At 42.0% G+C, this 144,179-nt stretch overlaps 2 long non-coding RNA genes across 2 annotated transcripts; both read right to left on the bottom strand.

The window, feature by feature from the left end:
* Nucleotides 1–38,327: 38,327 nt before the first annotated feature.
* Nucleotides 38,328–40,820, bottom strand: LOC138924545 (uncharacterized). The gene is made up of 2 exons (XR_011439460.1): nt 40,409–40,820; nt 38,328–38,888 (listed from the first exon to the last, which is right to left on the bottom strand). It is a non-coding gene; the product is annotated as an uncharacterized lncRNA (long non-coding RNA).
* Nucleotides 40,821–43,510: 2,690 nt separating this feature from the next.
* LOC138924544 (uncharacterized) lies at nt 43,511–106,408 on the bottom strand. The gene is made up of 5 exons (XR_011439459.1): nt 106,242–106,408; nt 105,899–105,985; nt 46,953–47,196; nt 45,725–46,084; nt 43,511–43,904 (listed from the first exon to the last, which is right to left on the bottom strand). It is a non-coding gene; the product is annotated as an uncharacterized lncRNA (long non-coding RNA).
* Nucleotides 106,409–144,179: the final 37,771 nt, after the last annotated feature.

Consider the following 144,179-nt stretch of genomic DNA (forward strand, 5'->3'; position numbering starts at 1 on the left):
AAAGGTGTTTTAGCATGTGCGCACACACACACACACATACACACACTCCACTACTGCTTCTCCTCACACTTTGCACATGACATTCAGACAGTGGGAAAAGCACAGCACTCTTGTTAGAGCCCAGTCTGTGCCCATAGCATTGTCACTGTAGGGGAGGAAGACATTTCCTCTTCCCAAATGGGGGTTCGTCTGGCCGGAGAACAAATTAAATTCACATGAGACAGAATAGCAAGAGAAAATTAAACAAAGCTTTATGAGGAACCATGGCCCGGGGCCTTTCTTCCCGAAGGAAGAAAGGGCACCGAAGAAGTGGGGTGCACATAGTGGTTATATACCCCCAAACAGGGTGTTTCACATGTGATTGAAATGTCCCTCCCACAATAGTCACAAGATTGCCCTGTCAGCACAGTGCTTGATGGACACAGCAGGTAGTGGTCTGCTGTCTCAGAGGGCGTAGCCGGAGGCAAGTGGATTGTCTGGACCTGGGCGGTCACCGGTCACCGGTGAGCCCAGCAATCAGTTCCTAGCCTAAAGAAAGATGCTTAATCCTTAAAGAAATGCCAACGTTGGGAGGGGGAGGGAAGTCAGTTACAGGAGGTTACCAGACTAGCACAGTAAAATGCAGATTTAAGTCCTTGCCTTTGGTATTGATTAAGACTTTTTAGAGAGAAGGTCATCTCCTTTCTTCTTCCTGGTGCAGAGAGGGAGGCACCTTTACAGATAGAGATTTACCTTACAAATGTAAATGTGTCCTAACAAAGGGCAAGTTCCATTCTCAGAGCCTCCTTCCCTGTCCCGGTTTATCAAAAGCAATCAGCCTCAAATAATCCTGATGCCAAAGAGACATATCTTGGGGTGGCCAATTTCAGGTCCCCACATCACTTGTATGCGATCTCAGTGAGGGCAGTAAATGCTGAGGCCCAGGAGCACATCCTTACAGAAAGGAAGGCTGAGGCCCATGCAGGAGGGGAGCTCAGCATCACTGCTCTAAACCGCTGATGGAAGCCATCGCCAAGGGTAAGGCTCCCAGCATTGGCCCTGCCTCTTCTTACATATGATGCCCTACCCTGATGACCAAAAGACAGAATTCATCTTCTGGTTTCCTCAGAAAATATTAAAACTTGACACACTCATCACTAAGCCAGGGAAACATAAAAATCTGTCCTTTTCTGAATTAGAAGATATCATGTAAAACAAACGCAAAATGTCCAAGATTTTGCTCCTTGATATTTAAAGTTCATGGATCATTCCAGCAAAATTAATTCCATATAGTTCTGAGTCACATATTTTAAAACCTCATCAATATGTTGTTTGTTTAACATTTATTTGATGCACAAGGAAACTTTCGAGTCTTTCTTAAATAAGTGTCTAAAGCATTTTCCTCTTATAAACAGGAAGGCAAGTCCGGCCTGGGCTAAGTGCCCTTGGATACCAAACACTGGAATAATAGATGGCAAATAGGGTTTAAATACAGCCAAGTGGACTACTCTCACTTTGTGTGCCAGCTGCCATACCACTCCACCTCACCTCTGTCTGCCCACCCCACTTCTCAGTGGTGGTGAGGACCAGGAAGAAAGCTGATCTCATGTGTCTACCAGGCATGTTACTCATAAACACCCTCATAATTCCCAGATGCTCTCATGCTCTCTGTGGAATAAGAAGTTATGTCTCTTTTGAGCCGACACCCTAAAACTGCAAATCATACTGACGGATGCCTTGGGCAGGAGACAAAGCGGTGCTACAGAATACCCTCTAAGACCACGATGCTAGGTCGCAGGGAAGGAGACATGCCCTTCCAGCCGCTCAAACCATCTCACACCAGAGTCCTTTCTCAGCAGAGCCTGAGAAACCCTCTCCTTGGCTCACTCAGGTAGAAGCTCCTTCGCTTGTTGAAAACAAAACACACAAACGGAAAAACCTTTAAATCCCTTGTTAATATGATGTTGATCAAGATCTATATCAGATGAAGGAAAAAAGAACCAGCCTAGGGTTGCCAAATCCATTCTAAAAATGGGATTCATTTCAGTTCTGGGGCAGATAGGGTTGCATTGGAAGAGAATTTGGCCCATTGAAAATAACAGTTTTACGATGCCTTCCTATAAGTCTAGACAAACAGATGGACCAGTTCTAAAAAAAGTCTTTGTATTTACGCCTTGAGAGATATTTATCTCCATCGTAGGTCCTTTAGAACAGAGAGAGCGGGTTTCCTCTTTCTACAAAGTTTGGCGTCATTATTATTTTGAAAGATAATCATGCTCAGCCGTAGCCAAATGACTGCTGAGTTATGCTCTCCTATAGTTTTAAGAGAATTTGCTTTCGAAAAGAAGGTTGTGGGGGTTGGGGGTGAAGGACAATCCAGATCCTCTCACCCACTCCCTTCCTGGCTGTGAGAAAATTGTGGGCCTGGGAATTTAAACAGTTTGTTTTCTATAATTCCGTCTAGTTTGAAACCAAAAAGGATATATTTCTGGAGAACAGACCACAACATGAGAGGGAGAATGGCTGAGGGGGCAGGGACATAAAAATCTGAGAGGTCAGCATTTGGCTCCAAGGGAGCTGGAGGAGCGAGGATTCCACAGCATGTGTGTTTTCTCTTTCAAGTCTCGCTTTTGTTCCCTGCCACCAGGAAATGCAGTAGACATTTGTCACCGGCAGCTCTTTCGAGACTTCAACGTTCCTTCCTCCCAGGGTCCAAAAGGGGACTCCAGACACAAACGAGTCAGATTTTGCAAACCAGCAGAATTTTTGTGCAGTGTTTATCAGACAGGCTAGAGACTGTGAAGGCAGACTTTGGGAAATCGTTTAAACAGTTCATAAATCAAATGTAATTGAAAAGGATAGGGTCTCCTTTCTGAAAGCCCTGGTAACCTTTCTTTTATAATCTCTTTGCTGGGGCAGAATCGTACCGTGTGTAAGGGCCGGGGGTCTGATGAATCCAGGCTGCCTCGGGTCACTCAATGTCATTTGTTTTTTCTGGTCGAATCATGAAACAGAACTGGATTCTGCTCCCTGTTGCATTTATATGATACCATCTCTTTTGATACTGTCAAGTGTGTTATGCCAGGCTGCATAGCATTACTGATAACAAAATTCTTTGGAAAATTTTTTTTTTTGCACACACCAACTAGCAGCAGCTGAAATCAGCTGGAGTTCTTCTTGGCTGGCCAGCAAGTAAAAAGTGCTTTCCATATGACAGTTCTAAGAAGCCCTAGAAACATGATGCAAGGCATTTTTAACCCCTTTGCTCTGAGACTGGTGGAGTTTTTATGGCTTTTTAAAATTATATTTGGCATACTATCAAAATGCAGTTTCATATGAGGACCCCAAAGGGTTGCCTAAGATTTTCCTTTGAACTTAATATGTTATCTGTTGTCAGAGTATAAGGAGTAGGTTTGGGGCATTGATAGTGTTCTTAACTCCAGGGAGAATCTAAGACACCAGGAGCTCAGAAGATCAGAGTAAAGAGTAGCTCCAGAGTACAGATCAGGCAAATACCAAAGAGAACAGAGTCAGGTTCTAAAGAGCAGCCATTTCCCAAATGCCAACCAAAAGAATTGTTTTTTTCCTGGCTGCACAATCACAGGAAAAGCCTGACCAAAGCCAGACGGCAAGTGGAAAAGCAGGCACGTGCCCACTGGGGTCTGAGTCTAGGCCCAATCACGGTTAATGATGGTCAGTTGTTTGCAACTACAACACTTCTTTTGCAACAGTCTCTTCCTTAAAGTAGTAATCTTAGCAGACTGCCCCCTTACACGATGTGCCCTCTTCTCCAGGGACAGTGAAGATTACATGCCATGTGACATTACCTAAGGAAGATTGGAATTGACTTTGGCCCTCACAGTTGCGCACATGGTAGGGATTCTGGGACCATGGGGACATGACATGTTCTGATGTATGCCAGACTGGCACATGACCACCTGGTTTCCGCATAGACTACTTGTTTGGGGTTGGCCTAGGTTGTTGAGAGACGAGAGCCCGTGCTTAGTTCTGTCTTGCACCAACCACCAGAGCCCTTGCTTCTGGGCTCTTTCTCTTAAGACTTTCAATGCAATTCTCCCAAACTTTGCTCCTTCAGGAGCCTACCCTCTTCCTGAGTGTGGCTGCTTCAGAACGAACTTGGCGTCTGGTGTGGAAAAGCAGAATCACCTGCTCATTCTATATTTCAAGCCAAATTCAGTGTCTTACAGCCTTGCTCGATGGTTTATTTGGCCCTTGGGGGTTCCTACTGAAAGTGCTAAAATGCCATACTGACATTTCACTTCAGACTTACAGCCACCCACGCTCAAAGTAGGATTTATCTCTGACGGGAGACTTTCTCCCGCTGAACCTCAAACAGCGTGCGATGCCTTCACCTGCTGAATAATCTGCTCGGGCCTGATGGGAGGGGGAGGGGAGGCACAGGAGCGAGTGTAGGAAGGAACCGAAGCCGCGCCCACACCGCTGAGGAGAGAGAAATCATACCAGACAAGTTCCGTGGAAAATGTCTAACGAATATGTCAGCTTCAGTTCATCTACCCAGAGTCTTGGTTAGGAGACTAGACTAACAAATAGGGGAACCGCGCGGGGAGGCTCAGGGGTGAGCCTCTGCAGCAGCAGCGGGAAGGGTTTTGTATCAATTCTGGTACCACACCCATGGATGCTACCGCATCTACTCTTTCGCTTCCACTTCCCGTGATCAAAGGTCACAGGATCCCTATTTCCGAAAGCTTTCAAGCCCCTCAGATGGAAGATCAAAGAAGTCAATAAAGTTTAAGGCTACCTTTTATTCCACTCACATATTTGGTGAAAGGGGAAATGTTCACATTTCTGCCACACCATGAGTATGAGTTTTGCACCACACCTACACCAATGCTAACGTGGTGCGAATGCTCGTCCACTGGAAAGACTGCTCCGGAGGCGCACATCCCGGCACAATGCCAGACTCAAAGAGTTACATGATAATTGCTTTTGATGACAACACTGAGCAGGCAGAAGTCTTCTCTCTCTTCTTCCACCACCCCAAACCTGGAGATGAGGTCTCTGGAGATTGAGGTGTGCCCTCACGTGCCCTTGGGCAGCAAGCTCCGACAAAGAAGGATAGAGAATCGTCACTGCTGATCTGTCATTGGTGCAGCACCCAGCCCACAGTGAGGGGGACAGTGGGGGAGGGGCAAGGAAGATGTCTTCTTCCCGTTCTGGACATACTATTCTCAAGGAGCGAAGGAGAGAATGGAGTTCAGGAAAACTAGTATTGTGAATAATTTTCTTTGAAAGAAAGGCCTAACTCAAAGTCTCCAGAGTGAACCATATAGAACTCCAGGGAGCGTCCAACCTCCAAAAGAATGATCTAGAAGGGAAGAGACACTGAGAGCAAGTTTGTATCCAAGATATAGCTCTGTTGTTTTATTTCCAGCCCTGGTTAAAAGGGATGAAATTATTATGACTGTAATGCTTATTGTCCCTTAAAGTTCCTACCTATACATAAATAAAAATAAGAATAGTAGAATAATTCCATTATTAAGATGTGGTGGCAGACATCCTACATTTACAAGGTTTTTAATAAATAAAATGCTACATTTTAAAAGCCAAAATCAGTTCAGCAAGGGAGATAATAGGGTAGACTACAGCTAGTAAAATAAACGAGTGTCGTGCAAGGAAACTCCTAGCATTGTAGTTAACACCTCCTGTAGGGTATCCTGAACACTTTTTAAATTTTTTTTTAAAGATTGGCACCTGGGCTAACAACTGTTGCCAATCTTCCTTTTTTTTTTTTGAGGATTGGCACCTGGGCTAACAACTGTTGCCAATCTTTTTTTTTTTTTCTTGCTTTATCTCTCCAACCCCGCGCTCCCCACACACAGTTGTATATCTTAGTTGCAGGTCCTTCTAGTTGTGGGGTGTGGGACGCCGCCTCAATGTGCCCTGACGAGCGGTGCCATGTCCGTGCCAGGATCCGAACCCCGGGCCACCGCAGCGGGGCCCACGAACTTAACCACTCGGCCACGGAGCCGGCCCCTATCCTGAACACTTGATCAGAAAACGCCACGGTTGTTGATTTAGAATGAGCTTTTTCAAATCCAAAATATTTGAATGAGTTTGTCCTTTTTTTTTTTTAACTGAAACTGTCTTAGTCCATAATAATCCAGTCTCTATCATGCTTTAAAAGGGAACCCATTACAAAACCCTCTCAGAGTCCTCCTTATGCCTTACATGGCACGGTGAGTCAGCGATGTTTTTTCATTCCAAAGCATTAGAGAAGAGGCTGAGGGAAATTGTCTGTAACTGCTCAAGGCAGCATCTTTAACCTTCTGCCAAATACCGGGCTGCCAGCTGGCAGGTCCTCGTGCTCTTTAGTCCTGCAAAGAATCACGTATGTGTCACTGAAGATAGACATAAGTTGCTCTGTTCTACCCTGAATCATCTGCAGGAGTAAACAGGAGAGTGTGTCACCCCTCTAAAGGTGGCTGGCAGTGTGAGGCACAGGGCGAATGGTGAAAAAGGAGAAGTTCCCCCCTTTATCCTCCACCAAGAGCTGAGTGTCCAGTGACGTTCCCAAAGCTTCTTAGCCACCTCCACTCCTGTTCTCAAGCACCACTGCCCCCAGCTGAGGATTCACGTCTGCTCTTTCTGGACAGAAGCTCATGTTCTAAAACAGTGATTTATAGGTTTGATTTATTTGACTTCAACTTTCACTATTTTTGCCCATAACACCTCTACTATCATTTCCCCATATCTTACTATTCTACCATAATTAAAATTCCAGTATGATTTTTCATAATTAGCAAGTCACCATGCCAATAAACTTAAGAACATCAAAATAATGTCATTAAAATGTAACAAGACACTGTTACCTGCTAAAAGTTCTGAGCTTGAGTCCTGTTCTGTCTCTGTCAAGAGGCAGGTTAATACCTGTTAGAAAGGTGTTAAAGACACATTAGCGCCAAACTGACACTTCCCGTTGATACCTTCAGAAGGATTGAAAGAGAGTGGCGAAGGAAAATCTCTCATCTTGTGTGATTCCATTTTATTTAATGCCACATCAATTTTATTTAATCCCACTCAAGATCATCTTGGGGAACATTCAAAAATTGTCTTCTTAATCCTACACGTTGGGAAACAGGATATAGTAGTGTTTCCCAAAGTGTCTATCTAGGAAATAACCCAGCAACAGATTAAAATGCAAATTCCCTGGCTCCACCCACAGAGTCTTCTGGGATAGGTCTCAGGACTCTGCATTTTTAACAAGCTTCCCAGATGATACATGTATACGCACACATGTTTGCAAACCATTAGTCCGGATATGTTATTTTCAAACATTTATTAGCTAAGGGATCCTTTCTTCAAATAAAATCCTGCCGCTCCCCTCCTCCTGGCCCGTGGGAGCCCTGGAGCATCTTCATGGAGCTCCCATGCTGCTGCAGAACAGGGTATGAAAATTCGTCTTCTCTCTCTTTCCCTTTACCTCTTCCTCCTCCCATTTCTACTTCCCCCACAACAAAAATTGCCTGTGGCTTATTTGTTTTCAGATTGAGAAATCTTCTATATCCTCCAAGTTACCTAGCAGAGAAGCATGAAAGCTGAATACAAATGTATTCAATTGAATTGAACTGAATCTGACTCATCTCATTACAAAATAAAAATACAAAAACCCCAATAGCTAAATGAATGAAAAACATACAGACATTTCCCAAGATAAAATAAAATAAACATATTAGAAAGTGTTCAGCCTCATAACAATCAAACAAGTGCAAATGAAATAAGATCTCATTTTTTACTTGTCAAATTAGCAAAGATATTTTGAATGCTACTCAGTGCAAATGAGGATATAAGACCAACATTCTCCTACTCTGGAAAGCTAATGAGTCCAGCCTTTCTGGACGTACTTTACAATATTTCTTCCTGGGGCCAGCCCCATGGTTTAGTGGTGAGGTTTGGTATGCTGTGCTTTGCCGGCCCGGGTTTCAGGGTTCGGATCTCGGGCACAGACCTACACCACTCAATAGCCATGCTGAGGGGGCAACCCTCATGTAAAGTGGAGGAGGATTGGCCCAGATGTTAGTTCAGGGCTAATATTCCTCAAACAAAATAAGAAAAAGATTGGCAACAGATGTTAGCTCAGGTTAATCTTCCTCAGCAAGTAAATAAATAAATAGCACCCCCTCCAAAAAAATATTTCTTCCTTTAATGCAATACTTTACTCTCTGTGAATCTATTATGCAAACATAATCTGATATTCAGGCAAAGATTTACAGACAGTTCTGGAACCAGATAGTGGTGACGGTTGTACAATGTTGTAAATATACTTAATGCCACTGGATTGTACACTTTAAAATGGTTGCAATGGTAAATTTATATGATGTATACTTTACCATAGTAAAAAGAAAAAGATTTATGTTCAAAAAGACTTATTTCATCATTATTTATGATAATGAGCATTTAAAACTGCTGAATGTCCAACATTAAAGTTATTGCACACTATGGTGCTTCTTGGAAAATGCTTATGATATAAACTTATGTGAAAAAAACCCAGGATGTGAAACAACGTATACAATATTACCTCAGCTGTTTCTTCAAATATAAAATAATCTAGAAAGAAATATGTCAAAATATTACCAATAGTGGGTTCTAGAAGAGTGGTAGGATTATTAACACGTTCTCTTTTCTCTTTACATTTTGAAAAGCTTTTCAAAATTTGGTAAAATTAGTACGTAATCTTAATAAACAGAAAAACATGGAGTAAATAATTTCAAATGAAAATAAACTATGGCCCATATGCTAATCTTCATTAAGATGCTACCAATTAATAAAATTGAAAGTGTTAATCTCTAATTATAAATTATGTTTTTAACTATTAAAGTTGGCGTATATAAAGATAAAAATAGTAAGAATAACTAACGTGTATAGTGCAGGCATTGTTTTAAGTACTTAGCATGTATAAACTCACAAGCCTTTAAGATGAATATTATTATTATTCTCATTTACGCCTGACTTGCCGGAGGCGTAGAGAAGTTGAGTAGCCAGCCCAAGACAAGACAGCAGACAAAACTAGAATTCAAACTCAGACATTTTGGTTCCAGAGTTTGGGATCTTAGTCACTACAGTATACTACATCTTGAAATTTTTTTTTTAAAAGTAAGGAACATATTAGTTTTCTGTTCTTCTGCAGCAAATTAACCAAAAACTTAGTGGTTTAAAATACAAATTTATTATTTTATAGAACTGGTAGTCAGGAGTCAAAAATGGCTCTGCCAGTCTGCACTCCCTTGGGAGACTCTAACAAGGGTCCGCTTCCTTGCCCTGCCCGTAGTCCTTGGCTCACGGCCCCTTCCTCCATCTTTAAAGCCAGTAGCGTAGCATCTTTCTCCTATCTGATCTCCACTTAGGTCCTTAAATCTTCTCTCTATTTTCTCACCCTCCTGCCTCTTATAAGAATCCTGTGGTTACATTAGGCCTACCTGATGACCCAGGATAATCTCCCCATCTCAAAATCTTTCATTTAATTGTACCTGCAAAATCTCTTTTACCACATTAGGTAACGTATTCACAGTTTCTAGCCATTAGGACCTGAGCATCTTTGGGGCCGTTTATTCACCCTATCACGGGAAGGAAGGAGGGAAGGAGAGAAGAAAGGAAGGAATGGAGGGAGAAAGGGAGGAAATGAGGAAAAGAGGAAAGGAGGAAGGGAGGAAAGAAGGGACAAATATCTCTGTTCGGTTTCTGTTTATGTGTAACAAAACATTTTTTCATGCATCATAATTTTGTGTCAGGAAATTGAGCAGCACTCGTCTGGGTGATTCTTTGTTTCCAGTGGTATTGAGGAAGGCCGCTAGGTAATATTCAACTGGCAGGTGAGATGGCCTGGAAGATACAGACAGGTTCACTTACAGACTGCTTTTTCAGTGGGGATGATGGGAAGGCTGGGCTCAACAGGGACTGTCAATGGAGCACTCGCACGTGGCCCTCCAGCAGGTAGTCTCAGGGTGGTCAGACTTCTTATCCAGCAGCTCTGATCTCACAGGGAGGATGTTCCAAGAGACTCTGGAGGAAAGTGCAAGGGTCTCCTGACCTCACCTCAGAAGCTCCAGAATGTTACTTCTACTTCGTTCTATTGGTCAAGCGAGCCTCTAAGACTGGCTCAAATTCGAGTGGAGAGGAGTTAGAGTCCAGCTCTCAACAGGAGGAACAGCAAAGAGATTGAAGCCATCCTTCATCTCCCACACTCTCTAAGTATAATGTTTCGGCTAACAAATGTGTGATGAAAGCCATCTAAATTGGAGATGTGGGAGGGGCTAGGTGTAGACCCTGTCAAATAACCAGAGAACCTCTGATGTGTGTTTAGCTTAGTCTGAGAAATCACTGTGAAATCCCTCTGGTTTTAAAGACTATGAATCTTCCTTAGATACGTGTTTCTTTAGTTTTTCTTCTACCATTTTTCAGTGTCAAAGTTTATGGAAATAACCATCAAGATGAAGAATCATCCAAACTCATTAATTCACGTTTTCATATGTTTTATGTATAAGGCTCTGTCAATAAAGCAAATTTATTTAAGGTATGCCTACAGAATAAAATGATGTCCCCCGCCTCTTACGAGGTGACACTCATGACTAGGTTAAAGCCAATGTTTTTGCTCATCACAGTGCCTGAAATATAGCCTGCTATTTCTTCTTTTTCTTAATAGAATGTATAACCTGTCTAGATGTACTTTTCTTTCCTGACATAGTACTGGCCTTAATACTGATATATGTGGTATATTTGTATATTTGACTATATATCTTTCTCTTTTTCTTTCCTAATTCATTCCAACCTTTTGATTTGTAATAAGAATCAATACTGTATAGAATGCTAGTGCCTTTATAAATATTTTCATCACTCAATTTCAATAAGCACATACATAGTTACATAATTATTATTCCCATTTACATCCTCTTTGGAGTCCATAGTTGGTAATGATAACACTAAAAACAATGGGTTTAAGTTGAGTAGTACATCGGTGAATTCATTGATTGTAAATATTTATTACCTACATCGAATGATAAACAGCCTGGTGGGAGAGACAGACGCTGTGGTATGCTGGAGCCACTCAAACTGGCTTGTATTTGCTGCCGAGAGACTATTCTCTGCGTCTCTTCCCAATCTCACTTCAGTGACACCAAGTTGGTAGCTTAAAATCAGACATGGTGACAGTATTTACACCATGGAAACTGGCACACACTGAAAATCTGGGCTTTTTGCTCATCATTTACTAGCGTACCACTGCAACACATAAGAATGGCTCACGATGTGATAAGTGCTGAACATGTGCGTAAGATACAGTACGAACACTGAGAGGGAGAGTGGAACCCAGTCAGGAGCAGTCACCGAGGCTTCCTTTTTGAGGATAAGGTAACATGTCACTTCCTCTGAAAGGCTTTCCCCTACAACCTACATAAGGACAGCCTGCTCCCCAACATCCACTGTGTACACTATTCATTTCTTTCAGAGCAGATGTCACAATGGATAATTATCTTACTTATTTTTACGTATTTATGTGTGTCCCTTACTAGAAATTTACATTCTAATCTGTCTTGTATCCCTTGCAAACAATAGGCGCTTGGAAAATATTTGCCGAAAATCAATGATAGAGCTATAGTGGAGTCTTAAAGGATGAGTAGGATTTGGCCAGGTAAAAAACAAGCAGTAGGATACTCTGAGCACAGGAAGCAGGAATAGAAAGAGCACTGTGCTCAGGTAAAGATAGTGTGTGTAGGAAACATGAAGTCCAGGTCAGGGAGTGGCCAGGGTGGTGCTGAAAGCCATTAGGGCTACTGGGGGCCCATAGGTTATACCATGTGAACCATAGGGACCTATGAAGGTCACTGTTCAAATGTCCATTTGCTGAAAGATGAGCATGGGCATGGCTAATTCCACATTGAGACAGATTTATTTTTAAGTTAGAAAAAAAGAACAATGAACTATCTAAAACACATCTCTCCTCGAGCCCCACATATCAGTGATAAATTGAAATTCTTTACCCCAAAAAAAGGGACTCATCCTGAAAAGGATTGTTGAATCTTCCCAAAATTAGAATATTCAAAGTGTGAAGCATTGGATAACATTTAAGTTGAAACAAATAAAGAATCAGGTGAAAGGGATATGTTGGTTTCCACAATGTGCATTATGAAAATCCTTCTGCAGATAATTGTAGTCCCTTGGCAACACTGCATATACCAAATATTCTGAGAAATATATTAAAGGGGTTTCCTGCGTAAATGAGGACACAGAGGATTCAGTTCCCAAGGAGATAAACTGATTTGATTACAGATATGGAGCAGTTACTCCACAGAGAGCTTTGAGTCAGTGCCTCCTTCTTTCCATGTTGCTTAGTCTGTTAGTGGAAGAGATAGGCTCTCCAACAGGATGGAGAAAGGATTAGGGAGTGCAAATGACAAAGTGACTAATTCTGCTGGGTGGAATTAAGGAAGGTTCCAGGGGAAGGTAATGTTTGGGTTGGCCTTGAGAGATGAGCAGGACTTCAATAGACAAAGAAACAGCAAAAGGGGGTACTCCAGACAGGAAGAACACCCTGATCCAAGCCACAGAGGCCTGAAATCAGGGTGTATATGTATTTTTAAAGGCTGATGGAACAGCCACACTTAGAGAAACTTACACAACTCTGAGAAGAACAACTACCAGTGTGCTTTTGCAAAACAACATTCTAATTTTACTTTGGTTTTCATAATGACAAGTGATTCATTAGTTCCTATTACACACAGCAATTTCCAAACGATAAAACACTGAGAACTCTTTCTGGATTATAAAAGTTCAAAAAAAGGGGAACTTGAACCAAATCCACTCTTCCAACTTAGCAAATACGTGACCACAAGAGGTTCTTGACCACCCTGCATGCAGCACCCATCCAGCCTTGTTTGAACAAGCTTAATAATAAGACAAGTACATCTCTGCTTTATAAATACACCAGATCCTCATAGGTACCCCATAACTTATGTTACAGACTGAGATAGACCTCAAGTCAACTTATGCCTATCCAGGTACAATCAACTACATTTGTGAAAAGCACAATTCAGGTGAAACTCACTTGAAGAAAACTCAAAATGTAAAAATAACTGATTGCCAAAATTAACATATTAAGAAGCAACTGTTTTACATTCATTTCAGCATTGGTTTCACTTAAACTGTGAGTTTTAAAATGAAGTTTAATTTACCAAAACCTATGTCATACAGGAATATATTTCGTGTAGAGAGCAAAGTACCCCAGGGGTTGTTAGGTGGCCAGCAAGAGAGACTGATTTTGGCTACTGAAGCTGAAAAAGAAATTCTTGTAAGAATATTGTGAAGGTCACCAAATAAAAGAGAAAGCTGGAAACAAAGTTCAAAAAAGTGCCCACTTCAAAAAGAGAGGAGGGCAGCTCCTGGAATCCAGAGAGCAGGAATCGGTGGAAAATGCCTCTGCTGATCATGTTTCAGATCTTTTTCACTCAGCTCAAGCCTCAAAGTCTCAAGATAGAAGACTTTGAATGCATCATGGAGAGCCTTTTTGAACGTAAAAATGTGAAAGGCAGAAAACAAGAAAGATGGAAGATAGACTGGAAAGTCCAAAATATGTCCATTTAACAGGATTTCTAGAAAGGTTCATAGAGAAAATGAAGAAGATTCAAAGAAGTAACGTCTGGAATTGAAAAATGATGCTTGAAGGGGAAAAATAGAAATGAATCTACACTTAGATACTTTGGAACAAAACTGTAGAATGCAAAAAGGAGAAAATGTTAAAATCAATGAAAAAAAAAGACACTTCCTAAAAAGGAGCAATAATTGGACTGACTGCAGACTTCTCAACAGCAACAACAGAGGCCAGAAGAAAATGAAATATCTTCAAAGTGCTAAGGGAAAATAACTTCCAACCTAGAATACTTTCCCAAGCTAAACTGTCCTTTAAGAATGGAGATAAAGGGCCAGCCCCCTGACCGAGCAGTTAAGTTCGCGTGCTCTGCTTCTGCGACCCCTGGGCTCACCAGTTCAGATCCTGGGCGCAAATCTACACATCACTCATCAGGCCATGCTATGAGAACGTCCCACAGAGAAGGACTAGAATGACCTACAACTAGTATATACAACTATGTACTGAGGCTTTAGGGAGAAAAAAAAAAAGAAGAGGAAGACTGGCAACAGATGTTAGCTCAGGGCCAATCTTCCTCATCAAAAACCATACCTTAAAAAAAGAAAAAAAAAAGAATGTAGATAAAAATAAAAATAAGTGTTCAGACCAACAGAGAACAAGAAATACCATACAAAGGCCCTCACAGAATAAAAGGAAATTAAATCGAGGAGAGAATGGGAACCAGAAGGTCTGTTAAGCAAAGTTGGTAAATACGTATGTAAATCTAAATAACATTGAATGTAGGAAAATTATAAGATTTCATTTGGAGAATTTAAACATAAGGTAGATGTAAAACACCAGATGTGAAAAATACAATTATTTACAGTCAAAAGTACAAAGGTCTTTTTATTGGTCAGGATGATTAAGTTTAGACAGTGTAACTCAAGTATGCGCATCAAAAAATGTGCTGGTAACCACCAAAACAGAAAAAAGCACAGAAGTAGCATACACAAGAATGTAAAACTTCTAAATCAGTATATATACTGAGAAAACGAGAAATAAAGAAAATTTGACCAATCCAATCAAAGGAAGGAGAAGAAAGGAAAGAAAAACCATAAAATTCATTTTTAAATCAAATGTGTAATATGTCCTAAGTGCTTTTCTGTGGGACTTTTCTGAGCTTCTATGATTGGTTTAAGAGCAATTGATGGCTTTAATTAATTAATTGATTGATTAAGCAGACAAAATCATAATCTGTGTAAATTCTTCCTCCAGAAGACACACTATAACACAATGACCGTGAAAGGCAGAAAATAAAGCGTTAGAACAGTATATACCAGGCAAATTCGAAACAAGAGGAAGCTAGTGTTTTGATACACATAACAAACTTTAAGTGTTTTGGGGAACAAAAAAGGTCATTAGCTAATAATAAAAAGAATAATTCTCCAAGAAAATAGCATAATTCTGTGCATGTTTTGCCCAACGTTTTAGATCCAAAACATTTAAAACAAAAATTAAAATACAAAAAGAAACTGATGAATATACAGCCAAAGTAGAATACATTAATGCCTCTTTCTGAGAAATGGATAGATCCAAGGACTGAAAATCAATGAGAATATAGATGATTTGAACAACACAGTGAATATGACTGAGCTAACTGAAATATACAGAAGCTGGCCCCAACAATTAGATGCTAAACATTACTTTCAGGAACAGATGAAACAAACATAAAGTTGACCAGGCAGCAAAGCAATCTCAAGAAATATCAAAGAATTGATGGGTGATATTCTTTGACCACAATGAGACCAAAAGATAGCCCCAAAATCCCAGGCATTCAGACATTTGAAATTGCCAAGATAATTCATGGGTCAAAGAAGAACTCTAATGGAAAATTAAAATGGAAAGAAATGATTAATAATGAACATTGGAGCTCTAGTTGTATCTGTAATATACATACATATACACATATGATTTTTTCTAAAAAAAAGAGAGGAAGAGATCTGAAACAAAAAGAACAAAACATCAGCAGTTTTTAAAACTGGGTGCTAGGTACATGAATGCTTATTATTTTTTCATACTTGAATTATTTCATACTTATTTTAAACTTAAAAATAAAGCTACTTATTCTTTTTCGCACAAACGTTATGTATACCTCAATCAGTGGAGAAATTAGTGAGGATTTTTTTGTTTGGTTTTGGCTTTGTTTTCTCAGTGAGATAGACAGAACCCAAAGAGAATGCTTCCGTCAGTGGATCCAAGGCTTTCCTCCAACCTGGTCCTCACTGTCCGCATCTCCATGTATCACTGTCACTAGGGGCTCCAGGCCAGCTGCCTCCAGCCTGGACTCTGAGATCACCTTCTGGTCTGTCAAAAATAATTCCTGCTGATGAGCAGAAAAGGCTGCAAAGCCCATCATTTGAAAAGAGAACATATTGTAAAAATCACCCACGGACAGTGTCAACCTCGGGGCGGACCATGTGGTTGACGACATTTATACTGATCCCTCTTAGACATATTCTATTAACTACTTCTGATATAAAAGCAAAATCTTTCTATGAGTTGGAGTTTTGGTAAACAGGCTTCTCTTTTTAAAGTGTGTATTTAAAAGAGTGGTCCTAAGCAAAATTGAGAACTCCCTACTCCCTGTGACTCAAACCTCAGGCAACCCTCGGATCCTCTTTCCCAGTTTGCCCAATTAAATCCTGGCTGATTCCTGCTATCAGAATTTTATACCATTATTGTCAAACTTGAGTAATGTATATCCTCTTTTTGGAGGAAAAACACTCTCAAAATCACCTAATGTTGATAAATGACTTTCATTAGAAAGTTATTTAAATATATATACAAATGTAAGACTAGGTATAAACTCATTATGCTAAACAAATGTAACACCAAAACAAATTTACAAATTAGAAATAAAACTATCAAACCAATACAATTCAAATTAGCAAGACTAATTTAATGTGGCAATTTGTGTTCTGCTAAAATTGCACTGCAGTCAGAAACAACTGGCTTCCTGTTAGGTTCGGCCAATAAAAGGTGCTGGAGGCATATTGGGAGGCAGGAGGAAGGAAAGCTATTTGTTCCTTCTCTTGTTCCTTCTCTCCCACCTCCATGGTCCCAGCTCCTGCTGGTAGCTTTCGTCATGGCTGCTGTTTGCATTCAGCAGCCCTGTTTTCCTGCATCCCCTAACTCCCTCCCCTTCCTCTCAAAGAAGAAGAGAGCCAGAATGTTTAATGTTTAATGTTTCCCACAGAAATAAACAAACCACAGGGCATTCCTTGCTGAACTTCACACCAGCAGGACATGAGAGGTTGAGTTTTTAAGGGTCTAGACTAGTGGTCCTCAACCCCTCGTGCCTATCAAGAATCATTGCGGAGACTTTTGAGAGATCCTGCCATTACTGATTTTGGGTCCCTTCTAGTAGTGGCTTGCTACTGCCACTAACCCTTGTGTCACCTCTCAATCCTCTATTTGGCTTTTTCATCTCTTTCAATACCATTTTTCTTTGTTTTTTGCTAGTGCCCAGATGAAATTCCCTTTATCAAGCCGCCCAACACAAGCTCTCTTTTCCTCACTGTCGCCTATAGATACATAGGTCATACCCAGGGGTAGAGAGAGTTGAAGAGTAATCAGATTTCTTTCTTTGTCCACTTGTTTTTTATACCTATTATTGTACTGTTGACTTCCTTCCTTTTTATACTTCAAAGTGCCTAGATATAAACCAAAAAGGGAAATCCCCCCTAAAAGTTTATGTTACTGTTTCATGTAGAAATCATTTCTTTTCTCCGAGTTTCCCGTGGCTCCATGAATCATCAGAGGGGATTTAACAGGAATATGTTTATTCCACAAAAGGAAAGCACCTAAATGATGGATGAGCTCTGTCTGCAGGCTCCAATTGGAGGAGAAAGGCTGAGCACCCCCAGATATCTCATCCCCATCATCCCCAAAATAATCGATAATTTACAAGAAAAGTCTAGATATGCGTTTGCTTTGAAAAATGACATGAATTGTGGCAACCAATTCTTTTTTCCTTCCCAGAGTTCCCCCAACGTTACATGACTCATCAGTATTTTCCTTTGCTGAGTTGCCCCACCAGACCAACAGGGAAGAAATTGATGCCCACACTCAAGTACGAAAGAGCGAGAGGAGGGCTTATCTCTCCAGGGGTCGGGACCAGAGAAAATAATTTCCGATAGGAGGACCAAGAGTTCTTCTCAAATGCCAAGTTTCCTGCTTTCTCAAATGTAGCTTTTAAGTTCTCCAAGTACCAGCTTCTACTTTTGTCAGGCGTAGGATATTCAACTGGTTGGGAAAAGTATGGCTTCTCCTGAGAGTCAAAGAGAAATAGGGCTGGAATATTTAATGTTTCCCACAGAAATTAACAGACCACAGGGCTTTCCTTGACAATCTTCAGACCAGCGGGACAGGGGAGGCTCTTTTTAAATGCCTAGACCAGTGGTCCAGAGTCATTGAAGGAACTTTTGAGAAATGCTGATGCCAGGCTCCACACCTGACAATTAAAACAGACTCTCCAGGGGGTAGATCCCAAGCATTATCATTTTTTTAAATCTCCTACATGATTCTAATGAAGAGTGAGGACAGAGAGCCACTGGCCTAGATTGAGAATTAGGAGTTAATCTTAAGTTATATGATTATGTAAAAATATAAAATTAATTATATATAATTATTATATATTATGTTATATATAATTGTATATATTCTTTTTATTGAGCTCAGTTGTTTTCTACATAGGGGTTTGTCCACTTTTCTTCTTCATTCTTTGTTCTTTTGAACGACATTGACATAAAAATGATACTAGAGCTATAAGGAACTTGAGATTTTGTTTTGCTTGCCACTTGATAAAAAAAATAACAGCAAAGGAAGAGCCCAATTTCTTTTCAGGGTGGAGGTGCTGATTACAGTGAACCCGCCTAAAGACCAAGTATCAAACCCATGGCCCGGTAACGTGGATAAGTTCACACACTCCACTTCAGCAGCCCAGGGTTTGCCGGTTTGGATCCTGGGCACAGACCTATGCAACACTCATTAATTCATGCTGTAGCAGCATCCCATATAGAAGAACTAGAATGACCCACAACTAGGATATACAACTAGGTACTGGGGGTTTGGGGAGAAAAAAAAAATAAGAGGAAGATTGGCAACAGCTGTTAGCTCAGGGCCAATCTTCCTCACCAAAAAATAGCATACTTCATCAGTCATCTGTTTTGCGTAACCACTCTTCTTGACATTGTCAGGTTGGTACCATATTATATCAGACACAACCATGTCATTCTTTGTCATGTTAGAAATGTTCTAGCACATGTTGTCCAGAGACCAAGCCTCTTAAGGAGTTGAAATCTTATTGCTCAGTATAGCATAGCACATTCTATATATGTATCTCCCAAGAGAAAAACCTGGCATAGAATAGACAATGGTTTAGCACAGGGGTCACCTAAATATTTCTAGTGGCACACCCACTCAGTAAAATATCTCTCAGCACCCCTAAGAGAAGTTTAACATTTTCCCCATAACCCAATGGGTCATATGACATCCCCATCGAGATGCTCAGACTTCAGTCCAGAGACCACTACACTGGTCTACTGTATAATGTCACCTGACAAAAAGTTTTTACTTTTGTGATTTGAGTTGTCCCTGAATATAAATATCCTATCTGAAGTTCTCACTGAGGATTGCACAGCAATACATACAAGGTAAACAGCTAATTTTTCACCATCACCATGAGTTACTTCATGAAAAAGTCTAAAGAAATAGATTAGTCCCAAATGTTTCGCATGGGCAAGGCTCTGGGGTTCCCAGACTCTGGACTGACCCTCCAAGTAATGTTGTCCAAGGCATTTTATGATCTGTTTGTAGCCAATTCCATAATTGGTTCAGTGGCCACTGCGAACAGGAAAGCAGCCTCTAGTCTGTCTTGCTCAAGTGAGATGCCCTTCAAAACAAAGCACCGAGAAACTCTGGCCATAATTTCAAAGCAATTTTCCTCTCTACAACAAATAGGTGGGAAATACTAAATGTTCTCAATGAGGCGTAATTTATGAGGGAAAAAAACAGAGTATAGCAAGGCCTTTGGCCAGTGCATGGATTCTTAGAAAACAGACACAGAAAGATTTCCTCAGGGTCATTAAAAAGGACAGAGCAGCTGAAACAAGCAAGCGCACGGCAGCGAGTCACGGCAGTTGGAGATTATGCAGTTCCACCATGGTTTTGCAGCTGAGGGAACTGACCTGCCCAAGGTCACAAAGCAGTTTAGGGACGAAGCTGGAAGCTGGTCGCAGACTCCTAGTGTAACCGTGAGCCCATGAGAGCCAGTTCGAACAGACCCCATCTCTTGTCAATAATCAAGAATTGTTTTTCAGAAAATTTGCAAAGTCATGTAGCCAGAGCCCGTGCAGGAGAAGAAAGCTTGAGCTGAAATGACTTCAGAAACAAAGATCCTCCTCCCCACAGAACCACAGGACCGAGACATGGTCAGAACGTGGAAGTTGGACTCTCACCAGAAGTGAGGAGTCTGCCACCCAGGAAGATCTGGTTAAAATCCCTTCCCCGTCATACCATAAATGTTTAGAACCTCACCATAAATGCTTAAAGCCCACCAATCAAAACCTGTTCCACTAGCGTTGCCTCGGGCCAGCCTGCTCTCCCTAACCTCTTAAATTTCACCCCAAATCCTGAATCAGGGAGACAGATCTGAGGGCACATGCCTCCTGTCTCCATACAGATTGATCTAACAATAAAGCTGTTTCCTTTTCCCAAAAGCTGATTAATTGGCTTTTTTATGTGCATTGGGTAAGAAAACCCCATTTTTGTGTGGTAACACTACCTTGCTGCCCTTTCTTTTAGTCTACAGTATAATTAATAATATTTTAATAATAATTGCTTCCTTACTCATTTCCCATCCTCTTTTCTATCAGTCTTAGACAAGAAGATCGAAACATTTCTCTTGTCTTGAATCCTCCTTTTCGCACAAGGACCCCCGCCTTCCCATGGAGTTTTTCACTTTCCCTTCCCGAGCTCTTCCCAAAGGAGAAGGCCCTGTATTCCCGGCTGCAGGGTTCCTGTCTGCCTTGTCGGAGAGTCCTTTTATCATCTCAACGTGTGGGCTGCCTATCTCTAAAAATAAAATTCCATTTATTTGTTTGGTACAAGGAAAATCAATTATGATACAGCTCTCACTGTGGAAATATTCTCAGACAATATTTTAACTGACTCCCAAGTTCTATTTTAAAAGCATCATAACCACAGAAGTGCAGAATTCTGGAGATTAATAGGACTGCCGAGTTCATGTAGTTCTTTACCATTTGGGGTAAACCTTTGGAAATATGACTGCTATCAAAACTCTCCCCAGAAAAATGTACATACAAAGATACATATGCAGACATATAGCAAAATTCATACAAAAATCTGCATATGACATTGAGTACTGGCCCAGAAGCCAGTCTCTAGGTCCCTGGTTAAGATCCCCCTTTACTTGACTGAAGAGAAAACTGAGTCCCCAGGAGAAAAATAATTTGCTATGAGCACAGAGTGAGTTAGTGGGAGCAATAGTGCTAGAATGCAGGTCTCCTCTTCCCAGCCCAGAGCTACGCCATATCATGACAAAGGTCACCATGAGATTTGTCACCTAAACCAGGACACTTTTGAAAGTGGAAAGGTGGGTTACTAATAATTAGGCATACAACAAGTGTAAACTGGAATCATTTGGGGCAAACCAGGACATATGGTCACTCCTGTCACACCAAAAGCAGAAAGTCTCTTGAGCCTGATGCTTTTTGTGGGCGGGGGGGGGGAGGGGGGGATTGGTTCTGAGGTAACATCTGTCGCCCATCTTCCTCTATTTTGTATGTGGGATGCTGCCACAGCACAGCTCGATGAGCAATGTGTAGGTCCATGCCCCGGATCCGAACTGACGAATCCCAGGCCACCAAGTGGAGCATGTGAACTTAACTGCTACGTCACTGGGCAGGCCCAAGCCTGATGCTTTTTTGTGCCAAAGCATCCAAAGAAAGCCAAAATCTCCCAAGATAGAAAAATACGAAATTCCAATACAGCCTCTGAATCTTTATCCCGAAGCACTTTGAAAAGCCCAAGCTTCTACCCACTTCTCTGAGTTCTCATTAAATGCATATCACACATTTCAGGAATACGACATACAAAGGAAATTATTATAACACTTCTTAGCAACAAGATTTAGGTTTTCTTGAGACTTCCCAAGGGGCATCTCAATCAATTTCAGTTTTATCAGCAACACGGTAGCAAACATCACAACTTCCGTGTTTCTGCTGTTTGTAGAGTCCGATTTACTCCAGAGGTTTGACCGTTTCAGTCTCTGCATAAGGAAAATTGATTTCATTGCGAGGAGTCTCCCTAACAGTCTAAATAATTCATATCAGTCTTGACCTTCAGACATGATCTCAGACAGTAAGAGTGTGCGCTTACTGTCCAAAAGATGCCAAGCTTCCACGTTTCCCCTCGTCAAACAAAGCTGCCCTCACTGCCCCCGCTCAAGGCCTGGCCTTCCTTCTGAAGGGTCAGGCACCCGTGGCCACTCACCTCCTTGTTCTTAGAATGTTAATTTCAAGACTTTTTAAAAAGAGTCTATTTTTCAACTGACTGACTCTTTGAGATTCTTAGCCGAGTCTCCAGTTCCGAATTACATTATGATAGTCTATCTTGGGGCCCCGACCAGTGGCTCTCACTGGTGGTGTATCAAAATTATGTGGAAAACTTTTCAAAGAACTTCCATGCTTGGGTTTTACTCCTAGAGACCTTGATTCATTGGGTGGCGGTTGGGCTCAGGCATGGTCATTTTTTCCAGATCTCCCCAGGTGATTCTAACGTGCAGCCAGAGTTGAGAACCTTAGAGAAAAACCAGTGGGAACTCCGTGAGCCATATCAAGTGGGTTGCTTTTTCCCCTAAAGCTGGAGGAGTACAAAGGGATTTGGTTGGTTCATATGGGAGATGAGCAGGTAGGAGGAGAATGATGGCCCACAGAACTGAAGTACCGTCCCTCAGGAGTGCCAGCATATAGGCACTCTCGTCCACAACCCCCTGTTTCAACCCAAGTATGTCTTGGGCATCAGCAGTGAGGATCCTTGGAAGAGTTTTCTCCTTGACGTTCAGGTGCAGGAAATATCGCATTCCTTCATTTTCTAAGTTAATTTGCAAATGGCTCACCCACCTCTGCCAGGGTTGGTAGGAAATCTAACTTTAATGGTTTTTTCATACAACTCTTCCCTGTCTCTTTCTGCCCCTACTCCCTCAACTCTCCCTATATGTCATACACTTCAAGGATTATGTAGTCCAAGAAAATTGAAAGAAGGCCCCTTTCCTCGCTGTTCCCCGCATGTGATCACTATCATCCCTGATGTTTATTCACAAGGCCGCTGGTGAGTGCAACCCCTTCCCGTTGGTCAGTCCCTGTTGCCCCCAGCAAAGTGGCAGACACGCTCTTCATGCTGCCCTTCAGGCGTCTTCTGGACCAAAACAGAGCCATCATCCTCCCTCCTGAGACCCTGCAAATTCTGAGACAGTGCCTTAGAAAAGGATCCCAGTATCTGCTTCTTGAGATAACAGCAAAATCTCTTTCTCATCTTCCTGTTTCCAACAATTAGTTCTTCACCAAAAGTCTGCACCTCCTCTTCTTCCCCTTCCTACCATCCCCTTGAAATCTGGAATGATTCAGCTCCATTCCTGTCATTGGACCCTCTTGAAGTCAAACTAATTAAATCATTATCTATTGTAAATAGACACTACTAGAGCTAATACTTCTAAAAAGAATGTGTCAACAGGAGGGCAAAGCCAGCAAGGAAAACCCAGGTCCCGAGAAGCAAACTTAGCAACGTGTGTCTAGCTACGTCCAGGAAAGAGACAGATTCTGCACCAGGGGCACTGGAGTGTGCTTGCCACCTCACGAGAAAGGTATTCTCAGCTGAGAAGCAGGGGTACTTCATACAGTCTCCCCATGATCTGGATGAAATCTTACTCAAGATAGTTCCATTACCAAGGAAACATACGTTTATTCATTCAGCTTCCCAGGGAGCCTTGATGTGGAGAAGATGACGGTAGCAGGGCCAGGGGTGGGGCAGGGTGTGGGGGCAGGAGTGGTGCACCAGGGACTGAAGATGCAAATATCCTGGTCTCTCGGATTGGATCCCCCCCTGAAAGTTACTAAACCAGTGTTCTATTTTGCCATTAGTTGCATGCAAAATGAATTATCCAAATCCACTAGTAAGTCTGATTGTTTCTGGGTATGTAATGTTTTACTTCTATACTTGCAGGAATCAGGCTAAACAAACTTGTGAGGGCTTTTCATAGCCAACTATTTGGGCTTCCCCAGGAAGCACCTTCCACCCCCCGTGTCTGCAGGATTAATGCCCATAGTATCACCCTAGGTCTTATCCCCTTCTTAGAACTTCTGAGCAGATGAGGGGCACTCCTGACTGTCCAGCAACTGCCTGAAAGTAGAGAGTGCAGAAAATGACAAATGCACTTTTTATAGCAGAGGCACTCAGATGCTGGGCCTTGCAGAGTGCAGGAACCATCAGGATCCTGGACACCTTGAGTGCCACCCAGAGAAGTCTCTGTATGTCCTCCAGGGCCTGGCATGTGGCAAATAATCCACACTGTTGGATACTGTGCACATTTTCTACCGAAATGGGCATCCCGGTATCTCAGATTTAAAAGCAGCCCAGCAGTTTCAATGTGCTAAAGCAATGCCAACGGACAAATAGACCCGAATATATGCTCATTCACAAGGAGTGCCCCAGGCCTCAGGGCCTTTGCATTACATACACTGGGACTCACACCTGCTGGCACATGAAATTTGCCAGCAAAGCAACATTTTGCCCTAATAGACAAGGAACTTTCTAGACAGAAAACAAAATGCTATTATCTAGTCTTAGAGACCTGCTTAAGCCTCACAGGTCTGTGGTCCTGAGGTTTAGATCAGCCCCATGACTGGTTGGCGCACAGTTCTCGGCCATGTCTGCTTCTCCATCTTTGACTTTACTTTTGTAAACAATGCAATTTTCTAACCTGGGTTGTTTAGGACAAATCATTAATTTTGGCCATCAAACTGTTTTTATAGGTAAATTCTGAAACTAGAAAATGTTTACTTCTAAAGATTACCTAAAGATTAAAGTTGACTCGCCGTCTGCTACAGTGCTACAAAGAAGAACAATTCTATACCCGGAAGGTGAAAGAATACATTTTTGAGCTACTACTGTGTACCAGGCACTTTGCTTTATATACGCTAACACGTTATCTCCTTCAGTGCTTTTGACTCTTTATCTCAAATTCACCTGAACTCTGAGGAATCATCACACAATTTACAGGTGAAGAAACTGAGGCACCAGGACACTGAGGTACTCGGAAAGCTAGTAATTGAGAAACCCAGGATTCAAAATTGCGTGTCTGTGACTCCAAACTCATGCTCTTCTCTTTTTTGTGGTCACAGAAAAGCATCATAATAATTTCAGAGTCAAGATTCTCAGGTGGAAGTGGGGGACACAAGGCTACATCTATTTTCTCCTAGTATAAAAAGACAGAAACAAGTCAGTTATCACCTTGTGCCCATGTAAGGGACTGGAATTGGCCACCCCAAGATATGTCTCTTTGGCATGAGGATTATTTGGGGCTGGTTACTTTTAAAAACCACAGACAGGAAAGAAACTCTGAAAAGTAGAATTCACTTACCCTTTGTTAAGAGACATCTACATTGTAAAGGAAATCTCCATCTGTAAAGGTATATTCCTCTCTGTACCAGGAAGGATGGATGACCTTATCTCTAGAAACTCTCATCAATGTGGAAGGCAAAGACTCAAGTCTGCATAATAACCTGACTCTTGTTTACTGTACTTGTCTCGTAATCTCCCATGATCGATTCTCCCTACCCTCAACATCCTCCTTCGTCTTTAGCTGAGGGTGATATTTACGGTGTTGGCTTCGGCCATTTTGGTGAGTTGTTCAGGTTGCCTGAGCCTCTCCCATGTATACATGTTATAAAGCTTTGTTTAATTTTCTCCTGTTATTCTGTCTCATGTGAGTTTAATTCATTCTCCAGCGAGAAGGACCCAGAGTGGGTAGAGAAAATGTCTTCCTCTCCTGCACCCACAGGGAATCACAGAGCGGGTCTCTAGATAGGTTGTGTGATGTTGCCTGATCAATGCAGTGTGGGAAGGGGCAGGACAGGGCACATGTTGAGGGGATCAGGGACCTGGGGAGTTGGTTGGTGGGGACAATGATGCAAAGAAAGGGAACATTGTGAGATACACTAATACAAAATATTCAGAAGAGAAGTGTTCCTGTTTCTCCTGGACTTGCCTCATTCTTTTTGTAAGTATTCTTCCCTAAACCACATGTGTAAATGCCACAGGTGGAATTTGTTCAGTTATGTGGGCATTCCTTCTAGTAAAAGGATGGAGACAGACATTTTGAAATCCCTGAGGGAGCCAGGGAGGCATCTCAGCCAGATATCCCAAGCTGAAGATGAATGTCTTATTTTACAAAGTAGATTTCTAGTTGTATGCACCTCTTTTACTTGATGTTTTTGTTAAAAGTCTAGCCTTCAGTGAGAGCCTTTAAGAATATTCCAGCTGTGCTGGAGGAGCTGAGATGCATTCTGGGCTTGTGTGTTAGGAGAGGCACAGTATCACATGAGGCCAGCATGATCTTGCCTGGTGTGAGTCTTGGGGTGAATTCCGAGTTCACATGCCTGACCCTTTCCTGGGGACTAGCCTTGATTCACAGAGGTGAGTCCCAGATGCCACGTCTTTGCTTGGTGATGTGAACCAGGGTTGATTTGTTCAGAGGTGAATGCCTAAATGAAGCTAGGCAAGGCAGACTGTCTCTCCTGGGGAAATAAAGCTTTATATTAAGAGAAACAGCCCTTGTGGGTCATGGAGTTGAGCTCCAGAGTGTCCTAAACTGGAGAGACAGGAACTCCTGCCATTGAGATCCTTGCAGCTACCCTACTGTTCACTTTTCTGGGGCTTGGGTTTTAAGCTCAGATGTTCCCAGTGAATTTTTCTTTTCACTTAAACTAGACTAGACAAAGTCTGTCTCCTTCCCTATAACCACGTGAATTTTAATTAAAACACAGTGGTGGTAGTCATTCTTTGTAGGAAATCCCCAAGGACAACGCAAATGGTGGCTTATAAGAATTAGAACTGTAGGCTTGATGACCCTCCCCTCTGTAGATTTACCATACAGTGAGAACTCTGGAAAATCACCTAAGTGAAATAGCAGTGTGCTTACTAAGGTCAGGGTGTATCCCACAGGGCAGAGTCTGGGGAGAATTAGCCTCAGGGAGGCGGGAGCCATGATGGACAACAGACGAACATCAAGGAACAAGACACACAAATTGATAAGCAGGTAGCCCAACTAATGGTCAAAATAAGGGAGGTCTGGCAGCAATGAACAGAGTTTTAGCCAAGAGCTAAAGTTCAGAAGAATGACCTCAGGCTTAGACAAACTGAAACTCAGGGCAGGGACACAAGTCCAGGGTGACAAGACAATGACCTGGTCACAGGTCAAAGCAGAAGTCAAGTTACCAGAATTGGAGCATAAGGTAAGAGCAGGAGAATTCATCAGTGCATGACCTACACTGCTGGACTTCTTAATTTCCCAACAAGCCACACGTCTAGTCCCAGAGTCAAGAGAGTAGGGCTGAGGCTGCAGCAAGGGTGGAGCATAAACAAGCAGGGATCTGGGGACTAGGAGTCCAGGGCTGACACTGTGATCTTCCAGCCCTCCTCTCACGATGTCACAGCCCCGGGGGTCTGCTCAGCCCCCGAACTGCCAAACAGAAAGGGTAGCAGGGGAGGATGAAGTCAGTCGGGGAAAGGGGGCCTGTCAGCCTGGGCACCCGTCCTCCACGTAGCAGCGTGCGGGGGTGGAAAAGAGGGAGGACTGCGTTTGTTTGTCTATTTCTTCATGGCAACTCACAAACCTAACCAAATACAGATAAAAATGAAGTGCATGAAAACTTTCCTAACTTCCTGACTCAGAAATGTTACTAAATATGTAGATCAGATAGAGGCAGAATCCCCAAGTCGCTCTTACCAGTCCTGGAACGCTGGTTTGCCTGTGCCCTTCCAGATTGGAAGTTGTCCCAAAGGTCGCCAAGTGTGCTTGCGCTATTGCTCAGTATTTCCTAAAGTGAGCCAAATGGAAACCCAGCATTCACCTTTCCCACCTCTCCCCAGCTCGAAGGAACCAAGCACACCTGGAGATGCTTAGTCAAAATTTGTGATAGATTAATTTACTCATTATCCCACTTCTCCCTTTAGTACCTTCTACCATCCTTCTCCTCATTTGCCCCTGTGACAGGACATGACCAGGGTTCCCCAGAATCAAGGATAAAGCTCCAGTTCCTATGGGGTGCATGTTTCCAGTGGGCTAAGACCAAGGTTCAGCAAGGAGGGCATGGATGGGTTGGCTCATCTGTGGGAAGGACAGGATTGGTCACACATTCTGAAATAGATCTGCAAGCATCTTCAGGATTTATCTGGTTCCAGTGTACATCGTCTGATGAGTCTTGTTTATTTAGTAGTTGGCAGAGGGGAAGGCGATTCTTAATGAATATTTCCTTGAGAGCCCTAGGATTGTGTTTAACAATAGTTCATCCCCAGAATTTAGCTGTGCTTAAGAAACTGTCTAGGGGGCAGGCAGAGAGGATGGAGGCAATTGTAAAGCAGAGAGGATTTCGATCAGATGGTTTCAGAGAACTCAGTCCAAGGGTCAAAAGAATTTGCCACCAAACTTCACAAAAGAAATAAAAACTTCTCTTTTCTTCCCTTCTTAATCCACCTTACTGAGTGTGGGCTTCACAAACTTACTTTTTTTTAAATCTTTATTTGGTAAAGCTGTGAGTCACTAGAAGAAGGAAAGAAATAAAGATAAATCAGGTTTCCCCATCTCTTCGACCCCGCCTATAGCATTTTCATGCTGAGGGGAGAGTGAGGACAAAGCTAAACGGTGAGAACTGGTGCCTTCAAAGCTCCTGTGACAGGAGCTGTCTTAGTCCATTTGGGCTGCTGTAACAAACATACCATAGATGGGCTGGTTTAAACAACAAACATTTATTTCTCTTATTAGTTCTGGAGGCTGGGAAGTGCAAGATCAGGGTGCCAGCATGGCTGGGTTCCGGTGAGGGCTCTCTTCCTGGTTTGCAGACCAGCCATCTTCTTGCAAAGAGCAGAGAGAGGAAGCAAGCCATCTCATGCCTCTTCTGATAAGTGCACCAATTCCGTTCATGAAGGCCCCACCCTCATGACCTAATTCCCTCCCATGGACCCCACTTCCTAATACCATCGCATTGGGGGTTAGGATTTCAACATGTGAACGTGGAGAGGACGCAAACATTCAGTCCATAACAGGGGGGTGTCTGTGGCTTTGACTCTTGGCTTCCTTATGCAAAGCCCTTGGACCAGTGCCTGGCACAGAGCAAGTGCTGTATATTTGCAATTCACAGGAGCATCTGCATTAGTGTTTGTATCTTCAGAGTAGAACTCCCTGTCCACAAACCGGTCAACTCCCACCTTCTGTCACACGCTTGCCCTCATCACCATACAGGGGCTTATGGCCTACAGAAATTTACGCAGAATGCTCTGCTTAAAATCACTGTTTCGCTGTTGAAGAAGTTAAAAAGGATTCTCTCCTTTATGTAGCTCTTGGAGAGAGAATTTAGGATTAAATTACTCTCAACTATTAATACCAAGAAAAAGAAAAATGTGCCGGCTTGCCTCACTCCTGTCCCCTCTTACATTTCACGCATCTGCTGACCTGATGGAGCTGGCAAACCCCTATATTTCACTTTTCATTTCATTGATTCACTCATTCAACAGTTTCTCTGCTGATTCATGGTCTCAAAGTCAACTTGTCAACCTTTTGCCTCACCGATTCCCGAACGTTGGGCAGAAAAGACAGTCAGTGCTGGCTATACCATGGTGGGAGAAGAAAAAACAATTCATTCCTTGCCATTTTTCTGCTTTCAATGACATTTCCAGGAATGAAGTGTGGCAAAAAGCTGAGGCAGCCTGCCTGTGGTCAAAAACATGTTTTTGTGCTTTGTTGCTGCATGGGACCATAGGCCCCTCCTGGAGAGGCCCTGCACCCTTGAGGATTCTCTGTTCTCAGCAGTCATGGCCCAACTACAAATGACTAAGAAAGGCAGCCGTCAACAATGGAGCAACAGCAAAGCAAAGCACATGGGCGTTCCATGATGGATTTTGAGCCTGAACTACCAAACTTTATTCATTCCCCCTAAGTCCAGGTTTCCTTATCCATTAAACATAAATAAGGTCATTTTCTCGTTATTTACAACAACTTCAAGACTCCCTTTCCAGGGAATCCTCAAAGGTGCTGATATTTTATGTGCTTTCCTGAGTTGGTTGGTCTCTGCCTCCGCAGGCTCAGGCCATCAATCTCTTCTCTGTCCACGTGCTGCCAGCCCTCAAGGTTGGGGAGGAAGGGAAGGGAGGCATATACTCCCTCCCTGCTGCCTGCTCCTCGGGTGGTCAAGAGCCGCTTCCTTCACACAGGTGAGAGCAGGCTGTAGCTTCTGACAAAATTAGTTTAGAAAAGTCTTGCTACTCCAAGTGTGGTCCATGTACCAACAGCCGCAGCATCACTGGGGAGTTTGATAGCAATTCAGAATCTCAGGTCCCACCTCAGTCCTCCTAAAACATTATCTGCATTTTAACAAGGTCGTCAGGCAATCCATTTGCATATCAGAGTTTGAGAAGTATGAATTTCAACACAGAGGAACTTTCCTCTGCATGCCAGGTATGTACCATTTGCCCCTCCAGATTCACTCTCTACTTTTGTCCACCCTGTTCTCTGCCGGAGATACTGACCTCTACCGACCTCATTGATGAGCCTTCAGTACTCTCTGGCTGCTGGTTACATTTGGCTAATGTGAAGCCCTAGCAGAAGACCAGAGGATGGAGGAAGGTGAGGCTAGTCTGACCTCAGGGTGGCTGTGACCTTCTCCATTGCTAACTGCCCTGAGGCCCAGACAAAAGAAGTTTGTCCGGTTCTGTCCTAGACCTGCTGTTGAAGATTTGATTTCCTTCCCCAGGAACTGCCTGCTTCCGTGTATTAATAATAGTGTGAACATCCACTCTTTTCAACCACTTTTGTGGTTTCTCCTTCAGTCCCAACAGGGCAGCAACATTAAAACACAGTGGTCTAACATTTGCACATTTCCCAACATGCCATCATTTCATCTTAGAGGGCATCCATGTCAGACATCAATAGTCCCGTCCAGCCTGATTAGTGAAAGCCATAGGTCCTCCCCATTGAATAGTGTTTCCTCCAGCATGAGAGTTGGGTCTGCATGTCCTTCCAGCCACCATATCCATCTGAGCCCCCAGTCCCTTCATAACAGTTCAGACAAGAAGAGGCACTTCTCCCCATGAAGACCCCATCATTTCCCACTTACAATCCATTCTCCAATCAGGGGCAAGACTGCTCCTCCTAAACCATAAGTCGGATCCTGTCACCTTCCTGCATAAAACTTTCCATGGATTTGGTTTGTACTTAAAATATACACCATGGTGTGGCAGGTCGGTCTCCCCATGAAGCAAATCCTGAGACAGAAGTTAGTATACAGAAGTTTATTGGGAGGTGCTCTCAGGAGCAACTCGCATGGGGGACACGAAGGAAGGAGGATCGGACAGAGAAAAATTGGGCTGCAACACAGTCCCAGCAGAAGCCTCAGTTGATCCAAGAGCCAGGATGACCATACAGCGTCATTCCTCATTGCAGCAAAGGGGGCTGAGCCTTTGTATCTCAGTCCTTGCTTGTGGGCTGCCCTGGGGAAGACAGTGTGACTTTGGACGACCAGGCTGTTTTCAGCCAAGGGTAATCCCCAGAGGGAGGTCAGCTGCCCCTCGTTCTGCCCCTACTCACGGCAGCTGGACAGTGAGTGCTCCAGTCGCAGAAGTGGTGGGCCGGGAGTTGGATTTGGATGGCACAGCACAGTCTACTACACACGGTTGAGGAGGCCCTCTAAGACCTTGCCCTCCCCACCTCTGCAACTTCATCTTATCCACCCCTACCTGCTGTCCTCTGGTCGCACTGGCCTCAGGGACTTTGTACTTGCTATCCTTCTGCCCAGACCACACTCTCCCTGGATCTTTACATGGCTGACTCCTTCTCTTTCAAGTCTTAGATCAGAGATCACAGCCACAAAGACAGCTTCTCTGACTACCCTATTTAGACTAGATCTCACACCTCAACTACTTGTGGCCATGATGTCATGTTGCTTATTTCTTCCAGGGAACTTACTACAAAATGGAGTTCTTTATTTATTTGTTGAACTGCTGCTGAAATGTCTCTTGAGGGCAGGGACTTTGTTGTTCTTCTCCATCTCTTTCCCCCAGTGCCTACAATAGTGATGGGAACATAGTGAGTGCAATGAATGAAGAGAGCATTCTAAATCGGAGTTGTTTTTATACTTTCATGTTTTTAGAGACGTGGTTTCCTCTGACAGAAGTGCATTGTCTTCCTTCCTAACAAATTCCTACACGGCTCAAATATCAGCCTCTCTGTAAAATATTTCACATCTCCTCATATGACCCTCTTCTCACCCTTATCCTGCCGCTCTCAGCTCTTGTGGGGCTAGCGCACCACCTAGCACAGAGGAGGCAACAATAATAGCACAAATACTTCTTGAATGCCTCGTATGTGCCCAGCATTGTTCTATGTGAACAAAACAGACAAAATCCTTGCCTTGTGAATTTATATTCTAGTTGGGGGAGGCAGACATAAGCAAAATAAACAAGACAATTGTATACTATTGCAGAAAAGGAAGATAGAGAATACTTGGTGGTATCGCAAAAATTAAAGAGGGTCATCAGAGAAAACCTCACCGAGACCTCGTGAGGAGTAGCAAAGACCCTGTGAATATCTGAGTGCAGACTGTTCTGAGCAGAGAGGTCAGCAAGAGCAGTGGGCTTGCAGTCAGAGCGGGCCTGGCTTCTCCAAGGAGCAGCAAGGGAGCCAGTGGGACTTGAGCAACATGAGTAAGAAGAGCAATAGAGAATATCTGAGAGGTAACGGGGGGCCAGATCATGGGGGGTCTTGCAGGTCAACATCAGTCAGATGGGAGCCATTGGAGGTTCTGAAGAGAGGAGTGACATGACCAGACTTAAGTTTTGGGAACATGCTATATGGAGCAAGCAGGGAAACAGAGAGACCTGTTGGGGCCACTACAGTGCCCCAGGCGAGAGATGATGATAGCTTGGACATGGGTGGTGTCAGTGGAGGTGGTGAGAAATGGTCAGGTTATATATATATATATACACACACATATCTTTTTTTTTTTCTGAAGAAGATTAGCCCTGAGCTAACATCTATGCCAGTCTTCCTCTACTTTATATGTGGGTCACTGCCACAGCATGGCTGACACATGGTATATGTCCACATCCAGGATCCAAACCTGCAAACCAGGGCTGACAAAGGGGAGTGTGCCAAACTTAACCACTATGCCGTGGGGCTGGCCCAAGTTTCTAGATATATTTTGAAGGCAGAGCCATCAAGATCTGTTCATGGGTTGCATGTGGGATGAGAAAGAGAAGTCAAGGATGACTATCTGGTTTCTCCTCTAAGCATGAAGTTTCCATTCACTGAGATGGCTAAGATGGCAGGAAGAGCAGATTGATGAGAGAGAGTAGAAATCAGGGGTCTGCCATGATGTTTGAGATGCCTAATAGACATCCAAATGGAGATATGAGGTTACCCACAAAGCAGGAAGAAAACCTGGGATCCAGATGAAGAAAAGATTTCAGTGAGAATGAGGAAGTGCAGCAAATGATGTGACAGATCAACGAGAGGCTTTACAAAAGGTGGTGAAAGCAAGAAGCTTTCAGCTGCAAGACCAACACATGGATTTTACACCAGTACATTCTTGGACAATGCTCAAATTCTAGACGACGTACGGACTTTCACTGTGTTCTATGACAGCTGCAATTGGAAGTCTCCCTGTGCAGGAAAAATAAAAGCCAACACATAATGGTCTCTGTTTTCTCCTTCTTTTCCTTCTCTCTCTTCTGCCTCTTTCTTCTCCTTCATCCTTTCCTTCTTTCTCATCACTTTCACTGCTTTGTGTCTCCTGCCAATTCCATGAGCTTGCCAATGGCCGATCCGGACATTCTCACCACCAACCAACCAAAGAGTGCTGACCCTCTGCAGTGCAACCCAATTAAACACAAAATGGATCTAGCCTAAATGTTTTTTTCTCCTCCTAAATTGACTTTCCTCCTTTCAGAGTTTTGTGAAAATAATTAGAGGAAACTATTTAGTGCCACTTTACTTTTGTTTTTGGGAAGACCAGGAAGCAGAAGAGAACATTTCACAATATACAATTAATGTATAAAATTATTTCAGATCTTGGAAAGACTGGAGGCCAATGTTTTCACTATATAAGAAGAAAATGGATATATTTGAGAAGGCAACTGGATTCTTCTTGCGTCTATTCCTTGAGAAGATAAAAAATGCATTATAACTTTCCTAAGAGTTTTTGGCAATAAAAGTCATTTTCATATATTCTTTAATTGGCAATGGGTATACAACAAAGTTTAAAATTATTTGGGCTTCCATTTTTAAAATTATCTCATTGCTTACCAGTACCCATATTTGGCTTTAATCTCTTCCATTTGGAGCATTTCTTAATTTAAATGGAAAGCACTGATTTTAATAAATTGTAAAATGAGTTATTACTGTACCTAAGATTTTTTTAACATTAAAAAATAAGAAAGCACTAGGTCACACTGCAATTGGCAGGAATTTTTACATAAGATAGTAGTGTGTTGTACAATTGATGCCATCTTAAATTTGATCGTTACAGTACTATAAGCCTAAGTTTATGTGTATGTATTTAAAAAGTAGATATAATGTCATTTACATCAGTAGTAAAAATGGGTTAACAATTTAATATCAAGAATCTTCCATATATTTGTAAATGAAGCTTATTTATTTATTTATTCCTTTAACAAGTATTTTTCAAGAACATGTTTGTTAAAGGCACACATCAGTTGTGCCGAGTACTAAGAATATCATAGTGAACAAGACACACTTAGTGCCTGCCTTAGAAATTTCAGTTTACCTGGGGATCTAGGCAATAAAAGAAAGAATTAAAATAAAGTGCCATGAGTGTTATTATAGGAGAAATTAGAGGTACAATAGGAATATAGAGCAGAGGGATCGAACCAAGGAATCTCTGTTGGATGAAGTGATGTTTTGGACTTAATCTAAGAAGTAACAGAAGATAGCTATATTCTTAATTCCATATTTATTTGTGATTTACCAAGCATCTTTTGGAAAACATATATTGCTATCCTTTTTTGGAAAGAGAAGCAGGAGAAATAAATGGTAGGTATTCATGCTACTCACACTCAGTTCTGTCATCTGAGGCATCTACACACGTCCCTACAGATAAAAGGCATTGTCTATTCTGTGAAACCAACATATCTCATAGAGAGGTTAACCAAAGCAGCAAAAGTTGAGAGGTACAAAGTAGGATAAGTCAAATATTAGGTGCCACCTGATTCTTACTCTGGACGATATTCTGATAAGCAGATTTAATTCTACCTTGCGGTTTGACATAACTTTAACGGCCACAGTTTCATCTAAAATTATTGGACCCCACTGAATCTAAGTGAAAGGGAACATTTTAGAGTTTTTCGTATGAACGCTGCCTTTCAGACAGTGGCTGGCCCACCCATGTGGTGTGCTAGCCAAGTCCTCCTTGTTTTATCCATTTAATCACACAGAGGATCCCTGGAGGCCCCACTCAGATGAGCCCAGGGAAAACAGAAGGAGAAGAGCGAGTCTGTCCTTGGCAGGCACAGGGCGGGTCAGTTGGCTCACGCAAGTCTATTGGGCTTTCCCATCTCTGGACCACCCCCTGTGCTTTTGGATTTCGTCACCTTATCCTCATTTTCAGAGCTGCTTTGTAAAATCCATGGGAAACTTCCAGAAGTTACCGAAAAAGTAAGAAGAAAAAATCACAGTAGAGGTCTTCACAGTAGTTGTGAACTAGATTCAATTCTTCAACATTTATTAGGAATTCTCTTCTTCAAATGGAAAGAAAATTAGTAATCTAAGTACTAATATAGACACAGGAAAAGCATGTTCAACATTTATGAGACGCAAAGTCATTTAAGAGAGTCCTAAATACATTATCTCACTATGCACATAATACAAAGCTGAGTTTTAACCAAACAATTTAGTGATAATAAAACTAATAATCCAGTCTGTCACTGACAAGTAGACCTATGGTTTAAAAGTCAAAAAAGCTAATTAAAACTACAAAAAAATGACCTTGCTACTAAATACTGGCAGGATGCATGTGCCTGGATTTGTTTTTAAGCAGACATATATAGGTATGGAAAGAAAATGCAGAGAAGGAATTATGACAGAATGCCACAAATTTCTTTAGAAGACAATCCCTTGGGTTTAATTAAGGGAAAGAATAAACAGAAAATAATGGGGATATGTGAACCTGTATAAAATTTGGACTTCCATCCAATTTAAGAAATGTTTACAGAGGACAAGTTATGTTGAGTGATGCAAAGCTGAGAGAGAGAAATATGAGCTATAACACAAAGGGGAAAATGAGAGAGAGAGAAAATGAGGACAGGTGAGTCAGTGTGTAGTCCTCATGGACCAGGTGCCATTAAGCTCAAGAGGAGAATGAAGATGGTTTGACCAGGGAGAAGTAAGGAGGGAAAGAGAATCTACAGAGAGCGAATCTGAGAACAGTCTGGGGAGGAGCAAGTAAGGTTCTTGTGGAGAGAATATTAATCAGTACTTATTACCAAGTGATCATATCTTAAGCCATAAAATACTAAGAAGAAAAGCCCTGCTTAGTAAGCCTCACAGAGAGATTCTAACTACAGAACAAAGAGGTTTTCTCACTCTTCGTACGTGTGGATTTGCATGGAACCACCCCATTTATATCAGCACTTGCAAATAATGACTTGGCCAAATACGGCTGGCCAGTAGGTATTACTCATCCTGCAAAGTGATTCTGTATTTGTATATTTATGGGGTTTTTGCCAACACTCAACTATTTTCACCAGTCATATATATAATTTTTTTTGAAGATTTTATTTTTTTTCCTTTTTCTCCCCAAAGCCCCCCGGTACATAGCTGTATATTCTTAGTTGTGGGTCCTTCTAGTTGTGGCATGTGGGACACTGCCTCAGTGTGGCAAGATGAGCGGTACCATGTCCCCGCCCAGGATTCCAACTGATGAAACACTGGGCCACCTGCAGTGGAGCATGTGAGCTTAACCACTAGGTCATGGGGCCGGCCCCCAAGTCGTATTTTTTAAAATAATAGATTTCTAGTTTCTCTTGAAAAAATAAGACATCTGGCAACATCTGGATCATTTGTCCAATTTGCCCCAGTCAACACCTGCCCACTTCATCTATTTTTGTTACCTGCCCCAGCAGACATTTCAGTCTGTGGCCTCCTCATCTGCATTTGTCACCAGCATCAGGCATTTTCAGAGACAGAAGAGGATCTAAGAACACACAAGATGATCGAATCCAGATCTTCTTTGTTTCTGGCACTAACTTGTTAAAGCAATTTAAAAACTCTGTCAAAGTCATTTATTTGCCTGTGTGTTTTCCTACTAGAGGTAAAAATCAACCTATTTAAAGAAGAAAGGACAACTAAACCAGGATCTTACCCCTCATTTCCTTCCCAGCATTTAATATAACCAGTAATTGATCAAATGAATCTTGTAAGCCACAGAAAATCCCACAATAACCAAACACTGGACCAGAGGCCCAAAACACGGCCTGGACGAACACCCATGGAAACTGATGAATCACTGGAATATAGTCCATCTGCTTCGTGGAAACTCACTGATTATGTTCCAGCCCACCTGATACATAATTTGACAACCAGAAAGGAAAATGTGGGTCTGTCCATATGGCAAGATACTTCTGAACCGAAAAGGAAACTCCAGGATGAGTCAATAAGCTCTACATAGAATAACCTCTACATAGTCGAATCAAATTGTACTCACTACAACACAGATGTTTGGCGGGGAGGGAGTTGGGGCAAGTGAAGAAAAGACAGCTTTCTTTAATTTCTATAGTGATCTATTGCTCTCAAGTCCCTAGTCCTGCTGATTCAACAGAATAAACTTGTTAATAAAATTTTTTTTTAAGAATTTTTTAAAACTTCAGTCTATTCCAATCTAAAGCAAATACCTTCGCAATCCATCCAAAGTTTGAACACCCTGCTGGCGCTGTTTCCCTTCTCAAGCATTCTTCCTTCTCATTCTTCCTTCTCAATATAGCATCTAGACACGAAAGTAATAAGGGGGTCTCTGGTCCCAGGGCTTTCCTCTGAATCATCTGGGATTGGTATTGATGACTTCCTACAAGGTAACTGGTCTAATCTAGTCCTGGCTATTCTGCATTGCATTGCACCATATATTGTGGCTAATCTTACAAGTCCTTTTGGTTAAGGGACCATTCTACGCTGCAGCTCGGTTCTGATGCTAACCACCAGAGTTAGTGTCAGACTCCACAGATTTAAGGTCACAGTCTCCAACAGGACTGCCCTCACTCCAGATGCCAGTCACAAGTCCAGGGATCCCCAGGCCACTGCACTTCTAACCAGCTGGCTACAAATCCTGGAGGTTCCCACGATCCCCACTCAGGTTTCATAATTCACTAGAATGACTTACAGAACTCAAGAAAGCACTATATTTACAATTACAGTTTTATTATAAAAGGTACAAATCAGGACCGGTCAAATGAAGGGACACATAAGGTGAGGTCTGGAAGGGTCCCAATTGTAGAACTCATGAGCCCTTTCCCCATAGAATCAGTGTCATCCCGCCAGCAAATCAATGAGTTCAACAACCTGGATGTTCTGCCAAGTTTCAGTGTCCAGAGTTGTTATTGGGGTTTTATTATGTAGGCATGATTGATTGAACCACGGGCCATAAGAGTCAACTCGATATCCAGCCCCCTCTACCCAACCCAGAGGGTGAGAAGTTAGACTGATATGTGGCTCAAAGTCCCCACCCCCTGATCACATCAACAGACAGTCACCATGACTACAGTCCAGGTCACCACCGCAACCTCCATCTGAATGTCCTGTGGTGCATGGCTTTCCAGTCTAGGCTACAGGCCTCCCCCAGTCCACCACTTCTCTCGGTGCTTCTGTACCAACTCCCGCCTGGGGATCCGGAACTTGTGGTTGCTTCTCTGCAAACACCTGCCGTGCACGAGACTCACCAAGGCTTCATTCAGTCACCTCCTCAATTTGAAACGGAAATTTGGATCATAAAAAAAAGAATGAAGACTGCAGGAAATGGTGTATATGTGGGTAAATATAAAATACTTATTAATTTTTTTAGTTCCATCAAAAGATAAATAACTAAAGTAAAAAACGTATCGTGGGTTTAATACACATAGAAGAAAAATTATGAAAGCAATAGTGAAACACTTAGAAAATGAAAGCATTCTTAAATAAGTGGTGTGATATTGTTTAAAAACAGGCCATCAGTTAAAGAACACGTGCCGTAAACCATGGAGAGGTCAGGTATGGCCTACTTTGAAATAGGAAGCAATGATTTTCAAAGCAGGAGGAGATACCGTATTAGACGTGTAGAACCTCTCAAACTACACTTACTCTACTCATCTTTCAATTCTCCCTCCGTCTCCCCAACATCCATGCCTACTCCCATTCAAACTGTAATAAACCACTGGGCTGGAACAGAAAAGTCCTGAACCATTATAGACACTTTTCCTGCCCACATTGCCTGATGTTGATAAAACTAGGAGATGTAACTTATTTTCACATTAAGAAATTCATTTTATAAAATGAGCCCTGAAATATACGAAGCAGTGAATACTTCACTGCGGGGGGGCAGCACTGGGGTAAAGGTGGGGGAATTTTCACTCTTATATTCTATGTAAAACATTTTACATTTTCTTATATTTTTGTATTTAAAATGTTTGAAACAAATAGAAAAGACCTCTTAATCAAAATATATTCCTCCTCTCGTTTTCAAGTAAAGATGTAGTTTCAGGTGGGACATAGTTGGGGTAACGGGAGAGGAAAGAAGTGCTATCTGGTCAGCACCAGATCAGCGGCCCTGAGACGTGAGACTCAGGTCACCCTTATATCCACAGGATGCTATGTGGGAAACATGAGTCAGATTTTGATGCTATCAAGAGGCTGATGGACTGATAGCATCATGTACCCACCCCTTCCCCAGGCCCACAGAGCTCCAACGGAACTCCCCTTTCTCTGAGCAGTCTCAGCCCTTCCAGGTTCTATTGCGCAATTTAGCATCAATCATACTCCTACAAGCCCAGCTTACGTTCCAAGAGTTTGTCTGTTGGTTTGAGTGTTCGGTTTCTCAGCACATATTTTCACATAGACACTGTATTATAAATTATGGTTAAATCCTCAAAACTACCCACAAAAGGCTCTTTAAAGTTAATGTATTTGAACTATACACTAAAAATGGTACCATATTAACTACGCTTAACCAGCATTTATAACCCTGTTTCTATGGGGGAAACGCATTCCGTTTTGCAACTAGAAATGACAGAATTGCACTGGGAGAGAGGAGAGTTGAGAGAAACAGGGAGGGCTTTGGAGAGTGGGAACACCTGGGACTTTTTAACTCTAGGGACATCAGAAGAAGCACCTGGGATGGACATCTGTTGCCCATAATCCATTCACTTTTTACCTGGAAACGATAGTTTGACTTTACTTTGGGGAACTGCCCTTCACCCTCTCGGTGTATGTGGCTGGGGTGGGCTTACCTGCGCCACAACTCCAGGGTGGGTGCATGACCCGGGCAGCTCTAGCCACAGTTCCTGCTTCAGAGATGGCCATGCTCTTTCTTTCCAGTCAGATCACAGACAGCATGAGGGCATGCAGCACGTCCTAAACACACTGTGTTTCCTCCAGATGACCTAGCAGAGCGCCAGGCACTAACGACACAGCCATGCCCAGGGAAGGAAGAGAATGGGGTTTTCTAAGCAACCACCTCGCACTAGTCTTTATACACAGCTGTGTCACGTGCCTTTCTCACATAATATGTGTTGCCAACTAGGGCAGTGTTTTACCAGAAACCTGTTATGTTTTGTAAGTAAAATCCTACTTGCTTTATTAATTCAAAAATATTTGACTTTAAGTTTTTTAACATGACTATGATAAAAAAAATATTCAATCATAAAAAATAACGATAATAATGCCTGGCCTGCCTGACTCCCTGGTCAAAAACCCTCTCTCTGAGTTTCGAAGTTTAAAAGAGATTAACCCTGCAAAGCACTATACAAATGTTATTATTATTACTATTATCATTAATTTTATTATTATTATTGCCATCTCTTCTTCTCTTACCCATTCAAAAAAATAAGACATCTGAAAAACAGGTCAAGACTGATAGAAACCATGTCCCATCTAAACTACAGACTGCTCTATAATTTGAGATGAATAAACAAATTAAACCACATTTAATTAAGCATGTATTTAATTAAATACATGTTTTTAATTAAATATACATTTAAGTTAAACTTTGTTTAATTAATTTAATTAATTTGTTTAATTAAATACATACACATACATAAACACACATACCACTTGTAAGGAATCTTAAACATGACTTTTTTTAATGTAAATAAAACAAGTGCTCATTTTCCTTCTAGGAAAGTCATGAATTTTCTGTAACTTCGCAATAGAATTCTTTAATAATAGGAATTTGCTTTCGTGTTATTGGTTAATAGCTTTGCGCTAACCCATGAAATTACTCATCTCTAGTCTATGCATTGATTTGTTTTGAGATTTTTTGCTAAAATAATTTTTCTATTCGCTCAAATTGTTACCTGAATATCACTTTAAAAAATTGGCTGCGAATAGCTCAGCCTTGAGTTTGTTTGCCCGAGCCTCAGAGGCCCGCTACGAAAAGCCTTGTTTCCCTGGTATAAGTCTCTTCCTCATTATCTCAAATATATCCTTACTGCAGCCACATTCTTCCAAACATCATCCAGTCCGGCGAAGGATAATGATCCTCCCCCTCTGAGGGTCCAGTGAGAGCCAGCGGCAAGAGGGAAGATAATCCAGAGAGCCCTTGTCGCTGACTCGTGCCCTGGGTATCCTGTCTCATTATTTGGGAGAGAGGACAGAAGACCATCTATCTCCCCATAGAGTACATACCAGCAGATAAAAAACACAAGTGGCGACCTGAGCCTTGCTTTCTGTGACTCTGTGTCCCCAAGAAAACATATGTGGCACTTGGGCACCTGCAAAATCGGCATGGGCAAACCATGAAGGTTCTCAAACCAAACATCTTGCTTCCATTTCCATTTGTTTAAAAAGTAAATCAATGATTGAATATTAAAAAGCTCCAGATCCAGCACTTTATAGCAAGAAATTTCTAAAAGAGGCTAAAGAAATCTGGATATCATCTACTACACTGGAAAATCATACAATACTGCAGGACTAGGGCAATGCCCGGCAAAAGGCAACCAGACTGGTATAAAACTCCAGGAGGGAAAGTTCGCATGAAATAAATTCCATTCTTAAATTCAGCAGCAACTTTGGGTATCACCATCTTCAGCTTAGTACCTCACCTCTGGGACAAGGAATGTCTTAGAAAGCACTCTTCACTCCATCTCGAGGGAACGCGCCCAACTCTAATTCCAGATGTGCCCCTAATGAACCAGGAGACCTTGGGCAGACCACTCCACCAGGTGCTAAGGACAGTGCCTGACACACAGGGGACACTTGTGGCTGAAGTTACATCTACCTCTCTTTTCCTAAGATTTCTCATCTGGAAAATTATCTAATTAATGGAGTAATAACGTTTCCACGCTTACAATGTATACCATTACATCGTGCTTCCTGGTTTAAAGATTATTTTCATATTCCTTCTCTCATAAATTCTTCACAGTAATTGTGGGGCAGAGATCGAAAAGTACTATTAGTGTTATGTGAGAGATGAAGTAAGTATGGCTCAGGCACGTTAACTGGCAGTCGCACAGCTAGTAAGTTATGTAGCTATTTAAGTCCTTATAGAGCTGCTAGATCACTTACAAGAGAAGGCATCTAAAGTTGCCTGGTGCTTAGTAAGGACCCCATAAATAGTGGTTACACAGCGAGATAATAGAGTATGGTAATTAAATCACAAGCTTTGAGTTTTATACCCTGGCTCCATCACCGATCAACTATGTGAGACTGGGAGAGTTCCTAAACCTTCTTGGGCTCGGTTTCCTCACCTGCGAAAAAGGAATAAGAATACCTACCTGAAACAGTTATTGTAAAGACTAAATGAAAACCCATACGTAAAGCACATAGCACGTAACTTGAATTCTCCACCGCACCTCACTACCTCTCTAAGTGGTAGATGTGAAAATAAAACAAGATAATTTATATGAAGATGCAATGAGATAATGATTAAAGACACTGAAAGAAAAAGCCAAAGCAGAAAGAATGGATGAGAAACAGGAGCAGAACCAACTGAGAGTAAAAGTCATTACTTCGTCATACTAACTTACGAATTATTTGTGTTATCTTAAATCCGTAGTATCATGAATATAGGCCACTTCAAATAAAATAATGCAATGGGGAAACAATTGCGCTGGACATGAGCCGGAGGAAAAAGAGCTGAGGAGACAAAAAAACTCAATTGGTTCCTCAAATGCCTTACTTAGGGTTGTTTCAAAGTAATTAGAATACTTGCACTGGGAAAGTTAGCAGGAGGCAACGACAACAACGGAAAAGTTAAAAACACAAAGCACCAAAGAAGGGAATGGTTTGAGAGGTGCTGAGAAGAAAACATTGACAAGAAATTAAAACCTTAAGGGAAGGCGATTCACAGAGCAGCTGTTGATGAAGAGTCACAAACACGGAATTATACCCACCGCCTCCTCTTACTCTCCTGGCCACCGTCATGTAGACAAAGCAACTTGGACATCTTCCACCTTGAAAGTCTCTTCAGCGAAAAGTTCTTCTCACTCTCTCTCTTCCCAGCAAAAGCTCAGGTCTATCTTACCAATTTCTGTATGTAGGACTCAGCAGTGTCCCTTCCTTATTAAGCTTCCACGTGGCAGTTGATGACTTTCATAGACTCTCTCCAGATGGAGCAAGATGGCTTTGAGCGGCCATGACCATTTTTAAGAGCTGCAATTCTCCTGGTAGTATTATAATGCTCATTCCTCTCCAAGGCCTTTCTGGCACCTTCAGAGAATGTTCCATATTAATTTAATAGTAATCCATTTGGGGAAGAAACAGTAGGCTTCTTCTTTTGTGCTACTTCTGGGAGATGTTTCAGGAATGCAAGAAAGATAGACTTAGTGTATTAGTACATCAATAAGACCAATCTTCTTTTTATAATAAAAAGATGGCATTGACATATATTATGCATGTGTATATAATATATATACATATATATGTATATGCGTGTATTTACATTGTGATCACACATGTATTTCTCATTAAAAAAAGACATAAAAGACAAAATGAAAAATAAAACAGAATTAATTGGTTGATGCTCCCTGATCTATATGTGTATAATGCGGATATTTAGGGTACAACACACCTCACACCTGAAATGAAATTAAACGGTGTCTGAGTTTTCAAAGTAAAGGCAGAGGCACATAAGTGCACTTGCCAAAGAAAGTCCATCTATACTACCTGGGTTGGGGATCCAGTGCCATGACTTTAGAGCCTCCAAAGGTGCTTCAGGGCCCTAGCCCACCAAGGAAGGAAGTGGCCCTAATAGTTGCTGATGTACGAATTCCTTTGTCTGTACTCTGTGCATCTGCCCACTTGACCACAACTGACTGGGCTGGGGTAGACTCTTCACCAAGATCAGCCAATCCCTAAAATGACTAGTAGCCTCTGTCTGTGAGCTGAAGACAGAAATGGGCTTTTAGCAGAGGAACTGGAAATGTGAAAACAACAAGGCTGAGGCTAGTTAATGACAAACCCTGGAATAATCCTCCACGAACCACTGCCCCTGGCAAGGCAGGAGGACGGTGGTCCTTTGGGCTTCCTGATCATCATAAGACTTGGCCGTTCAATGGTTTCTGGTTGTCCCGTGAAGGCCAGTTATTCCATTTCTCCTGCATACAAGAGGCCTCACCATATGGCTACGAGTCCTTATTTCCATATATAGCCCCTAACCACTTAGGCTTGTTCCTCAAAAAGAGAAGAACGTAGTTAGCTCAAGGACTCTCTCTAATGGTCTCCCTCTTTTCTTCTCATAAGAATTTTTAATCGGAAAATCTTGATGATCTCAGCACACTGCTAACCCTCCCAAGTGAGTTTCTTTGCCATTCCCATAAATGTTTGCCCTGGACTACTTTGTCTTGAGATCCTGCTCTTTCATCTCTTTGCGACTTGTCTTCCAAGTCAGTGATGAGTTTTGGGAGGAGAGAGAACTCTGTGTCTGGTACAAAGTCACCAACCATCTTCAAGAGTGTTTGGGCTGAAGATTGCAACTCATCAGCTCTTTCTTCAGAGCAAACACCCTCCTCCTCCAGAGATAAAATGACCCAAGCTTGTTGTTTCTTATTTTTTTTACTTATCTCTCTCGACAAGCCTACATTCACACAGCACTTGCACAATATTTTCAGTGCCTTTAGGGAACTGGAAAACTTCCTAGTCCACCCAGGCGTGTACTGACCCAGGCCTGTTACCCTATGATTTTTATCTTTTTTTAATCTCATCTTATTATCTTATCTCTCTGGAAATCTATATTTAGCATGTAGATCTTAAATCTGAAAGCATTATCAGAGATACAATATTTGAGAATCTTGGTCTACCAATACCCGTGTTTTTCACCCCATGCTCTCTGGAATCTTCCAGAGTTTCCCGGGAAAGCAGGAGAAATCAAAGGAGCAGAGTGGGTTAGACTCCACGTGGCATTGCTTTCCTTCAACACATGGATCTATTTCCCATATTGGGCACAATGACAGTGACTCTACAGCCCTAAGCAAAAATGGAAACTTGTTTGTATAGGGAGATTTAGGGAATCTGACAGCCTCATGCCAAAAATAGTCTTTCCACCTTGGGATGTTTTGTTTCCTGTTTGTACCGAGGTTTTTGTGTCTAGGATTTTAAAAGGCCAGTACCACATGATCAATCTTGGGCGCTTCATAAGGCAGCGTTGTCTATCAGAACTTGTGTCTCAGGCTCAGGGAGACTCGCTGCACAAATAAGACCTCCTGATCAGCCGGGAGAGGAAGTAGATAAAGCTCTGGAAGCTTCGTCCTAAGAAAGTCTGACCAGCAGTCACCAGTGGGGCAGACAGGAAACAGCCCAAGGATAAGGTCACATGGAGGCGGATGGAGGTGAGAAAGGGCTTTCATACAATTGTCCCTGCATGGGAGACAGAGGCCAGTGAAGGCGAACCTCTCAATGACTCTGCAGGAATCCAGGGCTCCCCAGCATTCGGCATTCACAGACTTGCTGAGCATATCTTATCTTGACTGCTAGATGGAAAAAAGCAGAGCCAGTTCACCAGTGTAAGTTAACTATTCATAATATTCACCACTTCATTCCACAACCAGTATGTGTCAGGTGCTTTCCCATAACAATATTCCTCCATGAAGAATATTGGGCAGAAATAGAACCTTCAAAACAGATAATACTATGTTTATAAAATAACATAAGTTTCAGAAAAGTACAGACTAGAAATGGGGCCCTATTTTTTCCTTAGAAACCACTCTAGCCATTTAGTAAAATGTCCCATTTACAATCAGTACTGAAAACTGATTGAGGATTAAGAAAAACCGAGTCCTGATTAAGGGAAATGTAGATCTAGGTAGACAGACGCTTTATTAGATTGCTTTTTGTGTAAGACTGTATGCTGGCTATGAACTGGATTTAGAGGTGGGTCCCACAGCCATGCAATATTTCTCTGCCCAGCGTAACCCAGCTTCCTGCTTCTGGTAAGCCAGGTGTTTGATTAGTCTTCTCTGAACTCGGAGGCGTGCTGCAGAAAGAATACACGCTCCTCTAATCATTTTTCTTCCCTCTTGCCATCAATGTAGCATTATCCAAGAACACACTGACCTTTAACGGTGCTAAGCTCCTTGGCAACTACCCCACTCCTCTCTTACTTTAATCTTTTTACTTTCTTTCCTATCCCCACTCTCCAACCTCCATCTTCCCAGGCAGTAAAATATTTCTACTTGCATCTTTTTCCATAAGGATCTCTGTTTCTCTTATATTTTGATTCTCCTAATGTTTAACAGGCAAATGAGGCCGGCCTTAGAAAAAAACATAAGCCACCTGTCAAAATGGTTTAACACGGTGTCAGCTCCTGACCTGAGTTTAGCTTTGGCTCTGTAAACTTACCCTCAATGCCAAATGTCACGTTTGATGTAGAAGCAAGTGCTGTGTTGTTTAGATGTTCCTGACACCATCTAAATCCATTACTTCATTGAGATATTTTCCTCAATGTCTTCTTCCTTCTATGGATGAATTAATTGTGCCCAACACTGGCCATCTTCACTCCAGAGTGCAGGCCAGCTATGATGATCCGATCAACACCTCTAAGACGGAGTCCTCCTCCCACTTGATTTATGGAGGTTTGGGCAATCTGTACCAGCAGGAGAAGAAAGATGCATTAAAGGGAAAGAAGACCAGGACAGATTTTACTCCTCGCTTCCACAGGGTTGAACCATAGAAAATTGCTATTTTTGTAGGTCAAAAGTGGTCAAACATCAACAGTTTTGTATGGTTCAGCCCAAGACACGAAACAATGGACTCACAGTTCAACAACATGAGTCACAAACTCCACAGTGCACAATGAATATGAAAATGAAAGGTGTCTTACAAGATCGGAGCACTGTCAATCACATGTAAATCACCACATGTATGGAAATGCTTTTAAGGGTTTATATGCTTGAGGATTGACCCCTCGGTGCCTTCTATTTTTAAATACTGAACAAGAGGGACAGATCCTCTGCTCTTCATCTGAGGCAATGAAAGCACCACACCCAGGCAATGGAGATTGATGGAAAAACATGTGAATGAAGGACACTTTTCTTATTTTGCTCCATGATCCAAAAGGCTGATTCAAGAGGGTGCTTCATTGCGGTCGATAGCTCATCCAAACATGAGCCTCAGAGGGGCACCACCCTCCCACAGGCTATGGGAGGAGGGACTGGCCCAGAGAGACATGACTAATGCAAGGTCATCCAGGGGTCCACGGGCTAAACAAGTCATGAACCTCAGCCCTACCAAGGTCTGGCCTTAGCTACTGCTGCATTTCCTCTTTAAAAGGTATGACCAAGGAATACAAAATTAAGGACTTCATTGTCCAGCCAACCCATCTAAGGGAGAAACACAGACTCAATCCATTCTGCAGATGGAGTTCCCTTTAGAAACTCTGGCATTTGGTGGGCAATGTTATTTCTCTCAATTTTTTTCTTCAAAGATCATTTTTCCCTTATACCCCTAAGAGTTTTAAATGAAAGAGGCTCTCCTATAAAATAGCACACGTGCAAGCACACACATGTGGTATCTAGGCATTACCTCAAGTATAAGAATCAAGCAAAACTTAAGGCCCAAATATCTTCAGTAAATCAAGAATGTGGTTAAAAGCTCGTTCCCATAAATCAAACTTTATTTAGCACATCTGGAGAGAGCACCACTGCAAGGTTGTAACTTTATGGCTTTACATCCTTTTGGTCTCATTATCTCTAGACTTTTGTCCCCAAAAGTGGTTTTTAAATCAAAATGATATTCAAGCTCCTTTTAAAAGAAATTCAGCTCAAAAGATTGTGAGCTACATAGACACTGTACATGCATATCTGGAAAATATACACAGAAGCTTCTTCCATAGCTGTGGTTCCATCCTCACAAACTTTTGAAACTCTTTAAAGACCTTATTCCGAGTCCATTTAAAAAGGAAAACAAATGGGAATATGTTGATATAATCTAATCAAATCTCTCACCTCTAAATAAACAGAACAAAAGGATAGCATACTTAATTGAAACACTCAGGCTCCTAAACCTCATTTCAGGCACCAGTTTAGATATCCATTTTTACCTTGACTAAACTTCTTAACAATAAGAACTATGTTAATGTTAAAACTCCTCTACCTCATCACACTCCAAACTTCACTTCGCTTAACAAACCTTTATTGAGCACCTAGAAGATGCATAGCACAGGGCTAAATGCTGATGGAAAAGTAAAAATATAAGAGGCAATCGTAGCTTCCAGGAAACTAACATCCCATAGGGAGGAAAATCACGATACCATCAAGTCAGTTTCCCACAGTGTGCTCCTAGGAATACACGCTCCTTGATTTAATATTTTTTGTGTGAAAAATCGGTTCCATAGCCAAATAGATTTGAGAACTGCAAGGCTGAGCACAGTTAAATAATTTTCTTTTTTGTAGAATCTCTCAGAAACTTGACTGGGCAAATGTGAATTGTGAAGCTCTTAAGACAGGAGTGCAGTACTTGACCATGAAACCATTTTTATGTGCATCGTCTTCTACCAGTCACACCTGGGGAAACGTTGGGTCAAGTGATTAAGAGGTTATTGGCTGTTCTGTTCATTTGGGAAGTTTAGAGGACAAAGACCAGCTGGAATGTTGGAGAGGGGCTTCGAGGGGAGAGTGAATTCAAAGCGAACCTTGAGCTGGACTCTGAGAGAAGAGTAGAATTTGGATAGGCACAGGGAAAAGGAAAGATGGAGATCTCCTATGAGAGAAGACATGAGTCCACCAAAGATTAGCACCAAGAATGAGCACAGCACGTTTAGAGGTCAGTAAAGAGAACATCCTACTAGGGAGAAAGGCTCGAGTTGGGGAATGCAGCATAAAAATGTAAAGGCTGAAAATATTAATCAGGTGTAGATAGTTTTTCCAACTCTCCTAATAACCCTGAAAGATAGGCATTGCTGCAATATTTTACAGGTAAGAAAACTGAGATATGGAGAGATTAAGAAACATATCCAAGGTGTCATAACCAGGAAATAGCCAACCTAGAATTTGAACCCAAGTTGGCATGATTACAAAAAGAGTGGAAATCAATTGGGTAGGACTTTAAAAGCCAAAATGGCGGGTTTTATTTTTATCTTAAAGACAGTAGAGGTTTCCCAGGACCAGAGATTTCTCAGAAGGAGACTGACATGAAACTGGTGTTTTAGGAAGATAAGCTTAACAATGGTGCTCAGGATGGATTAAAGGAGGAAGGAAACAGAATCTGGATGCCATTTGGAGATTGTTTCAATGATTCAACATGAAGAGAAGAGAAGCCGGAGGAGCATGGAGGCAGTGGAAGTGAAGAGGGAGGAACTGATTACGTGCAAGTGGAGCTAGAGACACTTGGTGTTAAAGGAGAGGGGAGAGTCCGAAATGGTTTTTCCACTCCTTTCTAGACTTTCTTCACCCCCAAGTGAAGATGCAATCAATGAACTATTGAAACGGCCACTGAACAGAGCTAGTTAATTGTGGCATTTGACGGGGCTCCAGCGTGCACAGTGGGGCTGGGTGATCGGAAGGATCCACAAACACAGGTGCATGTATGCGCTTCCTCCAGCAGCGACTGTTAAAAACCATGACTGCTATCCTTCAGAGGTTCCAAACTTTTCTCTTAAAGGGAGCATCCTTATTCTCAAACTCAGTCGAGAACCGCTTGTTTAAAAGTCAAGGAGACAGTGTCTAGGGTTCTAGTCCTAAGCTGAGTGACCTTGAACAAGTTCCTCCAACTTTTTAAGCTCCAGTCTCTCATCTTCAAAATGGAAAAGATGACTCAAGAAGTTCATTCGAGGTAGTAAATTCCATAATTTTCATAATCAGCACCAATGACAGATCTTTGGCTAGAGTTAAATGTCTTTGGAATAAGCTGTTTTCTGGCTCTTCCCACGTCTCTTCTCAAGCAGACTTACGCATACGTGAAAACTGTCGTAGTCCTGAGACACAAATCCAGTCTTTATGCCAAGTGCCAAGACTCCAAGCCCAGTCTCACCCGCCAGGCTACATGGAGTGACTAGCGACAATTAGATTGTGACCAAGAGTTGCATTTCCTTCTAAAACAAAGGCAGCTGTTTTTTTTCTCTTAAAAATTATTTTATTGAGGTCATATTGGCTTATAACATTGTGTAAATTTCAGGTACACATCACTATATTTCAGCTTCTATATAGACTGCATCGTGTTCACCACCAACAGTCCAGTTTTTATCAGTCACCATACATATGTGCTCCTCTACCCCTTTCACCTTCCACCCACCCCCTGCTCCTTTGGTAACCACTAATCTGTTCTCTTTGTCTATGTGTTTGTTTGTTTATCTTCCACATATGAGCGAAATCATATAGTATTTGTTTTTCTCTTTCTGACTTATTTCGCTTAGCATGTACCCTCAAAATCCATCCATGTTGTTGCAAATGGCACAATTTTGTCTTTTTCAAGGGGAGCTTTGCAAAGTACTCCAGACATTTCCTGGATGAACCAGCCTTTACAGGGAAGTCATAGCATTTTGCTTTCATATAGATATGTGAGTGAACTGAGACCCAACACGCAGTAAATGTCTAAATCTCAATTATAATGGCTCCATCTCTTTTGTTTATTAGTAAAAAATCTGTCCATCAGTATGTAATGATTGCACTAAAGGAATATAAGTTTTCTACAGAATGGTCAACCAAGTTTTGAGAAGCTCTGGTCAAGTCACATTGATTTGTTTTCTGAGTTCACTTTTTCCCTCCGTAGAGGACATCAAAACTGTGCCTCTTGGTTGACTACAAACAGAGCCGTTTAGAGCCCCAATATCGAGTTAATTTCTGTGTCCAAAATCCTGCCAGCATTTCCAAATTTCTTTACCAATATATGCCTTCATAAGGCCCTCCAAATAAAAGGTGAAAACGTCTGAGATCAAGAAGTCTATAAAAGGAATACAGAAGGTCAGAGACCTTGGCTGGGAACCCACAGGAATGAGTATTGCCAGAATTATCTAGCTGGACATATCACTCTTGCTATTTCCTCACATGAGCCCAGCAAGGTGCTGCTTTATGTCAACTGCATGAGTCAACTCCCACAGGAGTCTGCTTAAATGGAAAACAGATAGTGCACAGGCCGCGGCGAGCACCACTTCACATTGTTCTTTCCCTGGAAATGAGAACAGGCACTATGGCCAGGATGGGAGTGGGAGGTGGAGATGAAAGAGAGCCAATTGACTCTGAAACAGTCAATATGACTGAGGTCCATCTGTCAAAATGGACTTCATCACTAGCACTAAATGATGACATGCACTTTTTCTGGAAGGGGGTAAGAATGGAGCTAGAAGAACCCTGGTATCTAAAATTGGTTTTGCCCAGAGGCAGATCCCAAGACAATGATTTGAATGCAAGTAGTTAAGTGAAAAGAGATCCTCAGGAGCACCAGAAGGAAAATGGGAAAGTAAGTGAGGCGAAAAAAAGCAGTACATGGTACATAGTATATGGTACAGATGCTCTGGGTATCTGAGGCTTAATCCCTCTGGGTACATCTAGGATACAGGATGGATCGCATCTCAGAGTTGTCCCACTGAAGGTTGAGGAAACGGAGCTCTTTACCCTCCAACTCCCTTTCATCATTGATGAAGGCTACTCCAGGCAAATTAACTCCCTGGCAATTCCTACCTATCCACATTCAGGCCAACAGAAAGCTCTCGAGCAGGGTCACAGTCCTTGCCGGGGAACGCTGCCATCCACATGCACTAAGAAGGCGAGTGCCAAGGAGACATGGGTGGAGACATTCGGCAACATCTGCTCAAGTTGGCCGAAGAAGTTGTGGATATGATTAAAAACCAACAGGAGAGGGTTGAAGAGGCAGAGCACAGAGGGTTTTTAGGGCCGTGAAATACTCTGTGATACTACAGTAGTGGATACATGTCATTATACATTTGTCCAAACGCACAGAATGTACAACACCAAGAGTGAACCCTAATGTGAACTATGGACTTGGGTGATAATGATGTGTCAGTGTAGGTTCGTCAATTGTAACAAATGTACCACACTGGTGGGGGATGTTGATAGTGGGGGAAGTTGTGCCTGTGTGGCACACGGGGTGTATAGGATATCTCTTCTCCTTCCTCCAACTGTGCTGTGAACCTAAAACTTCTCTAAAAAAATTAAGTCTAAAAAACAGATAACGAGAGGTTTGTAATTCCTTCAAATGTCAACCAGCTCCAGTTGATATCATCCAATGGATTGGCAGTTTTTTAACAATCTGATGTTTGGGGACAGGGTTGAAACCAGCTTTTACTGGGTGTGGTTATTGTGTTCTATCCCCACCACCACCACGCTTGGATTACGCAGTAGCCTTCCCCGCTTCCAGGGCTGCCTACCTCCCGCCTCTTCTACACACATACACCTGCCAGGCCAATCAGGCCGCCATTATGTTAGTAACGACCACAAACACATTCAGTTAAGTGTTTAATTAAATGCAATACAAGCATTGTACTTTTATAAGTCTTTTTGTAAAAATGAATCTACAAATCAGAAAGAATCCTTTGTCATACCCTACATCCCAATTTTGATGTAACAAATTGTGATCACAATATGAAACAACATCTGGAATATATTTTTAAGTTAGAAAAAAAACACCACAAACAAACAACAACAAAAACCAAGGTACAGACCAGTGTGTAACGTATGCTGTTGTTTGTATAAAAAGAAGAGGATTAGAAATGGAAAGATGGAAGAACAGACAGACAGATAGGCAGGCAGATGTGCAGAAACATGTAGGGACATACAAATATATATGTGTCTAGACAGAATATCTCTGGAAGATACACCAAAGCTAGATACAACGATTGCCTCTGGGGAAGGAAAATGGAAAATAAAGTGAGAGGGAGACTTGTCACCATTTACATTTGTATAGTATTTGAATTCATATCACGTGCAGGCATTGTTTTTTTTCTTCAAATTGTGTGAAATAGACAAGCAGTTAAAATGAAAGGCAAAGAGTAATAATAAACATGGTCTCAATTTCTAGTCTGCACCTTCTGCTCCCGTCAGGCTTCTCCTACCTGCCCTCAAACGAGCAACATTTATTCCCACGATTTTCAGGCTGCTCCTCCAACAAATGGTTTCCTCCTTGCTGCTGCTACTTTATATGCTGCCCAGCTCAAGTCTCACTTGCTCCAGGAAATTTCCTTCCGGTCATTCCAAACCAATTTGACCACCCGCCACCACTACCACCACCACCACCACCACCACCACACCAAATCCTACAACCTTTCTCTATTTCACAGCAAGCACACTGGATCTGGACAACAGGATCAAGGCAACTATTTGTGTTCCCTGTGTCACATGCCTCTAGTGGAGGTGCTCAGCAGAACCTGAGAATTTCTCTCTTTAACAAGGTCTGGTGGGGGTATGCTCAGGAGCTGGAGAGCAGCTTCTGCAGTACAGAAGTTGTCTTACTAAGGGCAGCAGTTGCCAATCCCAGCAACCTTCAGCTAAACCAAGGAATTATAGAGCAGCAAGGACCCTCTCGGTATCCTGAAGGTGTCAAATGCTAACTTTAGAGAGTATATACTGCAAAGAGAGGATTAGCACAGGAAAGGACATAACTGAAACCAGGAAGATCCCTGGTTTATGCAGCAGACATGTCACTTCTCCAGTGACTCAGAGAAGGGGCCCAGAAGACCCACTACAGTAGATTGTGGAGAAGGAAAGGGTTTGGGGAGTGTTTTCCAGTAACTGGAAGATATTCTGTCTTCTGTACACAGCAAAAGATGTAGACACGTCCATTTCGAGGGTGAAACTGGGACAGTGCTAAATGGCTCTGGAAGAAAAGGAGGAAGGCAATTGAGGACAGGGGTGAGGGTGGGGGCAGCTACAGGACTCCAGGTAGAAAGAAAAAGATGCCATCACTGCAGAGGGAGAGAAGAAAGATCTCCTTTAAGATCATGGCAGGAAAAAGAAGACTTTGGAAAACAGGTAAGAAGGATAAGAATTTGTAAGGAACTTGCTCAGCAGTATGCAAGCTGGCAAAATCTTCAGGGAAATCTACATTACTAATCAATGTCTCCTACTATCGACTGGATGTGTGTCTCTCCTGCAAAATTCATGTGTTAAATCCTAAGACCCAATGTGATGGTATTGGAGGTGGGCCCTTTGGGAGGTGATTAGTTGTCCTTATAAAAGAAACCCCAGAGAGATCCTTTATCCCTTCCACCATGTGAGGGCACAGCAAGAAGATGGCCGTCTAAGAACCAGGAAGTGAGTCTTCATCGGACGCTGAATCTGCTGGTGCTTGATCTTGGACTTCCAGCCTCCAGAACTGTGAGAAACAAATTTCTGTTGTTTAGAAGCCACCCAGTCTGTGGTATTCTGTTATAGTCGCCCGAATGGACCACGACATCTCGCAGTGCCTGCCCTGGCTGGCCCTCGCTGTTGAGTGTTTTTCTTCACCTTTCCAAATTTCAGGGACTGAAGATTTCACTCCGTTAAAATTTAGCCTCTTGGGATCCCAAATCCTTTGCCTTTTGTTTCGCTATTTGTGAACATGCTTTCTTCTTTATACACAAGCAAATCTCTAGGTCAAAGTTCCTTCCTGAAGATATATAATTATTTTCCCTCTTCAACTAGAAGATGTTGTTGTTTTCCCAGCTGTTTTTACACGCTAAAACTGCAAACAATTTGAGAGAGCTTCTAAGTCACAAATCAAAATTTATTTCCATTAAGCTTCATATTATCCAAACATGTCTAGTTTTTGTCTCTCTTTGCTTTGAAAGTTTTCATTTTATCCAAATGAAGTAGTTGGTGGCTCCGAAGCTGTTTCGTGCTCAATATAAAGTTTACTCCTGTCCAAATCTTTCCTTTTCTGGCCTTGGTACTAGGTTCACAGTTTCCTTAGAAAGAAAGCTATCCAACTATTTTTGGAAGAACAACGCATTTTGGTAATCTACCAGGATGATTCCATGTTAAAGTTATTGCAGCTTTTCAGATATCCAATTCCTTGCACATGATAAATTAGAATGAAAATTAAGTAGAAATGTTCCTGATATGCCAAAGGCACTCTACACCATCACTATTGTGGAAATAAGATGTCCATTGTCACTTTATTGAACACATATCACCAACTAATTTGGTAATATCAAAATTCCTTTTGACTTTTCGGTCATTGTCTACATTTTAAAGCAATATCTATGTTTTTCAAAAGTTGAAGCTTGAGGCATGTTAGGTCAAAGTAAGTGACTTTTGGAATTTGAACAGGAAAATTTTCTAGGGCAACGTAAAAAATAGAAGGTCACCTCTTAGCAGTTTCCTTCTTCAGTGTGTCAGCGACATTCTGTAGAATATCTTCTTCCTTTGTGCTGTTAATTGAATAACTGGAGATCTGGGGCATTCTCTTAGGTAATAAAAATAAGGGATCTACAGCCTGGGGAAATGGAGGGGATGATTGTACATGAAAGCACAGCATTTGGCCCAGAGTAAATCATCAACAGTGTTTACTGAATCTAGCGTAATGACAAGAAGGTTGAAAAGAGTAATATGAGAAATTGAGTTGAAAGATTAATAAATGATCACTTCTGAGTGAGAAACTAACTAAGCATAAGAGGATGGTCCCCCTCCAGTTATTCTGGCTTCAAAAGCCTTAAAGCAGAAGCAGGGTCCTCATCCTGGATTGACGATGCCCGAACCCCTGCCCTCAGACCAGTCTGCAATCTCTGCTGGCCAGCATCGGGAGTTGGGTGCAGGGCAGAGAAGTCGAATTGCATCTGTCGAAGTGAGATGCAATAATGTGGTTAGTGATGGGAGATTGGGCCAGAATAGGGCGTGGAAAAACTTAATGAAAACAAAGGCCTTTGTTCCCATTTAAAACATACTCTAGAAACCACAGTCCATTGGATAGAGATACCTAGTCTCATATAAGAAATAAAATAAAATAAACAGAAAGTCTGCTTTTTCCATCATTCTTTGATCCCACACAAATTCTTTTTTTTTTTTTTTTTAAAGATTGGCCGTGAGCTAGCATCTGTTGCCAATCTTCTTCCTCCTTTTTTTTTCTTCCTCTCCCCAAAGCCCCCTAGTACATAGCTGTATATTCTAGTTGTAGGTCCTTCTGCTTGAGCTATGTCGGACGCTGCCACAGCATGGCCTGATGAGCGGGGCCATGTCCGCGCCCAGGATCTGAACCAGTGAAACCCTGGGCCGCCGAAGCAGAGCACGCAAACTTAACCACTCGGCCATGGGGCAGCCCTCCCAGACCAGCTCTAAAGTAGGACCTAGAGAAGCATATGTAATGCCCACAAATAAGGGCTGGAAATGGAGAGATGAGAGGAAATTCAGAGTCAAAATCTTTTCTTCAGACTCAGGAGAGACCTAGATATCCTTAAAATATCCCTCGAATCCTTCTTGTTCATAATATTAAAAGCAACAACAACAAAAACACAACAGCAACAGCACGTACAGCAAGCATATACTATGTGTTAGGCACTGTGACGGCTGCTTTCCATGTAAAAGCTTACTGAATCCTCCCGACCACTAAGTATAATACATTCTAGGACCTCACTTTATAGATGAGAGAATTATGATTCAGAGAGGTTAAGTAATTCGCCCAAGATTAGGTTTCCACAGTTGCTAAGTGGTGAAGGCAGGAACACCAGCTTTAGGATTCCAGAATAGACTTGAATTGCAATGAGGGCGCCGTCTTCCCACTGTCCCAGATAGGCGCCACTTGGACTGTTCCCTTTGTATCTATGGAAGCTCCTCCCCAGAGGTGATCACAGTCTTCTCAGGTTTACAAGTGTCCCGAGCATGGCAGGGAGGTGTCCTCTGCAGGTGCCTGATGATATGGTCTGAGGCAGGGCTGGTATTGTAACCACTCAGCCCTTAGCCAGATGCTCACCATGAAAGGGCCCTGGTGCAGGTGTGCAAACTTCTCTTGTATGTGAAGCCTGGAAGGCCAGCCCGGGAGGTCTCGGGTTTAGCATGTCTCTCGGGCACTCACACAGAACCCATCACAGAAGGGCTTCCCTCGGTCCAGGAGCACGAACCCGGCAGTAGGCCCCCTTGGGGGCAGCTCTCTAGAGTCAGGCTTCAGGATTTATTTAGGCACTGGCCCCTCTGATCCAGCGCCTTCCCTGCTGGTCCAGGGGTCTCCTCCCATATGCTCTTTATTCCTTAAGACTGAACCCCTGATGGGATGCCTCACTAGGGGGAGTTTAGGATCCCACTTGCCTAGAACCAAACCATTAGCCACCCTGCATATCCCCAACCTCGAATATAGGGAGGGGTTACTGTAGCACCCTATTCCCCCTCCTTGGATGGGAAGGAAAAAAGCTTTCATTCCCAAGGAAGGGGTCAGGGTGGTGCTAGGAGGGGAGAAGAGAAAGAAATAAGGACTCATATTAAAAGCATAGCCATTGACTGTACTACCTTTGATGTCAAATACCCTGACATTAAACTGATATAAGCAAAGCTCTATCCACCCAAAGTCCGCATGCACCTCTGTGCTCGCATCGCCCACCTGGCTGCCTCCGTCACAGCACCTCTTACACTGCGTCTCGTGGGCTTCTCTTCCCATTAGACTGCACAGGGACTGGAGCAAAGCAGACACTCAGCGAATGTTGTGGAGTGAACCAGTGAATGTACAAATTCACATGAATTGTGAATTTCACAATGAAAGAGCAGCAAAATCTCACTTAATCTTCTGACCTGCTGCGTGGAGTCGTTCCTTTCATTGCTGTGCTGCACTTTAGTTGGAGTCCATGCCTTCCATATGAACGTTTAACCATTCATTCATTCACTCATTCATACATTCTTCCACACTGAATGAATTCTTTGAGCGCCTACCATACACAAGGTGGTGTGCCAGGCACTAGGAAGGACAAGCGGAAGCATGACAAGCTGAGGATACAATAGCAAGCTTTCCTCCTATATTTTTCACCAAGTTGAAAGAGAAAAGAACAAAATGCAGGAAGAAGTTAAATAATGAATAGTAACTTCCAGAGGGAGCACCAGAAGAGATGCTCAAGGAAGAAAGAATTGTCTTTCAAAGGTGATTAGAAAGGAAGGGTACTGTCATCACACACAAAAAAAAGCCCAAGGAAAGACATTCTAGAAGGCAGAGAGTTATCAAATAGTCCCTCAGCAGTGAGAAAAACCAAGCCCGTCAACTCATTCCTGTATGGGTGAGGGCAGAGAAAAAGGGGTGCCTGAGTCGTCTGCACATTCTGAGAGAAAGCCCAGCTGTTCTCTGGACAGCAGAAGGTTTGTCTCGGGAGCCGAACGCAGCCCTGCAGCCTGATTAATAAAACATGTTCAGCTGGAGAATAAACACAAAGCTCGAGAATGTCTTGCTGTGTATTTTGTGGTCACGGCAGCACTGCTGCTCTTTCAATATCAAACTATCATCCGTAGTTGCTGACTCATATTTCTAAACTCCACAAATCTCATCCATTTTGTAATGCTCTTCTACCAGCCTGTCTATCCTTGCTGTGGACACCTCATCTGAATTCCCTGACAGAATGCTCCAAGATAGTCAGAGATTCTTCCCAGAAGACAGAGATCTGAATAACCATTGCTCTTACAACCTTCCACTTTTTTGACAAGCTCTGGTTGATCTGTGCATCTACTGTAAACTCCCATTCATCCAAACCAACCTTCCCAGTTTCAAGCAAAATTATTCCTTCCAATCCTCTTAGCTTAAAGCTTAATTTAAAAGGAATGAATGGCAAATGAATGGCCCTAACTATCAGAGAATCATTCGTACCAAAATTCTCATACTAGGATTCAGAGTTGAGAGAATGAACAGTAATAGCGAACGGCATGAAAGGCTGAACATTTGAGGTATTTCAAAATGTTCTTCCGGTGTGTAGGTGGAATGCTGGAGCGGTGTGGATTTTGATCCTTAAGTCTTAATTAAGCCACCTGTCTGTAAATGAGGTCCCTGAAAACACCTCCCAGAGAAAAGATACAAACACAGTGGCTACCCCGACTCTTAAACAGTTGACTAACTCTCAACCAAGACCCAAGTGAAAAATTCTTGATAATAAGACCGAGTACGTGCCTATAATGAGGGGCCAGATAAATCGAATTTTTGTCTTCCTTGCTTACTTAACAGCCATGTGATTTGAGGTAGATCACAAAATCTCCCTGGGAGAGTTAGACTAAATTAGAATCCCTTAGGACACTTTTGGAGGACACCTAAGGATTTAAAAATTGGGAAATTTAACCTAAAATCGAGATTCTTGACTTAGATTTAAAAATTAAAAACCCTAGGCCCAACGTTCCGTCATGGCACTAATTAACACAGCCTATACGTTCACAAGTTGGCCACAGTTCCCACCAGTCCCTATTGTCTCCTCTTGCCATACGTTTCTCCTTTATGTGAGCTTCCAGGTCTCCCCAGTCACTTGAATTTCAATCTCCTAGTCTATAGCACTAAACTCCATTCCAATAGTGATGTTTTAAAATTCTAGGGAGTATTTTAAACATAATGTGTACGACTTGGCAGGAGAAGACATGCAAATGCTTATCACTGACGTAGAAACGTAGTGGAGAAAACCTCCAGTATTTAGAGGCTATAGAAAAAGGCATCAGCGAAGCAAAGCCCGGCTAACAACTTAGTAATTCAGCCTAGAATGGCCCAAAACACATTGCTTCAAGTTCGTTACAATGTTCGCCCAAACATTTCCCTTTTTTAAAACTTTTCAGGGGGAGGGGCATATTTTGTTTGGCTACCGTATTATAATAGTTAATATTCCTGAAGTAAAACTGAGTCTATGGGGGTGGGAGGAAGCTAATGGTTTGTATTATGTGATGCTTTGACTGGTATGAGCTGGGGCAGCCAAATCTAGCTCAATAGATTTAAAGTAAAACAAAAGAAATGTGCTGGATGTGCAGTGAGGGGAGTGGGCAAGTCAGGCGGAGATGGTGTTCAAAGCCACAGGCAAAGGGCACCTGGGTCACCAAGGATGTTGAAGCTGATACTACTTCAAAGACCAAACCAGATCTAATGTGAAGGGACAGTGCTGTCCCCATCGCTCCTCTCTTTCCGTTTATTTTCTTCTGTATTGAATTTCTGCTGCAGCACCTCCTGCGGAGTGTATCAGTCAGCATTAATCAGACTAGCTTGTGGTAACAAATAAATCCCTCAATCTCAGTAGCTCAAGACAACGAGGTTTACCTCAGGCTCAAGTCACGGTTTGATGCAGGTTGAGTAAGTCTCCTGTGCAGGTTTTCTCCGAGGATGACTCAGGGAGCCAGGATGCTTCTTTTTGCTACATCATCTGCCATATGATGCTTCCAATACTGTGGAAGGGAAACAGCTGGAGGATCACATGAGATGTTCTTAAGGGCTGAGACTTGAAGTGGATTGTATCACTTCTGCCCAAGTTTCATTGGCCAAACGCAGTCGTGTGTCCCCAAGAAAACTGCAAGGTAGGCTGGGAAATGTAGTCTTCCTGTGTGGCCAAGAAGAGGCAACATCTAGGACGCTCATCACATTGTCTCTGCCACACAGAGCTAAATATGTCTGGCAGCAATAAGCGACCATCTGAGAGTGGAAGGTGTTACCATAAGCCAATGACCAACTTCAACTACTTTGCAATTTTGATTTCAGCTGGTCTTGGGTACACAAACTAGGGAGACAGATAGATGAGGCTGGTTGTGGTGATGGGACTAGAGATCAAGTGGAATCAGAAGAGGAATATGAAAAAGGAATAATCTTTCGTTTTCTGTGGTATCCAGTCTCTGGCATAAAGAGGAGCACCCTGCATCTTCAGAGTCAGGACTACAGGGGGAAGTACAAGTCTCTCTGTTCACGGTGGCTTTCAAACTTGGCTATGATGTGGCAGTTAAGGAGAACCAGGCTCAGGGAACCTGCTAGTTGTCTCTTATTCCAAATAAGGGTAGCCTAACCCTTGCCCAGGCACCAAAGCTGACTATCCCAAGGCCTCTCCAGTGCTGGATCTTAGACCCAGACAGGTGAGAGAGTTATTCTGTGAATTGCCTTACCTCCAGCTTGGCATCCACATGGGAATGCAAAGAGCCACTCAGATTCATCACGGTTTGTCTGGAGCCACAGGTGGGGAACTCCAGAGCACAGTCGGCTCTGCTGGGACTGGCACAGCCCTGGCACAGATCCCGGAGCCCCGGGTTTTCCCCATGGAACTGAAACTCACCGGTAATTTTTTACATGAACAGATACTATGAAAATTAAAAACAATCGAACAAGAAATCCTTTTATTTATTGAAAGCCACTAAAAATAAAACTAAGAAGACAAGCTACAAACTGGGAGATGACATTTACTGTGCATAACTGACAAAGGACTAGTATTCATAATATACAGTGAATCCTTACAAACGAATAAAAAAAAGTCAAACAGTCCAACAGAAAAATGGCAAAAAACAGACATTTCACTAAGTAGGAAGCACAAATGACTATAAGTATGTAAAGATGCTTGACCTCATTTGTAATCAGGGAAATGGAAATTCAAACGACAAGATGTCTTTTTATACCCATCAGATGGGCAAAAATTATCAAGTCTTACACTATCACAAGAATTAGTGTGCATTCTTAGAGACCATGTAAATTGATAAGAACCACTTTGGAAAATATTTTGGCATCATTTAGATAAGTTGAGGATGTATCTACCTTTCAGTCAGACAATTCCATTTCCAGGATGTTTCCTAAAGATATTCCTGCAAGTGTACCAGGAGACATGTATAAGAATATTTATAACAACATAATAAATCAAAATAGCAAAAATTCTGGACACAACCTAAATGTCCATTGACAAGAAAATGAACAAACTAACTTTGATATATTCATGCAGTGGAATACAGTACTGTGGTGAAAATGAGTGAACTGCAGGTACACACATCAACATGGATAAATCTCTGAAACACAGTGTTGATCAGAAAAAAGCAAGTTCCAGGGGCCGGCGCCATGGCCGAATGGTTAAGTTCGCACGCTCCGCTGCAGGCGGCCCAGTGTTTCGTCAGTTCAAATCCTGGGCACAGACATGGCACTGCTCATCGAGCCATGCTGAGGCGGCATCCCACGTGTCACAACTAGAAGAACCCGCAACTAAGAATATACAACTATGTACCGGGGGGCTTTGGGGAGAAAAACGAAAAAATAAAATCTTTAAAAAAACAAAAAATCAAGTTCCAGGGGAATATTATATACAGTCATGCACCACATAATGATGCTTCAGTCAACGATGGACCACATGTACGACAGTGGTCCCATAAGATTAGTACCATAGAGGCTAGGAGTGTAGTAGGCTATACCGTCTAGGTTTGTTCAAGCGCACTCTATAATGTTCACACAATGATGAAATTGACTAACAACACATTTCTCAAAATGTATCCTGTTGTTAAGTGACGCATGACTGTATGTGAAGTTCAAAAAACATGGAAAACAAAATAATATATGTTCCTAGGTTAAAAGGCTAAGGAAAAGCAAGGGACTCAAACACAAAATTCAGAAGACTCTGGTAGAGATAAGGAGGGGTTTGTCATCAGACAGGGCTTCACAGGGGTTTCAGATTTGTCAGTGATTTCTATTTCTTTATAACAGATTGTGTGTACACAAGTATTTTATTAGTCTTCTTTAAACTGCCCATACATACTACCTCTACTCACTTGTATACGTAATGCATTTCAAAATACATTTTTTTCCTCTGCTACTGTGGCAAACTGTTATTTACTTATCCAATATCCATTCCCCCTACTCCTCCTTGCTAATAGCACCTCTGTTTTGTTTGGCATACATCCCCCAGAAACAGACCACCTTTAATCAAAAGTGGTTCTTATTTTTCCAGCTTCCCTTGCAGATACGGGTGGCCACGTCATGACCAGTAAGACATACAGGGAAGTCTGCTGGGGCCTTCTAGGAAACTTTTTGTTTTCTTAGTCAAAGACATACATACTTGGCACTGTCCTTTCACCTTGTTCTGGACACCCATGGCTGCCTAACAAGCCACCCCAAACTTAGTGGTGGAAAACAGCTGTCACTTTATTTTGCTCACAAAATAATCCTGTGGGTCAGGAATTTGTATAGGGCATAGTGAGGATGGCTCATCTTTCTTCCATGAAGTCTGGGATCTTTTTTGGGGATGTTGCAAAGGGCTAGGGGCTGGAATCATCTGGAGGCTTCTTCACTTTCTTCTCTGCCTCCTGAGCTAGGATAACAAAGACTGGGCTCAGCCGGGACTGGAGACCAGAGCACCTACACTGGGCTTTCCAGATAGCTTGGGCTTCTCACAGCATCGTGTCTGGATTTTGAAAGAGAGAATCCCAAGAGGAGCATCCAGACAGTAAGTCTTCCAAGAGAGCTAGGCAGAAGGCTTGACCTTTTATGATCTAGCCTCAGAAATCACATATTATCACTTCTCCCATACTCTATTGGTTGAAATAGTCACAAACCCACTCAGAGTCAAGGGGAGGGAACACAGACCACACTTCTCCATGGGAGATGTGTCAAGGAATTTGAGGCTATATTTTAAAGCCATCAAACTTACCAACTTACTTTTTTGAATAGAGGATTTGATGCCTGGAGCTGTAGTAGCCATCTTGCAACCATGAGGGAAAAGCCAAGAGAATCACAGTGAAGCAAGCCCTGGAAATATTGAGCTAACAAACTAATCAGAAAACTTTCCAGGCTTTTGGTGATGTGAACAAACAACTCCTATTTGTTTAAGCCATTTTTAGAGTTTTACATTACCTGCAGGCAAAAGCATTTCTAATCAATATCCCACCTCTCTCAGAGATAGACTCAGAAAGGTATTAATAGGTCCAGATTGGAGTCAGCATAGATGCAGAATTAAGAAAGCTATGTGTAGGTGCTTTGGTCTTTCATTATTATTTTTGAGTTTTCATCAGTGCTGGCTAAGCCTCAGAGAATTTCAGAATGAAGCATATTCGTAACTAGTTGACATAAATTTTGTGTATAAAACTGACATGAAAAATGCATTATCCTTAAAAATTGGTGGAGCACTTAATGATTGCAAAGCATTTTATAGTCTTCAGCCCACAATTGTTATAGGTGATTTACACTCTTATTCCCACTTGGGGTCAACCCAGAACAGTGTAGGAAAAGAAGACATTTGTCTTTTCCAGAAATTAGACCCATAAAAAGCAAAGCCTGGAAGAGGCATTCAGGACTGTGGAAGAATGAAGAAAAGTGAATTACTCCTCCAAATGGAAACTTGAGAAAGAGCTCAAAGGCAATGGGTACCTATTTCTCCTACAGTGGGAGCCATTTTGATCCCGTTGTCTAGATGAGGAAACAGGAACAGAGCACCTACGTACCCAATCCACTCTGAGAATTGTTTCCTGCCTCACCAGCCTGAGTTTGCTGTCGCATCTATTTAACCTGTGGGCTGAGCACATTGCCTTTTATAACACATGCTCATTTTGTGTGCAGATGAAGTTCAGAAAGGTAAATTAGCTCATGTGTCAGAGAGTAGTTAACGCACGATGGGTCTCCCAGCGCTGGATTCTGAGCCTGAGAGGACTCACTTTAAAAGTTGCTCTAGAGTCTAATAAAGCTCCAATATATGCCATTTGCCTCTGAGACATACGGAACGCTTTGAGCTTGGGTGTCACAAGAGAAAATGCAGGAATTGTTCTCAGAGAAGCTTCTGCTTCCCATCAGATACTGCGATTCATTATCCCCATGGACATGTCAGCATGTGCTCAGACCTCACACGGCAAGATCCTCCTGTGGGGGAGTTTCCCTTATTGATTTAGTGAGGGCCAACTTTCAGGTTGTGCCAGATCCACAGGAAGGCGCAGCCCTGAGCATGTGGGCTCTGTCCCCACAGCCATCCCTCCCAGCATGCAGCACGACAGGCATCCTGCATGTGGGAGGCCTCCAGCACTGATTCACTCTAGAAGCTCTCCCTCCCAGATCTTTCGAAGCAGCAGCTCCATGCTAGCATCCTTATTAGCCCAAAGGCTACCAGCTGAGACCTTGCATTCCATGAACTCATTGCAGCCCTTGAAAGACCTTCAGAAGTCCTTGGATCAGTCTCCTAAAACCCCTCCTCCACCCAACAATGTTTTGTAATACCCCAGACTCTAAATCCTAGGGCTCATGTCCTGAGCGTTCTGACAACACAATGCTCTTAATATACTGCAGAGTCTTGTTTTTGAAAGTAAATAGGGAAACACAATTACAGTTTTTCTGAAGCTTCCAATTTTCTCAAATTTTCCATTTGGATGGTATGCATTAAGCCCATCCTTAGTGACCCCAGCTAGTCATTATCATTACTAACAACAAAATATAGCAGATGTTTATTTGGATAATGATGCTGACTCAGTATTCCAGAGGGAGCACTCTTCAGAGGAAGGAACTGCAGTCAGCACTGTGCTCGTGATCAGCTGCTGGCCCTGAATGGGGCAGCACTGGGCTTCACTGGAGAAATTGTACCAGCTCCATTTTAAAGTGATGGTAAGAGTGCATATGTGTGTGTGTGTGTCTAAGTGCACACTTGTAATTAGTCTCCTTAGAAGAAATGGAATCCCTTTTTTTGTGAAGCATTCCATTTTACTGCTTTTCCAGCGATACATAAACCTGTCTTATTTGAAGAAAGTCAAAGCATCTTACCGACATCAGTTCAGCAGCCCATGCGAGAGCCTAGCTGAGTCCGCATGGGGAGGTACTATTGTTTCCAGAATCAGCGACGCACTGCTGTCCCTAAAAGCTCCCTTGAATGCTAATCAAAGCAGTCCTCCCACTTCGAAGCTCACAGACACTTAAATTAGACTCAAAGGTAAAGGTTCAAGGGAGGAGGTTTCTTCATTTCTAATTCCTGCCATCTGCTCTGCATCTGACTCCGGGGAGAAGCAGGCTGGCAGGTGACAGCTTAGAGCATGGTTGGTCTCTCCAAAGTCACCCAATCCTCTTCTGTCTAATTGGTACCTAAATTTGCATAGATTTGCATAAATTATGCATCCATCAGAATCCCTTTGTGCCCATTTAGGATTAAAATAAATCTGCTACTTTTAAGGTGTGGATTTCTTTTGCTATGGTTGTGTTGCCTATGCACTGTCTCAGACCCAATCAGTCATTGCTCTAGTAGGGTCCCCCAATGATAACTGCTCTGCTGACGGCAAAGTCATTCATTTAGTCAATAAGTGTTGACTAAATGAACGAAGCCAAGATCTTGACTATCCATCCCAGTTGTTGATCCTAAGCCAACATCTGAAAGCTTTCTTGGGCTAAAGGGTAACTGAAAGCTTGGCTAGATGTGTGGAGCAGAACAAAGGCAGATACTGCCCACCAGCTGGCCACAGAGAAGATGGTGGCTCCTGTGACCCCACAGCTCGTCTGCTGCCCACAGGCCAGTGGAAGGGGCGTTGTTTGAGGCTACTGGTGCATCCTCTTCCAACGTGCTAGAGTACCCTGGGCGCATTCTTCTGTTTGTGTGTCTGTCTCCTCCTTTACGACTGGGGTGGAAGAGAATGGGAGTGGTAAGTGGGATAAAGGCAAGGTTGGAATTTGCCCACTCAGGCACAGGCCCCTCGTCCAGGCTTTCAAGGGTCTTGCTGACAGTACTTCATGTCGAGACTCTCTGCTCTTCTCTCTGACAACATTGTTTTCTTCTCAGCTATCTGAAGGCTTCTGGAGAGGAGCAGAGTAAATCTCCTCAAACCCACTCTCCCAACTAAAATGAGATTTTTTTGTGCTACAAAGGAGCTTTTTCTTTCTCCTACTCCAGTGTTGAAATCTCCGAAGGATCCTGGGCTTGGAGTCACGCAGCCCTGTGGGTCTCTGCCTGAATGTGCATCAGCACTCCTGGGAGAAGGTGAGCTCCACCCTCAGAAAGTTAGATTAAATGGGTCTGGAGTGGATCGCGGGAATACAAACCTAGGCGTTCAGAAAGCACCTCCAGGTGGTAGTGAAGAGCAGTCGAGTCGAGAGCCCCCAACAGCTCAGTCAGTTGTCCATGGAGGAAATTTAGTTCAGAAAGATGTCATCTCGCAGGAAGCCAAGCCCTGGAAACAGAGCTCTCTCTGGTTTCAAAAGCGGTTCATGCAGGGTTGCAATTAGGGGAAATGTGCGTCTGTCTTGAAGATGGTGGCATCTGGGTGAGGTAGAGAATGGAATCTTTTTGAGAGCAAGAGCGTGGTTTTACTGAGCTTTGCTTCTACAGAATCTGAATCTAGGTGCACCCAGAGGCCAGTTAAAGAGATGAATCCGTCTAGTAACATAGGGCCCCACTCAACAGCCACACCCTGCTGCTCCAGCCGGACCCTGGCCTCTCAGCTCAGGTATCTGGTAAAGTCCAGAGGTGGCATCTGGGCATAAGAAATGGACAGTCCTTCATCTTAACCTTCCAGTAATCCAAAGGGTTCTTCAGACACTTTATCAGAGGTCACAGATCCTGAATCCAAAAGCCATAAGGAATCGATATTCAGCCTATTAAAAGATAAACTGAGGCAAATTACAACTTTAAGAGTTTATTTCAACAAAAATCAATTTGAAGCAGGCCAGCACCAAGCTAGAAGTGGTTAGGCACACTCTGCCGACAACAGCCAGGAGAAAGATTGAGGTAGAGACAGCGTGCAAGCAAAGGAAGGAAGTCATTTGACTGGCCATAGCTTAGCACCTAGTTGGCTGTTTGTGACTGGTTTCCCTTAGCATTTTGATTCTGTACCCTTGAGGCTTAGATTTGGTTTGCTTATACAGGCCTCCACAGCATTAAAGCCACGTCAGCCTAATGGCCTCTTTGTTTAATTCATTTAACAAGCCAAATAGCAGTTTGACCCTTCTTGAGGCACCTTCTGGGATATTTGGGTCATATTTTGCTTTGCAGCAAAGGATTACCAGAGCCTTAATCTAAGACCCTTGGAAGTTTTCAAAGCTCGAGACATTATTAGAATGCAAACTGCAATGGTCAAGAGAGTCCTCCTGGTTGCCCTTAACTCTCTGTGTTCCCAACACCGAACTCTATACCAAAAATACAGTTGCAAGGGCTGTGATACCTGGAACGGTGAACGCTATCTAAAGGTAACCAGAGGTCTTGACCGCATCATGCCCGGGCACTTGATGCCCACACTAAGACAAATGAGACAGGGGCAATATTCACATGCATGGCTTCTCCTATGTGATGCAACACCTGGGCTTTTGTAGGTTTCCTAACCCACCTCCCCTAAAAATACCTATTAAGTACCTATTTTGCATAGGATGCTTTGCATGTGTTGTCTCATCACACAGATCTCGTAAGGTGGGTGTCACCATCCTTTAGAGATGAAGAAACTCCCCTGGGCCCCTCAGTAGAAAGCAGCAGTGTCAGGGTTTGAACTCATGTCTGTCTAACCTCAAAGGATCTGTTCTTCTCACTAAGTATCCAACCTCCCAAAAACATCAAGAGGAGAGTCCGGCAGCTCCCCACTGCTGTAGAATGACTGTCCCAACCTGGTGTTTGGAAAGTATGAGCTGCGCCCCATATCTGTGAGGACCCCAGGAAATGGGGGAAGGCAAAGTACATTTCCTGACTCCAGAGAGCTTTCCCAGGTGGCCCTGGGCTAGAGGCAGCTCTGCAGGCAGCCGAAATACTCGCATTTCCAGGAAGAAAGTTCCTTAGTTAAAACCCACTGTTTAGAACTGCCACAGCTGCGGTTTGCCTGGCTTCCTATGGCAGATGGATTTAAAGAACTCGTCCTGCAGGGCCTGGGAGCTGGGAGCAGAGCTGTCTCTGCAAGATGGTTCAGCCTGGTTTTGTTGTTTTGTTTTCAGTCTTTTGTTGATTGTTTTTCTGATTCTGAGGGATGTAAAACCACAGTGAGACCTTTAGTTGTCTTTCAAGTAACGTTCTTGCTGCAGATTTGAAACATTTGCCCTGTAATCATGCATCTTCAGCATCAGAGAGGGAATCATTTAACTTTTCATGGAGATATTTGTACGCTTAAGACTGGCCCACATGCCAACAGCAGCCATGAATGATTTGTTTTCTTCTGATTTTCTTTAAGCAATTCAAAATTTTGTATAGCACCAGAGAGCTTTGAATGGAGGAAGACATGCTCCACGAGTATGTTGTACGAATAAGTGAATGCGAGTTAGGCTGTCTGGTCATTCTAGAGTTGAGAACCCAGAGATGTTATCTGGAAGACATTGACCTGAGCACTTTGCACATGAGCTCAGTGCATCTGTACCACGTCCAACAAGGTAACAGAATTCTTACTACAAATAGGGAAGCTGATCCTGAATGGGCCTAAGCAACTTGTCCCCATTCTCAGAGCTAGCAAGAAGCAGCGTGCGATCCATACACTCGTTCCTATTCTGCCCATCACTTGTCTCCACCCCAGGCAGTGAGTACCGAAACCCATCAGGAATGAGATTTTGCCTTTGGGGCTCACTGTCGAATGAACTGCATCGCAGACCGAGCAAGAGGTTCTCAGAGAAAAGTTTGATAACTCTGGAGCTGCCTCTGGGGTCATTTCTGAGCGATGAAGACTCTGTGCTGGCTTCCACGCTCCCCCCGCAGCGCTAAGCAGACCAGGGAGCTGCTGACCTGTGTGAAGCCGAGGGCTGATTGACCCCAAACTCTTTCGAAAAACAAATATGTGCTAATCAGTTCCCAGCCTCTCAAGACTTCCTGTTTTCTTTGGTGCTGTTCACATCTGCTGCCCCCCGCCCCCTTAGGTTAAGTTTATATTCACTGGAGAACAAAGACGAAGAGTTAGGGGTGGGGCCACAACAGCGTTCTTTTTTCTCACAATCTAAAGCAATTCCTAGATAAGTCTCTTCCCAGCCTGTTTGCGGGGGTCAGAGCTGAATAGACTGTCCCTCTGAGTTGGGGGCTTATGCTCATCCATGGAGGACTGAAGTTCAAAGAGGATGTCATAAACCATTCCTTAAAATACTGTCAGGACCCAAGTCTTCCATTCCCACAAGCAATCACTAACGCCAGTACTTTGCACCACGCTCCATACTCCATGCATCTGCAAAGAGAAATGATTCACTTGTTAACATGCCCTGAGACCCACCTGCGGTGAAATGAGCTGTTTAGTACCTCCTTTTCTTACCCTTATAAGAGCTATTTTTACAATTAAATTCAAACGTTTAATTATAAACAAGAGATTTAAAAATTATGATTCAGAGACGTGAGATGGTTCTTGGAGAAATCCCTTGTGGGAACCCTAATCTCAAACCTCCTGGAATCCATCCTTTGCGGTACTATTTCTGCTCTTTTCATGCCCAAATAGGCATTTTTTCCTAGATTAAAACTCTCCTCAGTGATGTTAGTAGGAATTACTGTAGAAAAACACGAAGCAATATTGAACATCAATATTGGCATCAGAATTTATAGAGCTTGGAAAAAAGTGCCTATAGGGCTGGTACTTCTTATCAAAAGCTCGTTTAGAATCTTTTTCTTGACTTTCAATTTGTTCATTTGCAAATGAGGGAGGTAGACTAGATGATATCTAAAGTTCCTTCTAATTCTGATGACATAAATCTATAAACATACAGAGTACTTCTCCAAAAACTCTGAGTACAGTTTCTTAGACTTAATTTTTTTAATAATTTAGAAGGAATATTTTCATCATGCCAATATAAATATAATATAATTCGTGTTTTTTTCCTTTTGCTAAAACATTAAGCCAGGTTTTTGAAATGAATGTATAATTTCTTTTCTTTTTTCCTCTCTTTCTTTTCTTTTTTTTTTTTTTTTAAATATTGGCACCTGAGCTAACAACTGTTGCCAATCTTCTTTTTTTTTTTCTTTCTTTCTGTATTTTCTCCCCAAATCCCCCCAGTACATAGTTGTATATTTTAATTGTGGGTCCTTCTAGTTGTAGTACGTGGGAAGCTGCCTCAACGTGGCCTGATGAGTGGTGCCATGTCCACGCCCAGGATCTGAAGCAGAGAAACCCTGGGCCTCTGCAGCAGAGCGCGCGAACTTAACCACTCGGCCACGGGGCTGGCCCTCTTTCTTTTTCTATAAATATATCTACCTGCCTAAAAAGTCAAATACTCAAATGAAAATTGTTTTATCAATACAAGCTTTGCCATTGACATTACTTTCTTTGTGTGCATTATGACCTCAGAAAGGCAACGGAGGGAAGACCAGCTTACAAACATGTATGTACATTCTCATCTCTTCCTGCTGAAACCAAGACATCTCTGATTAGTGGAGCTTGTGACGTGGGTATTGATGGAACAGCAAAGGAGTTCAGGATGGGCGCTCTCCCTGTTTGTGTCAGCTGTGGTTTGGCTTAACTTCAAACCATGCTTGGCAGCCTAAGTCACAGCATACCACTCAGCTTGTGTTTACAAGAAAATCTCCAGTCTGCTTTCTATGTCACCTAGCAAAGATTCTGCCACGTCCCTCAGAACCCTATTTCAGATGTTATTTTGACATCACACAGTACACACATCAGAATCCCACAGCTTGTAAATCCATAATGCACTTGCTTCCAGCAAAGCAAGGAGGACAAAGAGGTGCAGAGAGCTGGTTGAAACTAGAAGTCCCTACAAGTTGGTTTGCTTAATCAGTAAGAGGTGGGTTTTTCCCCCCAATATTTGCTGTCTTTTAATGAAGACTGTGCACTTTTGTATTGGGCTAGTGTAGTCAGTCACTGACACGCAGGCAGGGCTGCAGGCCTGAGTTAAGCTTAGCAAATTAACACTGTAGTGAATAGTGACTGACTCGCTCCTTGTCCAAACTTTAGACAGACTCCTCTGAGCCCTCTTTTCAGCTAGGCCTTGTCCTCGGTGTTTTCTTTAACCTGCTTAGCTCAGTTTTAGCAAGAATCTGGCTAAGTCAATTTATCTGATCAAATTCCTCATCCCCCACCTTTGATGTCTCCTCTTAGTAATTTTCCATCCACTGACACTTCCCCTCCCCAAAGTCTACTCATTGGTAACAAATCCCCACCTGTCTTTGCTGTATTTGGAGTTGAGCCCAATCTCTCTCCTCTATTGTGTTAGTCTTGACATCTACGCAATAGTCCTGAATAGTCTTCCTTACCATTTTAACAAGCGTCAGAATAATAGTTTCCTTAACAATAGTCAGGCTGTGTTATTTGTGTGTTATAAAACAAAGCATTTACAGTCTCCTCCAAGTTTTAAGTTTGGTTTCAGCCGCAGGTATTAAAATATGATCTGCTGCCTGGGCCCAAAGGCTCCAAAGCCCTTTATTGCAATTGCAGTTAATCCTTTCTCTCCCCCCTTCCCCCCAACTTTCTGGAAAAAGAAAAGCTGTGCTTTACTTAAAACTGCTGTCAGCATGAAAACATTCCGGGGGAGCAGGGCTGGACGCAGCGGGAGGGGGCAGCAGCCCCACTTTGGACCATAAAAAGGCAAGTGGAGGTTCATTTGCCAGGAGGGGACCATGCTGCACCAGGTGGAAGGTAGAGATGGTGAACAGGCGGGCACAGGAAAGGACCACTAGACACCAGGGTAAGGGTTATTGGTCTTTGGAAAGAGAAAGGAGCTAACAGCACACCTGTTGAAGCCTTAGAAGCAGAGAGTAGAGGAAAGCCTGAGAAAGAGTAAAGAGAAAAAAATAGTTAAGAAAAAAAGCTAGAAGAGGAAGGAGGGAAAGTAGGAGCTTTTATTTTTTATTTATTTATTTTTCTAAAGATTTTATTTTTCCTTTTTCTCCCCAGAGCCCCCCAGTACATAGTTGTATATTCTTCGTTGTGGGTCCTTCTAGTTGTGGCATGTGGGACGCTGCCTCAGCGTAGTTTGATGAGCAGTGCCATGTCCATGCCCAGGATTCAAACCAAGGAAACACTGGGCCGCCTGCAGCGGAGCAAGCGAACTTAACCACTTGGCCTCGGGGCCGGCCCCTAGTAAGAGCTTTTAGCATCAGGGTCATTTCTGGGAGAACTCTAGCAAATGCCTGCACGAGACCACGCATGTCTGATGATGCCGTCATTCCCCATCCTTTCCTGAAGCCAAGGGGTTGCTCTCCAAGCTTATGGAAGAGGGAACCTGAGGCAGTGATTGGCCTATTCACCAGCTTGTGTATGTACAAGTCAGCCTGAGTTCGTTATCCGGGTTATTTCGTGGGCTGTTACTCAGGCATTTGCATATCACCGGTAGTGGGGTATTGCAGAATTTTATCCCACTGTCACTAAATGTAAGAAGATCATTCACAAATTTCCTCATTTCTCTACCTTTTAAGTGCATGAAATTGTTAGACCACACATTTGACAGATGATAAGATCCACAAAACTAAGGCAGCTTCCCTCTGTGCATTCTACTGAAACCTTAGACAGAAAACTTCTGCCATGAGTTTCCCAGTGCTTTACAAACCCTCCTGACGTCTTTGCATCCACTTCCTTGGCTTAAAACGCCATTGAAAGCTGCCTTTGTCTTTCTTTTTGTATTTTTATTTTATTTTATTTTACTGAGGTCATCATAGTTTATAAAATTGTGAAATTTCAGTTGTACATTATTATTTGTCAGTCACCATATATATGTGCCCCTTTATCCCTTATGCCCACCCCCACACCCCTTCCTCTCCAGTAACCACTAATCTTTTATCTTTGTCCATGCGTTTGTTTATCTTCCACATATGAGTGAAATCATATGGTGTTTGTCTTTCTCTGTCTGGCTTATTTCACTTAACATAATACTCTCAAGGTCCATCCATGTTGTCACAAATGGCACAATTTTGTCTTTTTTATGGCTGAGTAGTATTCCATTGTATATATATACACCACATCTTCTTTATCCAGTCATCAGTCCATGGGCACTTGGGTTGCTTCCCTGTCTTGGCTATTGTGAATAATGCTGCAGTGAACATAGGGGTGCATAAGTCTCTTTAGATTGTTGATTTCAAGTTCTTCGGATAAATACCCAGGAGTGGAATAGCCGGATCATATGGTATTTCTATTTTTAATTTTTTTGAGAAATCTCCATACTGTTTTCCATAGCACTGCCCAGTTTGCATTCCCACTGTTGGTGTAGGAGGGTTCCCTTTTCTCCACATCCTCTCCAGCATTTGTTGTTTTTTGTCCTGGTTATTATAGCCATTCTCACAGGTGTGAGGTGATAGCTCATTGTAGTTTTGATTTGCATTTCCCTGATGATTAGTGATATTGGACATCTTTTCATGTACCTGTTGGCCATCTGTATATCTTCTTTGGAAAAATATTCTTATCCTCTGCCCATTTTTTGATCAGGTTGTTTGTTTTTTTGTTGTTGAGTTGTATGTGTTCTTTATATATTTTGGAGATTAACCTTTTGTTGAAAATACAATTTGCAAATATTTTCTCCCAGTTGGTGGGTTATCTTTTCATTTTGTTCCTGGTTTCCTTTGCCTTGCAGAAGCTTTTTAGTCTGACATAGTCCCATTTGTTTATCTTTTTCTTTTGTTTCCCATGCTTGAGCAGGCATAGTATGCAAAAAAAAAAAAAAAATGCTGCTAAGACCAGTGTCAAAGAGTGTACTGCCTAGATTTTCTGCTAGGAGTTTTATGGTTTCAGGTCTTACTTTCAAGTCTTTGATCCATTTTGAGTTAATTTTTGTGTATGATGAAACATAATGGTCTACTTTCATTCTTTTGCATGCGGTTATCCAGTTTCCCCAACACCAGTAATTGAAGAAACTTTCCTTTCTCCATTGTATATTCTTGGCTCCTTTGTCTAAGATTAGCTGTCTGTAGATGTGTGGTTTTATTTCTGGGCTTTCAGTTCAGTTCCATTGATCTGTGTGTCTGTTTTTGTACCAGTACCATGCTGTTTTGATTACTTTAGCTTTGTAGTATATTTTGAACTGAGAGATTGTGATGCCTCCAGCTTTGTTCTTTTTTCTCAGGATTGCTTTAGCTATTTGGCGTCTTTTTTTGCCCCATATGAATTTCAGGATTCTTTGTTATATTTCTGTGAAGAATGTCATTGGGATTCTGATTGGGATTGCATTGAATCTGTAGATTGCTTTAGGTAATATGGACATTTTCACTATGTTTATTTTTCCAACTCATGTGCATGGAATCTCTTTCCATTTCTCTATATCATCATCGATTTCTTTCAATAATGTCTTATAGTTTTATTGTATAGGTCTTTCACCTCCTTGGTTAAATTTATTCCCAGATATTTTATTCTTTCTGTTGCGATAGTAAATGGGGTTGTATTCTTGAGTTCTCTTTCTCTTAGTTCATTATTAGAGTTCAGAAATTCAACTGATTTTTGTAAATTGATTTTGTACCCTGCAACTTTGCTGTAGTTGTTGATTATTTCTAATAGTTTCCAATGGATTCTTTAGGGTTTTCTATATATAAAACCATGTCATCTGCAAACAGCAACAGTTTCACTTCTTCTTTGCCAACATGGGTACCTTTTATTTCTTTTTCTTGCCTAATTACTCTGGCCAAAACCTTCAGTACTATGTTGAATAAGGGTGGCAAGAGTGGGCACACTTGTCTTGTTCCTGTTCTCGGAAGGATGGCTTTCAGTTTTTCCCTGTTGAGTATGATGTTGGCTGTGGGTTTGCCATACATGACCTTTACTATGTTGAGGTACTTTCCTTCTGTCCCCATTTTATTGAGAGTTTTCATCATAAATGGATGTTGGATCTTGTCAAATGTTTTCCCAGCATCTATTGAGATGATCGTGTGGTTTTCATTCGTTATTTTGTTAATGTGGTGTATCACATTGATTGATTTGCAGATGTTGAATCATGCCTGCATCTCTAGTATAAATTCCATTTGATCATGGTGTATGATCCTTTTCATGTATTGCTGTATTCCGTTTGGCAATATTTTGTTGAGGACTTTTGCATCTATTTTCATCAGTGATACTGGCCTGTAATTTTCCTTCTTTGTGTTGTCCTTGTCTGGCCTTGAGATCAGGGTGATGGCCTCATAAAATATGTTAGGAAGTGTTCCATCTTCTTCAAATTTTTGGAATAGTTTGAGAAGGATAAGTATTAAATCTTTGAATGTTTGGTAGAATTCTCCAGAGGAGCCATCAGGTCCTGATCTTTTATTTTTGGAAAGGTTTTTGATTACTGTTTCAATCTCTTTGCTTCTGATTGGTCTATTCAGATTCTCTATTTCTTATTGGTTCAGTTTGGGGGGGTTGTATGAGACTAAGAATTTATCCATTTCTTCTAGACTGTCCAATTTGCTGGCATATAGTTTTTCGTAGTATTCTGTCATAATCCTTTGTATTTCAATGGTATCCATCATAACTCCTCCTCTTTCCTTTCTAATTTTATTTATTTGAGACTTCTCTCTTTCTTTCTTAGTGAGTCTGGCTAAGGGTTTGTCAATTTTGTTTATATTCTCCAAGACCCAGCTCTCAGTTTCGCTGATCCTTTCTACTGTTTTCTTGGTTTCAATTTCATTTATTTCTGCTCTTATTTTTATTATTTCCCTCCTTCTGCTGACTTTGGGCTTTGTTTGTTCTTCTTTTTCTAGGTCTGTTAGGTGTAGTTTAAGGTTGCTTATTTGAGATTTTTCTTGTCTGTTAAAGTGGGCCTGAATTGCTATGAATTTACTTCTTAGGATCACTTTTGCTGCATCCCATGTGAGTTGGTATGATGTATTTTCATTTTTCTCCAGATATTTTTTTGATTCCTCCTTTGATTTCTTCAATGATCCATTTGTTGTTCAGTAGGATGTTGTTTATTCTCCACATGTTTGTCACTTTCCCAGCTTTTTTCTTGCAGTTGATTTCTAGTTTCATGGTATTATGTTCAGAAAAGATGCTTGATATGATTTCAATCTTCCTAAATTTATTGAGGATTACCTTGTCTCCCAAAATATGGTCCATCTTTGAGAATGTTCCATGTGTACTTGAGAAGAATGTGTTTTCTGCTGATTTTGGATGGAGTGTCCTATATATATCTATTAAGTCCATCTGGTCTAGATTTTCATTTATTTCCACTATTTCCTCGTTAACTTTCTTTCTGGTTGATCTATCCATTGATGAAAGCAGGGTGTTAAGGTCCCCTATTATTGTTGTGTTGCAGTTAATATATCCTTTTGGGTCAATTAATAGTTGCTTTATGTACTTTGGTGCTCCTATGTTAGGTACATATATATTTATAAGTGTTATATCTTCTTGGCGGCATGTCCCTTTTATCACTATATACTGCCCCTCTTTGTCTCCCACTGTCTTTTTTATCTTGACGTCTACTTTGTCTGATATAAGTATGGAAACATTTGCTTTCTTTTGTTTGTCATTGGCTTGGAGTATCATCTTCCATCCCTTCACTCGAAGCCTGTGTTTGTCTTTAGAGTTGAGATGTTTCCTGGAGACAGCATGTTGTTGGGTCTTATTTTTTAATCCATCCAGCCACTCTGTGTCTTTTGATTGGGGAATTCCCTCCACTTACATTTAGAGTGTTATGATATATGAGGGCTTAATGTTGCCATTTTATCACTTGTTATCTGATTGTTCCGTATTTCCCTTGTTTCTCATCCCATGTATTTCAGACTGCTCATTCAGTTTGGTGGCTCTCAATGATCGTTTTCTCAGTTTTCTCTTTATTTATCATTTGTATCTCTGTTCTGATTTTTTGTTAAGTGGTTACCAAGATGTTTGTATAAAAGATCTCATAGATGAAACATTCCTTTTTCTGGTAGCCTCTTATCTCCTTGGTCTAAGCTGTTTCTATCCGTTTCTTCTTCCTCTTCTGAGTTACTGTCGTCATAACTTATTCTACCTTGTGTTGAGAGTTTGTGCTTAAAATGAAGTGATTATATTTATTCTTGATGTTTTCCTTCCGTTGATCTTTAATGTTATAATAGTTTGCTAGTCTGTTCTGATAGAGAGTTGCAATTTTCTGATTTTGTCTGCCTATTTATCTCCTTGATCAAGACTTAGTAACCTCTCTCTTCTTTCTTTTTTTTCAGGCAGGAGGCTCTTCTTGGTCATATCTTGTAGGGGAGATCTTGTGGTGATGAACTCCCTCAGCTTTTGTTTATCTGGGAAAGTTTTTATTTCTCTGAAGGGTACATTCGCTGGATAGAATGTTCCTGGCTGAAAGTTTTTGCCCTTCAGAATTTTGAATATATCATTCCATTCTCTCCTAGCCTGTAAGTTTTCTGCTGAGAAATCAGTTGAAAGCCTGATAGGGGATCCTTGGCACATTATTTTCTTCTGCCTTGCTTCCCTTAATATTTTTTCTTTGTCATTGACTTGCCAGTTTTACTAATACATGCCTTGGTGAAGGCCTTTTTACATTGAGATAACTAGCAGTTCTATGAACTTCTTTACTTGTAATTCCAGCTCCTTCCCTAGGTTTGGGAAGTTCTTAGCTCTTATTTCTTTAAACAAGCTCTCTGCTCCTTTCTCCCTCCCTTCTCCTTCTTGAGTACCTATAATCCTTATGTTGAACTTCCTAATTGAGTTGGATATTTCTTCATTTCTTTTTAGTCTTAATTCTCTCTCCTCTTCCATCTGAAGCATTTCTATATTTCTATCCTCTAAATTGCTATTTCTATTCTCCATAATATCATCTCTGTTATTTGAGAACTCCAGATTTTTCTTTGTCTCATTCATGGTGTTTTTCATCTCCAACATTTCTGATTGGTTTTTCTTTTTAGTTTCAATCTCTGTTGTGAAGAATTCCTTCTGTTCATTAATTTTGTTCCTGATTTCATTAAACTGTCTTTCTGAATTCTCTTGTAGCTCGCTGAATGTTTTAATGATAACTATTTTGAATTCTCTGTCATTTAGATTGTAGATTTCTGTGCCTTCAGGGTTGATTTCTGGGTGTTCATCTTTATCCTTCTGATCTAGAGTATTAATATACTTCTTCATCCTATTTGATGGGGTAAATTTGTACCTGCACATGGTGATGGTAATCTGGTCACAGAGTCCACCTGCCACTATTGTGAGGGGGCAGAGGCTGTGTATTCTGAGCCTGCCAAAATCCCTGTCAGCTGTGCTGTTTGAGCCTGAGCCACTCCTTGGGACTGTGGTGGCCCTGTGGGCTCTCCCACTGAATTGGAAACTGATCACATGGGGGCTTAAGGCTGCCACCACCTGCTCCCACAGTCCCACTGAGACATGCTCCCCCCCATCAGGCCACAGTGGTACTATGGGCAATCGCAGCAGCTGGGATTCATTTTCCTGGGCCCACAGATCCACCAGTGTCTCCTCCTAGGTCATAACAGCCACTGTGATTGGTGGGCAAAGCCTCCCCACTGGGTCTGAGCCTGGGCCACTCCTTGGGGACCACAGCAGCACTGTGGGCTCTCCCACTGGATGAGAAAGCAATCATGCAGGGCCTCGAGGCTGTAGTACCCCAAGGCACGCTCCCACCCTCAAGGTCTCAGTGGCACTATGGGCACTCCAGCTGGGAAAGCAGTCACACGTGTATACAGGGCTGCCTGGGGGTCAGAGGGTGCTCACCTATCTCCACCACCATCACCCTTGAGGTAGTCCACCCACCTTCAGATGTATAGCTGCGTGGGTCTCTCAGGAACCCTGATGTGCTGTGTGGGTATTCTCCCCTGATCAATGAATGTCCATTTAGTTGTAGTTTGAAGGGGGAGAGACAAAGGGAACAGCTCACTCCATCATGTTGCTGACATCGCTCTTCACCTTTGTCTTTCTTAATGCACTGAACTTGTGATTCCTGAAGAAGATGAGGATGAGCGTTGTGGACTCTGGTGAAGGCACATGTTGGGGGATGTGAGAATATAAGCTGATCAGTGTCATTCAGTCATTGCCTTCTTCCCACTGTTCTCTGAAAGGATCTAGTCTCAGAGCATTGAAGGTCACAGCACTGCCGTTCCCATGCAGAGAAGCCCATGGCTGTTTGTTCCTCCTCAGTATCTGTAGACCCACTCTCCACTCTTCCCCATTCTGTTTCCTGAGGGGCTGCACTCTGGATCATATCACTCCAGCACATTTGCTCTCTGGCTTGCATTAGGTTTGGCCAAAAAGAGGCATTGACAGGCAATCAGAGGGTAAGAAGAGTGTGCATTTCTGGAATTGAATTTCCTCCCACTCCAGCCTGCCTCCTCCCTCCTTCTCAGGCTCAGTTGTGCAGTGACTGCAATCCTTGACATAAGGCTGCTGTTCCTGTCTGGTGGGACCTCTCACTAGCGAGCTCCAGCTTGCACCAGTTTCTGGTAACGTCTCCTTGCCCTCCATCACATCATAAAGGGAATAGTACCACTTCCTCTGGCACCAGCCCCTGTCATCATTCCTTGATTGCTGATTTAACCTTGCCTACTTATTTTTTAAAGTATCCTCTTTAGATTATCTTCGGTGTGGGCCATCTGTTTCCTACTGGGACCTTGACCGCACTGCACACACCTCCTCATTGACTATGGAGATTTCATACCTATCTCAATTTTCCAAAGCATAGTTCCAATCTGAAATGTTTCTTTCACATTTAAGAGCATTTTTAGACTACATTAAAAAGAGTGTCTATAGGTTCCACTTCCAGTATGGCCACTGGGGAGCTCCAAGGACTCACTCCCCAGGGAATAAATTATAACTGAGGAAAATTATTTCTAAGAAACACATTAAAAATCTCTAGAAATTGTCCTAAGGACATATAGAAAGTGAAAAAAACATTTGTTCAAAAAAATCTAACTCTTGATAAGAACCGCGAATCTGTGGCCCTTAAGCCATGACCTGCTAGCTCCCTCTACCCTCCAGCTCAGCTTGAAGGAATCTCCACTCTGAATGAGTCTGCAGAAAAGGAGAACTCCCTCTCCCCCTTCCTCCGAGTTAAGGGCTCTGGCAATTCATTGGGAAAGGCAGGGCACCAGCATTTTTCATCCCCTCCAACGTCAAGTTGGAAAGGTTAAATTCCTGGTGGATATGGCTGAGAGGGTTAGTCTTTACCCATCCTCCACTCAGCCCCTACTCATAGGACAGAGGCTCTTCACCAGCTTTGGCAGGCCAAGAATATCAGGGACCCAATTACCATCCCTTCCAGTCACTCATAGGGCAGAGGTTCCACACCAGGAGAAGCAAGTCAAGAAGATCAGAGGCTCCCACCCCATGACCAGCACCCAAAGCCATGGCTCAGAGATTTTGTTCAAGGGAAGAGGCAATCCATAAGAACAGGGCTCCAAAGCTGTCCCCCAAAAAACTGACTTTATTGTAAACAAAGTGCAGGGAAGTTTAAGCCTAAGGGTGCTCTCAAAAACAATGGGTTTTTGGTGTTAAAATATTAAAAGGAGACTCTATAAGGATAAAAATCTAAACCATAGGCAAAATAGCTAACCAGAGAAAACTAGGGAAACAGATAGCCAAGAATACCACTCCTGAGGTCAGAACAAACCTCAAAGACTGGCCTCAAAACCTACTCCTACCTGAATTTAATTAGATCAGACTGTGGAGCAAGTTAAACATTAGGCGTTGTCAAAAACAATAGTGAAATCAGCCAGCAATTGGTGAAGCCTAATAATGAAGTGTGATATCAAATGAGGAAGACAGCTTAACAGAGAATTCAGGGAAAGAGAAAGTCAAGAAGAAAATGGTAGGCATAAATACAATTATAATAATAATAACATTCAATCTGAGTGACTTAAATGACAAAATCAAAAGACAGAGATTGTCAGACTGGATTAAAGGAAAATGAGATCCAACTATTTGCTTTCTCTAGGAGACACATTTCAGATTCAAAGATACAAATAAGATGAAAGTAAAAAGATTTTAAAAGTTATATCATACAAACAGCAACCATAAGAAAGCTGGAGAGGCTATACTAATTTCAGAAAAAATGGAGCTCAAAACAAACACACACAAAAATGCTACTAGAGATAGTGAAGGACATCTTATAATAATTAAAAGGTTAATCTCTCAAGAAGATATAACAATTATATACATATATACACCTAACAACAAAAACCTCAAAAATATATAAAGCAAAAATTAATAGAATTGAAGGAAGAAATAGTTCTACAATAATCATTGGAGATTTGACTACTCCACTTTTCCTCCTTAAGACCCCAGAAAAAGAAGAGCAAACTAAACCAAAACAAGCAGAAGGAAGAAAGCAATAGGGAGTAGAGAAGAAACTAATGAAATAGAGACTAGAAAAATACTGGAGAAAATCAACAAAATGGAAAGCTTATTCTTTGAAAAGAACAAGAAAATCGGCAAATCTTTGGCTAGAATGACCAAGCAAAGAAATAGAGAAAACTCAAATTACCAAAATTAAAAGTGAGACAGGGGAGATTTCTACTGATCTTACAGAAATGAATAAGATTATAAGGGAATATCATGAATAACAAAATGTGAACAAATTAAATGATTTAAATGAAATGGACAAATTCCTACAGAGACTACCAAAACTAACCCAAAAAGTGACGGAAATCTGAACAGATGTATAACAAGTAAAGAGGTTGAATTACTAGGCCCAGATGGCTTCACTGGTGAGCTCTACCAAAAATTTAAATAAGGATTAATAATATTCTCTACAAACTTTTCCAAAAACAAAAGAGAGAGGAACACTTCCTAACTCATTCTACATGGCCAGAATTATCCTGATACCAAAACCAAAAGGATGTCACAGGAAAGAAAACTACAGACCATTATCTCTTATGAATATGGATACAAAATACTAGCAAACCACATCCAGCAAAATGCAAAAGTATTGTACACCATGACCAACGGAAATTTATGCTAGGAATGTAAAGTTGGTTTAAGATTTGAAAATCAATTAATGTAACACATCACATCAATAGAATAAAGGACTAAAACCATGTGATTATCCCAATAAATACAGAAAAAGTATTTTACAAAATCCAATATCCTTTGATGATAAAAACACTCAACAAACTAAAAATAAAAAGAAATTCCCTCAATCTAATAAAGAGCACCCATATAAAACCAATAGCAAATATCATACTTAATGGTGAAAGACTGTTTTCCTCCTAACATTAGAAACAAGACAAGAACGCCTACTGTTGCTACCTCTGTTCAGCACTATCCTAAGTCCTAGTCAAGGCAATTAGGCAAGAAAAATAAACAAAAGCCATCTAGATTTAAAAGGAAAAAGTAACACTAACTACTTGCAGATGACAAGGTCTTGTATAATCCTAAGGAAACCACCAAAAAAACTATTAGAACTAATAAATGAGTTTTGCAAGATTACAGAATGTAAGATTATTATACAAAAGTCAATTGTATTTCTATACAGATACAATGAACCATCTGAAAATAAAATTAACAAAACTATTCCATTTACAATGACTTCAAAAAGAACAAGATACTTAGACATACATTTAACAAAAGAAATGCAAACCCTTAATAAAAGAAATTAAACTTTGAAACCTACAAAACATTGTTGAAAGAAATTAAAGAATACCTAAATAAATAGAAAGGAGTCCCATGTTCATGGATTGGAAGACTTAACATTGTTAAGATGGCAATACTCCCCAAACTGATCTATAGATCCACCAAAATCCCTACCAAAATGACATGTAGATTCTTTGCAGAAATTGAAAAATTGATCCTAAAATTCCAATGGAAATTCAAAGGACCAAGAACAGCCAAAAAAATTTTGGAAAAGAACAAACAGGAGGGTTCATGCATCTGATTTCAAAACTTACTACAAAGCTACATTCATCAAGAAAGTGTGGTACTGGGATAAGGATTGATATATAGGTCAATGGAATAGAATTGCGAGGTCAGAAATAAACCCTCATATTTATGGTTAATTGATTTTCACAAAACTTGATTTTCCAACGTATTATAAAAGATATTAAAGGATAAAAATCAACAGCCAAATGAAGAGATACACAGGATGAGGTCCCGAACAAAAGAGCTTCTGTCCTTGTGGTGCTTGGGGCCTGGCATGTTGGCAAATGGAAGTATTCTGTCTCCCCAACAGGAAAGCTCTCCAAACCCTCTCCTTTTGGGTTTAATGGCGGCTTCCTTACATAGTCATGATTGATTAACTCATTGGCCACTGGTGATTGATTCAACGCTTAGCCTCTCTCTCCTTCCTGGAAATCCGGATGAGACTGAAAGTTCCAACCTCTATTCATGGTCGGTTCCCTCAGCAACAAGCCCCCATCCTCAGATGCTTTGCAAAAGTCACCTTCGTTAACATAAACCCAATTGTGGTGGAAGGGGCTTGTTATGAATAACCCATTTCACCTTTATGGCTCTGAGGCATTTGTAGGAACTGAGGACAAGAAACCAAATATTACAACAAAAGATGCTCCCATTGCTCTTAGTGCTCAGGAAATTTCAGAAAATTTCAAGTGTTTGGGGAGCTGTGAGTCAGGAACCATGGATGAAGAGCAAGAATATCTGAGAAATATATTTTGGTCATCAGAATCCCCCTATATATATACATATATATTTCTTATAAATCACAATATCACAGTCCACCCCCGATCTTCGAACTTGGATTCCTTATAACAAAACAATTACCCCTGTCACAGCGTTTACATTTGGTGTAGCATTTATAGAACCTATATAGCAATAGAACCAACACAGATACGCCTAATATTTGGAGAAGCCAGTGTGGTGTAGGGATAGATATAAAGAAATAACTCATTTGTCCTATAAAGCCGTTACCAACATTTTTATATTCTTCCACTAGTTTGATTATTCTTTTCCCCCTCATCTATTGCTGCTTGTACTTTCTGATAAACATGGGTAGAACTCTTTAGCACAGAAATCTGCTGCTGACCCACCAAATCCAGTTCCTCCTTGGGCCAGTCATTATCCTTAGGTGTTACGTCCTGAGGAGGCTTTAACTCAATCCCCCAATACATCTCATCATCAACATCGGTATTATCACAAGACTTATTTACTTGAAGTAGTAGAATCTTACCAACGCCAGCATTACACCGCGTCGCAGTATGGTCATGGTACAGTTCAGTTTCACTACAGAATAAGTCAGTGAGAATTACAGTGGTGTTTGCTTTGCCTTCCCTGCAAAATCTACCCTTGTCCTTATACAGATATGATTAAGGCCAGGGGTCGTTACAGTTGGCCATGATTCAGTTAGTTCTGGATTCCAAGTTAACTGGGGACAAAGCCAATCACCCTGCCTTATCTCACAGTGAGACTGGTTTCCATCATTTGTTGTTATATAGCAGGACATGCCTCCCACCTATGGGAAGGACATGAGTGGTATTTAGAACAGTTCCTATCCTTACTAACTATACGACAGGATAGATTTTATTTCTAGCTCTCCTGGGGGTGAGAGAGATCATGGTACCTCCATGTAAATTACGAGTGCTCCCAGAGAACTTCCACAAACTTGGACAGCCATAAGATTCCCATAGATGTGCCTTTTGAGCCTCGGCAGCTAGGATTGAGGGCCGCTGCCCCATGGCCACTTCAGCCTCCATTTGTGTTAAAGAAGTCAAGAGGCCCTCTTTGTCAGAGTGCAGGCATTTTCCCAACACTGGGTTCTAGCATTATCTAGCATTATCTGTTGAGTCTGCCTGACCCGTTTGGCTAAAATCTCATTATCCTTCCAGACTGACTCCCATCCTTTGCCTTCCTCCTGAAAGAGAACTCCCTCTAATCTGCCTATTCTAGTTAATAAATCTTTTTCTTCTGAATGCCACTCCTCATCAAAAGCAAATTCAGCTTCTCCTAGGATACCCAGACCAGCACCTGTCTCCCCTAAGGCCCTTTTCTGTCTTGTGGGCCATTGTTTCATCTACCATGCATGTTGTTACCATTGTGTGCTAAGGGCCTGGGTGCAGTTACGATGCTCATTATGCACCCAGAAATGTTGGGTCCTCCATACTAGGGTTAGATGAGTGGTAGTCATGTAGATATAATTCAGTTTGAGTATGCCACAAGGCCTCCCACGGCCTTCCTCGTCTCAGGGTGAGGCTATTCCCCAGGGGAATTTCGATCCCCATGTGATGCTCACTGCTTTAATCCTATCAGGAACCCAATGTTTTTCCCTATTTTGCTTAATATCTTTCCACCCACAAAAACAAGGCTGATAAGAGTTTGTGCATAGCACACCGTGGCATGTTGGGCATGCTGCAATTACATTTCATCCATTATAACCAGGGACCTTTCTAATCATTTTATCATCAAGATTTATAGTTAAAAAGTGACCAGTCTGCTTGGAGCCATATACCACATGGTTGAAATCCCAGTAGGAAGCAGTTCCTGGAAATTCCTTCCCAAATGATATCCCTTGCAATAGATATAGCCTGAAAAATAGAAGTCAAGACACTGGCACATTACTAGAGTTCCATTTAGTCATTAACCATCAGTTCAGTTCATCAACATGTCTTATGACCAGATTGCCTCCCAGGGCAATGTCATTCAGGTTTGTAGGCTGCCATTCAACCTTGTTGGTTCCAAAAGCAGGGATGGTCTCAGCAAACATATAGCTTCACCCTTCCAGGCATCTGATGTACTTACACTAAGAGATAATATTCTTCTCCTGCTCTGAGCCTTTCTTAGGGTATTAATAAAATGTCAGATTTCTCTCATTGCATAACCCACTTATTCATCCCTTTAATCTCAGCTATTATTTCTCCTCTCCATTTGTCGTTTATTTTTACCCAGACTTTTCCAGTCTTGCAGGGGACGTTAGGTTTGGCCACTGCGTTAGTCCGGATTGCTAGCACAATACCAGTCTAGCAATTGTGTCCCCTTCAGTCCACTCCCATTCATATAGGGTAGAGCTACACAGGCACAGAACTAGTGGACTGTCTCGAGCACTAGGTAACACAGCAGCATTCACTGTCAGCCCCAATTTTGCCAGATGGATTGAAGGCACAATCCACCCCATCAGGCCCTTAGGGATTCTAATATAAAGATTTAAAGGTATAGTACAGTTTTTTGCTCAGGAATCATCCCTGCTTCCAGCACCCACAGTTGCACCCCTGGGCCTGAGACCACTGCATCAGCTAGGAAAAAAGAAAGTTGAGGTGATGTGGGAAGAACTGTATAGTCCCACCAGCATGCTCCTCAGCCCCTCTTCCCCAGATCTCCCAGAAAAGCGGAGGAATCTATCCAGTGGGGACCCTCCCTTCGCCTCGCTCATGTTGAATGTGAGCATACAGTTATGAAGGTGTGCAAGCTGGCCCCTCATGCGTTTATCTCCCACCGTTTTAGACAGCATATGTTTCAATTGCCCATTCCAATTCTTTATTAAACCATTACTTTGAGGATAATATGTCCATCTGGTGTGATATGTCTTGGCCTCCTGTTGGACACATTATGGGCTGTAAAGTGTGTTCCTTGGTCCAAAGAAATGTAACTCAGTGGCCCAAATTGGTATAGTATTTTATATTCCAATCCTTTAGTAGTATTTTGAGCATTTGTGTCTACCACCGAGTATGCAGACAGTATGAGACAATCCAGCCTAAGTGTCTATTCCTGTTAGGACCTGTTTATACACACCTGGGGCTACTGGTATTGGTCCAATGTAATCCACTTGCCAGCTATGTGCAGGGCCTTCCCTCTGGGAAATTTCCTCCATAGCCATTCGCCATCTTTGTCTCTCTTGTTGACAGATAGAACAGTTCTTGTTGGCATTTTGTGCCTTGCAGGGTGCAAGAGGAATGTGTCTAGATTCAGCCCATTTCTGCATTGCTACAGCCCCGTCATGTCCACTCATTCATGGACCCAGCTGGCCACCTCAAGGGAGCACACAAAAAGCTCCATTTGGTGCCTCCATTCACCTTCTGAACCTGGAAGGGAGTTCTGATGGGCCTCAACATGTCCTACTTTAATGAGCCCCTTAAATTCCCAGAGTGATTTCCACAGGGTCTCACCCCATACAGTCATCTCTTTAATGGTCCTGTTTTCCATTGCCCATCCACCTGACCATACCATCAGGCCATTGACCATTGCCCGTGAGTCAGTAAAAACCCAAACATAGGGGCTTTTACCACTGTCCAATTTTTCCATCATCGCTAGGAAAACAGCACACAGCTCAGCCCACCAAGCCAATTTATTCTTGCCTTCACCAATCAAAGTCTTGCCACCTGCTGATTTTAATGTGACCGCTTTCCAAATAAGATACTGTCCATTCTTCTTGGAACTGCCATCCATAAAGCAAGCAACTCTGTTGTTCAGTTGAGAGCTGTTCATAGGGCACTGTCCATGGGACAATTGGTGTCAGCAGCTCCTTAGGTGGCTCCAAAGTCAGTCTTAGAGAAAAAGAGGCCACCTGCCCATGGATTCAATGGATGCCTCCTTGCATTCCCTCAGCAGCATGATCCTGTATAAACCATTTCCATTTTATTATGGAACCCTTCTGGGCACTGTCTTCCTTATTAGCGTGTTTCTCCGACATCACTCAAGATATTAAGGCTATCTCAGGTATCATGATTGTTCTACGTCCTTCAGTCATTGAGGCAGTCTCAATTAATGCCCAATAGCAGGCTAATAATTGTCTCTCAAGTGGTGTGCACCAGGGAGCAGCAGCATCTGGGAATTTTCTGATCAAAAATACCAACAGCCACTGCTGGGAGGCGTTCACGGGCTTTGGCCATAAGCTCCAGTCTGCATGAATATAGGTGGCAGACACTTCCAAAATCATATCTGAGTGGGGTCATATGGGCCCAAAGGCGTTAAGAGAGCTACCACCTTTTGACATTCAGACATGGCCTGTTTTTGTTCAGGTTCCTATTCAAATACAGCTTTCTTTCAGGTAGTCTTATAGATGGGAGCTAGCAATATTCCCAGATGTGAAATACGCATTCTCCAAAATCCAAATGAAGCAGCCAAACACCAGGCTTCTTGTTTGGTCCTGGGATGGGTAGTGAAAGCAGTTTATTCTTAGTCGCTTGTGAAATACCCCAGGTGGCTGCTGACCAGGTGATTCCCGAGAACGTCACTGTTTGGGCAGGCTCTTGGACCTTTGCTGTGCTTATTAACCAGTCCAGGTTGATCGTGTGCATCACCATTGCATTCAAATTAGTCCTCACCTGCTCTTTGGTTTCTGATATTACCATAATGTCATTAATATAGTGTATTGCTACACTTGACACCTGCATCAAGTCCACACCCCGTCTGACCAAATCATGATAAGTCAATGAGTTCAGATAACCCTGAGGCAACACAGTAAAACCAAACTGGGATCCTTCTCAGTCGAAGGCAAACTGCAGTTTCCAAGATAGGGAGAGAGAAGAAAGCACTTGCAGGGTCAGTGGCTGAGTACCAGACTGCTTCAGCCTCCTGTATTTTCTGTATGGTTGAAACCAAGTTGGGAACTGCTGACGCTATGGGTGATACAACTTTATTTAAGCCTTGATAGTCTACTGTTAGTCTCCATGAGCCATCTGCCTTTTTCACAGGCCACACAAGGCTATTGCACAGTGAATTCATTGGTACCCACTCTCCAACTTCTAGCTTGTCATTAATCAAAGTGGTTATCTCTTTTTGTTCACAGGTATTCTATACTGTTTAAGTTAACCAGCTCTGTGGGCTCTGGCAGTTCCAGTGGTTCCCATTTAGCATGCCCAATTAAAACTGGCCTGAGGGTAGAGTTACGTGCTTCTGTTTTACAATATTAGGTAGGGGAGGTAACCTCCAGTCAGACATAATATCCACTTTCATAATACGTTCAGGTAAAGGAGATGTGACCACCTCCTGCAAAATCTGTTCAAAAACCCCAATTTCCATCCAAACTTTCACCTTAATCCCATCAACCGTTGCATCTTCATATCCTCCCAGTCTAAACTTAGCCCCTGTTAAGACTTCACCAACAGGTTGTGAAATCGCAGTGCACTAGGCTCCTGTATCCAGGAGTCCCAGAAAAGTCCCTTCTCCTCCCCAGCCATTTTACTCACACTTGTGCATATGGCCTTGAGTCCCCAGCCAGGGGTGGGGCCAGAAGACCCTGGCTTCTACACTAGTCTGTACCTTGATTAATCAGTTTCATCATTGCCCCAGGAGATTCCTGATCACGTTTCTCACAGTAATCATGACCTTCCAATATTTTAAATTCCTCCAAACTATGGTAAATAGAGTGAGCTTATTTTGGACCCCTTAATATTGGGGGACCCACAGGGGGTCCCACTGGTCCACTCCATCTCTGGTAGTGCTGCATCAACACCTTTGTTTCAGCTCCATCAATGTTTGCTTTCTTCATGCCCTTTCTCAACAACCATCTGAAGACTTCCACCCTGCTGGGTCGAGGCCCTTGACTCTCCCCTTGTCTCTCCTTTTCTTAAGTACCCTGATGTTCTTGATATCAGTAAGACCCATACAGCGAAGCCGAGATAGCAAATCTGATAAGGCTTCTCAAACTGTTGTTCAATTTTATAGCAGTAAAGTTACATGGCGCACCCATGCAACAGGGGCCCCCTTAATCACAGCATTTACCATAACCTGGGTAATGGGCATATTCAGTGGGTGAATACCCCAGTCATCATAAAGCCAATCCCACATGGCTTGCATACGAATCTTATCAGCTGCTTCACCTGGAGTTTTCCATTTGGCATTTATAGAGGGAGCTGGGCAGTTCCCTTCCCTTCTCAGGATAAACACATTTTACGGTGGCTTTTCTCAGTTCACCAGGCTGCCTGTTTCCTCGGGAAAAACCTCCTGTGCGTCTGGATCACGTAGAGCCTTCTGTGATCATTCAATAGTGAGCTGTGGATCCTGCATCAGTTCAAACGTATTCCACGCTACAGCATTCAAAACCAAAAACACGGCCACAAATTGGTTATTCCCACAACCCATTTTAGCAAAGGCTCTTCAGGATTCTGATGATACCAACCTACAAAATAAGCCAGTTCTTTCACACTATATCCCCTGGTTTCAGTAGTTTCTTGGTTTTGCCCTCATCCTTCTTTGACTAACTTCTTGGTGGCCAGAGGTCTTAGAGGTACTTTCTGTCATCCCTGCATAATTTTCCCCTTTCTAGGTAGTTTTGAGGCTAATGGCTGAAGCTCGGATCCACCCAAATCTGAGCTTAATTTAGCATCAGGGCCTGACCTAGCAGTTTCTTTCACTTTCACTTTGTCTGTTATGGTAACAGCAACCAGGGGATTGTGTATTTAGCATGCTTCTTGTGACTTTGCATTTCCTAATGTATCCAGTGAGCCAGCTCCTCAGGAGTCGGGTCTTCTACCATTTCTAAATTCCACTGGTAACTTTCACCTTCATTAACTGATCCCAGTGCAGCTGCAGTTTCATACCATGGGTGACTGGGTAACCATCCAGGGATTAAAGGTTCCTCAGCCCCTGCTCTTTTATCCTTTCTCTTCAGAAAGGACACATTTCCATGAGCCAGGGCCATTCTAGAAAATCCCACTTCACTGACACCAACTGAAAAGGGTTCCTGGACTCAACTCCAATGTTAGTGGGGGGGCTCCCCCCCACTAACAAGCAGGTCTCAGACACCAGCAGGGTGTCCAAGAATTCAACTCAGTTCTGATGCTCTCTACCCAGAGATAGAATTCGTTTCCACAGGTAAAGGGCTCAGTCCCACAAGACCACCTTCCACTTCAGACGCCAGGCAAGCCCAGGTCATTACCTGTACTTCTGACCAACTGGCTATAAGTCAGAAGTTCACATGATTCCTTCCTTGGGTTTGATTAATTTGCTAGAAGGGCTCACAGAACTCAGAAAACCCATTCACTCAGTAGATTACCAATCTATTACAAAGGCTATTAAAGGATAAGAATCAACAACCGGATGAAGAGATGCATAGGACAAGCTCCCAAAGAAAAGAAGCTTCTGTCCTTGTGGAGTTTGGGCCTGGCGCTGTGGCATGTGGAAGTGTTCTGGTTCCCCAGCCTGGAAGCTCTCTGAACCCACTCCTTTTGGGTGTTTGTGGAGGCTTCAGTACCTAAGCATGACTGATTAAGTCATTGGCCCTTAGAGATTGATTCAACATCCTGCCCATCTCTCCTTCCCAGGAATCAGGGGTGGAACTCAAAGTTCAACCCTCTATTCATGGTTGTTTCCCCTGGCAACCAGCCCTCATCCTTAGGTGCTTTCCAATAGTCACTTCATTAACATAAACCCAACTGTGGTGGAAAAGGCCTTATCATGAATATGAGAAGACACCCATTCTACCTTTATGGCTCTGAAGTGGTTTCAGGAACTGAGGACAAAAGGCCACATATTATAACAAAAGATGCTCCCATTGTTCCTACTGCTCAGCAATAAGGTTTTTAGAAGCTGTGAGCCAGGAACTATGGATGAAGACCAAATATATCTGAGAAACATATTTTAGTCACCTGAATGACCAAATATATATATTTCTTATAAATCACAATATTGCAGGTGCCAAGACAATTCAATGAGGGAAAAATAATCTTTTCAACAAATGGTACTAGTACAACCAAATATCCACACGCAAAGGAATAAAGTTGGACCATTGTCTCATGTCATATACAAAAATTAGCTTAAAATCTATCTAAAATCTAAATTTAAAAGCTAAAACTATAAAACTCTTGAAGGAACCACAGATATAAATCTTTGTGACCTCAATTAGCAATGGTTGCTTAGTTATGACACCAAAAGCACAAGAAAAAAGTAGAAAAATTGGAAATCATCAAAATTAACAACATTTGTATTGGCAAGGACACTATTTAGAAAGTTAGATACATAGATACATACACAGAGAGAAAATATCTGCAAATTATATATCTGAAGAGGTACTTGTATCTAGAATAGACAGAGAACGATTTCAACTCAATAATAAAAAAGACAAATAACCTAATTAAAAAATTAACCTAAAATTTTTGAATAAACAGTTCTGCAAAGTAGATATACAAATGGCCAATAAGCACATAAAATGATGTTCATCACCATTAGCTATCAGGGAAATGTAAATCAAAACCACAAAGATATATCCCTTCACACCTACTAGGATGGCTATAACATAAAAATTTTAAAAAATGGACAATAAATATTGGTGAGGATGTGGAGAAATTGGAACCCTCACACATTGCTGTTGAGAATGTAAAATGGTACAGCCATTATGGAAAACAATTTAGCAATTCCTCTTAGTTACCATATGACTCAGCAATTCCACTCCTAGGTATATACCTAAGAGAATGAAAACATGCTTTCACTCAAACAACTTAAATATGAATGTTCATAGCAGCATTATTCATAATATCCGTAGAGCAGAAACAACCCAAATATCCATTAATTAATGAGTGGACACATCAAATATGGTCTATCCATTCAATGGCATATTATTAGGCCATAAAAAGGAATGAAGTACTGAAACACGCTACAGCATAAGTAAACCTTAAAAACATTACACCAAGCGAAAGAAACCAGTCATAAAAGACCACATATTGTATGATTCCACTTAGATGAAATGTCTAGAACAGGCGAATCTTTAGAGACCAAAAGTAGAGTTGTGGTTGCCTAGAGCTGGAAAGAGGGAAAATGGGGAGTGATTTCTAATGGATATGGGGTTTCCTTTGGGAGAAGAAAAATGTCATTGACTGTGGTGATAGTTCACAACTCTGTGCTGAAAAACCATTGAACTGGACACTTTGAATGAATTGTATAGTATGTGAATTATCTCTCAACAAAGCTGGGATTTTTGTAAGTGATTACAATTGCTTTTTCTGACTTAGGAAAGCAAGCCAACTATTAATATAGAATAGCAATTCTCACCATTCATATTCACACTCTTCACTCCGCTCAGACCAGATTTCTGCTGCACAAAATATAAACATATAAAGCTATTAGAACAGAGCCTAAGATATAATAAGTGCTAGATAGTATTGCTTCATTATTAACCCATTTCTCCTTCCTAACACGACCCTGAATTCCCCTACTATGAGGATAGGCCAATCATCCTATTCTCTCCCCTTGTCCACAGTGACTGGTTCAGAGACAGGCACATGAGTTGATCAGGCCAGTCAGGGCCGATGACACTCAATTCTCAGAACTTGGTTTAGCTGTTGGGTAGCAGATTCCCTCCTTGAAACTGTTAATAAAGCAAGGAAACATTTAGCCCCCAGACGTTCAGGCAGTTATTAGGGGAGCACAGGGGAGAACCCACTGAAAGAGAGAGACACACAGGTAACAGGTTAAACACAAGTTCCTCCTGGAACCTTTTTCCCACCCTCACTACACACAGAGTAGATTACTGCTCCTGCTGCACAGTCCCATAGCCACCTCTGGATCCCCCAACCCTAAGGTTAGACACATCCCAGTCTGCCCAGGGCCATCTCATTTGAACTAACATAATTATTGGCCCAACATAATTGTTAAGAATTCCCCCTTTCAACCTCAAAAGACTCCCAGTTTAAGTGACAAATTAGATAATCATCTACCACAAAATGTGTGTACTCTATGTTATTACTTGTTTAATTGTTTGGCTTCCTTATTAGACACTAAAAGGCAGAGACTGTAACCATATTGGCCACTGTTTAGTTCCCAGCACCTAACACAGTGCCTGGCATGAAATAGGTGTTTATGAATTCTATGCATAGTACACGAATAAATTAATGAATAAAATAATTTTTTTAAATGATCAACACACTAGTCCTAGCCCCCAGGTTTTCCTCTTTCAGGATCATCACCCCTTAAAACTGTCCCTGTGTTTAGTTTTTAAGCTAATTTCACAATGAATTAAAACATATGGGAAAGGCAAGCACATAAGCGGGATGGTCCTGTAACCTACACCGCTTCCAATTAGCAATGTTTGCTCCTCTGAGAGCCGGTGGATGGAAATCGCCTATTCTCTTGCCTTCAAACGACACAACACCTGAAAAGTTCAGGACACCAAGTTGAGTCAAGACTTTTTCTAGTTGAAACCTAAAACTCAATAATTCCCAGATGTGGAAAAAGCCCCACGAGAATCTCTTTCCCTTGGAAAAGAAAGCTATGGAGTCTTACAAAGCTTTTGCAGCAAATTGAAGTTGTGCAGGAGAGTACCAATAAGACTTTCTATGCTCTCTACTGGCTTTGTTGGCCTTCATTTGACCTCTCTGCCATGCAGCTCAGCTTAGATTCAGCACGTAAAGTTTTATCAGATCTGTAAACCATCTAATTCCCCGATATTTTGCTGTGATATTTTTTTCATAGCTATGAGATAGAATTTGCAAAGAAGTTGGAAGAAGTTTTCCATTTTCAAGAGCTGGAATTACATTTCAAACTGCAGGAAGGACAAGGATAAACTCGGTGGGTGACACTCTGCACAGATTCACCTATCTGTTTGATATAAGAGGATGAAAAGAGTAGGGAAAATACACTCTGCAAAATATTTTTGGTATTCATTTAGTCATATTAACAGAGGCCCAGAGGCAAATGTGGCAAATCTAAAAGGTTTACTGTATGTTCTAAAGCTAAACTTAATTCAAGTTCCTTTCATGCCCCTAGGGTGTGCAACCAATGTTCCGAATCCAGAGCCCGGTTCAAGGGAAAGAAACGGAAGAGATGGAAAATGTCCAGCAGAGAAGTTAAATATACTTAGCCAGGGTGGTAAAACCACAGGAATATTCATTGAGCCAATTCAAACCTTGACCCATCGTTAAAACAAAAATATTTTTAAGCTCTGGGAGAAAATAAAGTAGACTGCTCTTCTCAAGCTATTTGTCATCTCATGGCTCTCTGCATTTCTTACTGCTGGTTCTCAGGATTGCAAGATTGTAAAAAGAGAAAGTACACTTCCAATATTCCTTGAGTAAACATTCCAGAGCGAGAAAAACCAGTGACCTAGTGCAGAGCTGCGCTATATGAAGAGCCGTTCTCCCCAAGTGCTGAGAACTGGTTTGGTCATTTCCTTCCTCATACTCCAGCCATGGCTGGAAAAAGAATTTGGAGTCCTGTATTCTTAGCCAGCTGGAGAAGTCTTTTCTCAGCTTTGTCACTTTTGCATCTCACTTAATGCTTTTCTTCCTTTCCTGCTCTTTAATTTCCCTGTGTACCTCTTAAAGAAATTTATTTACAAAACGATTAACTGACTTCCTTTGCAGTGCTATATGTTGAACTGTCAAAAGAAAGGCAAGAGTGTGTGGGGAGAGCTGACGTTGAACCACACCTGAAAATCCTTGAAGACTTAGGACGACACCTTCAGAGCCCTGGCTCTTACTTCTAAGCTGGATTGGAAACACCAATTAGGCTGCATCTCTGGACGACATCCCTGGAATTGTGTTCCCGGTATAATGAAAACCTGGATTAATTCTTTTTCATTTCATTACTTTTATTCTCAGAAGGAGAAATGGCCACTGTTTTTGTTATATTCTGTTTTGAAGATGTGTCCATGTGCCCTAACTATAAAAAAATCGTATACATCAAAATCTGCACCAAAAAAATCTTATTTAAAACACAATTATTCACAATCCAAAAGAATTAATCCCTTCGCAAAAGGATTCATCATTGGTTTCTTTTAAATACAGTGGTAATGTTTTTCAATATCATTGAAATTATCTGATTATATTTTAAGATTCACACACAAGCCCTCAGAGTTTCACATTTTAAAACGTACAACAAACATATTCTTTTTCTAAGTTGATAGATTTTCAATCTCACTGTTAGTTTTCTTCTCATTACACTGTTTACCACTGCATTATTACTAATTGATTTTTCGTAGAAATGTTGTCCTGTTCAAAATATATACCTCAAACGTATTTTTTAATCATTTACTAATTTATTTTTTAATGAGTCACGTATGCAATTAAATATTCATTAAATATTTACAACGTTTCAGTCTTTTATCCAGCATAGTCAATGGCTAAAACCACTTTAACCTCCCCTGCTGTGCTCTGGGCAACACAGGACCTGCTGATTCATTTAACTAAAATTCAAAGTTGAGTCAAAATCCTTTGTAGTATCTCTCACAGAGTACAAAACCCTGCAAAAAATACAATTGCATTTTTTTGAAAGTTCAAATTAGTAGGGAAAAGACAGGCTTCTAAGTGGTATTGGCATAACCAGATAACTCTATTTAAAAAAGGAAAAATGGATTCATTTCTCACATCATAAAGTAGGATAAATTCCAAATGTATCAGAAATTTAATCAAATGAAACCATCCAACTACGAGATGATAACATGAGTGAATTGCTTGCTATACTATACGAGAGTGGGAAAAATTTTCGTAACCAAGACTCAAAATCCAGAAGCAAAAAGAGAAAGCACCGATAAAACCGATGTAAAAAAATAAAGAAAAACCCTTTACATGATAAAACCATCATAAAGAATGTGAAAAGAAAACAAATAAACTAGGAAAAACATATGTAACTTATAACACAAAGGATAAGTATCCTTAATATATGAACAGCTTTTAAAGTTTGAGAAAAGACCAATGACCTCATATTGTCAAAAGGACTAAGGAGCAGCCCATGGGCAAATGTACACGACCTACAAAAAGCTCAACATTGCTAATAAGAGAAGTATAATTTCAAACTTCACTGAGATACCAGTCCTCATTCACCAGACTGGGAAAACCCAAGTTTGACAACATACAGTTTTGGCAAGGTGGTAGGGAAATGGGCCCTTTTGCTCTGCTGATGGGAATGCAAAGTTATAGATCTCTTGGAAGGAAATTTGCTGATCTTTTCTGGAGGGACCTTGCTAGATATTGACCAAGCAATCCCATTTCTAGTAATCTAACCCAACAATTTGCTGGTAAAAATACAAAAAGATGCAGAAGGCTCTTCATTGAAACATGATTTGTAAGAATGAAGGACTTGGAAGCAACCCAAACATCCATTGGAGTACAACGCAGCTGTAAAAAGGAATGAAGACAGTGCATTTGGATATAATCCCATCCCTTATGCCTTTAGCTCCTTAGAGGCACACTTTTATCTGTGATGATTACTAGTCTTTGTCAATCTCATCAGACACTCCTTTGTACCTCTGCCACACTGTGCAATTATGCATAGACTATCTCATGCCATAACCCAGTGCATATTGTATTTTCTGATGATCTCTATACTATTATGGAGTGATCTCCAGATAAATCATTAAGTAAAAAAGGCAATTGTAAAAATATATGTATTACTAGGAAGGAGGAGGAGGCTATCAATACCTGTAAGTACTTGCTCATTAAAAAAAAAAGCAATGGAAGGAATAACATAATTTTTTTATGGTTTCCCATGAGGAAAGAAGAAATTATGTAGAGAAGACAGGGGACAAAGCAAGACTTCTTTGAATATATCTTGATTTGTAGGTTTGAGTTTGGCAGAATATAAATATTTTACATAATTTTACAACATAACAAAGTGTAATCCTTAAAAATTGAGAGCAAAACTAATTAAGTGAAGGAAACTCTGTATCAGGTAGGGGCAAAAACACAGGGAGGACATATTCCAGGTAACTTTGAAACACTGCAGACTGACCATACATCTATAAAACATACTCTGAGGACAAGAATAAGTACAAACAAATCTTAAACTGCATTCAATTATCAAATCCCTCATGTGAGAGATAAGTCGTTATTCTGAGTCTATTATATGTGTATTGTGAGATTAAACAAATCCTGTTAGTGTTATCAAAAACCAGGACTTTTGATTTGAGAGAAAGAAGATGCAAATGAAAGATCCGTAAGTTAACACCCTCTCATCCTAAATGTGAACCAGAAGTGTCAGCAGGAACTCGTATATTTTACTTTTTAAAAAAATACGTATTTCCTACCTCTGTCCTCTGAAAAGGTCTAGAAACAATGACCAACCCAAGAGCAATGAGCAGCCATAAGTCTTGTACTGCTGTTTCTGTAAATCATTTCTAACTCCAAGGAATCATGTTCCCTTGGGAAAATGGCCGATTCCTGGTCTGAGGAAGGAGATGGAGATGAGACGGGAGCATCTTGTCCTACTGTAAAGCAAGGCAGCTCTCACAGATTACTGAGAGTGCTCAAAAGACTCAGAAGACAACCTGAATTGGTTCTCACTGGCCAAAGATGGACGAATTTAAGCATTAATAAGGATAATGAGTGCAATGAATTAAAACACATAAAATATGCTTATTCCATAAAAATAATTTTTTTTTTTTTTTAAAGATTGGCACCTGGGCTAACAACTGTTGCCAATCTTCCCTTTTTTTTCAAAGATTGGCAGCTGGGCTAACAACTGTTGCCAATCTTTTTTTTTTTTTTTTTCCTCCTTTATCTCCCCAACCCCTTCCCCGTACACAGTTGTATATCCTAGTTGCACGTCCTTCTAGTTGTGGGATGTGGGACGCCAGCTCAACATGGCCTGACAAGCGGTGCCATGTCCGCGCCCAGGATCCGAACCCTGGGCCACCGCAGCAGAGCACGCAAACTTAACCACTTGGCCATGGAGCCGGCCTCTATAAAAATAATTTTTAAAATTAATGGGTCTCCTTTGAAGGATGCTAACCAACCAACGAATGTTTTTGGAAACTGATTAAAGGGAAGAATCTTTATCAGGCCCGGCCAATTCCAACAGTACCAGGATAACCAAATACCTGATAAATCTACTAAATGAAAGCAAGGTGATAAAATTTAAATATTATCATTTTGCAAACTTTAATAAATTAATATATCTTGGCAATGATTATTTGTGGCTACCAATTTTACAAAAAGAAGACAATTTGACATTCTGTATCTCCTGGTAGAAGCGCACACCACCACTTAAACTGTGTTCTTGTCAGAAGGAACTAAATAAACCTGAATGTGATTCAACCTCAATACGTAACGATGACTAACTTATAAGACATACCAGAACAATGGGACATGTTAAACAGTCCTTCATCGATACAATCAACAAAATCCAGACTGAGAAATCCTACGGGATGAATTACCCAGTTTTTCCAACAAATACGTTACAAGAAAAAATAAAATGGAGATGAAGAGGGAATTCATAGATTGAAAGAGACTAGAGTTATATCAACCAACGACAATGTATGGCCTTATTTAGACCTTAATTTTAAAAAACCACACTTTGAAAAATCTGAGACAATTGGAGAAATTTGAAAATAAACAAGATATTTGATTATATTGAGAAATTTTTGATATCTTCGATGTGATCCTGGGGCTATGGCTAGGTTTGAGAAAAGAGTCCTTAACTTTCCATATTTACAGATAAAATCATAGGAGATCTACGAATTAATTGAAAACCATTGGGGCTGAGGAAATAGTGGTTGGGAGTACAGATGGAACAAACTGGGCCATTTGCTGATGGCTATTGAAGCTGGATGATGAGCACACAGAGTCCCTATACTATTGTGGGGACCTGGAATTGGCCACCCCAAGATATATCTCTTTGGCATCAGGATTATTTGAGGCTGATTGCTTTTGATAAACTGGGACAGGGAAGGAGGCTCTGAGGAATGGAACTTGCCCTTTGTTAGGACACCTTTACGTTTGTAAGGTAAATCTCTATCTGTAAAGGTGCCTCCCTCTCTGTACCAGGAAGAAGAAAGGAGATGACCTTCTCTCTAGAAACTCTTAATCAATACCAAAGGCAAGGACTTAAATCTGCGTTTTATTGTGCTAGTCTGGTAACCTCCTGTAACTGACTTCCCTTCCCCTCCCAACGTTGGCATTTCTTAAGGATTAAGCATCTTTCCTTAGGCTAGGAGCTGATTGCTGCGCTCACCTGTGACCACCCAGCTCCAGACAATAGACTTGCCTGCCTCCTGCTACGCCCACCGAGATAGCAGACCGTTACCTGCTGTGTCCATCAAGCACTGTGCCGACAGGGCAATCTTGTGACTGTTGTGGGAAGGACATTTCAATCACATGTGAAACACCCTGTTTGGGGGTATATAACCACTATGTGCACCCCACTTCTTCGGTGCCCTTTCTTCCTTCGGGAAGAAAGGCCCCGGGCCATGGTTCCTCCTAAAGCTTTGTTTAATTTTCTCTTGCTATTCTGTCTCTGTGAATTTAATTCGTTCTCCGGCCAGACGAACCCACATTTGGGAAGAGGAAATGTCTTCCTCCCCTACACTATTTTCTCTAATTTGCATATATTTGAAAATTTCCATAAAAAACATTTCTTCAAGAAGAACGTGTAGAAGTTTAGAATATCCAAAATAGGGTACCATACTCCAGTTAATAGACAATTGCGTTTTTCCTTTCTGTGGTTCAGAGTTATTTCAAATGCTTTAAGTATACATTAAATTTTCCAGCAGACGAATGTTTCAAAGAGGATGGTGTAGGCTGATTATTAGAGGAGAAAAAAGGTTCACGAGATGGAGAGTCAGGGAGCTATGTTGACAGAGAGGGATTGGTTGAGAGGGAGTTTTGAGATAGTGTTTGATTCTGAACAATGTGAAATAAATCTTCACAAGGAGAAATGGACTCAGGACAGGCACAATCTACATGTCCCCTGGTGAAGAGGCTGGGGCTGTCTGACCTTTGCACTTTGCAGTGCCTGGAGCCAGCATTTGGGCCAAATGCTAGAGCAGGAGGGAGGCGGCAGGCTTATCTGAGAGCCGAGCAATGGAAGAGGCTCAAGAGCCGGTGTTAACTGAAGTCTGCAGAGAGAACCTAAAGTCAGGCCAGGAGACCAACTTCAGTCTTTAGGTTTGTAGGAGAGAATCAAGACTCAAAATGGAAGTTGAAGCCAAGGACATTTAGCCCAGAACTGAGAAAAGTCCCCAGCAATTGCCTCAAATTGAATTTAAATGTCCAATTTGCATTGACTGGCCACCAGCCCATGATGCAAGGAAGAGAAGTGGACTGAATGGATTGATCCAGTGTCCCTGATGCGTGTTGTCTTGACTTAAGTTGTGAGACTGGTGGGCTGCAAAGGGCAACACTCAAGATCAGAGTTTATAGCAGACAGTTAGGCATCCTTAAGCTTGGATGCAAAGCCAAGCCATTCATCCCTTCAACAAGGATTTACTAGGAATCTTCCATGTGCCCCACAGCATGGTAGGTAGTGAGAAATTCATGACAAAGAAAAGGGCTACAGGGCCCCTGAGTCCCCGTGCCACCCTCTGCCAATAACTTAGCCACGAGAACTACTTCCCCTTAAAACAATACAAGAGAAAACTGATGATGTCATTTCTCCTCCCCAGTATCTCCATTTGGTACTGTGTTGCCCGTAGAACCACATCCCAACTATCTAACATAGAACACCAGACCCTTCACAACATGCCGCTCAGTCTCCTCACACTCTCCTCTGGACCTGAGGCCTGAGCTAGAGCCACCCATCCCACTCTCACACCTCAAGGTCTTTGTGTGTACCTAAAATGTTCTTTCCTTCCCCACCCAGCCTTCCCAAACTTCCAAAGCCAGTTCAATTGTTACCTTCCTCGGACCGCTCCCTCAGAGCTAGATTAAGGCTCCTACAGTGCCCTCTCATGGACCTTGTATTATGCTATCACATTGTTTATCACACCTTATTGTAATTGCAAATTGCATTGTTCCCCCTTTTTGGTTCTCCTCAAATATTGCCTTCACTATCTAACATTCTCTTTATCTCTTTACCAGTGACTCTGTCACTTTAAGGCAGAGACCAAGAGTTACCCATCTCTGTATTCCCCAGTCCCCCACCCTCCCCAGAACTTGGCAAGTGGTAGGTAGTTCATTTACATGTGTTGGGTCTGGTGGGGGAGTCAGGGGGAGAAAGAGGAAGGACGTGAAAGCCAGCAGTTAGATTTGGTGGTTTGATTTGCACTTCCTATTTGAAAACTCCAATAAATGTAAACATACTTAAATTTAAAAGTGATAACTTGAAAGTGAAAAATAATAATAACTTGACCTAAAAACGCTTTCAATAAAAACAGAAGGTAGGTGGAGAGGAGGATGAAGGAAGGGAAGTAGAGAGCAGAGCAAGAGGAAACAATGGAGAGTGGCCCTGGCCGAAAATTGGGGCAGTCGTCTTTGTTACTTTGTCCTCCCCTGTGATGCACACGCCCCACCAAACAGGCACCACCCCAAACCCCTCCTCAGCTGGGTGCACAGGGAGTCAAAAATGGATTGCACCAGTATTAGAAACGTGCATGAAAATGAACAAACAGGAAGGAAAACAGAGGTGAACTTGTTCTGTTAGAACGGTACAATTACGTTATTTGGTTTTTTAAGTTTCCTTTAGTGTTGTGATTAAAATGTTCTTTGACTTGACAATAGACATTCTTAACAATAGATCTCAGCTGAAAATGGCAAAGTTGCCAATAAACAAGTTAGCACTAAGGCTTAAATGATCAATACATGATTTTAGGGGTTTGTTCCTCCCAAAATGTTGCTTAAATTGGAAGAATAAATCTTTCCTAGTGCATTTCATGAAGAAGTACAAACATAGGAAAACCACCTTGGCTTTTCCCAAAATCCCCTTGTAATCTCTAAGGAAATGCTTACTTTCCAGCTTTGCAGGAAGATAAAATATGCTTTCTTCCCCAGCGCCTCTAGCAAAAGATGGTACATATTTCAATCAATAGTTACGGTGAGTTATTTGTTGAAAACAATATAAAAATGGAAATTTTTTTCAAAGGAAATGACTATAATTTTTTGGCTTTACTATTAATTTGATCGCTTTTGTAAAGAAAGCACACGAGCTATGAAATCACAGCTGGATACAGCAGACATTAAAGCAACAGAGTGTGAAAAATTTGAACTATTGTCTGAATCTGCAATCGTTCCTCTCTAGGAAATCCTCGGACTAAAAAATAAGTAAATAAATAGTCTCATTAATTTTGTAGTTCCTCACTGCAGCTCCTCTTTAAAGAACACAGTTTACTATCAATAAAACAAAGGTGCCTGTTTAAAAGTTTAAAACTATCTTGAAATTTCCCTGAAGATTCATTCTCTTCTTTGACATTGACTTATCTACCATAAGTGAATAATTCAACCGTTTTAAAATATCCTTTATAAAGAAGTGTCTAGCGGATCTTACCTTCCCCCAAAATGCAGACTAAAAAGCAGCTCTGTGTCATCTTTTGGCTAAATGTCATCACTCGCATCTCTAGCTTACCTAAGGGCACATGAGCAAAAACACGGATAGAACCAAGCCCAACTTTGTAGAGAGATTAAAAAGTGTTGGGGTCTGAAAAATGTATTCCTGCCCACATGACTGGCTCACCAAATATATCCCATATCTGGGCAAGAGATCAGAGAAATGCCAGAAAGAAAAAAATCTTCCCCTCCAACCTCCTAAAATGTCTAGAATTCTGACCATTGAAAACTACTTTGGCTTAAGCCACTGCTTCTGAGTTTCTCATCCAAGAATCTCTGATGGGAGAAGAAGTGAAAATAAATCCCAGAGTATCCAGAGACCTAGCCCAGAGTAGTTTACCAAAAGTAAAAATGTCTTGTTTCTCATGCTTTTATTTAAGCTATGGGGAATTCTGATTTCTACTGTAATGTATATCTCTATTTGCTTTAACATGAAAATAATGTGGTGTTTCCCCCCAAGGAAAAAAACCTTCAAATAGATTCGAAGTTCCAGGAAAATGTGTTGTGTGTATCCTATGAATTATTCCCTGAGCACAGGCCAGGTTAGGAAGCCTGGAGGTGGTGAGGCATTAAAGACCCTCGCCAGAAAAAATGGAAATGAGTTCTTTGCAAGGGGTTACATATGTGGGGTCGATTTTTTTTTACTATTAACAGCTTGGCATGAACTGATTTATGAGAAGAACTGGCCAGTTGTCTAACAAGGCCCTGAGGTAAGGAAATCCAAACAAAGCAAGTTTATACAGCAGAGGTGAAGGAAAGCCAGGTAAGAAGGCCTATGGGTTGTCTAGAGGGAAGGACGAAGGAGAAAGTCATGGCAGGAAGAGGTAGTAAGCCTGAGTTCAAAGGGACAGACCAGAAGAAGAGAATGGTTTCTACAAGAGGGATGGAGGACTCAGAGATAAACTTTTCCCACATCTTATGTTTATCAAGAGCACCCCGACCATATCACCAGGAGTGAAAATATAAACATCTGATTAAAGTATAATCAGTGCAATGAATTGAAAAGTGGCTGGCGTGGGTGTCTTCTCCTGGTTCTCTGGAGCCCGTGAAGCAGGGAACAAGAGATAAAGAGAACCAGACTCCTTCTCAGCCACGGTCATGATTTTTCTTCACCGTCCCACCAAACACTGATTTGCAGAGGAGGTTACTTCCTAGGGAGTAAATGTGTTATTTGTCAGGTAATAAGAGCGAAGTAAGGCAAAGTTAAAGAAAATGAACTGTACAAGTGGCAACTTATTTTTACAAAATGGAACCAAGAAACACAAAGTAGGGTCGCTTATGTCAAGCAATTATGTCCTAAACAAGGATAAACCTGGATTCCAGAAAAGCACACCAGTCAATCACAGATGGACTAGCCTGTAAGATGAGTGAGACGATGCCTGGAATATAGGTTCCAGAATGCCTCTCAAATATCTAAGATACGCACATTCCAAAGGACCACGAAGACTAAGTAAACAAGAAAGTAATACTTAAAAATCTGAGACTTCCCAGGATTTGTATAAAAAAGCATGCTAGCTCCCTCTGGAAGACTCGGGCTATTTATCCTTCTAGCTAGAGCAGCAAAGATGTATCTGTTGCCTGCCCTCTCTCTTCTGTCTCCCCCGAGTGTTCTCCATACTTGAGAGGTTTTTCTAGAAGAATAAAACATTCCCTGACATCAGGAACAGCAGCTTACTTTGCATTCTCTTTCAAAATTGAATCATAATCTCCTTGAAAGCAAAGGTCGCTCTCTACTTCTTTTGTGTCTCCTCCGGTCAAGGCTCTGTTCAAGAGAATCCAAAATTCCCAGTCAGTTTTGCAACAATACCCAGGATGTCCAGTTGGCTCAGAGAGTATCACAAAATCCTTAAAACACAGTTAAATTAAAAATTAATAAATGCAATTAGTTCCATATTGGTATCAAAAATAATTGCCTGGCATACAGCACTATTTTGTAGAAAGATACAAAGTGTCACAAAAATTAAAAAACTGGTTGGTAAAACTGCTTTTCCCCACAAAACTTAACGTTACTTACTTACATTCCAGAAATTGTCAGGAACCACCAGTGGCCTCTGCCAGCTTATCTGTGCAGGAGCCCCCAGGGCAGGTTATATAACTTCATCTGAGTTCCCCTACACTCAACACTGGGGCACAGGCTGGCACCCCCAATCCAGCACACTCTCACCAGCAGCTGAGCTGTTCTGGCAAGAACGACTGGCAGCCAGAGCAGTGTTTTCCCTCACACATCCTTCCTTTCCCCTCAGAAGGGTTTTGCAAGAGCTGCTCCCTGGCTTTCCTCCATCTTCCACAGCTCACAGCGCCATGAGTTCCCCTGCAGATCAGCCTTCTCTCCCCTATCTACACACACATCTACTTAAACTCTTTCCCTCCTCTCCTTAACTCTTGCCAAGTTACCTCAGGAAAAGAAACCTGGATCTGTGGTAGATACCGTGATTCCAGGACTGAGGACCAACCCCCCATGGCTGGGAATGCTAGTGGCGCATGGTTCTCAAGGCTGTTTCTTTCCAGGGATTGCTCTCAGCTGGAGAGTCGCCTTGCTCAAGATCACGTGTATCTTGATCGTGATCTTGGCAGTGACCCATATCCAGTGATGGATCAATGACTAGATATAGATCATGGCCCCTTGCTTCAAGAGGGGAAAACTCTGAAGGGCTGTGCCTGCTCCATGGCTCTCCATGGCATCAGCTGAGTCCTCTGTGGTGGCTGCATCTCAGCCTGATGTCCCCCTTCCCCAGTCCTGCCTCCTCACTCCCCCACGGGGTCCCTCCACAGTGTGCTCCCCAATTAACTTCTCCTACCCCAATCTCTCTCTCAGACTCTGACTTCCAGGAAACCTGATCTGAGACACTCTCCCTCTTTTTTTCTCTGCTTTCCCTCTTTGTGATTAAAAACGAACCTTGTGGTGGCTGATTTGTGCTAGTGAAGCTTGGGTGCCAAAGGAAAGCTTTAAATAAAATTATTCTTTAACTTCTGAAACCTCTAAATGTCCTGAGAATTTCCCCTCGATCATCTCCACGAGTCTCCAACCTTCTTCCTACCCTCATCTAATTAAAAGCGCCATTGTCGAAGCCATGTCATATAAATAAGAAGCTATTTTTATTAATTTGGTTATTTTCTGTTATAATTCATGGATCTGCAAACACAATCTTCATTTTTAAACTACAACATTTCATTCTTCCACCGCTTTTCATTGCAAATGTACATTATTTCGTCGAGGTTTACGTTTAAATAGGTTCCTATGTGCTGGCCTTTTGTTCCTTTTCTTTTATTATTTTTGATAGAAAAATTATTTTCAGGTTCCAAACAGCTGACTTTGAAATAAACTGCTGGAACCCAACCTGTCTACAAGTGGGAGCTCGCACCCACTTCAAATAACTGGCTTTAGAAGCAGAGAGAAGCCTCACACCGTTTCAGGAACCGGCTCCCCCAGTGAGGCAGCTGCCCAGACCCCTACTTGGCTAATAGCAGCAGGGACCCAGCTGGGCTGCAGCAGTGTGACGTCCCCAACTTCAGACCTCTGCTTGGCCCACGCCCGCACTGATCATCTGAATAGTCTGGCCGCTCACTTGGCAACTGGGACAGCTCGGCCACGTGTGCAACGGGCTGCGATTCTTTCCTGCTTATGGGGCATGTGAGGTCGCCGAATGCACCATCCAAAAGCTTCTCCCCACCCCCTTTTTTGGGAGGTGAAGTAAGGCTGAATATTTCGTTGGATTTTTTACTGATTTTTGGGATTTCTTCTCACCAGTACTTTCTAAGGGACCAGAATCATAAATGAACAATTCCAGAGCTTACCTTGCACATGAGAGCAAAGAGTCAGATAATAACTACAGACAAAGACACCCCAGCCAAACTGAAGCAGATGAGGAAACTGGTATATACAAATATGGCAAATACAGATACAAAGGGAAGGTGAATTTTCAGTTATTAATTGATAAAGAAGCAAGATTAATGGGTGATCAAAGCTGCTTTTTTCAAATATTCAAAAAGGATTCACAGCAGAACCAATAGGATCAGTAAATGATAGGAGGACATATTTAGCTGTGAATGAAGTCTCAGGAGAGCTAGCTGGAAAGCAGAAGCCACCCAGGGCAAGAGATGGCAGTCCAGCATGGAGCCAGGGGAAAGCCCGTGTCGGTCCAGCTCTGACATGAGCTGGAGCCGGAAGCGTTCCGTGTGAACATGTCCTCTCCAGCATAAGGGAGGCAGGAGCCCCTACCAGAGCTAAAGCCTGGAACCCCAGTCTGCTCCTCCTGTGTGGGGACAAGGAGAGGACCTGGAAGATATGTCAAACCAGGATACCCGAGGGAAAGGCAGGGTGGAGGCAGCTGAGAGCACAGTGGCCTCGTGGGCACATGTAGAGAAGCAATCAGCCAGCACAGAAGGACGTGCTCCATCGCTTCCTCTGGTACGTCCGTTTATTACATTTACTGTATTTACTGCTCCACCTACGGGATGATGTTTCTCAATCTCTTTTCATTAGCACTGCCCTGAGGAAAAAAATGAAGTTAAATTTAAATTCTCTCTAGTGAGAGAAATTTAATACCAAAGAATAAGATTTTGTCAGGTATGGTTGAGTTTTGGAGGGCCACAGATCATTTTAATATCCATGTAATATTTTTGGCCCCCCTTAAAAGAACCAATTCTCATCCCCTTGAGGGTGGTATAGCCCCGTTGATAATGCTTGTCCTGGGCTGATGTGTCCAAGCGACAAAGGTACTGACAGATCTGCTAAAACACTTGAGAATTTTAAATTGGCTTTAGTAGAATTGACTGAATTTAATTGAATTGTTTTACAATATAAAATAAATAAATGACCGAACATCTCTGGAATGTTTCTCAAAAATCATCTGCTCTGTGTTATTTTGATTCATCACCATGGTTTTAAAGGAAAGGTTCTTCTATATCCATCTGAAACATATGGATTTCCTACTATTTGTAAGTAGCATTTATTCTTTATATTGGTATGCCACTGAGTCACGTTTCTTTGTGCACAAAAAGAAATCTGTTGAGCACATTCTCTCTTGATAGATATCCATGAAACAAAGCTTCTGGAGAAGCAAACGCGAATGTCACAGCTTAAACATTCAGGGATTCACTGTCTTATACCACCATCAAGCCTTGACACAATGACAAAATTATATAGAAAAATGTGTTGCTACAGAAATTCGTTGTAACGCAAAGTAGGGCCACTGCAAAACGTTTCTTCTTTTGTCTTTGGCTGAAGATGGTATTTAAGCTGGAGTTCTAAGCCACCTCAGGGAGTTACTCTCTTTTCCCTGGGTATCTCCCGTATACACATGAGGTGTACATGTTAATAAACTTTAGTTTGTTCTTCTCTTATTAATCTATCTTTTATTACAGGGATCTCAGCCACAAACTCAGAAGCATAGAGGGAAAATTATTTTTCTTCCTGTACACTCATGATTCACACCCAGTTCTGTCCCATACCAGTGGGCATTAGACCATGACTTCCTTCTATGAGAGCTGATAATCATTTGTTCATTCGTTCAGCATATATTGAGGGCCTACTGTGTGCTGGAGTACCGTTTGAGTGGTGGAGGTACAATGGTGAAGCAGAAACAGCCTCTTCCAGTTCTTCCCAGCCGGGCAGCAGGAAAATCTGAAGAAAGGAAATGGCCTTCATAGTGAGGTTTTTTGAAACTGCAACTTTATTTCATTATCTCTGTGTTTGTGTTCAAGATCACTTTGATGTCAGGTAGCATCCTAATTGACGTAGACTAATGAGAAAAGAACAGAGGTAGACTTAGGAAATAAAAGATGCATTTATCCCAAATGAAAGCAAATGAGGTCAAGGGACAAAGTTTCTCTGCACACAGTTCAAATGGAAAAGTGATGGGAGAATTGGGACCACCCTACTACGTGCTAAAACACAGTCATGCCGAATCCCAAAGCCCGCACCATGGCAATCAGGAACGTGTTCATCCTGTGAGTAGCAATTCAATTGCAACACAATTTCATCTGTCACTTCAAAGTAATGTTGTTAATTTGAGTGTTATTGGTTTTAGAGTTTTCTTCTTAGTTTGTAAAGTTGTTTTAGTTTTATAACAAAAAGAGCTATAAGCATCGAGAACTTATACTTAGTTTCATATCTGCACATATGTAAGTAATGTTGTCATTAAATTAATTTAAATTAACAATGATACTGAGGCAAACCGTTCCTCGGGTTCATATAAGCTCTGGAAACTAATTTATTATATCAGCTGTGGCTGTTCCCAGCAATGGACTTAGCGTTCCAGCTCCTACTCACGGAGCAACCCCTTTTCCAATTGTTTAGTTGATCCCAGAGTTGAAAGAAACAGTCCCTTTTCGTTATCTAGAGGCTGGAGGGTCTCTCTGGCCCTCTGTGTGCAGGGACTGTAATTTCCTTGAAATTTATCAGTGAAAGAAAATGGTCCATTGAGAGCTGGCAAACATCTGAAAACAATAAAGCGGAAAGGAAAACCCAATTCAGTCTACTGCCTCAGGGCCTGGGGAAAAGGCTGTGATTTCTGATAACACAGGGAAACTCGGGGAAGATGCTAAGGACAGCTGCAGTCCCAATAGGAATGAGAGGAGCCAGTTTTACGTTATAGATCTAGAAAGTAAGATGGAAATCTACCCCTGATGATTCTTTTGTCTCCCCATCTAGGAAACACGGGTGAGGAAAGCAGGGTCTTGGTCTGCTTGGTTCCTCAATGCTTGGCCTCAGACCTGCACTGGCCTCGGCAGTTTTCACCAGTCTTTGAGAAAAAAAGAAAGATAAGGTTTACTGGTGTTTATATAAGCATGTTGGCTTAAGGTTACCAAATCTCCTTCCCCAGAAAAAATGGTCCTTTGTTCTAAGATGTGACCGTCCTGCTTTTTTGCGGTTGAAATGTCCAGGGATGCATTACCTACACACAAAGTAGCTTTTCCCTCCAGATGAGGAATCAGACACTTTTACAACTTCTGGTCTTCCAGAAACACAAAGTAACCTGAAACTATGTGGCATGCTAACATTTTCAGGTATAAGAAAAGTAATTAAACATCCTGTCTTTTACAAAATTGGGTTAAGAGTAGATGATGATTGTTTCTTTTTCATTTCTATTTATTCGGACATATAAAAAATTGTCAACCTTATTTTAGTCCTGAGGATTTTTTGGTTTTGGTTTCTGAAGTTTTACTGGTTCATGAAAGCTAAAAGTTCAAGAATCATTGAGTAATGACAGGAGCTGTGACTTTGAGGTGGGGAGAACAGGCTTTTAATCCTAGCTCCACCACTGGCTACCCCACCTTGGAAAAGTTCCTTAACCTATGGGAGCCGCAGGGCCCTCATATATAAAATAGAGATGACAGCATCTTTCTTCATAGAGCCACTTGTGAAGAGTAATGAAAAACATATAAAGTATTTGACAGTTTAATAAATGGAAGTTAGCATCATTACTAAGTATCAGCCCTTGGTTTTCACACATTTAGTATAAATTCAATGGTCAAGATGTTTAATTGGGAGGACTCAACATCCTTTAAAATCAGAGACAAAGCAAAAGACTACAATTTCCAACCTGACTGTCTACTTTACTTTACTTTTTCTGGACTAGATCAGACTATCTACACAAGTATCTAAAAGAATTAAAGAGAAAGAAATTAGAACACCCTATGGCTTTTTTGCCTACGAGACGCCAACCAACCAGTTAAGCTGATGCTTCTGAATTTAATTTGACATCACTTCAGACAACAGCTCCCAACATCCTTTAATGAGAACTCATCTAACCAGGCATATACACGCTGAGACAAAACAATACACCATGTTTTTAAAAATAAATTTTCAACCAAAAGAAAAAAAACCTTTAGAGAACCAAAGGAAACAGGAATTAGGATACATGCCCAGAACAATAAGAAATGCTTACTTAAAATCAGATCTATTTATGTTGTTAAAATCTAATGCATGAAGCTCACTCATGTATATGAATCATCTGAAAACTACAAAGAAATTGTAAATGACCAGGTAATCTTCACTGGTCTTATTTACCTAAGAGGTTGTTTTTCGCGTTTTGTTTTGTTTTGTTTAAATGATGAACAGGTCTAACCTTTGTAAGAAAATAGAGGTGTTAATAGATTTGAGTGGAGGAGACTACGTGTTCTTCCTTGTTTGAATAATGTTCAATGACTGTTTTTTAGCCATTGGGAAAATAGCTCGATTTTATTCTAAACAGACTCCAACTGAGAAAATAACACAAGACACTCTTTTGTTTACCTGGGGATTGGAGAGCTCTGGAAGTTCATGTAGTTTCATGAGTGAAAGAATCAACACTCTTCCTTTTCACGGACATGTCAAATAGGCTGCTTCCTAAATCAAAACATGGCCTGGAACAAATGGGGTCTTGACGTGGCACATTTCTGACTAGTTCTTCACGAATATATGTTTTTAATCCAGCAAGTGACTCATCTAGGCTTAGCAAATAAGCCCCTTACCTGTTCCCGAACTCTTTCTACTGAGCTGTGTTTTCTTTTCTCCTTGCAATTTGTGGTGGCTTAGCAACTGATAAATGAGCCCTTGCTGGAACACCATTTAACCATTAAATAATGCCTAGGGAACTGTATTAGGGGGAGAGCACAGGCTCTGCACAGAGAAGGCCAGAGCAGTCACAAAAAAGCCCGGATAACTTTGAAACAAAGGCATTAGAGAGTAGAACCATCTAGCCTCCACCACACGGCCCAATCAACTTGGTTCTGCGTACCCCCAACCCGAACCTATAGTAACATAGCACCACTCCCCTAATTCAGCTCCAGGAAACTATTTTGATCCTGAGCATTCTTTCGGCATACATCCTGCTAATATATATTAATCTAGAAAAATAGGCACTTGCCTTGAGCCTATCCATTTTTTTCCTTAGACGACAGTTAGCTAATTTCAGAAATTTCTAAACTGAAGATTTGAGATTATAATGTCTTTTTTCTTTTTCAACTTGAACAACTCTAGTGACCCAATTTAGTTCTTGAAAATCTGGCTGAGACATGGCAGAGAAATTGCTTCACTCAATTCTCTCCGTTTGCAGAGGCAGGATCTCCGCAGTGTGCATGTGCTCAGTCCTATAAGCACAGATATTCATTCACTTGTCCTTGGCGCCCTAAGGAACCAGCTCCATGTGTATCCAGATGATTCCATTCTTTGAGATAACTCTATTCTCACAGCCCAAATGGACTTGAAAATCGAACTTTTCAGAGATAAGTTTGAAGAGGTGGAATAATCAAAATTCCTTTCTTTATCCTCTTGAAAGTGAAAGATGGTAATCATATATTTTTATCTTGTAAAATTTCATAGGTCAATCCTTTTATATAAAGAGAGTAATAAATCACAAAGTTATTTCAAGCACTCAGTTCTTAAATTGGTTTCCTTTTATTCATTTTACTTCTTAATTTGATAAAGCTACCAATTAAAATGTTACATACTCAGTTTAGAAATCTATGGATTTTTAAGTGGTTTCCATTTGGAAAAAAAGTCAATATATTACAAAAACAGACCTCATTAGGGGCAAACGGTCAAAGGCAGATTGTATTGACATTATCCAAATCCTGTTGTCCCTCAAGAATAAACTTAAATCCTGGCTTCTCCATGGAAATTCTTCCTGACTTCCCAGTCTGAAAAGATCTTTCATGCTTCGGAAATTCCAAGCAACTCACCATTTTTAATTAGTCACAAACAGCCTAGGAACATGACTGTATTGTCTGGAGTTCCTTTTTATATCTCGAATGTCATTTTACTTCTAATGTATTTTTTATCTCATCCCCTCACCCAGCTTATAAACAAACTACTTTAATTCAGGGACCGTGAGTTACAATTTTTTTGATCTCCCTCTCATAGAATCTTTTCATTCAAAAATATATTTTTATTGTTACATACCAGTCAGTACGCTGGGTTAAGGAGGCACAAAGACGCCTTAATTCAGCTTTGACTTCGTGAGCTTACATTTTGATAGAGGCAGAAAAACACAAAAGCAAAATATAACTAAGTAAACACAAAAATACAAAATTCAAAATCAACCAAGTACAATAACGTGTCAAAGACTCTCTGAGGGAGATGTAAGGAAAAGGCCCAGAGGAGTAAGGGCCAGTTATGTGGTAGGTTGTCTGTAAATATTTGATATAAACTGATAATTTACTTTAATAGCATATTACATATTTCTGCTTTATTTTGACTTCTACATTTCCCCATTTCTACATAAGACAGATATTTGCAGCCATTTTCATTCATTTGTTCCATAAATTTTTATTGAGTATCTAAAATGTGTCACCCACTGTGCTTAATGTTGGGGATACAACAAGGAAAAAGACATGGTCTCTGCACTCATGAAGCAGAAATTTTTGAGAGATTAGACAAAATACAAATAAGCAAACAAAATTATAAATTATGATAAGGAAGTTGAAATAGAGAGCAAACTCCTCTAGTCAGATTGGTCAAGGATGCTCTCTCTGAGGAGCCAGGCTACTAAGAGTGGAGGGAAAAGTATTCTGAGATTAGGAGGAGCATGTGCAAAGGCCCTGGGGCAAGAAAGAACCAAGGGAAAATCTGTGTGATTGGAACATAATGTGTGAAGAGGCAAATGGTTCAAATTAAGATTGGAGATATAGGCCGGGGCCAGATCTTGACAAGCTTGTAGACCACAATAAAGATATTTATCTTTTATACTAAAAATAATGAGAGGCTACTGGGGATTTTTGGTGGTCTAGTCATTAAGATTCAGCACTCTCAACCCTCTGGCCCTGTTTGTTTCCAGGTTAGGGAGCCACACCACCCATCTGCCAGTTGTCACACTGTGGCAGCTGTGTGTTGCTGTGACGCTGAAAGCTAAGCCACTGTTATTTCAAATATCAGCAAAGTCACCCATGGTGCACAGGTTTCAGTGGCATTTCCAGACTAAGACAGACTAAGAAGAAGGACCTGGCCACCCACTTCCAAATAAATTGGCCACAAAAACCCCATGGGACCACTGTCTGATACAGCACCAGAAGGTGAGAGGATGGCACAAAAAGACTGGGCAGGGTTCCGCTAGGCTGACAGCGGAGTGCTATAGTGACACACGGTCCCTAGAAGCCAGAATCTACTCAAGAGCACTAACAACAAACTGGAGATTTTAGCAACACGATGGCAGGGCCTTTCAAGAGGATCACTCAATATATTACCGGCAGCTGAATGGTGTACTGGTTAATAGCATGGATTCTGGACTCACACCAATGTGACCTTGAACACATTCCTGATCTTCTCTCTGCCTTGACTTCTCATCTGTAAAATGGGAATAATGATAATATGTGCGCCAAAGGGGTTTATGGGCATTAAATAAGTTAATACACGTAAAAGACTCTAAACAGTGTTGCACACAGTAATTGCTATATAGTGATGTTAATTTTTTTCAATCTCATGAAGAAAAAAGATGGATTATTAAATAGGTGGAAAAACTGAGTTTCCATCTTCCCCCCAAAAATTTATTTGGATTTATTCTTCATACTTTATACCTAAGTAAATTTCGGATGGTTCAAAGATGGAACTGCAAAACATAAAACAATAAATGTACTGAAGAAATAAGAGAAGAATTTAAAAACTAACTTTGGAGCCATTGTTTATGTATGGCAAAACAAACACCATAAAAAATATATTGCTAAATAGAGAGAGAGAGTCAATACTAAAATCAAAACTTGTGTTGGCAGAAATCAACACAGGCAAAACTAGGACAAAAACTAGGAAAAATACTGCCACTCATATCACAAAGGGTTAACCTCCCTCATATAAAGGTGCTCCCACACATCAATAAGTAAGAGAAACCAACTGCTACATAGAAAAATGTTAACTTGGGAAGCCTCAAAACAAGTTTATCCAAGCCAAAAGAATTGCAATTTGGGACGTCCACGCTATGGCAAACCATAGGAAAATCCAACAAACAAGGAAGGGGAGTTGCCTTTATAGAGAAAAAGCAGGATTGGGGGGGGGGGGCTGTTCTAAAAGGATCTCCATTGGAGGAAAGAAACAGTTCAGGGCAGCAGCAGCTTCTCATTGGCTGAGCTGTGGCATTTCTCATTGGCTGAGCTGTGGTGTTTCTCATTGGCTGGGCTGTGGCATTTCTCATTGGCTGAGTTGTGGCGTTTCTCATTGGCTGAGCTGTGGCATTTCTCATTGGCTGAGTTGTGGCGTTTCTCATTGGCTGAGCTGTGGCGTTTCTCATTGGCTGGTCTGTGGCGTTTCTCATTGGCTGGGCTGTGGCGTTTCTCATTGGCTGGTCTGTGGCATTTCTCATTGGCTGAGCTGTGGCATTTCTCATTGGCTGAGTTGTGGCGTTTCTCATTGGCTGAGCTGTGGCGTTTCTCATTGGCTGGTCTGTGGCGTTTCTCATTGGCTGGGCTGTGGCGTTTCTCATTGGCTGGTCTGTGGCATTTCTCATTGGCTGAGCTGTGGCATTTCTCATTGGCTGAGTTGTGGCGTTTCTCATTGGCTGAGCTGTGGCGTTTCTCATTGGCTGGGCTGTGGCGTTTCTCATTGGCTGGGCTGTGGCGTTTCTCATGGGCTGGGTTGTTGCTGGGTGGGGAGAGAAATCTTCCTTCAGCAGTGAAGTAGTTTTACTTCCTGTCCGAGATGCAAGCGCCTGTCTTTTTCTGTTTGGCGTAGTTGATGACTTGTGATAGAGTGGAAGAGCTCCCCCTACAGGCCTTCCCGACTCCAATTTAGTTTAGGTTTCTTTTGTTCATTTTCACAAAAAATAGGCAAATAGATTGTCCAGTGTTATCAGGTACAGAAGTAGGAAGAGTCCCGTCTTAACATTAATCCTAATATTTGACACCAGCACCCTTATTTTTAAAGCCAGCTCAATACTTGCACTGCATTCCAGCCCTTGTTGTGCGTGTGATCTGCACGGATGATTCACTTACATTATTGTTTAGAAACAATTTTTCTTCTTTTCTAAAGTGTTCAAACAAACTATGACCATCATCTATAACTATATCCTCCTCTGGTTAATTTTCCAGGGGGTTCAATATGGAAAATTATTTGGTTTGGTGATAAGAAGAAAAGAAGAGAAGGAAACCAAATATTATGTTTATTCTTTCCATGATGAGCTGACTGAAGACAGAATAACACACTTTCTTTGGACTATTGGCCTTAAGACTGCATTCTGTTTTGAAAAAATTTAACTCACCTTTTTCTAAGGGAAAGGAGAAGCCTCCTTTGCTCTTTTGCTCCAGTCTCAGGAGCCTGGGACATGTCTGGGCAAGGTCTCATTATCTGCAGGGGCTGAGGCCAGAGTTGGAGGGGCTGGGCCCGCCAGGATTCCGACACAAGGGAGGGGCTGGGGGGCCTGGCTGGAAGGCAGGCTCAGAGAGGCCTGTTAGCAGTTTGGGTGCCAGCTGCTTCATGTAGTTCAGGAGCTGGGTGGCTGGCTCCAGTGTCAACAGTTAGAACTAGAAAAAAACAAGGCAAGCCTTAATCCCAGGGGAGGCGAAATATGGGCAGATTATCAAGCAAGGACTGGAGCACAAAAACCAAGTTTTCGGAATCAGAGCATAAGGATGGGGACAGAAAGGTAACAAGGAGAATTTGTTACTAAACCCCAGGGAGCTGGGATGAAGTTCTTTAAATACTGGACTGAGATTCTCCTGCAATACTCTGATTAATACATTGAAATAATACTATTCTGGTTGGTAATTAGCCACTTCTTGCAGCCCACCCCCAGCCAGTGCCTCCTTCCCCTTTTCCAACCATCTACAACACCTACCCCACCGGACAGCCCTTGGTCCAATAGCCAGCCAGCCACTCCTCCAGTGCTCCGGCCCACTCCACAGGGGGCCTCCATAAGTAGCATTGGCCTCCAAGCAGGCAAATGCTGGTACCTGTCTGTATCCCTTCCGCCAAATTGTGGCTGCCCATCAACCTTTCCCTGAGCTGTCCCTGCACAGCCATGTGTTGGAATTACAGCCTCTACTCCAGGCTCCCACCATCTACCAGTTGTTCAATATATTTAATATTGCCCCTACTTAAATCTCTTCCACGTAGGCCAGGATTGGTCCTAGACACTCACACACACAGATACACAGATAAACCTACAGTTCAAAGTGACGGGGCAGGGGCTGGCCCTGTGGCGTAGTAGTTAGGTTCACACACTCCACTTTGGCAGCCCAGGCTTCGTGGGTTCAGATCCCGGGCGCAGACCTACGCACTGATCATCAAGCCACGCTGTGGTGGCATCCCACATGCAAAGTAGAGGAAGATTGCCACAGATGTTAGCTCAGTGACTTCCTCACCCGCCCCCTGAGAAAAAGCGACGGACCAGATGAGGGCAGTAATATCAGCTATGGAGACAGAAGAAATGAAATAGTTGAATTCCAAGCAAACTCTGATTAAAAAAGAAAAGTTTAGCTTTGTGATTCTCAAACATAAGTATGCAGAATAATTCCAGCGGGGAAGGTGTTAAGATACACGTTCCCAGGTCTACCCCAGACTGTGTAAACCAGACCCTCTGAGGGTGGATCCCCACATCCGTGGCTTTAATAAGCTCCTCCTGGAATCCTTATGCTCAGCAGAGTCTGGGGACTCCGATCTAACCTATTTCCTAAAGCAACATCAGCCCTGTGTGGATTTCTTGAGGCCTCCTGCCCACTGTCCCCACCTTCACCAGGTTTTTTGCTGATTGCTACAGCTGCCAAGAGTTGAAGGGAACCTGGGAAGGAGGAGGTTCAAAATAACTACAAAGACCGAATTGGAATAGATGGCGAAGGAGTGAAGACGTTTGAGAAAAGTGGAAAGCCCTCAACCTACTAGGTCATTTTAATTACTGTCTTTAAATTACTTTTAATACTGAACGAAATGGTAGGTTTGGATTTTTTTTTTTTTTTACAGAACTAAAAAAATGAAATATTATCTTCTAAATGTACTTTCCTTGAGTCCAGGTGGCTGTTTATTATTCAAGATAACATCATACAGAACCAATGAGAAAGAGCTGATTGTGGGAAAGTTATCAGTGAGAATCTCACTGGGAAAAAAAGTTGGTATGAAGAAAAATTGTAAGGGGTTTAGAGTTCATGAAGAATCAGCCAAAATAATGTTCAGTGCAAAATGTATCATGAGGTAATAAAAGTTTATAACCATAGGGAATACCCAAAATAAACGGAAAAGTGCTCATCGGTATACCTGTTTTCCTTCCTTTTGTACAAGAGTCTGTATTTTGTTCTCGTCATTCCCCCCGCCCCCTCCGTGGTCCGTGGCCTTGTGACTTCTCCTTCCTCCGTTCTCCTTCCTGTCCCATCTATCTATACAGGCTGCTTTCTGGATCCCCACTCGGGTCAAGCAGTGGCCTGGCGAGGTGGCCAGGACCAAGGGTTAAATTCCTCAGCACTGGAACTTGCGTGCTGGGGGAATATATTTAACCAACAGAGGAAGACAACGTTCAAATTCAGGGAAATCCCAGGCTGAACACCAGGTCCAGAGGGTTAGAGAGCCAAAAGTTCGTGGTCAGACTCCCGTCTATGAGGACAATAGAAAAGTCAGGAAGGTCCTGGGGGAGCAGGTTTTTGGTGGGTAGGTGGTGGCAGCTTCCTGAATGTACTGGAGGTAGGAGGGGACACCTACCAGGTCGACCTTCCTAAATTAAAGCATTGGCCGTGTCACTTCCCTGCTGGAAAACCTTCAATGGCTCCTCATCTCCCATCCCAGAAGGACCCTCCCTCTTCTGGTACCAACTCTCCTTTCTGTTCTTACCTCTCACTGTTCATTCAGTTGCTAAGTTTTGCTATATGTCAGATTCTCTCAAGTGCTGGTGTCAGAGACAATAAAAAGCGCTGACAGCTTCCATCTACCCAAAATTCACAGCTAGAGGGCAGGCGGACCAATCACGTGGATATCTAACAGGCATCTCAAAATTGCATGTTCAAAATAGATCTGATCTTCCCTCTCAATCCATTCTTCCCACAGCCTTCCCCACCTCAGGAAATAGCGATGGTTTTCCTAGCATTTCTTCAGGTCAAAAGACTTGGAGTCATCCTTGACTTCTCTGTTTTTCTCTCACATCCCGTGTGAGCAAGTCCAGCTGGCTCTGCCACCAAAATACATCCAAGATCAAATCACTTCTCACCAACTTCAGTGCCACCACTGTGATCCAAGATACTGTGTCTCTTGCCTGTACTTTTGCTCTAGCCTCCAAATTATCTCCCGGCTTCCATCCCTTGCCCTTCTACAGTAAACTCTCAACACAGCAAGCGAAGCAGTCTTCTGTATTTTAATATGTTAGGTCATGTCCATAGCCCATCTGCTCGAAATCTTCCATTGGCTTCCCATCTCAATCAAAAGGAAAGCCAAAGACCTCTAGTACCACGCATCCTTTGCCCCCCACCACGTCTTGCTCTGTATCTCCTACCACTCTCCCTCTTGCTCCCTCTGCTCCCACAGTGTGTTTCTCCACCACCCCATAAGATCCCACCTCAGGACCTTTGCACTGGCTGATCTCTGCCTGGAACATTCTTCCCCAGAATGGCCTCATGGTTCACTCTCTCACCGCCTTCAGATCTCTGCTCAAACGTCACCTCCTGAGAGCCCTTCTCCAATCACCTTATACCAAATGACACCATCCTCCCCAAGCGCTCCCTACCCTCATCACTTAAGTCTGTTTGATTTTTCAACCTCATACTTATTGCTGACACACTTAATTGTGTTATCTGTTTATTGTCCATCTCTCCCACTTGAATATAAGTGTCAGGAGGTCAGGGACTTTCTCTGTTTTCTTCACTGCTGTGTCTCCTGCACCTAGAACAGTGCCTAGCAGGTGGTACACTCAATAAATATTTTTAATTAGTTAATAAACTATTTTGAGTAAAGAACTGTTTTCCTTGCCTCTCCTTCCAACCCCTGGAATCAATAGCATCCTACTCATCTCAACTTAAATGTCACCTCTTCAAAAAACTTTATATGGCATGCATATTACACTTGCTAAATAACTAAATGAGTGGCAGGGAAGGGCATGGTGGTATACCAGTAGCTCTCCATCCACCACTGTTTCGTATTTACACCCATATTAGTAGTCATGGTTCTTCCAGCAGCCAATGAACAAGCCAAGTCACGTAACCAATTTGCTTTCAGAACATGAAACTCTACTCCAGTTCTAGGCTGCTATTGCCTCTTGCTCTCAATCCGTCCCAGCCTGTACTACCCAGCACACCTCCCAGCACGAGCAGGGTGGGTCTTCCCACAGTCCTTTACTCTTTCCCCTCACAGCCCTTCAATTCCTCCCTCCGCCTTCCATAGCCCTTTTCCCATGGCTGTCTTGAATAAAATATAGTTATATTATTATTTACTGTATTGGCTTACTTATATACGTTTTAGGAAACTTCTATTGCACATACTAGGATAGTCACTTAGATATGTACACATATGGCATTTGTATTCTTCCTACAAAATATTTGGCACCAAGCTCTTGATCCCTGACCTGATCCATTGTAAAATCAAATGTGGCTTAACACTTTTAACCTCCCGTTCCTTGTCCAGAAACATAACATATCGCAAGTTGAAGAACAGCCAATTAACCTCAAGACTCATCTTTTTTTAAGGAAAAGTATAATTCATAAACCAATCAATCAACATGTAATATGTGCCCAATATTGGACTGTGTGTTATGGGGTAAGAGACAAAATCTTGTGAAACAATGGACAGTGTAATGGAAATCAGATGTTTTGTTCTGCCCAGAATCCATTTTCCCTTTTGTCTTTCATTTGGGAAAGTCCACTCATCAGCTCTCAGTCCATTTGTTTTGGGTGGAATCGAGCTATCTCAGTGCAGGAGTAGACAGTGATCCAAGCCTGGCCGATCAGAGTATTCTAGCCGTGGTCATAGTAACTGATTCAGAAATGGACACATGATCCAAATCAAGCCTATAGGAGACAATTGCAACATAATGCAGTGGTTAAGCTAACAGCTCTGGGGCAGACTGCCTGGTCAGCCGCGCAGACCCAGCTACACCAATTACCAAGTGTGGGTTATAAGAACACGGCAGATCTTTTCTGATGGCTTTGGTTCTTTGTGTAGAAAATAATTTCTACCCATAGGATTGTGCAGCAGCTTAAATAAGATAAGTGTAAAGTGCTCAAAATTGTGCCTGGTATATATTAAAAATTCAATAAATGCTAATCAATTCTATTTTGGGAATTCTTTGGAGAGAAAATCTCTCTGCTGGGGCCCTCTTACTCACACATGGCAAGAGCCTGCCTGAATTAAGTAAAACCAGAGGAGAGCAGAGCTGAAAGATTAGCAGAGATGGAGCCTGGACCCAGCAATTGAGTCCATGCATCGGAGCGTGCCTGATGTCAGCTGATGCGTGGACTTTTCTGTTCTGTGAGTCAATAAATTCCCTTTTTTTAAGGTAGGTTGAGTTGGGTTTCTCTCTTTTTGAAAGAATTCTGCCTAACACAGACGGCAGTTCCAGGAGAGGTACAATTAAGTGCTAAATGGGTGTCACAGACCGGGGGAGTGCAGAGCAAGGAGAGGTCAACATGGGCGATGGGAAGTAGTGTGGAGGGAGGTCACCCACCGCAAATTCTGCCAGCTCTGGAAGCCGTGTCAGAAGTGTCTGGGGAGTAATTTGAGATATCAGTGCCCCAGATTGTTATATTGTTAATCAGAGAAAAGTCACCTTCTAGAAGAACAGTGCCATGTCAGAGCTTCTTAGCAAAAATCTCTCCCTTCCCGCAGCCAGGGTCTAGAGCGCCATTCTTTGCTATGTGGAAATGACAGCTTCCAAAACTGCAAAAATTATGCTTTCAGACAGAGGGGAGAGAGGCCTTTGGTTTTACATCTGATACTTAGCTGAATCTAGCTGTCGTTCTCAGAAGGGACAACTTCAAAGTGGTTCCCCTCAGGAGATTAGAAGGCACAGAATTCATTGTCGTATCCTGAAGCTTCCACCCAGGCCTCTGCGGGACCCTTTACCCTCAGTTCTAGGAACCGTCCCTCATCTGAAATTGTGCACGATCACTGTAATCCTCCTCTGAGTGTCCCGGGAGAAAATCCACTCAGCACCTCTCTCTTGACCATTTCTTCAGCAATTCAGCTTTTCCACCTCTCACCCTTTCCTTGGAGAAATCCAGCCTTCTTTCGTTTCTTTGTAAGGTGAGGATAAAAGAGAATCTGTCTTTGTACAACATAGGGAGCAGGTCACACATAGCATGACAAAAGCATCATTTCACAGGTCTAGGATTGGAAGATGATAAGAGGTTTTCAGGAACAAAGGGTTATCGGCAGGCCAGCTATGAGAGTGGGAGCCAGTGAGTGTTTAGGAGAGAGAGGGAAGTAGCCAGTCTCAACTCTCCCAAATTACTTCCATTTATTTATCATGGAGCAGTCAGCAAAGGCAGCTTCATTTGGAAAGTTCATTACAATTTTATTACCTGAAAATTGCTCAACGCATACCGACAACCATAAGAGAACTGTTGGAAGTGGAAGGCTCCGCTGTGTTACTTTAAAGTTAAAATCTGTTGCCAGATTCACCCTTGCTTTGTTAAGGCTGTCATACTTAGCTTTTGGCTTTGCTAAACAAAAGAAAGAAAGAAAAAGAAAGAAGATACCAAGAACTCTAAAAATATTTTGGAAAATGCCTTCTAAAAAGAGGATGGAAAGAGAATAGATCAGAATATGAGTGGTGACTAGAATTTCATTGTTTATTCTTTTCATCTATCTTTTTTTTTTTTTTTTGAAGATTTTATTTTTTCCTTTTCCTCCCCAAAGCCCCCCGGCACATAGTTGTATATTCTTCGTTGTGGGTCCTTCTAGTTGTGGCATGTGGGACGCTGCCTCAGCGTGGTTTGATGAGCAGTGTCATGTCCGCGCCCAGGATTCGAACCAATGAAACACTGGGCCGCCTGCAGCGGAGTGCGCGAACTTAACCGCTCGGCCACGGGGCCAGCCCCTTTTCATCTATCTTTTTTAAAAAGCAGACCACAGACAAATTCACATGCATGATTCTCTACCACTAATACAGGCAACATTGATGTTGGAACGTATCCTCAAGGACGGCTCAGAAGTGATTATTCCACCATGGACGTCAGTGAACTATCAGCCACTCATTTCTAGCATTAGTGCCAAGCATAAAGGCCCTGACTACCCCTCAGCTTTCCATTAGAATTGGCTCCCTTCTTCTCATGACGAGTGTTGTAATGGTTATAGCTTTGAACACAGACTAAATGATGTTCTCAGTTTCTTGCTAAGCATGAGATTAAGTGAAAGGGAGAAGGGTTGAAGGACAATTTGGTAAGAGGCCTGTGACGCTCATAGGCTGTCACAAGCTTGGAGCTATAAGGCCATGCTGGCTGCCAGTGACGTCCTCTTGGAAGGATGGCTGCCTAACAGGAAGTAGCTCTTCCTGGTAAATGTGATGCCTTGGGCTCAGACAGCGTAAGGCTAACTGCCTGGGTTGTCCTCAAACTGGGACTGAGAATATTTATAGCTTAGAGTAAATTCACCTGACACTATAAGACTAGAAATGCTATGAATATAGAGATGTAATTAGGAAAAAGAAATGAGCCCTTTCTCACCAGACGTAACTAGTTTATTACTGCTAAATTAAGCCAAAAATAATGCCCCTGTGCTTTCTTCACAGATCCTAAATAGAACTTTCAATATCCTTTCTCATTGCAGCTTTGAGGCCCTTTTTGGTTGCAGCTCCCTTCAATTGATGCTGGCCCCGTAAATCTCAACTCCACCAAATCAATGTTCACATTTTAATAAATGTGTCCCTTTTATTGTCTTGAGGCAAAGTTCATAGGCAAAATACCCCAACTATCAACAAAATTTGCAATGCCTATGATGAGGATTTTTAGGCTGCTTAATTTTAAAACAGTTTATGATGAGGATTTTTAGGCTGGTTACTTTTAAAACTGCAGATGAGAATCAGGCTCCGAGGAGTGGAATTTGCTTGCCCTTTGATCAGAGACAATTGCATTTGTGAAGGAAATCTCCATGCCTCCCTCTCTGCGCCAGGAGGAAGGGGGGATGGCCTTATCTCTGGAAACTCTTAATGGGGAAGGCAAGAACTTAAGTTGTTTACTGTCTGGCAACCTCATGTAACTGACCCCCCACCCCAAAATCCTCCTTTGTCTTTAGTTAAAGATAATATTTGAGCGGTGACTTCTGCCATTTACTCAATCCGGTTTGATTCTTATCTAAAAGTTGTGGGACCGCCCAATGGCCGGACCCTACCGGCACTGGTACCATTTTAACTTTTTTTCCCTTTGTTTTGTAAAGAGATGACTCACATACCTATGCCTTAAATTTAGCCCTAACCCTCAACTCGGGGCAGCAGCAGGAGCTCTGACTGCCCGTGGGTCCTGTCCCCACGCACCAGCTCTGCCTGCCCGTGGGTCCTGTCCCCATGCCAGCGGGGGCAGCAGCAGCAGCTCTGCCTGCCCATGGGCTCTGTCCCCATGCCAGCAGGGGCAGCAGAAGCGGCGGCAGCAGAAGCTCTGACTGCCCATGGGTCCTGTCCCCATGCTATTCCACACTATTCTCTAAATAAAAGAGCACTACTGCCAGATCTTGAGTCTAAGAAATCTTTCTTTCGACTCCTCGGCTCACCGACCCCGCATCACCTACACTGAATTATCGAGGAGAAGCACAGGGCACATCATTTGAAATACAAGAGCTTGGCTGCACTGGAAGACCTCTGCTGTCGTCGGACACTGCCTCCAACCGCAGAACCCCTGTGAGGACCACTGATGCCTCAGATCCCAGAAGCATCGGGAACGCCATCTGAAATGGTTGACAAATAAAAATGGCAAGCAATAGGATATATTGGAGTATATGAGGAAGCCATTTGGTATAAACCTAATTTGGCCTGACTTTGTTTTTTTTTCCAAAAGGGCCTGACTGTGGCTATAGAGCACGCATTGCATATCTGCTTAGACATTTCCTATGGCCAGAACAAAGGCCCTTGAGATAAAGGTGCAAATTCCCCCCACATTAGCATTTCCTTAGGGATAAGCATTTTTCCTTAGGCTAGGAACTGATTGCTGCACTCACCTTTGACCACCCAGCTCACCTGTGACCACTCAGCTGGAGACAACAGACTGCCACCCTGCTGTGTTCACTGAGGCAGAAGAGCTACCTGCTATTTCCATCAATGGCTGTGCCGACAGAGCAGTCTCGCGACTATTGTAAAAGGGACATTTCAATCCTATGTGAAACATCCTCTCTTGGGATATATAACCAGTCTGTGCACCCCACTTCTTTGGTGCTCTTTCTTCCTTTGGGAAGAAAGGCCCCGGGTTATAATCCTCAGATTTAAGCTCAGAATAAACTCACCCAAATTTTCATTTATAGATTGGTTATGGATTATTTTCGTCGACATGGTGCACATTTCTTCGTCAAAGTACAAATAGAGCAAACTACAATATTCATTGCTTACACAGTAATTGCATTCATGGAAAATTCAGAGAAAATTAAAACTATACAGTAAACACTTCGCCGTTTATATAAAATAGAGTTAGGTTTTAGACTCAGATCATTATGAACAGGCTTTTCACCTGCATGAGTTTTTCAAGAGGTTCAAAGTTGAGCGGGACAAAGGACAACTCCTTGTTTCATGGGATGAAACAGAACGTGTAGCATCATTCTTCTCTGCCAATCACCATCACACCTTATCCCTCCCCTGACTCACACAAAGTTCCAAAATGCCAACCAGGGCTCCGTACTCCCACCTCCCACTGAGGACACTCCACTGGTCTCTGCTCAGTTCTCTGTCAAACTCATCTGCACTTAAGAAGGATGGAAAGGTCTTTATTTCTACAGTACACAGAAACTTAAAACTCTATTCTAATCCTTTTATTTAAAAGTAAGAAAACTGACTCTTGGAATTGTTAAGTGATGTCATACGGCTACACAGTGGCACATTCGTAGCTGGGACCCAGGTCTCCTAAGTCTTTCCTGAGTCCTGTGATGATTCCTGAGTTCAATCTTAAATCTGAGAATCATTATTCCTTCAAAGAACCGCTTTAAACAATTGCATCGTATTTAATTAAATTTTCAGAGTGCATAACAATCTCACTGGTTGTTACTCTTTCCTTAAAACACACCTCTATCTAGAGAACTGATTTCCAATGACCATGGATAACACTGTGCATGTAAAAAGCTGAGTGTGGTGCTCGGCACAGGGGCACTCAACAATGGGCACCAATTTCCTTTCGAATCCCTCAGTTGGGTTCACAAGCTGGTATTGAAGCTTTGGAACCATCCAGAAGTTGTTTGGGATGTCTCCAAGGCCTTCTCCACCATGTGACTTTTGGCCATCTTCAAAACAGTCCCGTGAGGTTGGTATCATCATCCCCTTCACAAATAAGAAAACAAGGCCTCAGAGGTGGGGGGTTGCCGAGGTCCCACAGTAAGTGAAAGTTCAGAATTTGAGCTCAAGTCCCCTATCTCCAGGCCCATATACTTACCTTCCATTGTTCTACACTTCCTATTCTCAAGAAATATTGGACCTCTTCCCTCTATTTTCTTTTCCTACCTGAGTGTAGCTGTTCTGTTTGTTCTTTTTCATTTTTTGGTCAAACCAGAAAAAAAGGGAAAAAATATTAGCACTTCTTCATATCTACAAGATAAAATATCTTTAGTCAGTAAAAATGTCCCTTGGTCAAGGTTCTTTGTTTGTGTTATTGAATAATGTGGCTATTGTACTGCTTAAGAGAACAACTCTAAATAGTTTAAACAAACAAACAAAAAAGAAGCCGTTGCAGACATGCTGCGATGTCTCCTGGAATTTAAGGGATAATGGACAAACCCATCTGGAAAGATATGGGATGAGGAGAGCCTGGGACCTCACCAGCAACGGCCCTGGGCCTTCTCTTGCAGACCTGAGGATGCTGCTGTGTGACCCCACTATCAACCACTCCTGCTTTCTCTGCCTCTCATCTCAAGTTTGGGCTCTGATGAGCATCAACCTGACTTATTCAACTCGGGGTCAATCATCCAGGGCCAGGTGGGAATGCATTTCTATGAGAAAACTGGACATTTCTCAGGCAAAAAAGGCAGGTCAGCCAAACTAATGTGTCCATTACAAGTGCAAAGGGAAAGGTGAGAACATTTTAATAAGAGAAAATCAGCAAGACTTGAGGAAAGACCAGATATAAGGATAAATGTACCAAAGTATAAAAAATCTAGGTACCAACTAGATCAGATCAGATCAGATGAGATATTGAAAGATAAAACAAGGCACTCACTTTCTTTATATTTTCCTCTACTTAGAACATCTTTAAAAATTAGGAATTAAATTTAAATGTGATCTAAACAAAACCAGATCTGAGCCCCAAAATGACTCTGAGCTCCCAGCCAATTCCACAGTATTTCTAAGCACCTTGTGTGCACGGATCTGGCCTGGCTTTTGCCCGTGCCCACTCAGCCCCTCCCACACTGCCATGAAACTGAAGAAATACTAACCGACTGATTGAGAGTTCGGAATCCGCTTTGGTGGGAAAACAATATTCAGTTAATATTAGCATTAGGTGGACCAGCCAACATGTTGATCAACTGCACTTTTCATTCATGATCTGGTTGTTCTGGCATTACCTAGTCACTGACAGAGACCATTTCAACCCTGCAAAGGTGTTCATTAAATTTTTTTATTTCTAGGGGCAAAATGTGAGTGTGCCTACAAAGCTCGTGAACGTTAATACCTGGGATCATACTTTTCCTCCTAAATCCCTCTCACCCTATAGCTATTACTGAATAACTAACAGGAACACGTAACAATTTGTAATTACTTTTTGTTTTTAAAAGAAAAGCTACCAATTCTCGTGTCTGTGCTAGAAGCAACAATGTAATTTATTCTTGTAGGCTTCTCTCACATAGCACCATGCATTTATGCAAAAACCAAGCTGAAGCTTGTATGTAATAAGTCCAAATGAATTGTCTGGTCCCTTTAAATGGGAAACTGGCATGTAAAGGGGCCCAAGAACAGAGAAAGGGAAAAGTTGTCCATAGATTTTTTTTCCCCTTTCTGCTGTCCTTTGTGAATAAATTATGGCGCATTAATCGACTCGCTAACTCCTAGTGTTACTGCTGTAACAATAAGCTTGAATTTGTTCCTGAAATAGGTGCCCAGCCCAGCAGCACTCTTCAGACAATAAGGAAGGGTCAGAATATTCCTCAAGGAAAATGGATGATCCCATTGGCAGTTCTGATCTCACCTTCTAAAGCTTCAAAGGGCCCAGCTACTGTTTTTAGGTACAAATATTCCCGTATAATATTCCTAGAAATATCATCTGTGTTGGCTGGAAACTATACACACACCTCTTTCCCCTTGTCCCACACCCAACTCCACCGATCTTTCAAACAGGCATAATTTGTACAAAGAGGTTTAATTTACAAGAGAAACAATACAAACACCACATTTGCAAATGAGTTATAAAAGATAAGCCTAACAACAGACGGTCTCACTGAGTGAGTACATCTCCTCCATGGCCACTGGAGAAAGAAAATGCAGTGAGTGGAGATCTCCCCTCCCAGCAGCAGGAGCCCAGATGCTCTCTGGGGCGGGGCCGCTATCAGAAGAGATCCCTCCTAAAAAGTCACTCATTCTCTAAGCATAGAGAGCCCTCAGTGAGATCTGGATCCTCATTTTCCCTTCCCCACGCTCCCACTCCCGTGTTCTCTCTCCTTCCAGCCCCTTTCCACCACACTCAGTCAGTCTTCTCTGAGTCAAGTGCTTTTGGACCAACCTGACCAGCATTCCCAGTATCTGTCGATAGAGTAGCTCCCTTTCAAGTCCTCACCTTGGCTGTAGTGTAAGAGGAGAGCTGAAGAGTCGAGTGTAAAGAACAGCACACTCATCTCTGAGAAGTTTGCCAGCTAGTAGCTCTCAGCCTTTTTTTCCCATGACATGCCACCAGAAAATGGCCACACATCTGTCACTCCTCATCAGTGACAGTTGTCTACTTCCCACTGCTTAGATCATTTAGGGTACCAGCCATGAGTTTGGTGCAATTATCTGCTAGCTAGCTCTGTTTCGTTCCCACTGACTCAAGAGACATGGTGGCGAGGACCACCAGCAGAATAGGACAAACACAAATAAACCACGTTAAAGGACAGTGCACCCAAATAAGCAAACATACATCCACTATAAATAGGGGCAACTTTAAATAAATATGGGCAATTAGGGCCACATAAGAAGGATCAAAGCTATGGGGGAGGGTTATAAAGATAGTAGAAACTCACTTAAGAAACTTGAGTGAGAAGGAAAAAGGAACCTTATCTATATAGTGTCAAAGAAAAAAATCATTCCAACACTTCTTAAAGACAGCAAGGCAGACTTTATTCAAGGGACTACTGCAACGGGATTTTTGCAGTAAGGGAGCGAGATTGGGTTCAGATCTGAATACAATCGGAGAAATGGGGATGTATAGCCAAAGAGCAGGGTGGAGGGTCAGTGGATGGAAAATTACTAAGAGGAAACATCAGGGCTAGGGGGCATTCAGGCTTGATGGACTTGACAAGATTCAAGGCAGGCGGGGGGGGGGGGGGGGGGGGGGGGGTGATCAGACATCACCTCGGGGTGGTGGAGGATAAGGAATCTGATGAGCGAGGATCAGTTATCAAGGGTGGGGGATTCTCGCTCTTGAGGACAAGGCCCAAAGACCGGAGCCAGACTAAAGTTTGGTTAAGAAGAGAGTCTTTGTCAATAACCACACCTTCCTACCTAGAGAGTTTCTTTCCGAAACTCTTTTGTTCAAAACATGGAAATCTTTGTTCTCTGTTTTATGACAAAGCAGAAGCTATCATTTTGTTTTGAAATAAGAATAGGAGCAGATAAAAATGTTGTGCCAAAGATCAACTGTGCAGGAAAGCGTTTCTATCACCTCTGAACGCATTTTAGGTGCACTCCCACACACACTTTACCTGCCGTGGGGCCATGGAAAGTTGGCAATAGGAGCTCAGCACTGGCAGCCAAGGGGTTAATATTGTAATGGTAACATGGAGGGCTGCCCTCAGACAACACGCTTCATCAGTCAACTGTTTCTCCTGCTTCTGCTGCGTGAACTTACATACTTTCAACTTACTCCACACTGTGCCAGCTATTACAAATGCATCACAGTAGAGGGGCTGGTATGAAAATATTTGAAACTATTTAAAGTATCTGCAAACATATGCATTCTTGTTTTGTTACATTTTCTCCCATTGTTACCGGGGGCCATGTCTGTCCTTTCTTTCGCCATTGTTTTCCCACTTCTGTTAAGCATTAGAGATGAATCTTACCGCGTTTTGATCTCTTCCTCACCTCAAAACAAAACAAAATTGCACGCAGGAGGGTGCGTTGAGTACAGCAGAGCTTCTCCAAATGTGGTCTGCAGAATGGTCTTTGGTCAGCTCAACATTTCCACAGGTAAAATGCTATTTTAATAAATACCTTCAAAAACTGGATTTAGAATAATGAGGCTACTTCTCTGGCCTCTATGTTGGCACAGACTAACAGTTTTGCTCACGTGAATACTTTATATTTTAGTGTTAAATATATGGTAAATAGATTCATTTACAAGGCATATCCATTTAGAGATTTATTTGTTGAACAACAAAAAATTGTCCTTTTAATGCAGAACATACATAGTATACATTTCAAATATGATAGAGTTTAACACTTTTTAAAAAGTGTTTGGAAGAGCATTTATCTATCTACATGTTCTGTTGATTGTTAGTAAATTGACTGCTTTCCTTTTTACTCTTTTGATTGATCACCGTTAATTCTTTAGATCTTAGAAAATTAATTAATTCCCCTTTCTCATTTTTCCTTTACTTCATCCTAACTAGCTCAGAGTGTGGTTATCATGGTTTGCTTATGTAACAAATTTTTCTACCTTTGTCCTCTCAAATCAGATCCCGAGTTGATTTGGGTTTGCCCCTTATGTCCCGGGAAATATAGCGCGCCATTTGGATTCTCTGGGAGGCAGACACTCAGGAGAAGTTAGTGGAACAGAGGGTTATTAGGGAGTAATCTCCTCCATGAAAGAAACAGAAGGAGGCAGGATGGGGTGGGAAGACATCAGACAGTGACGCAGACCTGATAAAGTATGGCCCTGCCCAACAGGGAGCAAAGATGGCCTGTTAGAGGAGTCGCACTTTGGGTCGACACGGCTAAGCCCTTGGATCACTATCTTGCTCCATCACCGGCTGCCGGCTTCCCCAAGAAGAGCAGGACTTCACTGCAGGAGCTCAGTGTGCTGAATGCTCAAGGATCCTGCCTGGAGGTGTCCACCAACCACATTCTCATGGCCAGGCAGCAACTCCTTTCTTGAAGGAGGATCTGAGGGGTGCATTTCTGTGTCCGCCACAGGTGGGATTCTAACTTTCTTTAAACAAATGACAAATGATCAAACACAATATTTTGAAAAGCAAAAGGAAACTGTAAGACTAATAGAGTTAAGCATTGCATCGGAATACATAAATATATACATGGCAATATCTTTATTCACTTTTGTAACGCCATACCCAAACTTACACACATACATCTGGCTTGTTAATATTTGTAATATTTTCTTCATATAAACAGTTAAAAATACACAATGCTAAAAATCCAATGAATAAGGCAGGGAGTGACCCAAAATAAAGTGGAGAAGAAAGACACAATTCTTTGTACAAAACTCTGTTTTATTTGAAAAGGGAAGTTTGATTCTATATAGAAATAAAGATATAAAATGACACCTTGGTATTGGAAAGACATGTGAATGCCGAAAACCTATTATTTCACAAACTCAGGAAGTTTGGGAAGTGATTTTTTGGGAGTCCAGGTTATCTTGAATAGTTCGGCAGAAATAACATTTATTTAAGACTTACCTAATCAACCAAATATTGGATATATAAATCTTAAGAATGTTTTCAAAATTATTTGAAATTATTCAAAATCCTTTAATCATTTGTACTGGCATCTTATCTTTATGTTTTCTTCTAGGAACTGTGGGAATTGATGAGCATTAATTATCCATGGACACCAGCTATTAGAGAGCACTTATCATAGTTAATGGTTAGCATCTGCATTAATACTACATGTACCTATTAATTAACCCCCTTTGCGTGGAATGTTTATGGTGCATGACATTTTCTAATATATTCCTCAAGATAATACAAAAGTTAATGAGAACCGCACACGTGCCTCAAGAGTAGAATAGAGCCTTTGTCCTAATCTTATTTTCTCCAGATGTGATAATGTTGTCCTGTCTCCAAATGGCTTTTTTTATTATCACATTAAACTAATAAGATTTAAAATTAGAAAACAAAGTAACACAAGCAAAGAACTTCCTGAACTTTCGTTTATTTTTTATTTTCCTTAATAATCTTAAATTTCCTGTGGGTAAAAGAATGTGATTGCAGAATCACTACACAGCCGATTATAGATCTAGGGGGCATTTTTCTTACTCATAAATCTGAATTAGAAACCCCCCAGTATTTTCAAGTTCGGAAAAGAACTGGATACAGATTTTGTTGAGATTTATCTAACCCATTTTAAAACACCGTCTGCTGAATACCAACCACGTGACTGTTATATGCTACATGCTTCCACATACACTGTCCCACTTAATCATTTATTCATTCAACATGTATTTATTAAGCACCTTCTGTATGAAGCAATAGGAATACAACAATGAGCAAAACAAACATATCTACTTTCTCTGTGGATCTTTTGATCTGCTGGGAGAGACTGGTAGACGATAACTCCATCCGTCAGCTACTGCTGCAAAACAAACTATCCCAAAGTCCTGTGGCAGACTACAACAAGCATTTATTATCACACTTGTCAGTGTGCAGGTTGGCTGGGGCAGGTCAGGTCTGTATGAGTCTCATTCTTCTGGGACCAGCAAATGACCAAGCTTGTGTTCTTCTCAAGGCAATGGCAAAGATACAAGAGATCACATCCCACCACACAAGCGTGCTTCAAGCTTTTGCTCATGTCATATCCACTGACATCCTATAGGCTGAGTCGAGTCACAAGCATACCCTGCCCACAGTGGGACAGCAAGGGGAATAAACATTTGCTGAACAGTGACCCAAATTATCACAATCATTAATCACAAGTAATTGAATAATTAAAAACTCTGGAGTACGATGACAGAAAGTTCAATGCGTTTGGCCAGAATCTTCCAGGAGAGCTGGATGCCATCTAAGGGTCAGGAAGATGTCCATAAAGACAAGGGAAAGTGAGACGAGCTGAAGGCTGAAGGATGGGTCAAAACTAACTAGGTAAAGAGAAGGTGGAAGGAATCACCCAGGCAGGGAAACTGTGCAGCTTGGCAATATCAGGAACTGGAATGGGGTCCTGAGAGTGTTGTTCAGAGAGTGAGAAGGAAGGTTGAGGGGCATGAAGCTGGAGGAGTGGGTACCGTGAGAACTTGTAGGGCCTTGTAGACCATATTCAGAATTTCACCTTTTCCCTAAGACCAATGGTAAGCACGAGAGGATTTTAAGCAAGTGAGAGACACGGTCAAATGCAGTTCTGGAAATTACTCCTGTTGCAATGAAGGGAACAGCTGAGAGTGGAAGAAATTAAAGTCGTCAGCGGATAGATGGTAATCAACGTCATCGGCATAGTCCACTGTGAGCAAGTTTTATTGGAATATAGCCATGCCTGCTCATTTATAGATTGTCTGCTATGACTGTTTTTATGCCACAATTCAGAGTTGAGTAATTGTGACAAAGACCATATGTCCCATAAAGCCTGAAATATTTACTATCTGACCCTTTACAGAAAACGTTTGCAACGCCTGCATAGATGAGATAGTTTTCAGAAAAAAATCAGAGAGAGGGCACAGAGGACCTAGGACACAGCATGGTAGAGAAGAGAATGATAGAAGAGAGAAGAAGCCCGCAGAAGACACTGAGAATCCTAATCTGTTTGACAGTTTTTAGCCCAGTTTTACAGATTTAGAAACACAGGCTCAGAGAGTATGGTAGATTGCAACATCTAGCCACAAATTCCTCCCCTTCCTACATGCATTTCCCTTTGCAGTGTGATGTTACTGGTTCTCCCATCAAGAAGTAGAGTATCCTTCTTTACGGCTTTGGTTCTGGGTGGTCTTAGCGACTGACTTTACCACTAAAATGTAACAGAAATGACATTGCAAGAGTTCCAAGCCTTAGCTTCAAAAGGCCTTACAGTTTCCACTTTCACTCTGTTGTCATCCTAAGGCTACCATGGGAGGAGACCTGGGTTAGCCTCCTGGACCCTGAGAGTCCATAGAGAGAGGGACCCAGCCCATAGCCAGCAACAACCACCGGACGGGTAATGCCATCTAAGATTACCCAGACTCCAGCAAGCAGCCAGCTGACTGCTGACACCTGAGTAAGCCCAGCAGAAGAGCCACCCAGCTAAGTGCAGCCCAGATTGCTGACCCACAAAGCCACCAAGCTTTGTGTAGTTTGTTACACAGCACGAGATAACAGAAACAAAGATACGAAGTGACTTTCTTGAGATCACATGACCAGACAGCTATTAAGTTAGTGAAGTTAAGATTCAAACCCAGTCTTGGGGCTCCAAATCCATAAGGTTCGTTCTGTTCATGTTGAAATGTGGCAAATAATAGCAAACGTACAATATTATGTTAGTCTGTCTTCCTAATGACCTGTCTTAATGCACTGACTTGGCCGATTCTAGAGCTGGATAACTTGTTTTATTTGAAGGGATCTAGGAGCACCCCCTCCTATAAAGTAGGAGATGAATTTAGAAATATTGTGCCAGCTTGCCAAGTGTCTGAAAATTCAACCACATGCATCTTTAACAGTTCGTTTGATTTCTTTCATTTTTATTTTTTTGCCCCCATCTTACTCTAGAAAAGATTTCACCCAGTCCTCCACCATGAGCTTCATTGCTTTGGTTGAACAGATTGTCTTGGTTGGATTGCAAGTAATCCGCCTGAGAAGAGAGCTGGCAGTCGCTAACTCTGCGGAGCGTTATGTGTGTGTCTATGAACTGCCCCCTACAAGGTAAAGCGCAGAATAGCTAAGTCTTAAATAAAATCAAGGTGGTCAGGGACAACCTTTGCCTGGATGTAGTTTAAGAGAGACAGAGGGATCCTCTACTGGGCATCTGGAGCAGCCGGAAGGTAATATAGAACCACGGGGCAACGGAAGCTTAAGAATTGGAAGAGTGGGAAGAGAGGAAGCTTGGAAGGGCTGAAATCTTCTTTCACAGCTAAGTCACAGGGGCAGCGATTTAATCCTGAGCAGGAAAAAAAGGTGAAAAAGAGTTAAGGAAAAAGAAGGAGGAAAAGGTCATCCAGCTTGCTAGAATCCAGGTCCATAACAGAGTCAGTTTGGGTACAAATGGTAAGGAAGGTGAATTTGGCCCTCACTGTACTACACCTCATCTTCCAAACCCCTCCACCTCCCCTGCATCCCCACCCCCACCACCTGCATTGCCCTTCTGCCTACAAACACCACCTTACATTCCCAGAACTATCCTTCTCTCTTTTTTCTGTTTTCTACCAAAATCCTCTCTTAGGAAGGCAGCTCTTGGTTATTTGCATAAAAATGAGTTTAAGTGAATATGTCTATTTGATCCAGACAAATCACGTCCTGAGGTCTAACTATGGTGGGCTTGAGGAGGAGAGGAAGAATGCTGTGTTAAAGGAATTTCCAGGAGTCACAAGCATGTGGAAGAAGCTCTTTCTGGAGCTAGAGAAGGTTATGGCTATGTACACACCAGGTTTGGCTTGGATACACATTCACTGCATTTACGAATAAAGGCCTCACTGAGAAAAGAAATCAGTAAGTGAGGATGGTGTGGCAGGCTGGTAGTTTGGTAGGATGGTCCTGATTCCGTATTCTGGTGAACATAGACTTGGAGGAAACTCACATGGACAAGGAAGCAAAATAATATTACATGCTTGGTAATAAAGGAGACAGATGGTTAGGAATAGACTGGAAGATATTGAGATAAAGAGTACCAAATCTACAGATTTAGATATAAACAGAGCACAGAGGAAAAGAGATGGAGTTAAAAATGATGTAAGAAATGACAGTGGAAGGATGATCACAAGGGACAAAGAGCATGATTCAAGAGTGAGTCAAGAGGGATTGAGCGACATTCATCACAGTGGCTAAAATCAAAAGACTAACTACACCAAATGTTGGCAAGGATGGGGAGCGAATGTAACTCTCATGCATTGCTGGTGGGAGTGTCAAGTGGAACAACCACAGAAGAGCTATTTGGAAGTTTCTTTAAGGTTAAACACTCATCTACACTATGACTCAGCAATTCCCCTCCTAGATATTTACTCTAGAGAAATGAAAACATATGTTCTCCAAAAGACTTGTACAAAAATGTTTATAGCAGCCTTATTCATAATAGCCCCAAACTGGAAACAACCCAAATGTCCATCAATAGGAGAATGGAGAAACTAATTGTGGTATCTTCATACTATGCATAATCCTCAGTAATAAAAAGAATGAACTACTAGCATATGCAACAACATTGATAAATATCACAAATATTATGTTAACCCAAATGTTGGCAAACTACAGTCCACAAGCCAAATCTAGTCCACCATCTGTTTTTGTAATGAAAGTGATATTGGAACACAGCCACACCCATTCATTTCTGTACTGTCTATGTTTGCTTAGGCGCTACAGCGGCAGAGTTGAATAGCTGAGACAGAGACCAAATGGAATGTAAAGCCAAAAATATTTATTACTTGCTCATTTATAGGAAAAGTTTGCCAATCCCTGCATTAAGTGAAAGAAGCCAAGCACAAAAGAGTATATACTATATGTGATTCCATTTAGGTGAAATACAAGAAAAGACAACACTAATCTATAGTTATTGGTGGAAAGGGGCACAGGGAACTTTCTGGAATGGTGAAAATGTTCTATGTCTTGTTTAGCATGGTGGCTACACATCTGTATACAATTGTCAAAATCCATCACACTAAACACCTAAGATATGGGAATTTTATGAATAAAGAGGTATTTCTTTGAAAGAAGCTTGAAATAAATCACTTAGTCAGCCTTGTCTTAGGGAAAAAGAATTATAGAAGAATAATTTGTTTAATTCTAGGAAAATTAATTTGGAAATTCAGAAAAAAAAAACTGAGTTACAAAAATAATTCCCCCCAAAAAACTGAGATAGTAAGAAAACCTCCTGAAAGGAAATCAGGGGAGGCAGGAGTCCTGGCTCTCAAAGCAGAGCTTCTGTTCATGTGATGAATGACCTTTGGGGGGCACTGACCTTCTCCAGGCTTCTCAGTGTTCATCTTCAAGCTGCAGGTGTCAGATTCAAAGTCACTGAGGTCCCTCCCAGTTTCTTCATTCCATGTTTTATGGTTCACGCCACCAAAGATCAGATACTCTTCTCCTGTAGCATTGGCCCAATTCCCCCACCAGGGTCTTGGCCTTAATTATCCAGCTAGTCGTGGAAGCTCTCCACTTCCCTTTGCCAGCCTGATTTACAGTTCTGGATGCCAGGTAGAGAAGCATCTAGGAGGGAGTCTCAGACAGGACTGTTTCAGGCAAAGTAAGATTTGATCAACTGGAATTGATGGTAAAGATAAACACTGTCTTTTTTGTATTACTACAAACAATTTTAAAGAACATACTATTTCTATCTTCTTTCCTTGACACAAAACCATAGAAAGGAGATACATTTTCAAATGGATTTACTCATGCTAATTCTGTTGTGTAAAAAGCAAAGTAGGTTAGTCATAAGGGGGAGTTTGGGGCAAAGGTGCTGTACGGAGGGTCTGTGCTGGGACAGCATGCCACTGCTTTCAGCTCCTCTGAGACACCTCCCCATCCAAAAAATACCGTGAGATCATGCCAGGGGGAGTTGGCATCAATGTATAAAACTTGCCTAGTTTATTGATTAGGTAAATCGATTAGGTAAATCAGGCTGCACCTTGTTTTCTCAGGAAAAGGCTGTAATACAAATCCCTGAGATCTCTTTCATGGAATTTAGAACCTATTTGGTATAAGTGACCCTAATTCTGCCTCACAAGACAGATCATTTTTGACAACAACCAGAATCAAGGAGCTCACACTTTATTACTCCACCACATAGCAATAAAAAGCCACCATAATTCATTCTCTCCATTCACTTACCCAACAAAAATACCTACGGTGTCTCAATAAGCCGTGCATCGGGTTAGACGTTATCCCTGCCACCAGGGATGTCACATTCTGGGGAGATGACTTATTGATAACTCCATGTAGCATGGCGACCCACTGAGAAAGTATCGTGTGCTGTTTTTGCTGCTAGATATTCCTGTGGAAAGCAATTCAGCTTCCTCTATTCCCATTGACTACTCCTCACCAGGTGGGTAGCCAGATCTACAAGATCTAAGCTCTCTGCATATGCTGTAGAGAAGACAGAGGTATCTTTGTATTTCTGAGCTTTAAACACACACACACACACTCACACACAAGTTAGCAGGTATCTGGAAAGTCTACACCTGGGCTTACAAACTCTCAGACCTATGAAGACCAGACAGATAATGTAAATGAGTAAAGTGAACCTGGCACAAGAAGACAAACTGCAGCTGACCTTGGTCTCAGTGATGAGGATACACAGAGAGATTTAAACTCTGTGCAGGATGCCACCATGCACACCAAGGGAAAACAGCAACAAGAGGCTGTGAAGCTGCCTACGACCCACAGGGCTCATTTTCCACCCCTGGTCTAGGTGCAGTGAGGAAATTAACTGCCCATCCAAGAGAGGGAGGGTGGAGATGGGAATGGCCAAACGCCCCGAGCATGCTTGTCGCCTGAGACAGGCAAGGAGAATGGAAGCGTGTAACTTAGGGAAGCAGGGAGACCAGAGCCTCTCGGGGCATTGCCCCTGGGGTGCCGGGCTCCTGGATGGGGACAGGTGAATCAGTGACCGACAAAGCTGCCCCGGGCACTGGGTCTCAGGAGCCTCAGCAGAGGTTTCTATGGCTAAGCATGGCACGGAAGGAATGGAGTTGTTGGCAGAACCACCTCCTTTGAAGGCCACCCCTGATAATGAGCAAGGCCACTCCCCATTTTCCTGGACTGGATGATCCCCAAGTTTCTCACAGAATCTAAGAGGGAGAGTAGTTCCCCCTTCATATGCAGCTTCACTTCTGTGGTTTCAGTTACCCTCGATCAACTGAGGTCCTAAAGTATTAAATGGAAATTTCCAGAAATAAACTATTCATAAGTTTTAAACTGTGTGCCTTTCTGAGTAGCATGATGAAATCTCGAGCCAGTCCTCTTCTGTCCTGCCCGCGATGTGAATGACCCCTTGTCCAGTGGATCCATGCCATATCTGCTGCCCGCCCGTTAGGCACTTCGTAGCCATCTCAGTTATCAGATGGCTGTCCAGGTCACGCAGTGCTCGTGTTCCAGTCACCCTTCTTTCATGCAATAACGGCCCCAAAGTGCTAGAGTAGAGATGCTGGCCATTCAGATCTGCCAAAGAGAAGCCGTAAAGTGCTTCTTTAAGTGAAAAGGTGAAAGTTCTCGACTTAATAAGGAAAGAAAAAAAATCATATGCTGAAGTCGCTAAGATTGACAGCAACTTTTGTTACAGTATATTGTTATAATTGTCCTAATTTTACTTCTTGTTGTTAATCTCTTACTGTTCCTAATTTATAAATTAAACTAGACGCACATACAGGTACGTATGTGTAGGAAAAAACATTGCCTATATAGGATTGGGTACTATGTGCAGTTTCCAGCGTCCACCGGGGGTCTTGGAATGTATCCCCCAGGGAGAAGGGGGAGCTACTGTCGTTCCCTTCACCCCATCCCCTGCCACCTGTAATAACCGTTATTGACCTCTTGCAAAGCTCCCAGGAGTAGAGAACCAAGCTGGATTTAATCTGATATAGAAAATTAAAGAAAACAGCTTTTCTTCTACCCAAATTGTCATCAAACCATTCATACTTTACACATAGACAATTGATTAAAACACAACGAGTTGAAGAAGCGATTCCTTCTGCCTGGAGGGATCAAAGAAGCCTTCTCGTTTCGATGTGGACCCCAAAGCCCTACCTCCTCTGGGGTCTCCAAGTGGGAAGAGACCCTCAGAGGGATGACAGAAAAGGAGGGCAGAGCTGCGAAGCCCATGCCTGGGACACTCCACTCGTTAGTTTTACTGGACGCTGTATTAGTTTCCCATTGCTGCTGTAATAAATTAACACATACTTAGTGGCTTAACACAACACAAATTTCTCATCCTAGAGTTCTGAAGGTCAGAGGTCTGAAATGGGTCTCCGGGACTAAAACCACGCTGTCAGCAGGGCCGAGTTCCTTTCTGGACACCCTAGGGGAGAATGGGCTTTCTAGCCTTTTCTAGCGGCTGCCCGCACTCCGTGGCTCACGGCCTCCTTCTGTCTTCTAAACCAGCAATTGCACCACTCTGCCCTCTTCTTCCATTGTCACATCTTCTCCTTCTCCAACTCCTGCCTGCCACTTACAAGGCCCCTGGGGATTACGCTGGGCCTCCCCAGATAATGCAGGATAACCTCCTTGTTTCAAGGTCAACTGATTAGCAACCTTAACGGCATCTGCAGCCTTAATTCCCCCTTGCCATGTAACGAAACATATTCATGGGTTCAGGAAATCAGGACGTGGATATCTTTGGGGCCCAGTATTCTGCCTGCCATGGACAACCTGTGGGCAAAGCTAATCTGCCTCTTCTAACTACTATCCTGATTGAAAATCTAATTATCCTCTGACACATAGACTCGCTCCACTGCACTCCCACCTCGTGTACCGGAGGACAACAGAGAGGAAACAAAGAGAAGGTGTTTGCTTGAAGCAGTAAAGGCACAGAGCTAACACATCCCAAGACACTAAGAGGAAATTCCTCTTTAAAATTTATGCCAGAGGGGGAGGCCCCGTGGCCGAGTGGTTAAGTTCGGCACTCCACTTCGCGGGCCCAGGGTGTCACCAGTTTGAATCCTGGACGCGGATGTGGCACCGCTCATCGAGCCACACTGAGGCGGCATCCCACATGCCACAACTAGAAGGACCCACAACTAAAAATACACAACTATGTACCGGGGGGCTTTGGGAGAAGAAGGAAAAGTAAAATCTTTAAAAAAAAAAAAAAAATTTATGCCAGAATTGGCAATCAAAGTAGACCAAGGGACTCTCTTGTGACAGGTAGTAGGCATTGGTCAGAAGACTGGCAGAGATTCATAGGGAAACTTATGGCTATGCACAGAACAAAACCTCTGATATGGTTAGCATTCTGCTCCAGCCAGCCAAGCCAGCCAACCCCACATTCCACTTATCCACAACACAGCAGAGTGAATGAGAAGGCAGTACAAGCACTGTTGCCCAAGAATTCTAGAATTATGAAACCTTTCTATATACTTAGAGGTTTTGCAATATTTCCATCCCAAATTAATAACCTAAGGAAGCATACAAACTCTTCTGGTAAAGCCACACATGAAAATGTCTTTGGTTTCGACTGTTAATAGAAGAATATGGTAATAGCAGCCATCTTCTACTTATCAACTGTTCTCACTGGTTTCCACGTCTTCAGAGGAATGCTGGGTTTATGAGAGGCAGCCCAGATGTTGTTACTAAATCCGCATATGACATAGTCCCAGTAAAGAAAAGGCCTGTAGGCGTGACCTTGGGCATATGACTTTGGACTTGAATCTGACATCCCTCTTTTGGATCCTACCCACCCAGTACCATTTCCTCCTTACTTTTTAGTTACCTATGTGCCAAGGCTCTGTATAGAAGGTGAAAGCGACACTTACCACACAAAATAAAGCATGTAGTGACAGTTAGTACACAAAATAAAGCAAGCAACAGCAGTGAATAGCACTAGGGGATGCTTTGCAGCATCTCAGCCATGGCTTTGATTATATGATTTCATAATGTTCTTATAAATCATTGCATAAATACATTCTTGCTTAAAATATGGAGAACTTGGAAATGGAAACACAATAAAAAGTGGAACAAATGAATTACTACAATGTAAATGCCATAGTCTAGATAAAATCTCTCAAAAATGAGGTCTACAGAGGAAAAATAATAAAATGGGATTTCAGTGATGGAAAAGCTGGTAACCATTGTTCTAACTCAACGGCCTCATTTTATAGATGCAGGCTCTAAGGTTCAGTGAGATAAAGTGCCGGTTAATGGATGGTGAAGCCAGGAGATGAGTCCAAGTTATGACAACAGCTGCGTCTCTTTATTTCCTGCAATTGTTTTTTTCATTTTTGCCTAAAAGGAGTGATCCTCTAAGTAGCTGCTTCCTCATGCTCTGCGACATGCTAAGAGAACTCTTCAGAGAAGCGCCCCAGAACCCAGCACTACTACACTGTAGCCCCTGAAGTGATGAGCTGTAAGCAAGAGTGGTCAAGATTAATAGCCAATTCATACAAAAACTGGCCTTGCCAGACTTTTCGGGTCCAATACACTCAGCAGATGCATTTCCCAGTGTGAAAGATTAGTGCCTGGAACTAGCTAGCCTGAATCCCCTGCAGTTTCTAGAGTCACTGGTGAGAGAAGAGTTGCAGATTTATTGCTGGACTGGAGTGAAATGAAATCATTGTCCAGTCATCATTTCAAACTAACATTCAGTCTTACTTTTTTTTTCCTCACAAAATTCCCTTGACACATTTTCTTTCTTCAAGCAACTGCTATCTGCACTATAAAAAATGAGATCAAGTAATAAATTTTTATGCGAGAAAGGTAGTCTCTCCATTTGCCATTTAATGATAACATTTGCTTTTTAATTCTTTTCAGTTGGAAAAATGCCTTTATTTGTAAATAGCTGCTTAGCAACATTCTTTGTAAATGCTTATATCTCATTTGGAACACCTATCACTTGGTTCTGGAAATCCTTAAATTCCTTGGGGCTTATTGAATATTCTCAAAACACAGACAAAAGGAGGAGAAAACATGTGAGAAAGTTGAATCATTCCACTTTTCTAACCAGAAGAGGAATTTAACAAAGATGAAAAGCTGCTTTCATTTTGGAAACTGATGTGATGCTGAGGGA

The sequence above is a fragment of the Equus caballus genome, chromosome 6, assembly GCF_041296265.1.
Source record: "Equus caballus isolate H_3958 breed thoroughbred chromosome 6, TB-T2T, whole genome shotgun sequence".
NCBI lineage: Eukaryota > Metazoa > Chordata > Mammalia > Perissodactyla > Equidae > Equus > Equus caballus.